This window comes from Bos indicus x Bos taurus, chromosome 3, assembly GCF_003369695.1.
Source record: "Bos indicus x Bos taurus breed Angus x Brahman F1 hybrid chromosome 3, Bos_hybrid_MaternalHap_v2.0, whole genome shotgun sequence".
In the NCBI taxonomy this organism is placed as follows: Eukaryota; Metazoa; Chordata; class Mammalia; order Artiodactyla; family Bovidae; genus Bos; species Bos indicus x Bos taurus.
In genome coordinates this window covers 54,100,438-54,244,616 of record NC_040078.1, presented here as the reverse complement: position 1 = coordinate 54,244,616, position 144,179 = coordinate 54,100,438, and the positions used below count along the sequence as shown (strand labels likewise).

At 38.1% G+C, this 144,179-nt stretch overlaps 1 protein-coding gene and 1 pseudogene across 8 annotated transcripts; both read right to left on the bottom strand.

Moving 5' to 3' along the window:
- Positions 1-34,610: 34,610 nt before the first annotated feature.
- On the bottom strand, positions 34,611-107,515 carry LOC113889633 (guanylate-binding protein 6-like). Of its 8 annotated transcripts, none has more exons than XM_027536594.1 (21): positions 107,355-107,515; positions 87,216-87,433; positions 86,314-86,441; positions 75,432-75,541; positions 75,040-75,236; positions 73,242-73,487; positions 67,780-68,060; positions 66,885-67,097; positions 66,465-66,567; positions 65,910-66,100; positions 53,406-53,622; positions 51,458-51,585; positions 50,990-51,049; positions 50,709-50,818; positions 50,332-50,528; positions 42,488-42,733; positions 41,495-41,775; positions 40,430-40,642; positions 36,667-36,769; positions 36,144-36,337; positions 34,611-35,143 (listed from the first exon to the last, which is right to left on the bottom strand). In XM_027536594.1, exons 2-21 carry the CDS (start codon positions 87,403-87,405, stop codon positions 34,922-34,924), a joined length of 3,630 nt encoding a protein of 1,209 aa, XP_027392395.1. In that variant the 5' UTR covers positions 87,406-87,433; positions 107,355-107,515; the 3' UTR covers positions 34,611-34,921. The 8 variants fall into 8 exon arrangements, with proteins under 8 accessions (XP_027392395.1, XP_027392394.1, XP_027392392.1 ...); XM_027536593.1 differs by having other exon boundaries at positions 65,910-66,103; positions 87,216-87,411; positions 107,355-107,514; XM_027536591.1 differs by having other exon boundaries at positions 65,910-66,103; positions 107,355-107,513.
- A 4,357-nt stretch (positions 107,516-111,872) lies between these two features.
- LOC113890323 lies at positions 111,873-126,384 on the bottom strand (annotated as a pseudogene).
- Between the last annotated feature and the right edge of the window lie 17,795 nt (positions 126,385-144,179).

The window sequence follows — 144,179 nt, the reverse complement described above, 5'->3', positions numbered from 1 at the left end:
GAACTTTCATATATATATGAACTTCCCTGGTGGCTCAGTGGTAAAAAAAATCCATATGCCTATGCAGGAGATGCAGAAACGTGAGTCCTATCCCTGAATCAGGAAGATCCCTTGGTAAAGAAAATGACAAGCCACTCCAGTACAGTTGCCAGGAAAATCCCATGGACAGAGGAGCCTGGAGGGCTACAGTTCGTGAGAGTCAGACATGACTGAGTGCACACACACACACACACATATACACACACAATGGAATATTACTCAGCTATAAAAAGAATGAAATAATGCCATTTGCAGCAACATGGATGGACCTAGAGATTATCATTCTAAGTGAAGTAAGTCAGAAAAAGGACAAATACGATGTGATATTACTTGTATGAGGAATCTAAAAAATGATACAATTTATTTACAAAAAAGAAAGAGACTCATAGACATAGAAAGCAAACTATGGTTACTGAAGGGGAAAGGCAGAGGAGGAGAAATAAATTAGGAGTTTGGGATTAGCAGATGTAAACTAATGTATATGAAACAGATAAACAATAATATCCTACTGTATAACACAGAGTACTATATTCAATATTTTGTAATAAACTATAATGGAAAGGAACCTGAAAAAGATTATATGTATTCTAAATCTAAGTAAGAATATATATATATATATAAACTGAATTTCTCAGGGAAACATTTCCGACCAACTCATGTACTTTGGGTTATCCCTTTACCCTCATGCATCCTAGTCCTTTTCAGTGCTTATCAGAAATTGAAATATTACACTTGTTGGGATGCCAATTTGTTGATGTCTTACTTATGAACAAAAAAACTGTATGTACATGGGGACCATAGCTCTTTTACTGACCATAGTATTCCTGCTGCCTTCCCCAGTGCTTTCCACAGTGTCCAGAACATGGTCAGCAGTCAAGACCTGTTTACTGAATAACTAAATGCAATCATGTTTAAAAGAACATGCACTTTGTCAGGTCTACATTTGAGTTTGGTTTACAGCATTTGAGTGTTTGACCTGGTAGAACAAAATGTGGGAAATCCATCCCATTCTGTTCAAACATGATTTCATGAATGTGAGCCCTTCTACTACTGTATTTGTTACTGTCATTGTCTTCATCATCACCATTATCATCTCATGTTAGATTTAGCTTCATGGTTCTATGACCCAAAAGAAACACTTGTCTCTGTGAAATAAGTATATCGTACAAGAGGCAGTAACCTTAGAAGTTAGATTTGTCTTATCATCATTTTAATGATGATGTTGGATTTTATTCTGATACCAGGTTTTTTTTTAATATTTACTTTCTTACATATTTATTTATAAGACTGTGCCAGGTCTTTATTGCAGCTCTTGGGATCTTTGATCTTCATTTTGGCATGGGGGATCTGTAGTTAAAGAGTTGCTACTTGCAAACTTTTTAGTTGTAGCATGTGGGATTAAGTTCCATGATCAGAGATAGAACCTAGGCCCACCCCCTGCATTGGGAGTGTGGAATCTTAGCCACTGGGCCATCAGAGAAGTCCTGCAGTTCTTTATTTAATATTATTCTGAGTAGAAATAAAAAGAATTACAAGAGACTTTTGATACTGACAATATTTTCTTTTTAAAATTAATGTTTATTCTATATTGGGCTTCCCTGGTGGCTCAGACAGTAAAGAATCCACCTGCAATGTAGGAGACCTGGGTTCAATCCCTGGGTCAGGAAGATCCCCTGGAGAAGGGAATGGCAACCCACTCCAGTATTCTTGCCTGAGAAATCCCATGGACAGAGAAGCCTGGCAGGCTACAGTCCATGGTGTTGCAGAGTCAGACATGACTGAGTGAATAACACTTTCTTTTTCCTTTATTTTGGAGTATAGTTGACTGACAATATTGTATTAATTTCAGGTATACAGTAAAGAAATTCATTTATACATATATGCATATCTATTCTTCTTCAGATTCTTTTCCCAAATAGGTCACTACAAAATGTTGAGTAAAATCCCCTATATTATACAATAGGTCCTTGTTGATCATCTATTTTGTATGTAGTATCGTGTATATGTTAAGTCCCAAACTCTTAATTTGTCCCTCCTCCACCTTTCCCTTTGGTAACTATAAGTTTGTTTTCTAAAAGTGTGTTGAATAAAAGTGGTGAGAATGGACATCCTTGTCTTGTTTCTGATCTTAGAGGAAATGCCTTCAGCTTTTCACCAGGAATATAATATTAGCTGTGAGTTTGTCATATATAGCCTTTATTATGATAAGGTATTTTCTCTCTATGCCCAATTTCTGGAGAGCTTTTATCATAAATGGATGTTGAATTCCATCAAAAGATTTTTTGCCTGTATTGAGATGATTGTATGATTTTTATTCTTCAATTTGTTAATGTGATGTATCACACACATTGATTTGTGGATATTAAAAAGCCTTGTATCCCTGGAATAAATCCCACTTGATCATAGTATATGATTCTTTCAATGTATTGTTGAATTTGTTTTGCTAGTATTTTCTTGAGGATTTTTGCATCTTTGTTCATCAGTGATATTGCTTATAATTTGTGTGTGTGTGTGGTATTTTTAATACCTCCTTTTTGAACTCAAAATCTAGTAGTCTGGAGAGGTCTTTTTCATTGGTTTTCTTTCAGGGGATTTATCTCGCTCTTTTAATTGGGAATGGTCGCTCTCCTTCTTTATTTTACATATTTTTCTCTTACTTTGTGGATTTAGGAGTTATAGTTATCTAGTCTGGTTTTAAAGGGCTGTTTTTATGTGAGAGTGTTCCTGCATAGCCTGCCTCAGTGGGTGTTTGCTGTTATCCCCTTGAGAGGAGCTGTGATTAGTGATGTGGTGTCCAGAGCTTGCACTGGATATTGAGTGGAAACTCCTCTTTGCTCTGTGGATGTCACAGCCTTGTAGGGGGCCAAGTCATTGGAGCTGTTGTTGAGTCCCTAAATTGTAACTGACTCTTTGTGACCTCATGGACTATAGCGTGCCATAGGGTTTTTCAGGCAAAAGTACTGGAGTGGTTTGCCATTCCCTTCTCCAGTGGACCACATTTTATTAGAACTCTAACAAATGACAATCTGTTATTTGTTAGAACAGGCCATCATTATTCATCTGTCTTGAGTGGCCCTGCCTGGCATGGCTCATAGTTTCATCAAGTTACACAAGGCTTTAGTCCATGGAAGATTAGAGGTCTCCAGGTCCATTTCTGGGCTGCAGTGTTAGGTAGGCCAGACTGGAGTGCTTCTGTTGGGAGAGGAGTGGCTGAGAATTACTCCGCAGGATCTGTCCACCAGGAATTGCACTCTGTGGTGTCTCTTGTCACCCACTGCGTGGGTAACAAATGGGTAACTGTTGCTGGCTCTGCCGTCGGTCCCACCTTAGCCATGGGGATACAGGCAGTCAGCCTGGATGTCCCTCAGATGCTTTCATAAAGCCACCAGCACAGATCCACTAAAGTCAGGCACCAGGATCCACCATGGGAACTATGGAATCAGCCCAGACCCTGGCCCCACCCTTGTGTGCCTACGTTGCAAAGCCCATAGCAGCCAGACCAACCATGTACCAGTATTCTGCTTGGATGGCCCATGGGCACTGGCAGTGTAAATCTGCGCATCCAAACCCAGTCCTCTCCCCAGGTCTGTCCTCTGAAACCTGAGTTTCAGCACCCAGCCACTGCCCCCACCCCACCCCCTGACCCCTGCCCTCCACTCCCATACATTAGCAGACACATGTCTCAGGCTAAGCAATGCAGCCAGGTGACATGGACCCTCTGTGCTGGTCTCTCTCTATTTTGCCTGTTGCAATCTGGCTACTGCATTCTTCTTTTAGCCTGTGAAGCTGCCTGTCTGTCCCAGAGCTGATCTCCTGGCTGTTGAAGGGAGTTCCAGCGTCTAGGGTGAGGGACCTCTCCTCTTTCACAGCTCCCTCCCAGGAAAACAGGTCCTGTCCTGATTCTTTTTTATTTTGGCCTACCCAGTTACATGGTGATCTTTCTTGTAGTTCTGACTGTATGAGATCTTCTGAGTTCGGTAAGTGTTCCATGAGAATTGTCCCACCTGTGGATGTATTTTTGATGTATTTGTAGGAAATGTGCTCCACACCCTTCTATTCTCCCATCTTGATCTCTCTAGATAGACATTCCTATTGCTGCTAAGTCGCTTCAGTCATGTCCGACTCTGTGCGACCCCAGAGATGACAGCCCACCAGGCTCCCCTGTCCCTGGGATTCTCCAGGCAAGAACACTGGAGTGGGTTGCCATTTCCTTCTCCAATGCATGAAAGTGAAAAGTGAAAGTGAAGTCACTCAGTTGTGTCCGACCCTCAGCTACCCCATGGACTGCAGCCCACCAGGCTCCTCTGTCCATGGGATTTTCCAGGCAAGAGTACTGGAGTGGGGTGCCATTGCCTTCTCCAGACATTCCTATTAGTATTCTATAATTTTGCTCTCATTTATCCAAGTGTGAACTTACCATATTTTTCTACTTAGATTCAGTATACTTCTTGCATTTACAAATAATTTCATCACTTCTGGAAAATCATATGACCTTTGCCCCATTTCCCTGTTTCCTCACTTATATCTACTGATTACATATAAATTGAACCTCTTGTTTTATCCTTTCTATCTTCTCCTTCACCCTGAAACCATTTCAATTAATTTGTATTCCAGGTCATTACATCTCTTTTCAGTTAAGTCTAGTCTGCTTTGAAATTGATCTTTTGACTTTTAAAATTCAACTATGCTAATGTTTGTTTTTAGATAGTCTATAGTTTTACTTTATAATGCTTTACATCATTTTTGTAGATTACTAATTCCTGCAGATATTTTAAAGCTTATTTTTTATTACCATAAGCATAGAAAATGCATAAAATTGCTACCTCTTCCATAGCACAGTTGTATAACGTCTTTGGCACTTGTGGTTTATAAAGCAGCATTCTCCAGAGCAAGATTGATAGATAGATGGATCTAAAAACTACCTTAACAGTGACATCTAGACTAGTATTTTAGCATGCAGCTGGGCACCATAGAGGGCCTTTGCCAGTGGTGCTAGTGGTAAAGAACCTGCCTGTCAGTGCAGGAGATGTAAGAGATCTTGGGTCAGGAAGATCCCCTGGAGGAGGGCATGGCAACCCACTCCAGTATTTTTGCCAGGAGAATCCCATGGCCAGAGGGGCCTGGTGGGCTACAGTCCATAGGATTGCACAGAGTCAGACGTGATTGAAACGACTTAGCATGCATGACACCATAGCCTAGTCAAGTTTTCACATAAAATTAATGTCAAGAAACGACACTGTGACACTTATTACCCCTTACACTGTTACCAGTGGAAGGAGTCCCACTGAGTAGAGGATAGCAAAAAGCCTAACCATGCCGACCACTGGGAGCAGCTGTTCCAGGATGTCAACCTAGGTGTTAGGGTCTTCATAAAAAGATAAAACTCAGAGAAGAGATTGAGCACAATCAACTACAATAGTATCAGTCTCCCTATGGCCAGCAGGTCCTGCTCTGCAGCTAATGCAAGAATGTGGTTTGCACACATCCCTCTTTTGCTGCAGGTGAAGGACCCCCTTCCCTTTTCTCCAGGAAAAGAGATGGCAGTGGGGATGGCCAGGTGACATATGACATCAACGCTTTCAGGAAAACAAAGATGTGCCTAGCAAGCCCCAAACAGAGAAGGATATTCCCACAAAGACAACAAGCAAGCACAGGCTTTCAACACCTTAAAACTTTAATTTGTGTTGGAAAGAAGATACACAAGCTGGTATTCCAGACACATAATACTTCATGCTTTATTTTCAGAGAATTTAAGGAGGTATTAATAGAAGTCAACTACATTATACAAATAAGATTAGGATATAATTTTTTTTTTTTCAGTATCTGGACCACTGTATTAGAACTCTTTTCAAGCTGGTTGATTCTTTCCTGGGAATACAAAATTCCATATAACCATCATCATCATCATTACCATTATCACCATCATCACCATTATCATCATCATCATCATCATTTATTTCTTCTCTTATACTTCTAAGCAAATGTTATGTAGTCACTAAAAAGTTCCAAAGATATAAAAGGATATGTGGAATTAAGTACATATTCCTCTCATTGTTGATCTCAGCAACCTAGTTTTCTCAGGAGGCAAGTTCTAGTTGCCCATGTATTATTCCAGAAAACATCTAAATGTATTCATACATGTATATGTGATTGCATGTTTTTGCAGAAATAGAACACTATTCCTACTGATTTTTACCCTCACTTTTCCCACATTACAATGTACCTAGTAAATTATTCTATATTATTACAAAAAGAACAATGTCTCAATTTTCTGGATAAACAGTATTCCATTATATGAGTGTGCTAAAATTTATATTACCAATCTCACATAGATAGGCATGGAAAAGCAGTTGTCAATATTTAAAATTATTAATATAAATAATATAATTTCTATGTGTGTGTATGTCCTAAAACTGAATGTGTGGCCAAGTTAACATGTTAACATTTAAGAAGTATTTAGACATGATTTTCAATAGATACTACACAATTTGTACTCCAAAAATAATGTACATATTTTCAAACACATTGGGAACAAAGTTTGACAACATGTGAAGTGAAACATTGCATCTCATTGTTTTCATCTCATTTCTCTTATTCTGAATGATTTGACTATCTTACTTGTTATAAGCTCTCTACCCAAAGTTAGCACATTTTCAGTGATTTTGGAGCCAAAAAAATAAAGTCTGTCACTGTTTCCATTGTTTCCCCATCTAATTGCCACGAAGTGATGGGACTGGATACCATGATCTTAGTTTTCTGAATGTTGAGTTTTAAGCCAACTCTTTTGCTCTCCTCTTTCACTTTCATTAAGAGGCTCTTAGTTCTTCTCCACTTTCAGCCATAAGGATGGTGTCATCTGTGTATCTGAGGTTGTTGATATTTCTCCCAGCAATCTTGATTCCAGCTTGTGCTTCATCCATCCTGGAATTTTGGATGATATAATCTGCCATCCAACCGTCCAACCATCTCATCCTCTGTTGTCCCTGTCTCCTCCTGCCTTCGATCTTTCCCAGCATCAGGGTCTTTTCCACTGAGTCAGTTCTTCGCATCAAGTGGCCAAAGTATTGGAGTTTCAGCTTCAGCATTAGTTCTTCTCCAAAATCACTTGCTCCTTGGAAGAAAAGTTATGACCAACCTGGACAACATATTAAAAAGCAGAGACATTACTTTGCCAACAAAGGTCCATCTAGTTAAGGCTATGGTTTTTCCAGTATTCATGTATGGATGTGAGAGTTGGACTATGAAGAAAGCTGAGTGCCAAAGAATTGATGCTTTTGAACTGTGGTGTTGGAGAAGACTCTTGAGAGTCCCTTGGACTGCAAAGGGATCCAACCAGTCCATCTTAAAGGAGATCAGTCCTGGGTATTCATTGGAAGGACTGATGTTGAAGCTGAAACTCCAATACTTTGGCCACCTCATGTGAAGAACTGACTCATTGGAAAAGACCCTGATGATGAGAAAGTTGAAAGTGGGAGGAAAAAGGGATGACAGAGGATGAGATGGTTGGATGGCATCACCGACTCAATGGACATGAGTTTGAGTAAACTCTGGGAGTTGGTGATGGACAGGGAGGCCTGGTGTGCTGCAGTCCATGGGGTCACAAAGAGTTGGACATGACTGAGTGACTGAATTGAACTGAACTCTGCATAAGCAGGGTAACAATATACAGACTTGATGTACTCTTTCCCTATTTGGAAACAGTGTATTGTTCCATGTGCAGCCCTAACTATTGCTTCTTGACCTGCATACAGATTTCTCAATACTCAGGTCAGGTGGTATTGTATTTCCATCTCTTTAAGAATTTCCCACAGTTTGTTGTGATCCACACAGTCAAAAGCTTTAGCGTAGTCAATGAAGAAAAAGTAGATGTTTTTCTGGAGCTCTCTTTCTTTTCCTATGATCCAGTGGATGTTGGCAATTTGATCTCTGGTTCTTCTGCTTTTTCTAAATCCGTTTTGAACATCTGGAAGTCCTCAGTTCACTTACTGTTGAAGCCTGGCTTGGAGAATTTTGAGCGTTACTTTGCTAGCGTGTGAGATGAGTGCAGTTGTGAGGTAGTTTGAGCATTCTTTGGCATTGGCTTTCTTTGGGATTGGAATGAAAACTGACCTTTTCCAGTCCTGTGGCCACTGCTGAGTTTTCCAGATTTGCTGGCATATTGAGTGCAGCACTTTCACAGCATCATCTTTTAGGATATGAAATCACTCAGTTGGAATTCCATCACCTCCACTAGCTTTGTTCTTAGTGATTCTTCCTAAGGCCCACTTGACTTCACATTCCAGGACGTCTGGCTGTAGGTGAGTGATCACACCATCGTGATTATCTGGGTCATGAAGATCTTTTTTGTATAGTTCTTCTGTGTATTTTTGCCACCTCTTCTTAATATCTTCTGCTTCTGTTAGGTCCATACCGTTTCTGTCCTTTATTGTGCTCATCTTTGCATGAAATATTCCCTTGGTATCTCTAATTTTCTTGAAGAGGTCTCTAGTCTTTCCCATTTTATTATTTTCCTCTATTTGTTTGCATTGATCATTGAGGAAGGCTTTCTTATCTCTCCTTGCTATTCTTTGGAACTCTGCATTCACATGGGTATATCTTTCCTTTTCTCCTTTGCCTTTAGCTTTTCTTCTTTTCTCAGCTATTTTTAAGCCCTCCTCAGACAACCATTTTGCCTTTTGGCATTTCTTTTTCTTGGGGATAATCTTGATCACTGCCTCCTGTACAATGTAAAGAGCCTCCATTCATAGTTCTTCAGGCACTCTATCTATTATATCTAATCTCTTGAATCTATTTGTCACTTCCACTGTGTAATTGTAAGGGATTTGATTTAGGTCATACCAGAATTGTCTAGTGGTTTTCCCTACTTTCTTCAATTTAAGTCTGAATTTTGCGGTAAGGAGTTCATGATCTGAGCCACAGTTAGCTCCAAGTTTTGCTTTTGTTGACTGTATAGAGCTTCTCCATCTTTGGCTGCAAAGAATATAATCAGTCTGATTTCAGTATTGACCATCTGGTGATGTCCGTGTGTAGAGTTGTCTCTTGTGTTGTTTGAAGAGAGTGTTTGCCATGACCTGTGTGTTCTCTTGGCAAAACTCTGTTAGCCTTTGCCCTGCTTCATTCTATACTCCAAGGCCAAATTTGCCTGTTACTCCAGGTATCTCTTGACTTCCTCCTTTTATATTCCAGTCTTATATAATGAAATGGAAATCTTTTTTTGGTGTTAGTTCTAGAAGGCCTTCTGCTGCTGCTCCTGCTAAGTCGCTTCAGTTGTGTCCAACTCTGTGCGACCTCATAGATGGCAGCCCACCAGGCTCCTGCGTCCATGGGATTCTCCAGGCAAGAGTACTGGAGTGGGTTGCCATTGCCTTCTCCAATGCATTAAAGTGAAAAGTGAAAGTGAAGTCGCTCAGTCGTGTCCAACTCTTAGCGACCCCACGGACTACACCCTACCAGGCTCCTGCGTCCATGGGATTCTCCAGGCAACAGTACTGTAGTGGGTTGCCATTGCCTTCTCCAAGAAGGCCTTCTAGGTCTTCATAGAACCGTTCAACTTCAGCTTCTTCAGCAATAGTGGTTGGGCTATAGACTTGGATTATTGTGCTATTAAATGGTTTGCCTTGGAAATGAACAGAGATCATTCTGTTTTTTTTGAGATTGCACCTAAGTACTGCATTTCAAACTCTTTGTTGACTATGAGGGCTACTCCATTTCTTCTAAGGGATTCTTGCCCACAGTAGTAGATATAATGGTCATCTGAATTAAATTCGCCCATTCCAGTGCATTTTAGTTTACTGATTCCTAAAATGTCAGTGTTCACTCTTGCCATCTCCAGTTTGACCACTTCCAATTCACCTTATTCATGGACCTAACATTCCAGGTTCCTATGCAGTATTGTTCTTTAAAGCATTGGACTTTACTTCCATCACCAGTCACATCCACAACTGGGCATTGTTTTTGCTTTAGCTCTGTCTCTTCATTCTTTCTGATGTTGTTTCTTCACTCTTGTCCAGTAGCATATTGGGCACCTACTGACCTGGGGAGTTCATCTTTCAGTGTCATATCTTTTTGCCTTTTCATACTGTTCATGGGGTTCTCAAGGCACTAAAACTGAAGTGGTTTGACAGTCCCTCTCCAGTGGACCATATTTTGTCAGAACTCTCCACCATGACCCATCCATCTTGAGTGGCCCTACATGGTGTTGTTCATAATCTCATTGTCAGAACTCTCCACCATGAGCCATCTGTGGCCCTACAATCCTTGTATCTCCTCATATATAGAAAGTCGCTAAATCCCTTCATGATGACATCAGCTCCTCATGACTAGCAGAATACCTTTTGTAAAGTAAGCACTTGATTGCACTGACCTCCCTTTTCACCAAAATCTTATATCTTGACCTTTTCCCACTGCCTCTTTGGAGCAGTCTCTCAGAGCTAGCTGAGGTACTATCCTCCCAGGCTGCAGTCCTCATTTTCCCCCAGTAAGACACATGTACCTGTTGAAGTCTCTTCTATATCTCTTATCTCCTCTCTCAATTGTGCTATGTATTCCTTGAAGGCTCTTTCTTGTTCCTTCAACTTTTGCCACAGCTCTTTAACCTTTTGTTCAAGAAGCTTGTCTTCCCTCCCAGTGCCTCTCTTCTTGACTGTCTTCTGCTCCAGGCAGAATTGAGAAAGGGGAAAAAAAGAGCTGTCAGCCCTGAAAGCTACAACTCCTCACTTCCAACCCTCCAGCATTTCAGTGACCAAACAAACTGTTTTGAAAAATCAGATGAACAGGTCTGAATTCACTTGTAATCACAGAAAAAAGATAGGTTTGAGAATGTGTTAAGAAAGATCTTGACTGACTGCCTGGACATACAACCACAGCTCTCCTTGCTATTTTCAGAGGTAGCAGAGTGTGTGCACAAGAGGAGAAGCTCCTTACTTCAGGAATTTCCCCACTCATAGTTCTCAGAGGGCATTGCAGGAACCTACCCACTCCTCTGTAAAACAAGTCCTCCCCTGCACATGCTGAGGTTTTTTCTGTGTCACAAAGGAGCTCATTTTTCCTGTAGGATTTCTGTGGCTCCTATTATGTTCAGTAAGTTCTAGAGACAAGAAAGGGCCAAAGACACATCAGGTAGGATAATCCTGAATTTCCACTGAAACATTCTGAATAAAAACTGTTCTAAATAAGATTCCTTGATTTCTTCCAACAGCCTACAAGCGTTTTCCAAGATCCTGCCTTCCTTACCATCCCTCCAGCCTCCTCTGCCAAAGAAACCTTTCCCAGAAACATGATAGCTTCCACCTGTTGGAAGAACGTGCAGTTTTACAAATATGTATCATGGGTGCTTCCACATTTTTCACAATCTGTTTGTCTGCTTGCAGCCCTTTTGGTAACATTTCACCCTTTATAATATGCACAAATTGTTTTCAAAATTTACATCACACATCTCCTCCAGGAATATTTCCTAAACCACCTTAACCACCTTCTCCATGAGAAAACATTGTACATTTACACTAGTACATTTCTATCAATTTCACATTTTAAATGTATTAAATTTATGGTGATTGTTTTATATCTCAATAAAACTATTTAAAGAAATTTGAATTACTTCCATCTCAGGAAAACCCCAAATACTGTCTTTAAAACTATTGGTAATTTCCTTAACTCCCTGAGTCTTTGTTGTGAAATGTTTGGTTTGTGTTATATAATCCCTAAGGTTCCTTGAAGCTGTGCAGCATGGTTTGATACTATCCACAAGGTATGATTAACAGTAATCCAACTAAGAGCAAAACAAAGATAAAGAAAGATCTGGTAAGAGGAATCTTCCCAGGGAAACTTAGGTTGCTTCGAATGGAGGAGCAAGCGCAGAAAAAGCAACAAGCTCAAAATAACTTGATTGTGTTCCAAGTACACAAGGAGACTTTACAAGTTTTCAGTCAAGAAGAACATCTTAGTGCCTGTATGGACTTGGTTTCAGAGTTCAGACAGGTTTCCAAAGAAAGTGCCTGGCTTCTGAATAAAAGTAATAAATTAGAGTAATATAATCTAACTCTCTTAGAAGAATCATGATCCTTTTATTATTAATGGTAGTTAATCTAGGGTCAGTAAGCTGGCCTCTTGGTAGAATATGTAATATGAAGAATCAATTATTAAGACAAATTGTCACGTACTACTCCAGTAACTTTAATTTATCATGCTTGATGGAGTACTTCATTAAGTCTTATTTGTTTGACTGTTTGGGGATCATTTTTGTGGAAGTTTTAATCTGCTTAGCCTCTAAGTTGTCACAGTAGAAAGACAGAAGTTCTTCAAATACAGATCCACCCATTGTTGAAGGCATCCACGAATATCACCACCAGAATCCTGAGCCTTGAATGAGACAGGAAATGGGGGATCAATGATTAATCCCATCCATAATTAGAAACTACCATTCTAAGATGATATTTTGGTCCTATACAACATGAAACTCTTTGTAACCAGCATCTCCTCCTATTAAATTAGTATTTTCCTTCCTATTAACTGTCTATTCTTTGGTTTCTCAGGTCTCTGAATTTAAAAATATCGTGTCTTCCTTTGGCTAACATACTCCCATGTATTCTGGAAAAAGAATTTCCTAGCAAAGCATATTAAAAATAAAACAGACTATTATAAAACTGGGTAGCAAAAGTAGGTAAATAAATAAACAATACAATTAAAAATGAACATAGAACAAAATTTTCATGATATTAAAGAAGACATATAAATGATAACAGGTACATCAAAAAATGCTCAACATCACTAATCGTTAGGGAAATGGAAATCAAAACCACAATGACATATCACCTACACCTGTTAGAATGGTTATAATGAAGAAGATGCCAGATAACAAGTATCGGTGAGGTGGTGATAAAGGAACCCTGTGCACTAGTGAGAGGATAAGAAATTGGTTCAGCCACTATGGAAAACAGTATCGAGATTCTTTAAAAAATTAAAAGTAAAACTACTATATGATCCAATAATTCCCCTTCTGGGTATATATGAAAAGGAAGTGGAAAAGATGTATGCAATCCCTTGTTTACTGTAGCATTATTTACAATAGTCACTGTATTGTAAGGTTTCATGTTTGTGTGGAATCTAAAATAGCTGAACTCATAAAAAACAGAGCAGAATAGTAGTTACCAGAGGATGGGGTGGATGGAGGAGCTGAGGATTTATGGTGTTAGAGAACAAAGTTTTAACTAGAAGATAAGTTCTGGAGAGCTAAGGAACAGCATACAGTTTACAGAAAGAAGTACTCATAATATTCAAAGTTGCTAATAGACTAGATTCTAGTTGTTTGCATCATACAAAAAAACCAACATGATAATTTGATGATATGACAGAGATTTTAGCTGTGGCTACGGTGATGTTTACATTTCAATATATGAATTATGAGAGCAACAGCTTGTATACCTTAACTTTGCACAATGTTTCACATCAATTGTAACAATAAATATACATTTTAAATAAATAAAGAGATGAAAGGTAAATAAGAGAGGCACATAATGAGATTATATTTGTTCCTATTGACATTTTACCTAGCTTTAAGGAAGCTATGTTTAAAATTTAGATTTCTTTGGATAAAAACTGCATATGTTGTTTATGTTCTCTCTGAGATTAGCGCTTATTTTTATAGGATGGCTCCTTGAAGGCTATGGTAACTTGAAAAGCCAGCAGAGTCTCACAGTACAATAAGATCACAAAGTCATTCTCCTGCCTCAGAGTTATCCAAAGCATGTGTATGTTAGCTCTTCTGTATTTTCTATGACACAAAATGTAGGCTAGTACTAGACATCTGCAGAGTGCTGCCTCATTATTTCAAGTCTCTGATGAAGTTAGTGATGAAATACAAGGTGTTGTCTCCTATGTTTTACTTCTGTAAAATAATAAGATTTAAGCATGCATTGACAGTCTAATATTTGCTAACTTTTCCCATACACGCCTTACTTACAACCGTGTATTATTCAGTAGCTCAGTCAAGTCTGACTCTTTGCAACTGCACGTACTGCAACATGCCACGCTTCTCTGTCCTTCACTATCTCCCGGAGTCTGCTCAAACTCCATTGAGTTGAAGATGCCATCCAACCATCGCGTCCTCTGTTGCCCTTTTCTCCTCCTGTCTTCAATCTTTCCCAGTATCAGGGTCTTTTCTCATGAGTCAGCTCTTTGCATCAGGTGGCCAAAGTATTGGTGCTTCAGCTTTAGTATCAGTCTTTCCAATGAATATTCAGGACTGGTTTCCTTGAGGATTGAATGGGTTGATCTCCTTGTTGTTCAAGGGACTCTCTCCCCAACCCAGGTTTCCTGACCCAGGAATTGAATCCAGGTCTTCTGTATTGCAGGCAGATTCTTTACTGTCTGAGCCACCTAGGAAGCCCTACAACCCTGTGCGTGTGTGCATGCTAATTGCTTCAGTAGTACCCAACTCTGCAAACCTATGGACTGCAGTACACCAGGCTTCTCTGTCCATGGTATTCTTTTTTTTTTCTTCTAATTTTATTTTATTTTTAAACTTTACATAATTGTATTAGTTTTGCCAAACATCAAAATGAATCCGCCACAGGTATACATGTGTTCCCCATCCTGAACCCTCCTCCCTCCTCCCTCCCCATACCATCCCTCTGGGTCGTCCCAGTGCACCAGCCCCAAGCATCCAGTATCCTGCATCGAACCTGGACTGGCAACTCGTTTCTTACATGAAATTTTACATGTTTCAATGCCATTCTCTCAAATCTTCCCACCCTCTCCCTCTGCAACAGAGTCCATAAGACTGTTCTATACATCAGTGTCTCTTTTGCTGTCTCGTACACAGGGTTATTGTTACCATCTTTCTAAATTCCATATATATGCGTTAGTATACTGTATTTATGTTTTTCCTTCTGGCTTACTTCACTCTGTATAATAGGCTCCAGTTTCATCCACCTCATTAGAACTGATTCAAATGTATTCTTTTTAATGGCTGAGTAATACTCCATTGTGTATATGTACCACAGCTTTCTTATCCATTCATCTGCTGATGGACATCTAGGTTGCTTCCATGTCCTGGCTATTATAAACAGTGCTGCGATGAACATTGGGGTACACGTGTCTCTTTCCCTTCTGGTTTCCTCAGTGTGTATGCCCAGCAGTGGGATTGCTGGATCATAAGGCAGTTCTATTTCCAGTTTTTTAAGGAATCTCCACACTGTTCTCCATAGTGGCTGTACTAGTTTGCATTCCCACCAAGAGTGTAAGAGGGTTCCCTTTTCTCCACACCCTCTCCAGCATTTATTATTTGTAGACTTTTGGATCGCAGCCATTCTGACTGGTGTGAAATGGTACCTCATAGTGGTTTTGATTTGCATTTCTCTGATAATGAGTGATGTTGAGCATCTTTTCATGTGTTTGTTAGCCATCTGTATGTCTTCTTTGGAGAAATGTCTATTTAGTTCTTTGGCCCATTTTTTGATTGGGTCGTTTACTTTTCTGGAGTTGAGCTGTAGGAGTTGCTTGTATATTTTTGAGATTAGTTGTTTGTCGGTTGCTTCATTTGCTATTATTTTCTCCCATTCTGAAGGCTGTCTTTTCACCTTGCTAATAGTTTCCTTTGATGTGCAGAAGCTTTTAAGGTTAATTAGGTCCCATTTGTTTATTTTTGCTTTTATTTCCAATATTCTGGGAGGTGGGTCATAGAGGATCCTGCTGTGATGTATGTCGGAGAGTGTTTTGCCTATGTTCTCCTCTAGGAGTTTTATAGTTTCTGGTCTTACGTTTAGATCTTTAATCCATTTTGAGTTTATTTTGTGTATGGTGTTAGAAAGTGTTCTAGTTTCATTCTTTTACAAGTGGTTGACCAGATTTCCCAGCACCACTTGTTAAAGAGATTGTCTTTAATCCATTGTATATTCTTGCCTCCTTTGTCAAAGATAAGGTGTCCATATGTGCGTGGATTTATCTCTGGGCTTTCTATTTTATTCCATTGATCAATATTTCTGTCTTTGTGCCAGTACCATACTGTCTTGATAACTGTGGCTTTGTAGTAGAGCCTGAAGTCAGGTAGGTTGATTCCTCCAGTTCCATTCTTCTTTCTCAAGATCGCTTTGGCTATTCGAGGTTTTTTTGTATTTCCATACAAATTGTGAAATTATTTGTTCTAGCTCTGTGAAGAATACTGTTGGTAGCTTGATAGGGATTGCGTTGAATCTATAAATTGCTTTGGGTAGTATACTCATTTTCACTATATTGATTCTTCCAATCCATGAACATGGTATATTTCTCCATCTATTTGTGTCCTCTTTGATTTCTTTCATCAGTGTTTTATAGCTTTCTATATATAGGTCTTTAGTTTCTTTAGGTAGATATATTCCTAAGTATTTTATTCTTTCTGTTGCAATGGTGAATGGAATTGTTTCCTTAATTTCTCTTTCTGTTTTCTCATTATTAGTGTATAGGAATGCAAGGGATTTCTGTGTGTTGATTTTATATCCTGCAACTTTACTATAGTCATTGATTAGTTCTAGTAATTTTCTGGTGGAGTCTTTAGGGTTTTCTATGTAGAGGATCATGTCATCTGCAAATAGTGAGAGTTTTACTTCGTCTTTTCCAATTTGGATTCCTTTTATTTCTTTTTCTGCTCTGATTGCTGTGGCCAAAACTTCCAAAACTATGTTGAATACTAATGGTGAAAGTGGGCACCCTTGTCTTGTTCCTGACTTTAGAGGAAATGCTTTCAATTTTTCACCATTGAGGATAATGTTTGCTGTGGGTTTGTCGTATATAGCTTTTATTATGTTGAGGTATGTTCCTTCTATTCCTGCTTTCTGGAGAGTTTTTATCATAAATGGATGTTGAATTTTGTCAAAGGCTTTCTCTGCATCTATTGAGATAATCGTATGGTTTTTATTTTTCAATTTGTTAATGTGGTGTATTACATTGATTGATTTGCGGATATTGAAGAATCCTTATATCCTTGGGATAAAGCCCACTTGATCATGGTGTATGATCTTTTTAATGTGTTGTTGGATTCTGATTGCTAGAATTTTGTTAAGGATTTTTGCATCTATGTTCATCAGTGATATTGGCCTGTAGTTTTCTTTTTTTGTGGGATCTTTGTTAGGTTTTGGTATTAGGGTGATGGTGGCCTCATAGAATGAGTTTGGAAGTTTACCTTCCTCTGCAATTTTCTGGAAGAGTTTGAGCAGGATAGGCGTTAGCTCTTCTCTAAATTTTTGGTAGAATTCAGCTGTGAAGCCGTCTGGACCGGGGCTTTTGTTTGCTGGAAGATTTTTGATTACAGTTTCAATTTCCATGCTTGTGATGGGTCTGTTAAGATTTTCTATTTCTTCCTGGTCCAGTTTTGGAAAGTTGTACTTTTCTAAGAATTTGTCCATTTCTTCCACGTTGTCCATTTTATTGGCATATAATTGTTGATAGTAGTCTCTTATGATCCTTTGTATTTCTGTGTTGTCTGTTGTGATCTCTCCATTTTCGTTTCTAATTTTGTTGATTTGATTTTTCTCCCTTTGTTTCTTGATGAGTCTGGCTAATGGTTTGTCAATTTTATTTATCCTTTCAAAGAACCAGCTTTTGGTTTTGTTGATTTTTGCTATGGTCTCTTTTGTTTCTTTTGCATTTATTTCTGCTCTAATTTTTAAGATTTCTTTCCTTCTACTAACCCTGGGGTTCTTCATTTCTTCCTTTTCTAGTTGCTTTAGGTGTAGAGTTAGGTTATTTATTTGACTTTTTTCTTGTTTCTTGAGGTGTGCCTGTATTGCTATGAACTTTCCCCTTAGGACTGCTTTTACCATGTCCCACAGGTTTTGGGTTGTTGTGTTTTCATTTTCATTCGTTTCTATGCAAATTTTGATTTCTTTTTTGATTTCTTCTGTGATTTGTTGGTTATTCAGCAGCTTGTTGTTCAGCCTCCATATGTTGGAATTTTTAATAGTTTTTCTCCTGTAATTGAGATCTAATCTTACTGCATTGTGGTCAGAAAAAATGCTTGGAATGATTTCTATTTTTTTGAATTTACCAAGGCTAGCTTTATGGCCCAGGATGTGATCTATCCTGGAGAAGGTTCCATGTGTGCTTGAGAAAAAGGTGAAATTCATTGTTTTGGGATGAAATGTCCTATAGATATCAATTAGGTCTAACTGGTCTATTGTATCGTTTAAAGTTTGTGTTTCCTTGTTAATTTTCTGTTTAGTTGATCTATCCATAGGTGTAAGTGGGGTATTAAAGTCTCCCAATATTATTGTGTTATTGTTAATTTCTCCTTTCATACTTGTTAGCATTTGTCTTACGTACTGTGGTGCTCCTTTGTTGGGTGCATATATATTTATAATTGTTATATCTTCTTCTTGGATTGATCCTTTGATCATTATGTAGTGACCTTCTGTCTCTTTTCACAGCCTTTGTTTTAAAGTCTATTTTATCTGATATGAGTATTGCTACCCCTGCTTTCTTTTGGTCCCTATTTGCATGGAAAATCTTTTTCCAGCCCTTCACTTTCAGTCTGTATGTGTCCCCGGTTTTGAGGTGGGTCTCTTGTAGACAACATATGTAGGGGTCTTGTTTTTGTATCCATTCAGCCAGTCTTTGTCTTTTGGTTGGGGCATTCAACCCATTTACGTTTAAGGTAATTACTGATAAGTATGATCCCGTTGCCATTTACTTTATTGTTTTGGGCTTGAGTTTATACACCGTTTTTGTCTTTCCTGTCTAGAGAATATCCTTTAGTATTTGTTGGAGAGCTGGTTTGGTGGTGCAGAATTCTCTCAGCTTTTGCTTGTCTGAAAAGCTTTTGATTTCTCCTTCATACTTGAATGAGATCCTTGCTGGGTACAATAATCTGGGCTGTAGGTTATTTTCTTTCATCATTTTAAGTATGTCTTGCCATTCCCTCCTGGCTTGAAGAGTGTCTATTGAAAGATCAGCTGTTATCCTTATGGGAATTCCCTTGTGTGTTATTTGTTGTTTTTCCCTTGCTGCTTTTAGTATTTGTTCTTTGTGTTTGATCTTTGTTAATTTGATTAATATGTGTCTTGGGGTGTTTCTCCTTGGGTTTATCCTGTTTGGGACTCTCTGGGTTTCTTGGACTTGGGTGATTATTTCCTTCCCCAGTTTAGGGAAGTTTTCAACTATTATCTCCTCAAGTATTTTCTCATGGTCTTTCTTTTTGTCTTCTTCTTCTGGAACCCCTATGATTCGAATGTTGTAGCATTTAATATTGTCCTGGAGGTCTCTGAGATTGTCCTCATTTCTTTTAATTCGTTTTTCTTTTATCCTCTCTGATTCATTTATTTCTACCATTCTATCTTCTAATTCACTAATCCTATCTTCTGCCTCTGTTATTCTACTATTTGTTGCCTCCAGAGTGTTTTTAATTTCATTTATTGCATTATTCATTATATATTGACTCTTTTTTATTTCTTCTACGTCCTTGTTAAACCTTTCTTGCATCTTCTCAATCCTTGTCTCCAGGCTATTTATCTGTGATTCCATTTTAGTTTCAAGATTTTGGATCAATTTCACTATCATTATTCGGAATTCTTTATCAGGTAGATTCCCTATCTCTTCCTCTTTTGTTTGGTTTGGTGGGCATTTATCCTGTTCCTTTATCTGCTGAGTATTCCTCTGTCTCTTCATCTTGTTTAAATTGCTGAGTTTGGGGTGTCCTTTCTGTATTCTGGCAGTTTGTGGAGTTCTCTTTATTGTGGCGTTTCCTCACTGTGTGTAGGTTTGTACAGGTGGCTTGTCAAGGTTTCCTGGTTAGGGAAGCTTGTGTCGGTGTTCTGGTGGGTGGAGCTGTATTTCTTCTCTCTCCTTTCGAAGAGTTGGGTTGCTTTTCTGGGTGCCTGATGTCCTCTGCCGACATTCAGAAGTTGTTTTGTGGAATTTACTCGACGTTTAAATGCTCTTTTGATGAATTTGTGGGGGAGAAAGTGTTCTCCCCGTCCTACTCCTCTGCCATCTTCCCATGGTATTCTTCAAGCAAGACTACTGAAGTGGGTTGCCATGCACTACTCCAGAGGATCTTTCCAACCCCGGAATTGAACTGTCTCTTGCATTGCAGGTGGATTCTTTACCTGCTGAGCTACCAGGGAAGCCCAGGGCTTAGTATCTTCATATGCAAATAAGATGAGTAGGGCTCAGAAAATCTAAGGTATTTTCCCAAAGCTTATAGTGGGTAAGTAGTAGAAGCAAGATTCAAAACATGGAATGTTTGGTTGCATATTCTATGTAGGTATATGAGAGAAATTTGGGGATTAGTCCTTCTAGCTAGAGTTTCTTAAACTTGGATACATATTAGAATGGCCCACAAGAAAAAAGAAATGTCTCCAGAAACCTTCCAAATAGGAGATGAGATGGGAAAAAGAGCGGTAGCTATCAGTACTTCCTAAAATCTCAGGATTTTATAATCTCTGCATCTCAGAATGCAAATAGAGTTGAGAATTATTGATAAGACTATACTCATACATATGGCAATAAGGAAAGTTTTACTCCCAAGTCTTTTTCTGAGTTATTATTTTGATCTCAGAAATACTCAAAGTGCTTTATGCCCAGACCTCAAGTACATGTATTATAAAAGAAAGTTTATAAGTGAACATACCTGCTTCACAGCACTGCTAGTATGTTCAAGAACAGGTGTCCGGTTACCTGTAATCTTTACCTTGCTTTGTTTCCTTCTCTCACTGTTCTGTTGCTTATTTATAGAAGCTCAAAACAAGCTGAGGATGTTATTGATTCTCAGAAAATGGAATGAAGCATAAAACTGAACCTGAAAGCAAAAGCAGTTCATAGCATGTAGGTAGTTAAAGAGGCATGCCAGGATCAGGCAGCTGAATTCAGTTCAGTCACTCAATCGTGTCCAACCCTTTGTGACCCAATAGACTGCAGCACACCAGGCTTCCTGGTCCATCACCAACTCTAGGAGCTTGCTTAAACTCAAGTCCATCGAGTCAGTGATGCCATCCAACCATCTCATCCTCTGTCATCCCCTTCTCCTCTTGCCTTCAATCTTTCCCAGCATCAGGATCTTTTCCAATGAGTAAGTTCTTCACATCAGGTGGCCAAAGTATTGAAGTTTCAGCATCAGCATCAGCATCAGTCCTTCCCATTAATATTCAGGACTCATTTCCTTTAGGATTGACTAGTTTTATCTCCTTGCTGTCCAAGGGACTCTCAGGAGTCTTCTCCAACACCATAGTTCAAAACCATTAAGTCTTTGGTGCTCAGCTTTGTTTATGGTCCAACTCTCACATCCATACATGACTACTGGAAAAATCATAGGTTCAACTATACGGACCTTTGTCAGTAAAGGAATGTCTCTGCTTTTTAATATGCTGTCTAGATTTGTCATAGTTTTTCTTCCAAAGAGCAAATTTTAATTTTATGGCTGCAGTGACCATCTGCAATGATTTTGGAGCCCAAGCAAACAAAGTCTGCAACGGTTTCCATTGTTTGCCCATCTATTTGCCATGAAGTGATGGGACTGGATGCCATAATTTTAGTTTTCTGAATGTTGAGCTTTAAGCCAGCCTTTTCACTCTCCTCTTTCACTTTCATCAAGAGGCTCTTTAATTCCTCTTTGCTTTCTGCCATAAGAGTGGTGTCATCTGCATATCTGAGTTTATTGATATTTCTACCTGCAGTCTTGATTCCAGCTTGTTTTTCAGCCAGCCCAGCATTTCACATAACTACATAGAAGTTAAATAAGCAAAGTGACAATAGACAGTCTTGATGTATTCCTTTCCCAAAGTTGAACCACTCTGTTGTTCCATGTCCGATTCTAACTGTTGCTTCTTGACCTGCATACAGATTTCTCAGGAGGCAGGTAAGGTAGTCTGGTATTCCCATCCCTTTAAGAATTTTCCACGGTTTGTTGTGATCCACACAGTCAAAGGCTTTAGTGTAGTCAATGAAGCAGAAGTAGATGTTTCTCTGGAATTCTCTTGCTTTTTCTATGATCCAACACATGTTGGCAATTTGATCTCTGGCTCCTCTGGCTTTTCTAAATCCAGCTTGAACATCTGGAAGTTCTCAGTTCATGTACTGTTGAAGCCTATCTTGGAAAATTTTGAGCATTACTTTGCTAGCATTTGAAATGAGAGCAACTGTGCAGTAGTTTGAGCATTCTTTAGCATTGCCTTTCTTAAGGACTGGAATGAAAACTGACATTTTCTAGTCCTGTGGCCACTGCTGAGTTTTCCAGATTTACTGGGATATTGAGTGCAGCACTTTCACAGTATCATCTTTTAGGACTTGAAATATCTCAACAATTTAGGTGAGGAATTCATCACCTCCACTAGCTTTGTTCCCAGTGATAATTCCTAAGGTCCACTTGACTTTGCACTCCAGGATGTCTGGCACTGAGTGAGTGATCACACCATTGTGGTTATCTGGGTCATGAAAATCTTTTTTGTATAGTTCCGTGTATTCTTGCCACCTCTTCTTAGTATCTTCTGCTTCTGTTAGGTCCATACCATTTCTGTCCCTTATTGTGCCCATCTTTGCATGAAATGTTCCCTTGGTATCTCTAATTTTCTTAAAGAGACCTCTAGTTTTTCCCATTGTATTGTTTTCCTTTATTTCTTTGAACTGATCACTGAGGAACACTTTCTTATCTCTTCTTGCTATTCGTCGGAACTCTGAAGAAAAATATATCTTCAGATATATTTTCCCTTTTCTCCTTTGCCTTTGAGAAACAAGCTGCTCTTTTTTTCTCAGCTATTTGTAAGGCCTCTTCAGGCAACCATCTTGCCATTTTTGCATTTGTTTTTTTTTTTTTTTTGAAATCTTTTTTTTGTTTAAGATTTTCTTTTTAGCAAATTGAGAAAAACTTTTTATTATTTAACTTTACAATATTGTATTGGTTTTGCTGTATATCAACATGAGTCCACCACAGGTATACACGTGTTCCCCATCCTGAACCCTCCGCCCTCCTCCCTCCCCATACCATCCCTCTGGGTCGTCCCAGTGCACCAGCCCCAAGCATCCTCTATCCTGCATTGAATCTGGACTGGCGATTCATTTCATATATGATATTATACATATTTCAATGCCATTCTCCCAAATCATTCCACCCTCTCCCTCTCCCATTCTTTCTGAGGATGGTTTTGATCACCACCTCCTGTACAATGTTATGAACCTCTGTCTATAGTTCTTCAGGCACTCTATCAGATATGATCTCTTGAATCTATTTGTCACTTCCACTGTATAATCATAAGTGATTTGATTTAGGTCATACCTGAATTGTCAAGTGGTTTCCCTACTTTCTTTAATTTATGTCTGAATTTGGCAATAAGGAGTTCATGACCTGAGCCACAGTCAGCTCCTGATCTTGGTTTTGCGGACTGTATAGAGCTTCTCTATCTCTCGCTGCAAAAAATGTAATCAATCTGACTTTGGTATTGACCATCTGGTGATGTCCATGTGTAAATTCGTCTCTTGTGTTGTTGGAAAAGGGTGTTTGCCATGACCAGTGCATCCCTTGGCAAAATTCTGTTAGCCTCTGACCTGCTTCATTTTGTACTCCAAGGCCAAATTTACCTGTTATTCCAGGTATCTCTTGACTTCCTACTTTTGCATTCCAGTCCCCTATGAGGAAAAAGAGATCTCTTTTTGGTGTTAGTTCTAGACAGTCTTGCAGGTCTTCATAGAACCATTCAACTTCAGCTTCTTCAGCAATAGTGATTGGGCTAAAGACTTGGATTACCGTGATACTGAATGGTTTGCCTTGGAAATAAACAGAGATCATTCTGTCGTTTTTGAGATTGTACTGCATTTCAGACTCTTTTGTTGACTATGAGGGCTACTCCATTTCCTCTAAGGGATTCTTGCCCACAGTAGTAGATATGATGGTCATTTGAATTAAATTCTCCCATCCCAGTCCATTTTAGTTCACTGATTCCTAAAATGTCAATGTTTGCTCTTGCCATCTCCTTTTTGTCCACTTCCAATTTACCTTGATTCATGGACCTAACATTCCAGGTTCCTATGCAATATTGTTTTTTAAAGCATCAAACGTTACTTCCATCACCAGTCACATCCACAACTAGGCATTGTTTTCGCTTTCACTCAGCCTTTCCATTCTTTCTGTAGCTATTTCTCCATTCTTCTCCAGTAGCATGTTGGGCACCTGCTGACCTGGGGAGTTCTTCTTTCCGTATCATATCTTTTTGCCTTTACATACTCGTCGTGGGGTTTTTAAGGCAAAAATACTGAAGTGGTTTACCATTCTCTTCTCCAGTGGGCTACGTATTCTCAGAACTCTTCACCATGACCCATTAATCTTGGCTGGCCCTACAAGACATGGCTCATAGTTTCATCAAGTTAGACAACTCTGTGATCCAAGTGATCCGTTTGGTTAGTTTTCTGTAACTGGTTTCTATTCTGTCTGCCCTCTGATGGATAAGGATAAGAGGCTTGTGGAAGTTTCCTGATGAGAGGGATTTATTATGGGGGAATCTGGGTCTTACTCTGATGGGGGTTGGCCATGGTCAGTAAATCTTTAATCCAATTTTCTGTTGGATGGGTGGGGCTGTGTTACTTCTCTGTAGTTTGGCCTGAGGCCAAACTAGGGGTAATGGTGACTTCCTTCAAAAGGACTTAAGCCAGAACTGTTCAGTGCCCCTGACCCCACAGCAGGCCACTGTTGACCCACATCTTTGCCGGAGACTCCTGGACACTCACAGGCAAGTCTGACTCAGTCTCTAGTGGGTCACTTCACCTTTCTCCTGGGTCCTGGTAAGCACAAGCTTTTGTTCATGCCCTCCAAGAGTCTGTTTCCCCAGTCCTGTGGAAATTCTATAATCAAATCCCATTGGCCTTGAATGTCAAATTCCCTGAGAGTTCTCAGTCCCTTTGCTGGATCCCCAGGTTGGGAAATCTGTTGTGGGCCCTAGAACTTTTGCAACAGTGCAAGAACTTCTTTGGTATAATTGTCCTCCAGTTTGTGGGTTGTCTGCTCAGTGGCTCTGTGGTGGGGCTCACATGCCATGCCTCCCAGGTATGCTGCAGCCAGAGCCCCTGTCCCTGCGGCAGGCCACGGCTAACCTGTGCCTCCATAGGAGCACTCAACATTCAAAGGCAGGTCTGACTCAGTCTCTTGTCGGGTCCCTGGGTCCTGATGCACACAAGGTCTTCTTTGAGCCCTCCAAGCATCTCTGGTAGATATGAGGTTTGATTCTAAATTTTGTCCCTCCTGTTTTGTCCCTCATACTGATTTTGTCCCTCCTACTGTCTTGTTGGGGCTTTTCCTCTGCCTTTGGAAGTGAGGTATATTTTTTTGGTGAAATTCAACCTTCTCCTGTTGATGGTTGTTTAGTGGTTAAATTCTCACAGGAAAAGATGAGCGCATGTCCTTCTACTCCACCATCTTGGCTACTCTTTCAAGCCTGAGAAAGTATAGAGTGAGAAGACTAGAGGACTTCAGTCATTCTGTAGGTAACTTCTAGTAAATATCCTTGTAACTTTATTTTTATCCTTCTTTATTTGTCAACAAATAGATTATGATATGTATAAATGTGCATTTTGTTGTATTTATACTTTTTGCAATTCATGGAGCTTCTGGAATGGGTACATTAATGTCTTCCATCTGATTATTTAAGGTTTGATTATTATTTTTCATATTTTTTTTTTACCACTTTTTGTCTATTGATGTGATTTCCTTTATGTCTACATTGGCACACATGATTCTGCCTCACAGCTCCCTGAGGATACGTATATCATTCTTCATTTTTTTTTTTTTTCCCCTCACACTGGATTATTTTTGCTGATTTATCTTTAAGTTAGAAGATCTTTTCCTTTGCTAGGTCACAGCTGGCAAAGGAAATATATTCTTGGTACCAGTACTTGTGCTATTCCATTTGGAATATCTAATTTGTCCCTTGTAATGACTTCTGATCTTGTATTATTTTCTATATAACAAATAATTTCCATTATACTTTAATCCTTTGAAACTAGATACCCTTAATTCTTTAAACATACTCATAATAGCTGCCTTAAAGTTGTCTGCTAAGTTCAACACATGGGCCCCACAAGAGACAGTTTCTATGAACAGAATTCCTTTCCTATGCTTAGGTCTATTTTTTCTGTTTCTTGGTATGCCTGATAATTTTTTATGAAAAAACGGACACATAAATATGTCCAGTTTTTTTAGCATAAAACAACCCATATTTATTTTCTCATAGTTTCTGTGAGTCAGGAATTTGGCCACAGAATCTGCAAAGCCACAGTCAAAGTGGTGGCTTGGACTGGGTTCTCAGTGGGAAGTTCAACATGGAATGAATTTGCTTCCAGGTTTCAGTAATGTTGTCTGTTCCCAGGTGGCACTAGTGGTAGAACCCACCTGCCAATGCAGGAGATGTAAGAGACAGAGGTTTGATCCCTGGGTGGGAAAGATCCCCTGGAGTAAGAAATGGCAACCCAATCCAGTACTCTTGCTTGAAGAACCCCATGGACAGAGAAGCTTGGTAGGCTACAGTTCACTGAGTTGCAAAGAGTCAGACACAACTGAAGCAACTTAGCATGCAATGTCTGTGGATTCTGATACACCACTCTAGGGATTACTTTTGGTTCTGTACTTTGTTCTTTGGTGACTTACCTGGACTATTTCTGTGTAGTCTGATGACCTTCCCACGTGAAGCTGTTGGTGTCTCTTCTCAGTTATACCTTAAAATTTGTATTCTTTTAGTTTTTGAGATTGACTTCCCAGAGTTCACTCTTGAGTCATAATAGGTTATTGATAAGCCAGAGGTACGTCAGAGCTTATGCTTAAACACCTTATGCCAGTAAATACCCTTTGTTAATGGATCTGAGTGGGATTTCATAAGACATTCAAATTTCATGTGTTTTAAAACTTTTCAGGGATTTATTTCTGCTTATAGCAGGTGGGGATTTCCCCAATGGCTCAGAGGGTGAAGAATTCACCTGCAATTCAGGACACACAGGAAACATGAGTCCAATCCCTGGATCAGGAAGATCCTCTGGAAAAGGGAATGGCAACCCACTCCAGTATTCTTTCTTGGGAAATCCCCTGGACAGAGGAACCTGGTGGGCTACAGGCCACGGGGTCGCAAAAGAGTCAGACACAACTGAGTGACTAAACAACAATAATACAAGGTGAAAATTCAGTCAGGAGAATATTTAGTTAAGAGTGAAACAAGAAAAGAGGTAAACAAATCCAAGAACATGTTATTGGGCCACTCTGAGTATTTGAACTCAGTCTTTCTTGGGGTTCTGTGAGTGCAATTCAACTGGTCTCGGAGAATGTCTCATTAGTTGTAGGTTTAATTAAGGGAGAGTCCTTCAGTGTAACAGAGGTTGGTGATGTGGTGGCTGGGTCCCCTACTCATGTAACTTTCTTCTGTCCTATAGACCACCTATTCCTGCTGAACCCAAGGAAACATGAGATTTGGAAGATTTGGCAGTTCAAAGCTCATGATGATAAGTCCTGTTCCCACAGTGACATAATATCCAGGAGTGAGGAGCTCAGTATCTATTAAAGCCTAACAGCAGCCTAGAAGCAGCTTTTCAAATAGCCAATTAACCTTCTCATGTATAAAAACTGACCTTGTCCTGAAACACTAAGAGCTCTGTGAAAATCACATTAGCTATGCCAGGTGCATGTCTTCTCAGGCTCCCTTTCATCACTACTATCCTCCCCTGCCCATACAAGGTAAGCACTATGCAGCTTTGACATGTGATATAAGTAGATTCATAAAATGTTTTAGCTGAACATCTGGTATCTGTTACTCAATATTATGGTTGTGAAAGTAGCCTACATTTTTGTGTGTAGCTATAGATTATTTGGCTGCTATCCTGTATTGTAGATACAGTAAGAATATTTTATAATTTATTTGTTTACTCATATATTGACAAACATTTGAGTAGTGCCTAATTTTGTGATTATTATAGAAAGGGTTTTTATAAACATACTTGCACATATCTTCATATTCTTCATGTATATTCCTGTATATGTATCCAGGAATATATTGCTATAAATGCATGTGATAAGCTCAGTCTATTTTACAGATACTGTCAGACAGTTTCATAAGTGGATTATAGGAAAAAAACAAAGCTGTCTTTACTGGACCAGTCAACTGGCCCAAGAGCAGCACCGTATTCATGTAACATGGGACTAGTGGTCACAAAAACAGTGGTCAGGGAATAGGATCATATTGAAATTGGTCCCAATGTGATGAGGACACTGGGTATACCCAAGCCAATGGCTTTTGTGGGGAGAGGAATTCCCCCACTGAGTCAGGAAGACAGCAGAGACCACCTGAGGGTTGTAGAAAGGAAAGACAGTTTATTGAAAAGAAATAGAGAAGACTTCTGACATAGGTATCAGAAGGGGGTAAAAGAGAATACCCGAGTGGTTAACTTGAGCCAAATAGTATATACCTTTAGATTAGTTACTAACAATGGAGCAGAAGAATAGCTCAAGTTTGTAGACGTTCTACTAGACCCTCTCCCACAACGTACATCTTGAGATAGCATCAGTACAAGATTAGCCAGAAGGAACAGGTTCCTCTTAAGGAGAAACATGTCCTTGAACAAGGTACTTATTGTTATATAATCATCAGCAGAGGGCCTAAGGAAAAACATGTCCTCCAGCAAGATGTATTGTTGCTATATACTCATTAACACAGAGCCTAAGGAAAAACATGTCCTTGAGCAAGATGTATTGTTGCTTACAGGCCTCCTCATAAACTATCATTATTAGGTTTCATGAATGCCTCTTTATTCTCCCCATGAAAAATGCCCTATACACATGGTTGGACATCTCATTTTTTCACCTTAAAATAGGTCTAGAAGACTGTGCTATAGTGGTATATATAAGTCCATTGTCAAATTATTTAACCACTACATAGAATTCCACTACATGTGTGTACTAACTTTGTATTTATATTACCACTTCTCTAAAAAAAAAAATTAATTTTGTTGGAGTATAGTTGTTTTACATGTTGTATTAGCTTCTATTGTATAGCAAAATGAATCAGCCATATAAAAACATATATAGCCTCTCTTTTGGACTACCTTCCCATTCAGGTCATCAGAGTGCATTAAGTAGAGTTCCCTGAGCTAATACTGTATGTTCTTGTTAATTGTCTATTTTATACATAGTATCAATATGTAGGTATCAGTCTCAATATCCTAATTCCTCCCACCTATCCTTCTTTCCCTTTTGATATCTGTATATTTGTTTTCTATGTCTGTGTCTCTATTTCTGCTTTGCAAATAAAATCATCTATACCATTTTCCCAGATTCCACATATATGTGTTAATATACGATATTTGTTTTTCTCTTTCTGGCTTACCTCACTCTGTATGACACTAACAGAAATATAGATCAAGGGAACAGGATAGAAAGCCCAGAGATAAACTCACATACCTATGGTCACCTAATCTATGACAAAGGAGGCAAGAATATACAATGGAGAACATATAGCCTCCTCAGTAAGTGGTGCTGGGAAAACTGGACAGCTCCATATAAAAGAATGAAACTAGAACACTTGGAGAAGGCAATGGCACTCCACTCCAGCACTTTTGCCTGGAAAATCCCATGGATGGAGGAGCCTGGTGGGCTGCAGCCCATGGGGTCGCTAAGAGTCAGACACAACTGAGCAACTTCACTTTCACTTTTCACTTTCATGCACTGGAGAAGGAAATGGCAACCCACTCCAGTGTTCTTGCCTGGAGAATCCCAGGGACAGGGGAGCCTGGTGGGCTGCCGTCTATGGGGTCGCACAGAGTTGGACATGACTGAAGCAGCTTAGCAGCAGCAGCAGAACACTTCTTAACACCATACATCAAAATAGACTCAAAATGGATTAAAGACTTAAATGTTAGGCCATAAACTATACAGCTCTTATAGGAAAATATAAGCAGTACACTCTGACATAAATGAACTTCCCTCCTAGCTCAGATGGTAAAGCGTCTGCTTACAGTGCAGGAGACCCAGGTTCAATCCCTGGGTCAGGAAGATCTCCTGGAGAAGGAAATGGCAACCCACTCCAGTATCCTTGCCTGGAAAGTCCCATGGATGGAGAAGCCTGGTAGGCTACAGTCCATGGGGTCGCAAAGAGTCAGACATGACTGAGCGACTTCACTTTCTTTCTTCACTTCTGACATAAATGACAACAAGATCCTCTTTGACCCACCTCCTAAAGTAATGGCAGTATAAACAAAAATAAACAAATGACACCTAATTAAACTTAAAACTTTTAGTCAGCAAAGGAAACAATAAACAAGATTAAAAGACACCCCTCAGAATGGGCAAAAATACTTGCAAATTAAACAATTGACAAAGGATTAATCTCCAAAGTGTATAAGCAGCACATACAGCTTAACATCAGGAAAACAAACAGCCCAATTAAAAAATGGGCAGAAGACCTAAACAGACATTTCTCCAAAGACATACAAATTGACAATAAACATGTGAAAAGATGCTGAACATCACTAATTATTATATAAATGCAAATCAAAACTATAATGAGGTATCATCTCACACCAGTCAGAATGGCCATCATCAAAAAATCTACAAACAATAAATGCTGGAGAGGATGTGGAGGGAAGGCAACCCTTCTACACTGTTGGTGGGAATGTAAATTGATGCACCCACTATGGAGAACAGTATGGAGATTCCTTTAAAAACTAGGAATAAAACTACCATATGACCCGGCAATCCCACTACTGGACATATACCCTAAGCAAACCATAATTGAAAAAGACACATGCACTCCAATGTTCATAGAAGCACTATATACAATAGCTAGGACATGGAAGCTACTAGATGTCCACTGACAGATGAATGGATAAAGAAGATGTGGTACATACATACAATGGAATATTATTCAGCCATAAAAATGAATTTGAGTCAGTTCTAGTAAGGTGGATAAACCTAGGAGCCTGTTATACAGAATGAAATAATTCAGAAAGAAAAAATAAATATAGTATATTAACACATATATATGGAATCTAGAAAAATCGTATCAATGAGCATGTTTGCAGGGAAGGAGTAGAGACACAGATGGAAAGAATAGACTTGTGGACACAATGGGGGAAGGAAAGAGTGGGGCAAACGGAGAAAGTAGCACAGACATAAATGCACCACCATGTGTAAGATAGATAGCTGGTGAAAAGTTTCTATATAACATGGGCCCAGCCTGGCACTCTGTGATGACCAAGAGGGTGGGATGAGGATTGGGGGAGGGGAGAGAGGCTTAAGAGGGAAGTGATATATGTATAATTATGGCTGATTTGCATTTTTGTATGGCAGAAATCAACACAACATTACAAATAAATTTTCCTCCAAATAAAAAATAAATTTTTACAAAAGTACACTCTCTAACCCCATACACAAAAATAAACTCAAAATGGATTAAAGACCTGAATGTAAGGCCAGAAACTTTAAAACTCTTAGAGGAAAACATATGAAGAACACTCTTTAACATAAATTTATGCAAGACCTTTTTTGACCCACCTTTTAGAGTAATAAAAATAAAAGCAAAAGTTATACATGGAAACTAATTACCACTTTTTATTAAAAGTTATACTACAATGGATCTCATTTGTGTGTGTTGTGTGTATGTGTAATTGTGCACGTCTTTTCCTAAAAGTGAATATGCTCTATTAAGACATAAATACATTAAAATGTAAGAAATATTAAGACAAATACTCAACAGAAATTATATATTATACTCCCATATGAGACAGCCCTTCCTTCCACTGCTTTCTAACAAAACTTGCTATCAAATTTTTTGACCTTTGTCAGTCTGAAAGTGAAAGATTATATCTGGTAGTTTTAGTTTCATTTCACTGATCTTAAGTTTAATTATGTTTTATTTCTTTCCTGTGAACTTCTACTCATATATTTCTTTCATGTTGCTTAAATAAACTAGCTTTTTCTATAATAAAAAAGTGGAAAATATATTTTCAGAGATCTTTGTTTTCTTGACAAAAAGGATTTACTTCAGTTTTCTGCACTTTTGTGTATATCTTAGATCTTGTGGACTTTTGTCTTGCTTAGAAAGAACTACCACATTCTAAGATTTTAAAAAATTATTTGTGATTTATAAATTTTATAATTTCAATCTTCATGTTTAAATGTAGGAAATCTGGAATTTACTTTGCCATTATATGTGTATGTATATGGGAATCCCAGCTGGCTCAGTGGTGAAGAATCTGCCTGCCAATGCAGGACATGTAAGAGATTCAGGTTCAATCCCTAGGTCAGGCTGATGCCCTGGAGGAGGGCATGGCAACGCACTCCAGCATTCTTGCCTAGAAAATCCCATGTACAGAGGAGCTTGTACAGTCCATGTACAGTCCATGGGGTCACAAGGAGTCAGACATGACTTAGCAGCTAAACCACCACCACTACCACATATATGAATATGATATCTAATCTGCTTTTTTCTAGGTGGCTGTCAAGTTGTCTGAGACAATTTATTCAACAGTTTATTTCCAGCTGATATGAAATAAAACCTTTAAGTTAGTTTCTAAAAGTATTTATCTCTAGATGATGTAAACTGTTCTGTAGCTTTGTCTGTATGACTAGGACCCAGAGTGCACTGGTCTGATGAACGCAGCCCTAGAAAGGTTTTCATATGGAGCAGACACGGCTCCTCTTCTTTGTTTTTCTTCTATATTATCCTGACAATTTTTAAAAGTATGTTAAGCATTTTCATTTAAATATGTAGAAAGGTAGTAGCCTACCTCTCTTTACAAAAATATATTTTTACTACACAGCACATTAAATTTACAAATAAATTAGAGGAGAATTGATTTTAATATATTTAAATTATATGATTTTTCTTTTGTGATTTTCAGTGGCATTCTTGACACATTTTTTCCTTAATTTTTACCTCTATTGCAAATTTAGTCTCTACCTTCTAAAACAGCAGGTGAAAAACTTTTCTGTAAAGGACACAAAAGGAAATATTTTGATTCTGTGGGTAAAGCAGTGTTTCTGGGAAACAATTCAGCTCTGTGGTTGTGGCATGAAAATAGCCAGAGATGATATGCAAATGAATGAGTGTGGTAGTGTACCAATAAAACTTTATTTAGAAAAACAGGTAACAGTGCACATTTGGTCTAGAAGCCAAAGTTTGCCAACTCCTGGTATAAAGTTATTTTTTTCTCCTTTTAAACTAACTGATAAAACCAACATAACTCAGATAACCACACTGCTGTGATCACTCACCTAGAGCCAGACATCCTGGAGCAGGAGGTTAAGTAGACCATAAGAAGCATTATTATTAACAAAACTAGTGGAGATGATGGAATTTCTAGCTGAGCTATTTCAATTCTTAAAAGATGATGCTGTTAAAGTGCTGCACTTAATGCCCACAAATTTGGAAAACTCAGGAGTGGCCACAGGACTGGAAAAGGTTAGTTTTCATTACAATTGAAAAGAAAGGAAATGCCAAAGAGTGTTCAAACTACCACATAATTGCACTCATTTACACACTAGCAAGGTCATGCTCAACATCCTTCAAGCTAGGCTTCAACAGTACTTGAACTGAGAGTTTTCAGATGTACATGCTGGACTTAAAAAGGCAGAGGAACCAGAGATCAAATTGCTAACATGTATTGGATCACAGAATAATCAAAAGAATTCCAGAAAAACATCTACTTCTGCTTGATTGACTACACTAAAGCCTTTGACTGGTGTGGGTCACAACAAACTGTTGAAAATTCTTAAAGAGATGGGAATACCAGATACCTTACCTGCCTCCTGTGAAAACTGTATGCAGGTCAAGAAGCAACAGTTAGAACCAGACATGGAACCACAAACTGGTTAAGAATTGGGAAAGGAGTACGTCAAAGCTGTATATTATTACCCTGCTTATTTAACTTCTATGCAGAGTACATCATGCAAAATGCCAGGCTGGATGAAGCACAAGCTGGAATCAAGATTGCAGGGAGAAATATCAATAAACTCAGATATGTAGATGACACTACCTTGATGGCAGAAAGCAAAGAGGAACTAAAGAGCCTCTTGATGAAAGTGAAAAAAGAAAGTAAAAAAACTGGCTTAAAACTCAACATTCAAAAAATTGAGATCATGGCATCCAGTCCTACCACTTCATGCCAAATAGATGGGGAAACAATGGAAACAGTGACAGACTTTATTTTATTGGTCTCCAAGATCGTTGCAGATCATGACTGCTGCCATGAAATTAAGACGCTTCTTGGTAGAAAAGGTTGACAGACATAGACATCATATTAAAAAGCAGAGATATCACTTTTCTGATAAAGGTCTATATAGTCAAAGCTATGGTTTTTCCAGTATTCATGTATTGTGAGAATCGTACCATAGAGAAGGCTGAGCACTGAAGATTAACGTTTTTGAACTATGGTGCTGGAGAAGACTCTTGAGAGTCCCTTGGACAGCAAGATCAAATGAGTCAATCCTAAAGCAAATAAACTCTAAATATTCATTGGAAGGACTGATGCTGAAGCTGAAGCTCCAAAAGGAGGAGAATGGGGCACCAGATGATGAGACGGTTGGATGGCATCATTGACTCAATAGACATGAGTTTGAGCAAACTCTGGAAGATAGTGAAGGACAGGGAAGTCTGATGTGCTGCAATCCATGAGGTTGCAAAGAGTCAAACATGAGTGAGCAACTGAACAACAACAAAACCAACATTTAGTCTATCTTAAGTATGTTAGATATGCTGCGATTCATGGGGTCGCAAAGAGTCAGACACGACTGAGCGACTGATCTGATCTGATCTGATCTGAAGTATGTCAGGCAGTAATTTCATCTAGTAGGCACTTTTTATGCTTAAAAGCTTTCAGAATAAAACTAAAAAACATGCATACCAAAATTAGGGCAGAGCATATATCCACATTCTGTGATATACTTAAGTAAAAGCTAATGCTATTTAAACAGTGAGCTCAAGCCCTTCAGACCCCAACCAATTACTTTAGCGGGAAGAGACAGAATTGCAGTTGCTTCAGTGGCAAGTCCATCCAGAGTCTTTGAAATCCAAGAAGCTTTATCCTTTTTACTCTTCTCAATTATGTTTCTTAGGTGTTTTATCTCTGCTTTCATTTCCTCAGCTTTTCTACTAAATCCTTCAGTAAGCAGATCATTTTGAGCCTGAAATAAAGGAAGGTGGGGAGAGGAAACTGCAAACTTTTGAAAAACACATTTTTTCAAGAGTCAGACTTTGTATTTAAGAACTTTGTTTAATTGTCTCTATCTGACACATATGATTATTCTCTCTTATTAGATTATCAAAGGATAATGTTTGTGGCAGAGAGTATCTTCTGAGTTAGACCTGGACAGTGAGAGGAAGAACAGTTCCCAACCTTACTAATGTTTACACACCATTAGGGTTGTGCTTGGCTGCTAAAGTCAAGCATGAGGACAAATGCATTTATATGTTCCAGCCAAAACTCTGGGTTGGAAGAGAACTATTAGTCCACTTGCACAAATTATCAGTTTCATTTGGGATGGCATGGTCACTTATTTTGTGGAAATACGGGAACTTATAAGCCGATCAAGAAATTGCACATAAACATGTCTAGATGGGAAAGGAACACACCTCCCACACAAGCTATGTAGTGATTCAGGCAAGCTGTTCACACCTGGAGACAACTACAGCAAGTTTAGAAGACATAACCTCCCCACATTTTTATGTCTGAACATATCAGATAGTTTTAGGTCAACATAGATCCAAATTAGAGTCTTTGTGCTTGTAAGGTTCCTGATCATTGACAGTAATCTTAGCAAAGTACCAAGTTGCTGCTAATATTAAAAACATCTGGATGGAATTGTTGTTTGATAATCCATGAAATCCCCATGAGATCATCCTAGAATCACAACTACATAGCACCTAAAACCTTGGAGATGATATTTATATTCTTTAAGTACTTAGGGGGACCAAAGTCATCATAGCCTCTCCAGGGTCTCAGTGTGGAGCAAAATTCAAAGGTCTTTTGAAAAGCCAGGATTCAAAACTTTGATTAAAGCAAATGTGGTAATGCCAGTAGTGCTTTTTCTTTTTTTTTTTAATTTTGCTTTAACTTTTACCCATTCCCTCTTGATGTGTCAGCTCAGTGTCTGTCAGGAACTGGTGAGACCATGCCAGACTTACCTTCAGCCTGTGTTCCAGTAGCCTTTCCTTCTCTTTCTCAAAGTTTTCTCTTTCTCTCTCCAGCTTCTCTCTCAGCTGGGCTATGTTTTCCCTGAGACTTCTGTCTTGAGCTTCCATCTGCTGTTGCTGCTCGTATTGTTTCTGTATTAGCAATTCGCGTTCCCTCTCAGTTGCCTCCTTCCTGGCTTGCTTCTCTGCCCAACAAAGGTTTCAGAAAGAGAAGCAAGTAACAGATTAGACTCAAACTCTACTTTCTTGAGATTAGAAACCAAATCAACTTTGAAAAGAGAGTGGGAAATCTCAGAATTCACCTGGTGCCACACATCAGGAGCAGATTTGAGAATATGATGGGAAAGGTCTTGACCATCTGGCTGATATCCAACCACAACTCTGTTATTTTCAGATTTAGCAGTGTGTATTCCACAGAAGAAGTGGAAGCTCATTATTTTGGAAAGATCTTTATTTGATCTGTTAAAGGGCATTGAATGAACATCCCCACCCTGCTAAGATATGAGCCCCATACCTGCTATGGCCTTTGCTGCATCAGTGAGGGCTTTATCTGACTGCAGGATGGATATCTCGATTGCCACCTGAGACTGCAGGAAGTTCTGGAGGACCTCATTTGTCTAAGGAATTAAGAAGAACCAAAGCACTTTAGATTCCTACCAAGGAGACTTGTTCTGTATAAATGAGTCCTTCTGTGTCATTTTCACTTTCTGCTTAAAATGTTCCAGGAGCTTCTTACAAAGCATTCAAGCTTCTGAGTGTCACCAGAGACTCTGCATGTCTCCTTTCAGTCCCCCGCCCAGTGCTATTTTCTTTTATCTGCCCCAGGTATCAAGCAGTCAGAATTAATTGCAGTTGTACAAACTCACAATCTCATATATTTGCATGTTTACCTGGGGCTCTTCCCTTTGGATAACATCTCAACCTAAACAACATACACAAATATTTCAACTGATATTCCCCTTCTTTTCCAGGAACTTTTCCTAAACTATATGTCCAATGTGATTGTCAGATTGTAATTCATGCTGCTGTTGTCTCCTGCTACTTGCTAGTGTGTAATCTTAGGCAATTTATTTAAGCAGTTTGTGCTTCCTAATTCACATATAGAAAATGTGGATAATAAGACTAGATGCTTCAGAACAACTTTAGGAGGATTAAGTTTAAATTTCCAGAGAAAAAGCTTAACATTATGCCTATAGGCAATAACATTTTTATATATATTATTTGTATTATTATTATGTTTATTATCACTACCAGTGAAGCCCAAGATCACAGGTTCATAAATGTTATTTTTCCGTATTTGAGGGTCTGTTTATTTGACATCTGTCCACTTTGATCAGCCTTGAGTATAAGGATTCTGACTTTGCATCATAAATACTCAGCATGTGGCACATTAAATGTCATGTTATAGGATAAAGAAAATGAATGACTTCCATTCTCTCTCTGATGGATATCAGAAATTGATACTCATTTTGGGGGAATGGCCATTTCTCCTCGAGAATAAATAACATGTAATAATGGAGTAGCTTTCATAGTAAACAAAAGAGTCCAAAATGCAGTACTTAGGTGTAATCTCAAAAATGACAGAATGATATGAGTTTGTTTCCAAGGCAAACTATTCAATACCACAATAATACAAATCTGTGCCCCAAACAATAATGCCAAAGAAGCTGAAATTGAACAGTTCTATGAAGATCTACAAGACCGTCTAGAAATAACACCAAAAGAAGATATCCTTTTCATCATAGGGGACTGGAATGCAAAAGTGAGAAGTCAAGAGATATCTAAAGTAACAGGCAAATTTGGCCTTGGAATAGAAAATGAAACAGGACAAAGGCTAATAGAATTTTGTCAAGAGAATTCAAGGTTCATAGCAAACACCCTTTTTCAACAACACAAAAGAAGACTCTACACATGGAACAATACTACCAGATGGTCAATACTGAAATCAGATTGATTATATTCTTTGCAGCCAAAGATGGAAAAGCTCTGTACAGTCAGTAAAAACAAGACTGGGAGCTGACTGTGGCTCAGATCATGAACTCCTTATTGCAAAATTTAAACTTCAATTGAAGAACGTAGGGAAAACCAATAGACCATTCAGGTATGACCTAAATCAAATCCCTCATGATTATAGTGGAAGTTATGAATAGATTCAAATGGTTATATCTGATAAAGTGCCTGAAGAACTATGGACGGAGGATCGTGACACTGTACAGGAGGTGGTGATCCAAACCGTCCCCAAGAAGAAGAAGTGCAAAGAGGCAAAATGGTTGTCTGAGGAAGCCTTACAAATAGCTGAGAAAAAAGAGGAATTAAGTCAAAGGCAAAGGAGAAAAGGAAAGATATATCCATCTAAATGCAGAGTTTCAGAGAACAGCAAGGAGAAATAAGAAAGCCTTTTTAAGTGAACAATGCAAAGAAATAGAGGAAAACAATAGAATGGGAAAGACTAAAGATTTCTTCAAGAAAATGAGAGATACCAAGGGAACATTTCATGCAAAGATAGGCACAAATAAGGACAGAAATGTTAAGGACCTAATAGAAGAAGATATTAAGAAGAGGTGACAAGAATACACAGAAGAACTATACAAAAAAGATCTTAATGAACCAGATAAACATGATGGTATGATCACTCACCTAGAGCCAGACATCCCTGGAGTGTGAGGTTAAGTGGATCTCAGGAAGCATCTCTACAAACAAAGCTAGTGGAAGTATTGGAATTCCAGCTGAGCTATTTCAAATCTGAAAAGGAGATGCTGTAAAAGTGCTGCACTCAATATCCCAGCTAATTTGGAAAACTCACCATGGCCACAGGACTGGAAAAGGTCAGTTTTCATTACAATTCCAAAGAAGAGAAATGCCAAAGAATGTTCAAAGTACCACACAATTGCACTCATTTCACATGCTAGCAAGGTCATGCTCAAAATCCTTCAAGTTAAGTTTCAACAGTATGCAAACCAAGAACTTTCAGGTTTTCAAGCTAGATTTAGAAAAGGCAGAGGAACCAGAGATCAAATTGCCGACATATGTTGGATTACAGAATAATCAAGAGAATTCTAGAAAAACATCTACTTCTCTTCATTGACTACACTAAAGCTTTTGACTATGTGGGTCACAACAAACTGTGGAAAATTCTTAAAGAGATGGGAATACCAGATACCTTACCTGCCTCCTGTGAAACCTGTATGCAGGTCAAGAAGCAACAGTTAGAACTGGACATGGAACAACAGACTGGTTCAAAATTGGGAAAGGAGTACATCAAGACTGTATATTATCACCATGCTTATTTAACTTCTATGCATAGTACATCATGCAAAATACCTGGCTGGCTGAAAAACAAGCTGGAATCAAGATTTCAGGGAGAAATATCAATAACCTCAGATATGTAGATGGCACCATCCTTTTATGGCAGAATGTGAAGAAGAATTTTAAAAACCTCTTGATAAAGGTGAAAGAGGAAAGTGAAAAAGTTGGCTTAAAACTCAACCTTCAAAACACTAAGATCAGGGCATCCAGTCCCATCACTTCATGGCAAATAAGTGGGGAAACAATGGAAACAGTGACAGACTTTATTTTCTTGGTCTCCAAAATCACTGCAGATGGTGACTTCAGCCATGATTTAAAAGGACACTTGCTCCTTGGAAGAAAAGCAATGACAAACCTACATAGCATATTAAAAAACAGAGACACTGCTGACGAAGGTCTGTATCACCAAAGCTATGGTTTTTCTAGTAGTCATATATGGATGTGAGAGTTGGACAATAAAAATATCTGAGCACCAAAGAATTGATGCCTTCAAACTACAGTTCTGGAGAAGACTTTTGAGAGTCCCTTGGACAGCAATCAAATCAAATCAGTCAATCCTACGGGAAATCAACCCTAAATATGCACTGGAAGGACTGATGCTGAAGCCAAAGCTCCAATAATTTGGCTCCCTGATGTGAAAAGCCTACTCAGTAGAAAAGACCCTGATGCTGAGAACAATTGAAGGCAGGAGGAGAAGGGAATGACAGAGGATGAAATGGTTGGATGGCATCACCAACTCAATGGACAGGAATTTGAACAAACTCCCAGAGTTGATGAAAGACAGGGAAGCCTGATGTGCTACAGTCTACAGTGTCACAGATTCAGACATAACTGAGAGACTGCACAACAACAAGGCCCTGAGCTGTCATGATATCCCCATGCTCTCTCTCACATGGTGTTTTGCTCTCAGATTTTCAGGAGACCCCCTGGACTCTATTCTGTAGGCTCCCCATGCTCCCCTTGTTCCTCACCTTCACTCCTTTCCTGGGCACATGGCAATAGTCCTGTTGTAATCTTTCCATTGCTTTCCTGTAGAGTTTGTGCCCTCCAGGAATAGAGAAACTCCCTGCTGAAATACTTTCCTTTAGGGTCTTCGAAATTTGATCAAGTTTAGTCTGGCAGTATTTAGCAGATGCCTCTTCATTCTGTTGCAAAAAACCTTCCTTCTTATTCTTTATGATTTCCTACAGGGCAAATGTAGAGATGTCACCAGAAGCATGGAACAGAGGAGATAAATTTTCAAGAAATCTAATAGAAAGATTGGTCTAAGGTGATCCTCATGAGAAAACCATTCTAGTGGAGCAACACAAGCAATGTAGCCAAAATACAGAGATTTTCTCCCAACTCTGAAACCTCTGTAAGACTATACAGAAGTTTCTTAATCTCCCTGAAATTCAGTTTCTTCTTTTGTGAAATCCCGCTTTTGAATTAACTCTTCCCTAGTGCTTCAAGTTGGTAAAGAATCTGCCTGCATGCAGAAGACCTGGGTTTGATCCCTGTGTTGGGAAGATCCCCTAGAGAAGGAAATGGCAACCCACTCCAGTACTCTTGCCTGGAGAAAACCATGGACAGAGGAGCAGGGCAGGTTAGAGTCCATGGGATTGCAAAGAGTTGGAGACAACTGTGCGACTTTCACTTTCTTTTTTATTACTAGTAACTCTAACATCCTGTGGTTCTATCTTCAACAAAAGCAATAAGACAAATAAAAAAGAAACTAAATATAAAGAACAATCTTTGTTGAGAGAGTCTGCCCAGGGAAATCAAGAGCAATCATCTCAGGACTGAGTTAGGAGAGTTTTGAAATAATGTCACAATTCACTAAAGGAGAAATGAATGCTTGACAGATCTGTTGGATCTTGAACAAATTCCCCAAGGTTCAAAGAAAAAGGATATATGGTCCTTTAGGATTCTCTGTCCCATGAGAATCTGGGCAACTTTATCCTGAATAGGAGATAAACTATAGGATGAATATATACAATTCCAGACGTCATTCCAGAAGGGCATGAATTTGAAAGGACAAATGCTAAACACAGTACCAGGAGCTTCTTCTGGAAGTCCTGATTTTCATCCTTGAAAGACTGATTCATGAATACTACAATGGCTTCCCTCTCACAGGCTGTGTGCACCTCCAGCAGCTCCTGGAGCGTGTCTGTGGGGAGGTTCAGTCGCTGGGTCATCTGCTCACTGTAGTAGTCAGCTGCCTTCTGCATGGCTGCTGAATTCTCCAGGTGGGCCAGAGTTGTCACTGCATTCTCCAAACAAGGAATTCCTCCACTGGTGATGGCATCTACATAGGTCACAACCAGAGTCCCCAGACCTGAGTAAAATAAGAAACATGAAGACATATCAATTTTTCACTCAGTGAGATCCAGGTTTTGAAATTACCGTTCTAAAACCACACACACACACACAAACTCACACATCTCAACTTCTACTCTCATCACTTTCATTTTTACATTTACTGTTTCATTTATTTGAGCCATAACTTTAAGAAAATGTCAAATACCTACCTTCATCCAACATAATTGGAGGTGTCTCAGAAAAATTGTTTCATAATAGCACAAATTAAGAGAACAATACTGACTACACAGGTAAACAGATTAGTAGAATAATTTAAATAATATTTGTTCCTAACTCCTAACTTTTTGATGGATTTTTCAGGGAGTCAGAAACTAATATTTATTTTGGACTGGTTTAAACTCACTTCTAAGTAGTCTCCTTAAGAAGAACACTTGCAGTATAAGACTTCCTCTGAGAAGTATTTGATCATTTATTGACTTTTGTCATCAATGGTGGGGATCTTTTTAAATGTAGGAACCCCAGGTATCAGTTACAAGTGATTTTAGAAAGGAATTTACTAATCCCATGATGACAGATAATTTCTGAAACACATACATACTTATCTCTGGAGTATGAAAATGTAGAATTACATACTTCTTTATAAAAATGAAACTACTGAAGAACATATAAATGAATGTTTAATTTATATCAGGCCATAAAGAAATACGATTTTGGAAAAGTAGACTCACGCTTCCCAGTGACCTTCACCCCTTCCCTGAGGATCTTGGTTCTTGCATGTGTAAAGATATATGAACAGAAAGTATCCGATTGTTCCTTGAATTTAGGATCCAGTTGACTTTCTAAAACTTCATCAAGATGGGCTAGGAGTTCCCTATCATTTACTGGCCGGTCAAAGACAAAACACTTCCGTTTTGGGAAAAAATGCCTGATACACTCCCTGGGTAGGTTGGCCTTTTTAACATTGGGATGTGAACCTGAGGAAGAGAGAAAACAGAAATACAATAAGCACAGTATTCAAATAAGTCAGCTAGAAATTTTAATGACTGGAGATTTTTAATTTTTGGAGTCTTCTCTGCTCATAGAACTTCTTTAATGCACTCACCCAAATTTAACTTATATGAATGACATCTCTGGAGAGAAATTTTAGGAAATATTTGTCTCAGGTAAATGTATTTTGCATCCACAGAACCAAATATACTGCCCACTTTACATGTGTGCTCAGTCACTCAGTCATGTCTGACTCTGCGACTCCATGTACTCCTCTAATCATGGAACCCTCCAGGTAAGAATACTAGAGTGGGTTGCCAGTATTCTATCCAGAGGATCTTCCTGACCCAGGGATTGAACCCATGTCTCCTGCACCTCTCCTGCATTGCAGGTGGATTCTTTACCCCTAAGCCACAGAGGAAGCCTGCCTGCTTTATTGGATATTTATCAAATTTAATGAATTTAATGAATGATCAAATGTCCAGTTCAGGTAGAGTCCAACCAATGTTGGAAGTAAACTGTAGGAACATAATGAAGAGGAGCTACAAAGATAGTGGAGTAACAGTTAAAATAGGACATAAAAACTTCATTGACAGATGCAGTCAAAATTCACACACTACAAATAAGATTAGCTATTTTTCAGTAGAAACTCTGAATACTAAACGTGACTTAAATGTAATTTGAAGAATTCATGACTACTCCATAAACACATTGGTTTTCCCCAATAGTCACCAACCTAAATGTAATTCATTAAAATAATTTATTAACCCAAAATAATTATAATGAATAAATCTGTTAGAATAAAAATAATGATATGATGAGGAAAGTAAAATGAAGGATCTGTTATAAGAAATCATAAAAAAGTATGTACGCAGGTCAGGAAGCAACAGTTGGTTCAACTGTTCAACCAGCAACACACTGATTCAAAATTGGGAAAGGAGTACATCAAGGCTGCATATTGTCACCCTGCTTATTTAACGTCTATGCAGAGTACATCATGTGAAATGCCAGGCTAGATGAAGCACAAGCTGGAATCAGGATTGCTGGGAGAAATATCAATAACCTCAGATACAGATGACACCACCCTTATGGCAGAATGCGAAGAGGAACTAAAGAGCCTCTTGATGAAGGTGAAAGAGGAGAGTGAAAAAGCTAGCTTAAAATTCAACATTCAGAAAACTAAGATCATGGCATCCAGTCCTATCACTTCATGGCAAATAGATGGGGAAACAATGGAAACAGTGACAGACTATTTTCTTGGGCTCCAAACTACTGCAAATGGTGACTGCAGCCATGAAATTAAAAGATGCTTGCTCCTTAGAAGAAAAGCTATGCCAAACCTAGACTGCATATTAAAAAGCAGAGACATTACTTTACCAACAAAGGTCCATATAGTCAAAGCTATGGTCTTTCCAGTAGTCATGTACAGATATGAGAGCTGGATGATAAATAAGGCTGAGCACCAAAGAATTGATGGCTTCGAACTGTGGTGCTGGAGAAGACTCTTGAGAGTCACTTGGACAGCAATCAAATCAAATCAGTCAATCCTAAAGGAAATCAACTCTAAATAGTCACTGGAAGGACTGATGCTGAAGCTGAAGCTCCAATACTTTGGCCACATGATGCAAAGAGCCAACTCACTGGAAAAGACCCTGATGCTGGGAAAGACTGAAGTCAGGAGGAGAAGGGGATAACAGAGGATGAGATCGTTAGATTGAATCACCGACTCAATGGACATGAGTTTGAGCAAACTCCCAGAGATGGTGAAGGACAGAGAAGTCTGGCTTGCTGCAGTCTATATGGTCACAAAGAGTTGGATATGACTGAGGGACTGAACAACAAATAGACTGAAATTGAATCCTGGGTGTATTCAGGGTGTAAAGTCACTTTTTGTAGATTATACAACTATCCAATCTCTAGAAAGTTACATCTGTCTTTGAGTAGAGTAAGGGGAATCTGTTCTTCATTGTGATATTATGCCTTACATATGTGATACTATGCCTTACATTAACATTAACAGTTCATTGTTTTCATTGTCACAAAAAATGATAAGCATAATAAGGAACACAAGTGTCTTGTTTTTGAAGAGTTTTAACACATTGTATTTGGATGTTAAGGTACAGTTTACTTTAAGTGTAACTTAATTTTGAGTAATTTTTACTCTAATTCCTAGATAAGTATACTTAGGTAATTCACTTAAGCCTCATTATTTTTTTAATAATTTTATGTGAAGCTCTAGCTTATCTATACTTTAAGAGAAGTACATTTATATCTGACTTTCACAACCATCTAGAATAGTTGAAAACATATAGTTCAAAATATTTTATACTTGCATCAAATTTTTCTTTTTTTTTAATCCAAGTATAGTTGATTTACAATATTATATTAAATTCAAGTGTAAAGCATACAGGTTCAGTATTTTTGAAGGTTATACTCTTTTAAAAGTTATCACAACATACTAGGTATAACCTGTGCTATACAATATAAACTTATTGCTTACCTATTTTATATGTAGTAGCTTGTATATCTGAAAATCATACTTCCATCCTTCCCCTTTCTCTTTACCTCCCCCAGTAATTTTTTTTCTATATCTGTGAGTCTTATTCTGTTTTCCTATATACATGAAGGAATTTTAAGATAACAGAAATAAATGAAAAGATATATTGTGCTCTTGGATTGAAAAACATAATATTGTGAAAATAGCCATACTAGCCAAAACAATCTACAGATTTACTGCAATTCCTATTAAAATACCCAGAACATTTTTTCACAGGACTGAAACAAATAACCCTAAAATTCAAATGGAATCACAAGTGATCTTAAATTGCTAAAGCAACTTTGAGAAAGAAGAGCAAGTCTGAGGTATGACCCTCCCAGACTTCAGACTATATACAAAGATACAGTCATCAAAACAGCATGGTAGCAGCACAAAACAGACACACAGATCAAGGGAATAGAAGGAATAAACTCATGCACCTACAGTTAACTAATGTACAAAGGAGGTGAGATTATGCACTGGAAAAAGAGTCTTTTCAATAAGCCGTTGTGGGAAACTGGACAGCTACATATAAAACAAGGACATTAGTCCATTTCCTCACACCATATATAAAAAGAAACTCAAAATGAATTAAAGATGTAAAAGTAATAACTAAAGCATAAAACTCCTAGAAAAAAGCATAGGCAAAACACTCTTTGATGTAAATAGTAGCTATATTACTTTTGAATCACTCTTCTATCCTATCAAAAATGGGCAGAGGACCTACATAGACATTTTTCCAAACTAGATATACAGAGCCAACAGGTGCAGGGAAAGATGCTCAACAATGATAACTATTAGAGAGCTACAAATCAAAAACAGTCTACATATATTAATAATAAATACTGATGAGGATGTAAAGAAAAAGGAATACTCGAACACTCTTGTTTTTGTTCTGTCCCGAAATCATGTCTGACTCTTTATGATCCTATGGACTGCAGCATGCCAGGCTTCCCTGTCCTTCACTATCTCCCAGAGTTTACTCAAACTCATGACCATTGAGTCGGTGATCCCATCCAACCATCTTATCTTCTGTCACACCCTTCTCCTCCTGCCCTTAATCTTTCCCAGCATCAGGATCTTTTCCAGTGAGTCAGCTTTTCACATCAGTGACCAAAGTATTGGAGCTTCAGCTTCAGCTTTCAGTCTTTCCAGTGAATATTTAGGCTTAGTTTCCTTTAAGATTGACTCATTTGGTTACCTTGCAAGAGTCTTCTCCAACACCACAGTTCAAAAGCCATCAATTCTTTGGTGCACAGCCTTCTTTATGGTTCAACTTTCACATCCATACATGACTACTGGAAAAACCGTAGCTTTGACAATATGGACCTTTGCTGGCAAAGTGATATCTCTGCTTTTTAGTACATTGTCTAGACTTGACATAGCTTTCCTTCTGAGGAGCAAGCATCTTTTAATTTCATGGCTGCAGTCACCATCAACAGTAATTTTGGAGCCCAAGAAAATAAAATCTGTCACTGCTTCCACTTTCCCCCCTTCTGTTTGCCATCAAGTGATGGGACTAGATTCCATGATCTTAATTCATTGAATGTTGAGTTTTAAGCCAGCTTTTTTCACTCTCTTTTCTCACACTCATCAAGAGGTTCTTTAGTTCCTCTTTACTTTCTGCCATTAGAGTGGTATTATTTGTATATCTGAAGTTGACTTTTCTCCCAGCAATCTTGATGCCAGCTTGTGATTCATCCAGCCTGGCATTTCGCATGATGTACTCTGCATAGAAGTTAAATAAGCAAGGTAGTAATACACAGCCTTGATGTACTCCTTTCCCAATTTGGAACCAGCCTGTTGTTCCATGTCTGGTTTGAACTGTTGCTTCTTGACCTGTATACAGGTTTCTCAGGAGAGAGGTAAGGTATTCCTGAATCTAAGAATTTTCCACAGTTTGTTGTGATCCACACAATCAAAGGCTTTAGCATAGTCAGTGAAGCAGACGTAGATGTTTTTCTGGAATTCCCTTGCTTTTTGTATGATCCAGCAAATGTTGGCAATTTAATCTCTGGTTCCTCTGCCTTTTCTAAATCCAGCTTGTACATCTGGAATTTCTCTGTTTACATACTGCTGAAGCCTAACTTGAAGGATTTTGCAAATTATCTTGCTAGCATGTGAAGTGAACACAATTTTATGGTAGTTTGAACATTCTTTGGTATTGTCCTTCTTTGGGGTTGGATGAAAACACTTTCTCCAGTCCTGTGTTCCTTGCTGAGTTTTCCAAATTTGATATATTGAGTGCAGCACTTTAACAGCATCATCTTCTAGGATTTTAAGTTGCTCAGCTGAATTCTATCATCTCCACTAGCTTTGTTTCTATCAATGCTTCCTAAAGCCCACTATCTCTCCTGGTTACTCAACTAGTAAAGAAACCACCTGAAGTGCAGGAGACCTGGATTCAATCCCTGGGTTGGGAAGATCTGCTGGAGAAGAAAATGGCAACTCACTCCAGTATTCCTGCCTGGAGAATACCATGGACAGAGAAGCCAGGAATATAGTTCATGGGGTTGCAAAGAGTTAGACATGACTGAGTGACTAACACTTTCACTTTCAAAGCCCACTTGACTTCACATTCCAGGATGTCTGGCTCTAGGTGAGTGATCATACCATCGTCGTTATCTGGGTCATTAAAACCCTTTTTGTGTCTGGTTTTTCTGTGTACTCTTGCCACATCTTCTTAATATCTTCTGCTTCTGTTCGGTCCTTACCATTTCTGTCCTTTAGCGTGCCCATCCTTGCATGAAAGTTTCCCCTGGTATCTCCAGTTTTCTTGATGAGATCTCTAGTCTTTCCCACTCTATTGTTTTTCTCTATTTTTTTTTTCTTTTACAGTGTTCACTGAAGATTTTTTTATCTCTTCTTGCTTTTCTTTGGAACTCTACATTCACTTGGGTATATCTTTCCCATTCTCCTTTGCCTTCCACTCCTCTTTTCTCAGCTATTTATAAAGCCTCCTCAGACAACCACTTTGCCTTCTTGATTTCATTTTCTTTGGGATGGTTTTGGTCACTGTCTTCTATATAATGTTACTAACCTCTGTCCATAGTTCTTCGTGCACTCTGTCTACAAGACCAGATTCCTTGAATCTACTCACCACTTCCACTGTATAATCGTAAGGGATTTGATTTAGGCCATACCTGAGCGGCCTCGTAGTTTTTTTGTGTGCTGTGTTTAGTCAGTCAGTCGTGTCCGACTCTTTGTGACTCCTCTGTCCATGGGGATTCTCCAGCCAAGAATACTAGAGTGGGTTGCCAATTCCCTTCTCCAGGGGTCTTCCCAACCCAGGGATCAAACCCAGGTCTTCTGCATTGAAGGCAGACTCTTTACCAACTGAGCTTACAGGGAACCCTGAATTTTTTCTACTTTCTTCAATTTAAGCCTGAATTTTGCAATAAGGAGTTCATGATCTGAGCCACAGTCAGCTCCAAGTTTTGTTTTTGCTGACTGTATAGAGCTTCTCCATTTTTGGCTGCAAAGAATAAAATCAATTTGATTTTGATATTAACCATCTGGTGATGTCCACATGTAGAGTTGTCTCTTATGTTGTTGGAAGAGGGTGTTTGCTATGACAAGTGTGTTCTGTTGACAAAACTCTGTTAGCCTTTGCTCTACTTCATTTTGTACTCCAAGGACAAACTTGCTTGTTACTCCAGGTATCTCTTGACTTCCTACTTTTGCATTCCAGTCCCCTGTGATGAAAAGGACATTTTTTTTATTGTTAGTTCTAGAAGGTCTCATAGGTCTTCATAGAACTGTTCAACTTTAGCTTCTTCAGCATTAGTGGTTAGGGCATAGATTTGAATTAGTGTGATGTTGAATCATTTGTCTTGGAAACAAGCCAAGATCATTCTGTCATTTTTGAGATTCCACCCAAGTACTGCATTATGGGCTTTTTTGTTGACTGTGAGGGCTATTCCATTTCTTCTAAGGGATTCTTGCCAACTGTAGTAGATATAAAGGTCATCTGAATTAAATTCACCCATTCCCATCAATTTTAGTTTACTGATTCCTAAAATGTCAATGTTCATTCTTGCCATCTTCTGCTTGACCATGTGCAATTTACCTTGACTCTTGGACCTAACATTCCAGTTCCTATTTGACTTTGTTCTTAATAGCATCAGACTTTACTTTCACCAACAGACACATCTACAACTGACCATCTTTTCTGCTTTGGCCCAGCCTCTTCATTCTTTCTGGAACTATTTCTATGCTCATCTCCAGTAGCGTGTTGGAAACCTTCTCACCTGGAGGGATCATCTTCTGGTGTCACATCTTTTTGCCTTTTCATATTGTTCATGGCATTCTTGAGGCAACACTGGAGTGGTTTGCCATTCCCTCCGCCAGTGAACCAGGTTTTATCAGAACTTTCTACTATGACTCATCCATTTGGGTGGCCCTGCATGGCATGACTCATAGCTTCATTGAGTTATGCAAGCCCCTTCACCATGACATGGCTGTGATCCATGAAGGGATAAACACTCTTGTAGGAATATAAATTGGTACAGCCACCATGGAAAACAATGTGGAAGTTTTCAAAAACTAAAAAATGAACTTCCATATAATTCAATAATGCCATGCCTGGATATAAAGCGTGGGGGGAAAAAACCCACTAATTTGAAAGGGTACATTCCCTCTAATGTTCATAGCAGCACTATGAAACAATAGCCAAAATGCTGAAGCAATCTATGGAATAATACTTGGCCATTATAGAGAACAAAATTCTTTGCAGGAACATGGATAGACCTAGAGAATATTATGCTAGTGAAATAAGTCAGACAAAGAAAGACAAATGCTATAAGATATCACTTAAAAAGCAAATATACATAGTTCTGAATAATTTCATTTGACTTAAACCCTATTCTTCAGTGAACAAAACTCTAGTTGCTAGAACTTATCAAGGAGTAACAACCTATTTCCCAGGCACCATTTCTATGAGTCTTGACCTATAGTTTCAAATACAGATGCTATCACAGAGATGATGGGCAGTGTTTCATAGCTTTGACCCTCTTTAGGACCATCCACACCCAAGCCATTTTCTGATACCTTTAATCAGCTTCAAGGCGTTCTCCAGGTACTCATCTTCTGTGATAGGGTCATCATTTAATTTAAGCTCCAGGGTGAAATCCCGTACAGTCCAGATAAAGTCTGGAAAAAAACTCGCGAACTCTACGGAATCTCTTACTCCATCCATTTTTGGAGAGGACTTGGCCCTGATGAGTTCTGTGAGCTCTGTCACATAACTAGCACTTGGTTAAGAAAAATAATACATATGAAGAATTCCCACATTTTTCTTATAAAAAATTATAAGCTCTCTCTTTTGACCTGGGTCCCCTCTCCTACAACAAAGTCAATTCAACCACAGGGAAGGGGAATCTGGTTTGGTCTCCATTCTCATCAATTTTTCAGTAAAACCAGGATACTGCAATTTCTCCAAGGCATCATTGTTGATGGTGTTCATGCTGTTGTAGACAAAAGTGCTGCTCAAAAGCACAGCCAGGGCAAAGATCCATGAGTCGTTCTTAGAGTCACCCTGGAAAACATATGAAAGCAAGCACTTAGCCATCTTCTCTTCAAAAACTGATTCAGTTATTTGTTTAATATCTTTTATTTGTTATTTCAGATAATTAATATAATGTTGTAGAAAGAAAAAACCTTGAAAACAGAATTAAAGGAACGACTTAACTTGGGCAATTATACTGACATTTTTTGTGATCTCTGTTCCCCATTCAGATAATATATTCCTCCAAGTGTCCCTTTTTTTCTGAATGGGATGAAATAAGATAATATAGGTTAAAAAAAGAAAAGTAGAATACCTCTTAATCAATTCATTTTTCAATAATACGTGACACCACATGCTCATTTAACAAAAAAGTAAACCACAAAATGTATACTTTGCTGGTCACAACTGAATGCTCAGAATAGATGCAGTTAAAATAAATATTTATGAAAACTGTTACTAAATGTTACACATATTTCTTAGACACAGGGAGCAAATATAAATGATAATGGATATATTATCTCATGGTATTTACAAATATTAAAAAACAAATACAACAAAGATAATAATATATTCAAATATCTTACATATTAGTAGTGAATCAAAGCAGTAAAACCAATAGCCATTATAGTAAAAATAATGGATCTGTCACATGGAATAAATCTGTCTTACCTTTTCCACATCCCCCAGGCCCTCAGTGTCCAGAAGGACCAGGATATGCTCTGATTTGGAAGGGTGAGTCACACACCACATCGAGATGCCCTTGGTTTTAGACTGCACTGTGGAGCCCAGAGGGAAACCTGCAAAGGGAGGGAAGAAAGCAACATTCAGTGACAGCAGATTGTCCAAACAGCCAAGCATCTACAAAGTCCAAATTGTTAGAATATGGGTATCCCAGTACACAAGATGGTACTTTCTCTGTTTCAATAATGTTCTAATTTTTATGTCTTCTATTCCTAGAAAGAAGGAATATTAATAGTGAGAATGATGCCAAGCAATGGCTCAAGATGGAGACAAACAGATATCCATGAATCAGACAAAACATAGGTCCCTGATAACTGTAACAAGAATACTTTGAAAGAAAGATGAGACTCAAAGCCCAAGAGAATTGAATTGATGAAAGACATAGGAAGGGGAAAAGTGGAAAAAGGAAACTAAGATAATATTTTTGCCAAAAAAAAAAAACTTTTTTAATAAGGGACAGGGATGCTAGCCATAATATCATGTGAAATCCAGTAAGGATTTTTTAAGACAGATATTCAAACATTTTCTCATGTTGATGGTAATAGTCCATAGAAAAATAAAATGTGTTTTTGAGACGGAGGAGACACAAAAGCAGGAAATAGTGCTTGAGGAGGTCTGAGAAGGTAGGATTTTTGACCATTCAGTTCAGTTCAGTCGCTCAGTCGTGCTTGACTCTTTGCAACCCCCTGAACCACAGCGCGCCAGGCCTCCCTGTCCATCACCAACTCCCAGAGTCCACCCAAACCCACATCCATCAAGTCAATGATGCCATCCAACCATCTCATCCTCCGTTGTCCCCTTCTCCTCCTGCCCTCAACCTTTCCCAACATCAGAGTATTTTCCAGTGAGTCAGCTCTTCGTATCAGATGGCCAAAGTATTGGAGTTTCAGCCTCAACATGAGTCCTTCCAATGAACACCCAGAACTGATCTCCTTTAGGATGGACTGGGTAGATCTCCTTGCAGTCCAAGGGACTCTCAAGAGTCTCTTCTCCAACACCACAGTTCAAAAGCATCAATTCTTTGGTGCTCAGCTTTCTTTATAGTCCAACTCTCACATCCATACATGAATACTGGAAAAACCATAGCCTTGACTAGATGGACCTTTGTTGAAAAAATAATGTCTCTGGTTTTCAATATGCTGTCTAGGTTGGTCATAACTTTCCTTCCAAGGAGTAAGCATCTTTTAATTTCATGGCTGCAATCACCATCTGAAGTGATTTTGGAGCCCAGAAAAATAAAGTCAGCCACGTTTCCACGGTTTCCCCATTATCTGCCATGAAGTGATGGGACCAGATGCCATGATCTTCGTTTTCTGAATGTTGAGCTTTAAGCCAACTTTTTCACTCTCCTCTTTCACTTTCATCAAGAAGCTCTTTAGTTCTTCTTCACTTTCTGCCATAAGGGTGGTGTCATCTGCATATCTGAGGTTATTGATATTTCTCCCTGCAATCTTGATTCCAGCTTGTGCTTCATCCAGCTCAGCGTTTCTCATGATGTACTCTGCATATAAGTTAAATAAGCAGGGTGACAATATACAGCCTTGACGTACTCCTTTTCCTATTTGGAACTAGTCTGTTGTTTCATGTCCAGTTCTAACTATTGCTTCCTGACCTGCATACAGGTTTCTCAAGAGGCAGGTCAGGTGGTCTGGTATGCCCATCTCTTTCATAAGAGAGATTTTCCTTAACATGAATAAAGCAAAGAATATGACAACAAGTTATAGTAAGGTACTGATTTAGTGGTGAGAATTATAGCTGGAAGTTTGGTTTATTGAGAGGAATTTGGTTCTCCCTGCACATGATCAGGTAAGAAAATTAAGAAGCTGGGATGTACCTGGATTCAAGTAACTGGCTCTTAATGTAGTACAACACTCACCATGGTTCTGTCCTGCAAGACGGTTCATCAAGTAGGATTTGCCGGTACGATACAGTCCTACAATGGCCACCACCACCACTGGCTGAGAAATGTTCTCAAGAATCTGTAGAGCTTTCTGATTCACTGAAAGCTGTGCATTTTTGTTTTCTACCAGACAGATGGGATCCATCATGTTGGGTCCAGATGCCATGGTAACTTGACAACCTAGGAGAGATTCCTAGTAGAAATAAGATTACAAAGTTATTCTGTGACTCTGAGGTATCTAAAGTACTTATTATTTAGGAGTGGGTGAAACTACTGTGCTTTCTGTGAGATAAAATGTAACCTAAATTAGCATATTACAGAGGGTTCTTCCATCATTTCCCCAAATCTCTGATGATGTTGGTAATGAAACAAAGTATTATCACTCTCCATATTTTCACTACTATAATAATAATGATACACATAATTGTCACCATGCATTGAGGGCCCACAATATCCCAAGCCCTATGACACATACCTTATATACCCAGCTACATTGATACTATAAGTATCAGCCTACAAGTTACAAAATATTATCTCCACTTTGAAAATGAGATACATGTGTCTCACAAAGCCTAATGTAGTAAGTCATAGAGCCTGGAGTGAAAACTTAAGACAATTGAACAAAATGAAGACTAACAAACTCTAGGCTCTTGTTTCCCAAAAGAGACATCATAAACAAAAAAGTCACCTAGAACAACCATGTAATTATTCTGTTAAATAGTCAAAGGTTTAAAGCAACCAAACAAGTACCTGAATTTAAAAAGCCCTGTTAAAATGGTAGGAAAATATGTGGTATTTTCTCTTGTCCTTGGTCCACACACTACTCAATGAGGTGTAATCTTTGTCTGAGGGAGGTAGTAATCCATTTACAACTTTTATCCAGAAAGAAGAGAACAGAATTTATTTATAGTATTCTAACCTATCTGAGAGTTACCAATCCTAGTCTCTGTACTACTTCACATGGATCTCGGCCAAAGGTTGGGAAGGAATATGTAGTAGCATAACTTAATTATCAGTTGGAAAGAAACAGTAGAAAATGCAGAGAGACAAAAGCCTGGGGCCAGAGATTAACAATAAGGACATCAAAGAGACCATCTAAGGAAGCATTCCAGTTTCCAATTTCCTTCTTCAAATTAAATGGAGCAGAGCAGACTATTAACAATCTTATAATCTATTATGAGCTTCCTAAAGGACTGGTGTCTCCTTCTACTAATTTGGATCTCAGGTAGAGAGCAGCAGAGAGAATTGATTGAGAAAGTTGAAGAAAGGCTAACCTGCAGACCTTTGTGACCAGACAATATTGGTATGCGGCATTGTGATTTATAATAAGAAATATTTATTTGGCCTTTATCCCTGTTCCTGACAGGTAGCTCCTAAATCCCTTGCAATTTCCCAAGTGATGGGAGTGGTGGATGCATCTTTGTTATATCGTTTGGTTTTCCCCCAGTACCTGAAATAGCTATAAAGGGATAAAGAGGAAAGAAGAGTTTTGTTATTCATCAAAAGCTTCTTTCAACCACAACAGTTTATATTAATGAAATGATTGTGGAAATCCCCTAGATAATCACAGAAAGGAGGCTGGTTGCCAGCGGAGCTGCCCTTCTTATTGGAAAGTTAAAACTTTCAGCTTTATCCCCCAACCTCTGGGGAGCAGGGAAGGACTGAAGGTTTAATCACCAGTTACCAATGACTTAATCATTCCTATTTTGTAAAGCCTTCATAAAACATTTTAACTAAAGAAGCTAGGGGAACTTCAGTTTTGGTGAAGATGGTTAGGTGTCAAAGGGTGGCATGTCTAGAAGGGGCACAGAAGCTCCATACTTTTTAAATACCTGGCCCTATGAATCTCTTCTATCTTGTTTCAGGGATTGTATCCTTTTTTAGTAGATCAATAAGATAGCAAGCGAACAGTTTTCTCTGTGTTCTGTAGAGCACTCTAGCAAATTATTGATTCTGAAGAGGAGACATTTGAGCCTCCAGTCTGTAGCTGGTTAGTCAGAAGTACAGGTGACAATCTAGACTTGCAATTGACAGATGAAGCAAGGGAAGTCCTGAGGGACTGGGCCCTTAACCTCTAGGTTATAGAGTAACTCTTGACAGTTACTATCAGAACTGCTTAGTGTGAAGAAAATGCTATGGTGACCAGAAGTAAAGTGTAAAGAACAGAGTGTTGAGAGGAGAAATAGAATATTTCCTTTTCAGAATGGAGACAAACAGCAGAACATCTAAAGATCCAAAAAGACACTTTAAAAATTAACACACTTAAAGCAGCACATCCATGAAAGAATTGAAAAAGCCATACACAGGTCCAAGGAATATGGATGCCCAGAAATGACCTAAAATGACTAAAATTTTTCCTTAGATAATTCCCAAGTCTCAAAACCAAGGGCAAGTTCAGTAAAAGACTTCCTTGGCACAAGCCAGAATTAATACAATGGGAAAGTTGGATAGTTTTATAAATGCCCAATTTTCAATAACAACAAAAATCATAAGGCATACAAAGAAATAGGAAATCATGGCCTATCAAAGGAATGAAATAAATGGCAAAAAACATCCCTGGAGAAACATATACACTAGATGTTCTAGGCAAAGACTTTAAAATTATTTTCTAATTACCCTAAAAATTAAGGGAAAAAACTAAAGAAAATCAAATAAGCAATATGTGAGCAAAATCAGTAGAGCAACAAAAATAGAAATTATAAAAAGTAACTAAACAAAAATTCTGAGGCCAGAAAATAACTGAATTTAGAAATTTTCTAGAGAGAATCAGCCTTCAGCAGGCAGAAGAAAGAATCAACAAACTTGAGGATAAAACATTTGAAATTATCAAGATTCAGGAACAGAAGGAAGAAATAATTTTTAAGAGACTTGTGGGGTACCAATATTTACATTATGGAAGTCAGTGAAGAAGAAGGCAAGAGGAAAGGCAAAGAGATTATTTGAGAAAACAAAGGCAGGAAAAAAAAAATGTCAATGTGATGAAAGCCATGAGTCTACAAATCTCAACTCAAAAAACCATAAATCCATTGAGACTCAAGCTGAGACATAGTCAACTGTCAAAAGGCAAAAAGAGAATCTTGAAACCAAGAAAGAAGCTACACATCACATCTAATAGGACAATCAACCAACTTTCTCAGCAAAAACCTTGGAGGCCAGAAGGCAGTGGAATGATACATTTAAAGTATTGAAAGTTGAGGGGGGGGAAGTCCTTGTCAGATAAGAATTCTAATACAATTCTCCTTCAAAAACGAGGTAGAAATTAAGGCATTTCCAGAAAACAAAAGCTGAGAGCTTCGTTACTATTGGACCTGCTTTACAAGAAATTATAATGTGAGTCCTGCAGGTTTAAATAAAAAATATTAGACAGTAACTGGAATGCATATGAAGATATAAAGATGTCTGGCAAAGGATTATAAGTAAACATAAAAACTGGTATTATTGTAATTTTGGGTTATAACTCCACCTTTTATTTTCTACAGTATTTAGAAAACAAATACATAAAAATTATAAATCTATGTTAATGAATGGACAATATTTATTTTTTTAATTTTATTTTATTTTTAAACTTTACATAATTGTATTAGTTTTGCCAAATATCAAAATGAATCCACCACAGGTATACATGTGTTCCCCATCCTGAACCCTCCGCCCTCCTCCCTCCCCATACCATCCCTCTGGGTCATCCCAGTGCACCAGCCCCAAGCATCCAGTATCGTGCATCGAACCTGGACTGGCAACTCGTTTCATACATGATATTTTACATGTTTCAATGTCATTCTCCCAAATCTTCCCACCCTCTCCCTTTCCCACAGAGTCCATAAGACTGTTCTATACATCAGTGTCTCTTTTGCTGTCTCGTACACCGGGTTATTGTTACCACCTTTCTAAATTCCATATATATGCGTTAGTATACTGTATTGATGTTTTTCCTTCTGGCTTACTTCACTCTGTATAATAGACAATATTTAAAGATGTAATTTTATTTTATCAAGAACATAAAGTGGCAGGGGAGACAGAGAAATAATTTAGTAGGATTTTTGTATGCATTTGAAGTCAAGTTTTTATCCATTTAAAATTGATTTTATAACATAAAAGTATGATATGTAATTCCATGGCTATCACAAAGAAAATATCTTTAGAATATATGCAAAAGGAAGGTGAAGGGAATCAAACTATGTCTACATATGTCTACTACAAAAAGAACTAACCATAAAAGAAGGCATAAATAAAACAAATGAAGGACAAAAAAGTGAAAAAGAAATAACAAAATAGTAATGAAACAGTTCTATCTTATGAATAATTTCTTTAAATGCAAATTGATTAATCGCTTCCCTGTCAACTGTAAATGCATTAATTCTCCAATCAAACCAGTAGATTGGCAGAATGGATTAAATTTTAGAAGTGGTCCAACTATATGCTATCTATAAAAATCTTACTTTAGGTCTAAGTACACAGAGATTGAAATTGAAAAGAGGAAAGAAGACATTCACAAATAATAGCAGGAGATTTTAATATCCTACAATCAATAATGGATAGAAAAATCAGACTGAAAGTTAATAACAAAGTAGAGGCCTTGAACAACACTAGATTAATTCAATCTAACAAAACTTCATCAAACAAGAAAAGAATACAGATTTTCCCAGATGCACACTGAATATTTTCAAGGACAGAATACATGTTATGAAAAAAAAAGTCTTCATAAACTTTTAAATGCTTGAAATCATACAAAGTTTCTTTTCTGACCACAATGGAATAAAACTAGAAATAAATAGCAGGAATAGAGCTGGGAAGTTCACAAATATGTGTAAACTAGATAACACCATTTTAACAAATGGGTCAAAGATAAAATCACAAGAAATATTATATAATACTTATTGAAAAATGAAAATAAAAGCACACACAAAAAACTTACAATATGTAGCAAAATCAGAGCTAAGTTGGAAAATTATACTTGTAAATGATTACCAAAAAAAAAACCAAATATGAAGAACCCTGAAATCATCAACCTGACCTTACTATTTAAATAAATAGAAAAATAAGCAGAATCCAGGACTATCAGAGTAAATGATACAAATTATCGTGGAGATAAAGAAAATTAATAACATTAAAATAAGGCAGGAATTTTTTTTAAAAGAGTTAGTTCTTTGAAATAATCAATAAACAAACCCTTGAACTAGTGAATGTGAAAGTTGCTCAGTCGTGTCTGACTCTTTGTGACCCCATGGACTGTATAGTCCATGGAATTCTCCAGACCAGAATACTGGAGTGGGTAACCATTCCCTTCTCCAGGGGATATTCCCAACTCAAGGACTGAACCCAGGTCTCCTGCATCCCAGGCAGATTCTTTACCATCTGAGCCACCAAAGAAGCCTTAATATCCCTTAATGGGTGTGTGAATTAATCAGTGTTAGCACTGACCACAGCCATGAAATTAAAAGACACTTGCTCCTTGGAAGAAAAGCTATAACAAACCTAGATAGCATATTAAAAAGTAAAGACATCACTATTCTGACAAAGGTTAGTATAGTCAAAGCTGGGTTTTTCTAGTAGTCATGTACAAATGTAAGAGTTGGACCATAAAGAAGACTGAGCACTGAAGTATTGATGCTTTTAAACTGTGGTGTTGCCACATCAACAAATTGAAAAATAAAAGCCATATGATTATCCCAATAGATGCAGAGAAAGCCTTTGACAAAATTCAACATCCATTTATGATAAAAAAAAAAAAAAACTCTCCAGAAAGCAGGAATAGAAGGAACATATCTCAACATAATAAAAGCTATATATGACAAACCCACAGCAAACATTAATCTCAATGGTAAAAAATTGAAAGCATTTCCCCTGAAGTCAGGAATAAGACAAGGGTGCCCACTGTCACCATGACTATTCTACATAATTTTGGAAGTTTTGGCCACAGCAATCAGAGCAGAAAAAGAAATAAAAGGAATCCAAATTGGAAAGAAGTAAAACTCTCACTGTTTGCAGATGACATGATCCTCTACATAGAAAACCCTAAAGACTCCACCAGAAAATTACTAGAGCTAATCAATGAATACAGTAAAGTTGCAGGATATAAAATCAACACACAGAAATCCCTTGCACTCCTATACACTAATAATGAGAAAATAGAAAGAGAAATTAAGGAAACAATTCCGTTCACCATTGCAACGAAAAGAATAAAATACTTAGAAATATATCTACCTAAAGAAACTAAAGACCTATATAGAAAACTATAAAACACTGGTGAAAGAAATCAAAGAGGACACTAATAGATGGAGAAATATACTATGTTCATGGATTGGAAGAATCAATATAGTGAAAATGAGTATACTACCCAAAGCAATCTATAGATTCAGTGCAATCCCTATCAAGCTACCAGTGGTATTCTTCACAGAGCTAGAACAAATAATTTCACAATTTGTATGGAAATACAAAAAACCTTGAATAGCCAAAGCAATCTTGAGAAAGAAGAATGGAACTGGAGGAATCAACCTGCCCGACATCAGGCTGTACTACAAAGCCACAGTCATCAAGACAGTATGGTACTGGCACAAAGACAGAAATATAGATCAATGGAACAAAATAGAAAGCCCAGAGATAAATCCAGGCACCTATGGACACCTTATCTTTGACAAAGGAGGCAAGAATATACAATGGAAAAAAGACAATCTCTTTAACAAGTGGTGCTGGGAAAACTGGTCAACCGGTTGTAAAAGAATGAAACTAAAACACTTTCTAACACCATACACAAAAATAAACTCAAAATGGATTAAAGATCTAAACGTAAGACCAGAAACTGTAAAACTCCTAGAGAAGAACATAGGCAAAACACTGTCTGACATACATCACAGCAGGATCCTCTATGACCCACCTCCCAGAATATTGGAAATAAAAGCAAAAATAAACAAATGGGACCTAATTAAACTTAAAAGCTTCTGCACAACAAAAGAAACTATAAGCAAGGTGAAAAGACAGCCTTCAGAACGGGAGAAAATAATAGCAAATGAATCAACTGACAAACAACTAATCTCAAAAATATACAAGCAACTCCTACAGCTCAATTCCAGAAAAATAAATGACCCAATCAAAAAATGGGCCAAAGAACTAAATAGACATTTCTCCAAAGAAGACATACAGATGGCTAACAAACACATGAAAAGATGCTCAACATCACTTATTACCAGAGAAATGCAAATCAAAACCACTATGAGGTACCATCTCATGCCAGTCAGAATGGCTGCGATCCAAAAGTCTACAAGCAATAAATGCTGAAGAGGGTGTGGAGAAAAGGGAACCCTCTTACACTGTTGGTGGGAGTGCAAACTAGTACAGCCACTATGGAGAACAGTGTGGAGCTTCCTAGAAAACTGGAAATAGAACTGCCTTATGACCCAGCAATCCCACTGCTGGGCATACACACTGAGGAAACCAGAATTGAAAAAACACGTGTACCCCAATGTTCATCGCAGCACTGTTTACAATAGCCAGGACATGGAAGCAACCTAGATGTCCATCAGCAGATGAATGGATAAGAAAGCTGTGGTACATATACACAATGGAGTATTACTCAGCCATTTAAAAAAATGCATTTGAATCAGTTCTAATGATGTGGATAAAACTGGAGCCTATTATACAGAGTAAAGTAAGCCAGAAAGAAAAACACCAATACAATATACTAATGCATATATATGGAATTTAGAAAGATGGTAACAATAACCCTGTATGCAAGACAGCTAAAGAGACACAGATGTATAGAACAGTCTTTTGGACTCTGTGGGAGAAGGAGAGGGTGGGATGATTTGGGAGAATGGCATTGAAACATGTATAATATCATATAAGAAATGAATCACCAGTCCAGGTTCAATGCAGGATACAGGATGCTTGGTGCTGGTGCACTGGGATGACCCAGAGGGATGGTACGGGGAGGGAGGTGGGATAGGGGTTCAGGATGGGCAACATGTGTATACCTGTGGCAGATTCATGTTGATGTATGGCAAAACCAATACAATATTGTAAAGAAATTAGCCTCCAATTAAAATAAATAAATTTAAATTTAAAATAAATAAATAAACTGTGGTGTTGGAGAAGACGCTTGAGAGTCCATTGCATTGCAAGGACATCAAACCAGTCAATCCTAAAGGAAATCAACCCTGAATATTCATTGGAAGGACTGATGCTGAAGCTGAAGCTCCAAAACTTCGGCCACCTGATGCACCTGATGCAAAGAGCCAGTTCATTGGAAAAGACCCTGCTGATAGAAAAAGACTGAAGACACAAGGAGAAGAGGTGACAGATGATGAGATAATTAAATAGCATCACTGACTCAATAGACATGAGTTTGAGCAAACTCAAGGAGATAGTGGAGGACAGAAGAGCCTGGCATGCTACCATCTATGGGATTGCAGAGTCGGAGATGACTTAGCAATTGAACAGCAACAATGCAGTTAACAACCTCTAAAAGACTTTGTCTTTCTTTAAATGATCACTACATGTTGGTTCTATTATTTTTATTGAAAGGAAATAAAAACAGTATTTCAAAGAAATGTATGCACTCTCATGTTTATTGATGCATTCCTCACAATTGACACCATAGGAAAATAACCTAAATGCTCCCTAATGCTTGAAAAAATAAAAAAAGACTTGACACATGCACACAATGGAACACAATTTGGCCACACAAAAAAGGAGGATATCCTGTCATTGGAGACAACATGGATGGACTTCTAGAACACCTAAGTGAAATAAGTCAGAGAAATACAAGCACTGGATGATATCCCATATGCATCCAATTTGAAAATGTCAATTTTTTTCTTCTTGTTCTTCAATTCAGAGCATCTCTAAGAGATTAGAACACATATTTGATTTGAGTTGTCAGTGGAAACAAATATTTATATAGTATAGTTTGCCTTTACATTAAACTTTTCCATTTATTGGTCACATATTCATTGATATAAAGTTTCTTGCTTTAAAAGGGCAAAGTCATTCTTCCTTTTGAACATTTGAGGCCACAACTGGATGGAACCATTTAAACTCTTCAGTAAAGATGTGTTAACATCTTTGCAGAGGCACAGACTGTGATATACGAGGACTCAGAGGAAGGTGTTATGCCAGAAAAGTTTCTTTCATTCTGTTAGCCTTAAATCACCTTAGAGACATTTATCTGGTGTCTAAAATCTGAAGTATTACCACAGACCTTTTGAGTATTCATGTCTTTCTGGCAATTGAAAACAGTCACACATGTATCCTTTTTTTTTTTTCCAAGCTGATACTTATTCTGTACATTCTTTGCCTAAACATACCCCATGGAGATATACAAAAATATATATATAATTGTTCTTGTCCTCAAAGGAACTTTACTTTTATTTGAAAATAAGTACCAGGGTTAGTTACACCTGGTCACATCCAACTGGCTGCCATGTCCAATCATGTTATCAATTGAATGCTTGTGTTCTTCAAAATTCATCTAATGAAACCCTAAATGCCAAATTTTCCCCAGTATGATGTTATCTGGAACTGAGACTTTTAGGAGGAAATTAGGCATGAGGTTGAGACCTTCATGAATCTGATTAGTGCCCTTAAAACAAAAACATATCATAAGAGTTTTCTTTCTTTTCCCAATATGTGAGGACACAACAAGAAAACTACCATCTGTAAAGCTGGAGTAGGATGCTTACCAAGAATCCAACAATGCTGGCACACTGCTTTTGGACTTACAGCCTCCAGAATGGGAGGAATAAACATTTGTTTTGCTAGCCACCCAATCTATGGTAATTTGTTATAGCAACCTAAGATAAGACAAACTATGATGCTCATTACTATCATTGCATGTACTTGACTTCTGATTATTTAAATGCCAACACCTGGCCTCCATCATCAGGGCATATCATCCCCAATAACATCAGGGCACCCATTTCTGCAGTGGTAAATCCCCGCTTCTGCACTTGCCTACTGCAGCCAGGCCACCACTGAACATTCAGCTGTGATGGGATTCCTCTCATCAGGGCATATTCTTAATGTTTAGTGATCTGCTTCTACTATCTGAAAAGTATAATTCAAACATAGGAAGTAAATACTACTCTAGCTGTGATTTCAAAGGGTAACAGGAAAGTTTATACCTATTTTTGAAGCAAATACAAGGAATTAAAAGCCAAGGACAAAATGAAAGCAAGGTTAGGATGCAAATTTTATACTTTTTAGTATTCTGATCTAATTCATTGAGCAGGCTAATGTCATTTCTAGAGGCAATGAGCAATTTCATCATCTAATAGCAAATTTCACATTTTTTGTTAGTATTATAATTGTATTACATTTTATGCTTTCCTAGTAACTTATTTACAAAATGGTAATACAATCTTTCTGAAATATGGAGTATATAATGAAAATCATGTGCCCCTTCCACATGCTGTTCTCCTCAGAAAGAATCGATGATTCCAATTTCTAATAAATCTTTCCAGAGATGTTTTATCTCTACATACATATGGGTGCCCATATCTTTTTGCAGTGAAAATATTATCCATAATACTTGTACCTTATTTTTTCACTCTATAGTATATCTTCAAGTTTGTTCTATATTCATACAGATGGAGCTGCATTGTCCATTTATTCGGAGAAGGCAATGGCACCCCACTCCAGTACTCTTGCCTGGAAAATCCCATGGACGGAGGAGCCTGGTGGGCTGCAGTCCATGGGGTCGCTGAGTCGGTCACGACTGAGCAACTTTACTTTCACTTTTCACTTTCATGCATTGGAGAAGAAAATGGCAACCCACTCCAGTGTTCTTGCCTGGAGAATCCCAGGGACTGGGAAGCCTGGTGGGCTGCTGTCTACGGGGTCGCACAGAGTCGGACACGACTGAAGCGACTTAGCAGCAGCAGCAGCAGCAGTCCATTTATTGGCTAAATACAAGGTATTTCAGTATTGCACATACATAAAGTATATTACCAATTTTTATAGATGGACATTTAACTAGATTCCTGATGGACATTTAACTAGACTCCAATCTTTTGCCTTTAAAAGTAGTGCTTTGATGAACCTCTTTCATGTATGTATGTATATATATGTGTGTGTGTGTGTGTGTGTGTGTGTGCACTCAGATATTATAATACATGATTTTCCACATACAGATACATATCCTAAAAGTGAACCTGCTATTTCAAAATGTCCATATTTATTTTATCTAATATGGGCCAGACATTGATATCCTCTAGTAGCCACTTTTTATATTTGAAGCTTTGCTGAACAAAAATGAAAAGCATGCATAACAAAAAGAGTCCAGAACATATACCCATGCTCCATAATTTCTTTGAAATGAGAGCTACTTTTTAAATAAAGAGCCTATCCCTTTCACAATCTGCCCAAGAAGTTTAGCTGGAGAACTCAATATTGAAGTGAGCTCATCACCAAATTTGTCCAAGGCTTTTGTAACCCAGGGAGTATCCTTTTCTTTAGTATCACCAATCATATTTTTTAACTGATTTATTTCTGCACTCATCAACTCAGATTTCTCTCTAAAACCTTCATTAAGCAGAGTTTCTTGGACCTAGAAATAAAGCAAAGAGGGAAGTAATATGTTTTAAATTCTCATTTTTTTCAAAGACTACATTTTGCATTTAAGAACTTTGTCAAACTATCTTTGTTTTACTCATAAAATTGTTCTCTCTTACTCAATCAAGAAAGGGGAGTTTTGTAACAGGGACTATCTCCTAGTTTTGACAGGACTATTAAGAGAAAGTGTAGTTTACAGCCTTACTAATATTCACACACTATTGGGTTTTGCCAGGAGGCTAAGCCTCACATGAGGACAAATGTTATGCATTTCAGATAAATGTTATGCATTTCAGAGGTAACCTTGGATCAGGCTGCAATAATTCTCAGGATGGTGAGAATTATAGAAATCTGCTATAAGGACATCCAAGTGGACAATGATAGAATTCTCTTTATGCCATACAGTATCTTGGGTATTTCTCCACCCCTGGAGGCAATGCAGCAAGTTTAGAAGCTGCCACATCCCAGTGTTTTTAAGTTTGGACATTTTTGATAGTTTTATTGCAGCATAGCTCTATCTCAGGGCCTATGGCTGAGAACAGAGTTCCTGGTAATTGGCAGGGATCCTGAAAGCAAACTAGTTGCTGCTCATATTAAATATATACTGTTGGAATATCTGTCTAATTGAGCTTCCCAGGATCATTTAAAATTTCCCCAAATAGCTACTTAAACCCTATTTATAATTTCCAAGGGTTTGAGGAATCAATACTCGTCCTGAACTCTTCAAAGTCTACATGTATAGTAGAAATTAAAGCCTTATTTTTTTATTCTTAATATTTTTAATTATTTAGGAATAATTCTAAGGGTTTTAATGAATCAGAAGCAGTAAATGGCAATGATGCTTCCTCCATGGTCTTGCTGTAAACTTCGCCCATCCCTTCCTGATGTCCCAGGGTAATGACCATTGAGCACGACTAAGGCCACAGCCTGACTTACCTTCATCTTATGCTCCAACATCATATTCATCTCTCTCAGTAGGTTTTCTTTTTCTTTCTCCAGCTTCTCTGTCAGCTGGGCTATGTTTTCCTGGAAACTCTTCTTTTGCGCCTCCATCTCCTGCTGCTGTTCTTGCAGTTTCTGTTTCAGCAGCTCCCGTTCCTTCTCAGCTATCTCATTCCTAGCCCGCTCTTCTGCCCCAGGAAAGTTCAGAAAGGAATAAAAGTAAGATGAAGACAGATCTTTATGCTCCAGAGCTCAGAGACCAAACCAAATTAGAAAGAGAGGAGAAATCTCTGAATTCCCACTGCCATACCCCACACCCCAAACCCTGTGTCCACACCATCAAGAGCACATTTCAGAATGTGATGGTAAAAACTGTTTGGCTGACATCTAACCACATCCAACCACATCTCTTGCTGTTTTCAGATGTAGTAGAGTTGTTTCACAGAAGGAGAGGAAGTTCCTTGTATCAGGAAGGCTTTGCTCTTGTACCTATTAGAGGTCACTGCAGGAACCTACCCATCCCACTGTGAGCAGAGTGCTACCCCATACCTGCTACAGTCTTCTCCCCATCAGTGAGTGCTTTATCTGCCTGCAGGATGGATTTCTCTAATGCTGCTTGTGACTGAAGAAAGCTCTGGAGGACTTCATTTGCCTGGGGAACCACGAAGGAGCATAGAACTTAGATTTCCACTGAGAAGATTAGTGCTGCAAAAACATGTATGTAATTTTTGCTTCATGTTTAAAATTCTGTGGTGGTTCCCTACAGCAAGTCCAAGCTCCATACTCATGTTTTGAGAATACATATCTCTACTCTCCTCAGGAATAAATTTCAAGTAGTGGATCTTAAGAGCTAAAGCTGCCATATCTCCATGCTCTTTCATTGCCCACACCTAGTTCTGTGCTCTCAGATTTTCAGGAGACCCCTCTAGACTCTATTCTGTAGACTCCCCATGCTCTATGTGTCCTCACCTTCACTCCTTTTCTGGGCACTTGATGATAATCCTGTTCAAACCTTTCCTTTGCTTTCCTGTAGAGTTCATAACCTCCAGGAACAGAAAAAATGCCCGCTGAAATACTTTCCATTAGGGTCTTGGAAATCTCATCAAGTTTAACCTGGCAGTATTTGACAGATGCCTCTTCATTCTGTAACACAAAATCCTCCTTCTTGTTCTTTATAATTTCCTGGAAGTGAAATGTAGAGGGATGTCACAAGAAGAATGAAAAAGAGGGGATAAAATTTCAAAGAATTTGATAGAAAGAATGATCTAACTGCTGTCCTCATTAGAAAAATATTTTGCTGGAGGACACAAAATTAAAAAAGCAATCACAAGTTCTGATTTACTCCCAACCCTGAAAACTCTCTGAAAGACCACAGGAAAGTTTCTCAACCTCCCTTCAGGTTCTTCATCTGAAATGTTGGTGTTGCATTATCTAATCTCTACAGTTCATTGCAGCTATTGATTCTATATTCAATGCTACAGCAAGGAGCAACCTAGGTTGAAAATGGCCTGGCATAAGGGTCTGATTAGAGAAATTTGGATTCTTCTTCATGGGATGATGTTCACAGAAAACTAAAGCAACTTAAGAATGACTTTTGGGTGTTCCAGACATATTTGGAATCCAAAGATATATATACTTTAGGAGGATATATATACTTATTTTTCATCAGAAAACTAGAGAGATTTCTAGATAAACTACTGAGGTTTAACAGAATAAAAAACAAAATATACTCCTTTGTAACTCTATCCTTCCTGAGAACACAGACTACTTTTGAGTGAGGGGTGAGCCATGTGGCTGGTAGTGGCATTTCTAGGTTTCATTCATCAAGGGGAGGGGAGAAATGGTAACTATTAAGACGAGTTACCACAAGATTCTTCTGGAATTCCTGATTTTCATCCTTGAAGGAGCGCTCCATGAAGATGGCAATGGCTTCCTTCTCACAGGCTGCGTGCACCTCTAGCAGCTCCTGGAACGTGTCTGTGGGGAGGCTCAGTTGCTGGGTCATCTTCTCACTGTAGTGGTCAGCTGCCTTTTGCACAGCTGCTGAGTTCTCCAAATGAGCCAGAGATGTGACTGCATTCTCCAAACAAGGTACAGCTCCATTGTTGATGGTATCCATGTAGGTCACAACCAACTTTCCCAGCCCTGAAAAGGCCATCAAATTTAAGGGATAAATATCAAGTCATTGGTCCATAAAATACAAGATTATGAGATTACATTTCTAAAGTATCTGTCTCTCTCTCTCTCTCTCTCTCACACACACACACACACGCACACACACACAGCCATATCTCCTTTTACTATCATCACCTTTGTTTTCCTACTGACTCTTCACTTTTATGGTTCTTGGGGCTAAAAAAGAATTGAAAATCTACCTGTATCCAACCTAAGGAGTATCTGAAAAATATAGTATCCTACTAAAACCTTAAAAGCAAAATAGCTTACATAGGTATTCAGATAAGACAGGGTATATCAGATTTTATTTATTCCTAATTCTGAGGCTTTAAAGGTACTTTCAGAGATTTATAGGCTAGTACTGATATTTGAACCACACAAAACTCTCAAAATATTTTTTGTTTTCTCCTTGCAAAGAACTTTTGTTGTATAAGGTTTCCCCTGAGAAAATGGCATATTCTGTTTTTATACTGAGATAGTAATTTTTTCTGAATAGAGAAATTTTTCAAATAAATGGAAGTCACAGATATCAGTGACAAAATTTGCAGTTTATGGGAGAGATTTATAGTTCCCCAGATATTGTTCAGTTGCTCAGTCCTGTCCAACTCTTCATGACCCCATGGACTGCAGCATGCCAGGCTTCCCTGTCCTTCACTAACTCCTGGAGCTTGCTCAAACTCAAGTTCATTGAGTCAGTGATACCACCCAACCATCTTGTTCTCTGTCATCCCCTTCTATTCCTGTATCAATCATTCCCAGCATCAGGATCTTTTTCGATGAGTCAGTTCTTTCCATCAGGTAGCCAAAGAATTGGAGCTTCAGCTTCAGCATCAGTCCTTCCAATGAATATTCAGGACTGCTTTCCTTTAGCATTAACTGGTTGAATCTCTTTGCAGTCCAAGGGATTCTCAAGAGTCTTCTCCAGCATCACAGTTCAAAAGCATGAATTCTTCGGCGCTCAGCCTTCTTTATATGATCCAGCTCTCACATCCAAACATGACTATTGGACAATCCATAGCTTTGACTATACAGACCTCTGTCAGCAAAGTAAAGTCTCTGTTTTTTTTAATATGCTGTCTATGTTTGTCACAGCTTTCCTTCCAAGGAGCAAGCATCTTTAATTTCATGGCTGCAGTCACCATCTGCAGTGATTTTGGAGCCTAAGAAAATAAAGTCTCTCAATGTTTTCATTGTTTTACCATCTATATGCCATGCAGTGATGGGACCAGATGCCTTGATCTTCATCTTTTGAATGCTGAGTTTTAAGTGAGCTTTTTCATTCTCTTCTTTCACTTTCATCAAGAGGCTCTTTAGTTCCTCTTCACTTCCTACCATAATGGTGGTGTCATCTGCATATCTGAGGTTATTAATATTTCTCCCAGCAATGTTGATTCCAGCTTGTGCATCATCGAGCCTGGCATTTCGCATGATGTACTCTGTAAATAAGTTAAATAAGCAAGGTGACAATATACAGCCTTGATGTAGTCTTTTCCCAATTTGGAACTAGTCCATTGTTCCATGTCTGGTTCTAACTGTTGCTTCTTGAGCTGCATACAGATTTCTCAGGAGGCAAGAAGGTGGTCTGGTATTTCCATCTCTTTAAGAATTTTCATTTTGTTTAAATTATTTATTTAATTGAAGGATAATTACTTTACAATATAGTGATGGTTTTTACCATATATCAACATGAATTGGCCATGAGTATACATGTCTACTCAAATCCTAACCCCCTTCCCACTTCCCTCCCCACCCTATCCCTCTGAGTTGTCCCAGAGCACCGGCTTTGGGTGCTCTGCTTTATGCATCAAACTTCCACTGGTCATCTGTTTTACAAATGGTAATGTACAATTTCAATGCTATTCTCTCAAATCATCCAACCCTCACCTTCTCCCACTGAGTCCAAAATTTCTTTATATCTGTGTCCCCTCTGCTGCCCTACATGTAGGACAGTCATTACTGTCTTTCTAAATTTTGCAAATATGCATTAATATATAGTATTTGTCTTTCTCTTTCTGACTTACTGCACACTGTATAATAGGTTACAGTTTCATCCACCACATTAGATCTGATTCGAATGCATTCCTTTTTATGGCTGAGTTTTTTCATTCCAATCCCAAAGAAAGGTAATGCCAAAGAATGCTCACACTACTGCACAATTGCACTCATCTCACACACTAGTAAAGTAATGCTAAAAATTCTACAACCCAGGCTTCAGCAATACGTGAACCATGAACTTCCGTATGTTCAAGCTCATTTTAGAAAAGGCAGAGAAACCAGAGATCAAATTGCCAACATCTGCCAGATCATCAAAAAAGCAAGAGAGTTCCAGAAAAAAACATCTATTTCTGCTTTATTTACTATGCCAAAGCCTTTGACTGTGTGGATCACAATAAACTGTGGAAAATTATGAAAGAGTTGGGAATACCAGACCACCTGACCTGCCTCTCGAGAAACCCATATGCAGGCCAGGAAGCAACAGTTAGAAATGGACATGGAACAACAGACCAGTTCCAAATAGGAAAAGGAGTATGTCAAGGCTGTATATTGTCACCCTGCTTATTTAACTTATATGCAGAGTACATTATGAGAAATGCTGGGCTGGAAGAAGCACAATCTGGAATCGAGATTGCTGGGAGAAATATCAATAACCTCAGATATGCAGATGACACCACCCTTAAGGCAAAAAGTGAAGAACTAAAGAGCCTCTTGATGGAAGTGAAAAAGGAGAGTGAAAAGATTGGCTTAAAACTCCACATTCAGAAAACTAAGATCATGGTATCCAGTCCCATCACTTCATGGCAAATAGATGGGTATACAGGGGAAACAGTGGCTGACTTTATTTTGGGGGGCTCCAAAATCCCTGCAGATGGTGATTACAGCCATGAAATTAAAATATGCTTACTCCTTGGAAAGAGAGTTATGACCAACCTAGATAGCATATTCAAAAGCAGAGATATTATTTTGTCAACAAAGGTCCTTCTAGTCAAGGATATGGTTTTTCCAGTAGTCATGTATGAATGTGAGAGTTGGACTATAAAGAAAGCTGAGTGCAGAAGAATTGATGCTTTTGAACTGTGGCATTGGAGAAGACTCTTGAGAGTCCCTTGGACTGCAAGGAGATCCAACCAATCCATCCTCAAGGAGATCAGTCCTGAGTGTTCATTGGAAGGACTGATTTTGAAGCTGAAACTCCAATACTTTGGCCACCTCATGCGAAGAGTTGACTCATTGGAAAAGACCCTGATGCTGGCAAGGATTGAGGGCGGGAGGAAAAGGGGATGACAGAGGATGAGATGACTGGATGGCATCACCAACTCAATGGACATGAGTTTGAGTAAACTCCGGGAGTTGGTGATGGACAGGGAGGCCTGGCATGCTGTGGTTCATGGAGTTGCAAAGAGTTGGACACAACTGAGCGACTAAACTGAACTGAACTGAATATTCCATTGTGTATATGTGCCACAACTTCTTTATCAATTCGTCTGCCAATGGACATCTAGGTTGCTTCCATGCCCTAGCTATTGTAAGCAGTGCTGCAATGAACACTGGAGTACATGTGTCTCTTTCAATTCTGGTTTCTTCAATGTATATGCCCAGCAGTGGGATTTCTGGGTCATGTGGCAGATCTATTCACAGTTTTCTAAGTAATCTCCAAACTGTTCTCCACAGTGGTTGTACCAGTTTGCATTCCCACCAACAGTGTAAGGGGGTTCCCTTTTCTCCACATCCTCTCCAGCAGTTATTGTTTGTAGACTTTTTCATGATGGCCATTCTGACCAGTGTGAGATGATACACAAAAGTGGTTTTGATTTGCATTTCTCTAATGAGAGATGTTGAGAGCATTTTTTCATGTTTTTATTAGCCATGTCTATGTTTTCTTTGGAGAAATGTCTGTTTAGGTTTTTTTGCTTAGGTTTTGATTGGGTCGTTCATTTTTCTGGTATTGAGCTACACGAGTAGCTTGTGTGTTTTGGAGATTAATTTTTTGTCAGTTGCTTCATTTGATATTATTTTCTTTCATTCTGAAATCTGTCTTTTCACCTTGCTTATAGTTTCCTTCCTTGTGCAAAAGTTTTTAACTTTAATTAGGTTCTATTTGTCTATCTTTTTTTTCCTTTGTTCTGCATCCTATCTTTGTTTTTATTTCCATTACTCTGGGAGGTGGGTCATAGAGAATCTTGCTGTCATTTATTCCAAAGAGTGTACTGCTTATATTTTTATGGGGCTGTGGGATGCTCAGTCTCTAGGTCATCTTCTCACTGTAGTGGCCAGCTGCCTTCTGCACAGCTGCTGAGTTCTCCAGATGAACCAGAGTCATCACTGCATTCACCAAACTAGGTACAGCTCCATTGTTGATGGTATTCACATAGGTCACAACCAACTTTCCCAGCCTTAAATAGGTCATCAAATTTAAGGGATAAATATCAAGTCATTGGTCCATAAAATACAAGATTATGGGATTACATTTCTAAATTCTCTCTCTCTCTCTCTTTCACACACACACACACACACACAGCCATATCTCCTTTTACTATCATCACCTTTGTTTTCCTACTGACTCTTCACTTTTATGGTTCTTCAGGCCTTGGGACTAAGAAAAAAATTGAAAAGCTACCTGTATCCAACATATTAAGGAGTATCTGAAAATATAGTATCCTGCTAAAACCTTAAAAGCAAAATAGCTTATGTAAGTATTCAGATAAGACAAGGTATATCAGATTTTATTTATTCCTAATTCTGAGGCTTTAAAGGTACTTTCAGAGATTTATAGGCTGGTACTGATTTTTGAACCACACAAAACTATCAAAATATTTTTTGTTTTCACCTTGCAAAGAACTTTTATTTTATAAGGCTTCCCCTGAGAAAATGGCATATTCTGTTTTTATACTGAGATAGTGATTTTTATTCTGAATAGAGAAATTTTTCAGATAAATGGAAGTCACAGATATCAATGACAAAATTTGCAGTTTATGGGAGAGATTTATAATCCCCCAAATAAGATAATTATAAAATATACACATTTTTTTCATGGAGTGTGAATGTCCATAAGCCCAGAATTCCATATAAAATTCAATAGAAATACTGAAAAACACATTATATAAAATATCTGCAGTATATTGTTACTCATAATAATAGGAAAAAAAGACTTACAATTTCCAGTGACCAGGACTCCCTCTCTGAGTGTCTTGGTTTTTGCATTGGTGAAGATGTAAGAACAGAATTTTTTTATTTGTTCCTGGAATTTAGGATTCAGTTGGTATTCAGACACATTCTCAATATCAGCTAGGAGTTCTTTGTCATTTGTTGGTCGGTCAAAGACAAAACACTTCCGTGTTGGAAAGAACTCCCTGATGCACTCTTTGCATAAATTTGATGTTTGTACCTTCATATTCTTGCCTAAGGGATGGAGAAACAGAGATTAAAGCAGAAATAGTCTTACAGCAAGAGAGCCAAAAGTGTTCACGACAGATTTGTGTATTCTTGTTGACTTTTATGGTAATAACTCCTTTAAAACAGACATTCAGTACTTCTTTGCACATCAGACTTACACCAATGATATAACCACAGAGATATTTGGGGAGATGTCTAATCCAGTAAAAGAAACCTATAGCTAGCATCCCCAGAACTGAACATGGTAGAATATTTCTTTATTAGATGTTTGCTGTACTAATGGTTAAAAGAATAAAAGGTCAAATATAAATGTTTGCTCTACTTAGTCTTATGTAAGAATTGATCTCTGGGACCAAAAAGAAGAGCCACAAACAGGATAGTGGACAATATCAGAAATGTTAGGAATGACATTTGATTATTGAAGGAGAACTATTTTGATGTTAAAATTATTTGTACAAAGCTACATATTTTTAGCAAAAACCTCTGAAAGGTAAGTGTAACTGAACTGATATTTTAAGATGTTGCCATTAATCTATAAACTCTTTGTGATAAAGGATTATGTTTGCTTTGACAGTGGTCCTCTTCTGTCTAGTCAATTTCCCAATAACTTTTTGAAAAACCATAAATAGAAATATGAAAGCAAGAAATAAGTAGATTAGAATTAATATTCTTCTCAGGTTTCACAAGGTGCACATCACTATGAATGTTACCCTTTACACTAACAAGTTGGTGGTGGTCGTTTAGTCCCTAAATTATGCCCGACTCTTGCAACCCCATGAAATGTAGCCTGCCAGGCTCCTCTGTCCATAGGATTCTCCAGGCAAGAATACTGGAGTGGGTTGCCATTTCCTTCTCCAGGGGATCTTCCCAACCCAGGAATTGAACCTGGGTCTCCTGCTTTGCAGGCAGATTCTTTAGCAACTGAGCTACGAAGGAAGCCCTTAAAGTAACATACTATTTGCAAATTATATAATGAAAAAGCAAGTGGGAATTAAAAGAAGCTGTGGTTTGAAAATGAAATGAACGTTCTGATAATTATCAGAAATATTGATAAGTCATAGATTAAAAAGCACACTCCAGGTTTATTTAGAACGTAAAGTCATTTTGTAGATTATATAACTATACAAGAATTAGAACAATTTATCCCTTTTTGAGAAGAATAACATGTAACTGTGTGAAATTTTTTTTTCATTACACAGACTTTCTCTTTGTAATTTCTTATATTGCAATTATCTAGTATATTGTTTTCCCTACTGGAGAAAAGCAGAAACTAAAATAGGGAGCACAAGTGTCTGACTTCAGAAGGATTTAGCACTGAATGTAATCTCAGTGCTAAATTAAAACTTGTATAAAGAAAAAATTGGCTTTGAATAATTTCACTCATACTTTTCTTAAGTAAACTTAAAATTCAGTCCCTAGAGCTTTGCAACCCAGTTTCTAATCACCATTTCTACAGATGTTAATCTCAAATATAAATGCGACCCTAGAGATGATGGACAGTATTTAGTAGATCCCACACTCTATTCAAACACCCACTGCCTAGGCCATGCCCTGTAACCTTTAGTCAGCTTCAAGGCATTTTCCAGGTATTGATCTTCTGTGATAGGATGACCATTTAACTTTAGCTCCAGGGTGAAATCCCGTACAGCCCATATAAATTCTGGAAAGAAAGTCACAAATTCTGTGCAATCTTCTTCTCCATCAGGGCTGGGAGAGGACTTGGCTTTGATTAGTTTTGTGAGCTCTGTCACATAACTAGGACTTGATTAAGGAAAAGAAATTCCTTACTCACAATTCCCACATTCCTAATAAAAAATTAAAAACCTTCTCTTTAGTTCTGAGTCCCCTTTGCACCATTAAAGGCAATTTTGTGACAGGGAAGGAAATGTGATTCCATCTCCATCCCCATAAATTCAGTGAAACTTGATAGTTCAGTTCCTAGAAGGATACTGCAAGTGCTCCAGGGCCTGGTTGTTGATGGTGCTCATACTGTTATAGATAAAGGTGCTGCACAGAAGCACGGCCAAAGAAAAGATCCATGAGTCATTCTTGGAGTCACCCTAGAGAGTACATTAAAACAATAGATTTAAGAGTTTACTTGTAAATTAGAAATTTATTCATAGACTTATTCTATCATGTCCTTATTTATTATTTCAGCTAGCCTAATCACCAAGCAAAGAAATTGTTTGAAGACAGACATATTGGCTTTGACAATTACAAAGGCATTTCTTGTGATTACAACAGTGAGTGAAGTGAAGTTGCTCAGTCGTGTCTGACTCTTTGTGACCCCATGGACTGTAGCCTACAAGGCTCCTCTATCCATGGGATTTTCCAGGCAAGAATACTGGAGTGGGGAGCCATTTCTTTCTCCAGGAGATCTTCCTGACCCAGGTATTGAATCCAGGTCTCCTGCACTGTAGGTAGATGTGTTACCTCCTGAGCCACCATATTTTCAAATAAAAGAAGATTCTTCATAGGGATTTCTTTGTCCTCAATTAGAGGAAATAAAATAACAGTACTGGTGTATAATTAGTTATTCTTTGATGAATGTTAGAACATACTCATTATGCACACATGTATTAATCATAAGTGATATAAAATAAACATAGTTGGCATAACTGGGTATTTAAATTATATCCAAACAATAAATAAGCTACTGTACATTTCCCAATATTCTTGGATTTAAAAATGCAGCAAGTTTGAGTTAAGATGATAGAATTGGAATAGTAGGACCTGGGGTTTACTTCTTCCAACAAGCACATTAAGAATAAATCTACAAGTGGACCCATTCACACAGAGCACATGCTGAACACTAGTAGAGGACCTCATACACCTAAAAGAACAAGAAAAGTTCTCCACATAATTGGGTAGGATCCTTAAGAAAAGGAAGAATAGAAAGAGGAAATGGGAGGGGACCAACATCCTGGTGGGGAGCTGATGGAAAAAAGAGGTTGCCATACCTAAGGAAGCTTCCTCACCAGTGGTGAGATCAGTTGAAAAAGTAGGGGAGTTTGGGGGCTATTAGAGTAAAGTGCAGATGGTGGTCTGTGGCAGGCAGAACAGAGAGTTATACAGATGGTCCATGCCACAGCCTTGTGTGCTCCAGCCTGAGATGTGTGTCTGCCAATGTTGGGGTGGACTGGGTGTCGAAGCATGGGGTTTGGGGAGTGAACCTAGGAAAAGGGCTGCTACAGGCTGCATGGAGACAGCCTGAGGGGATGGGAGTGAGGAGCTCCACAGATAGGAATACTCTTCCTCTAAATGCTCTTAGAGGAAGCACAGACTGCCATGGAAGCAAGGTGCCATTTGTTGAGTAGCACACAGAGGGCAGGGCCACCCTCATGGCCTCTCTCCCCAAACTCCAGCCCCTGACTCTGTGGGCACTTGGAGGACTCCTGTCAGAGCAAGTGTGTGTGCCCTAGTCATTGCTGCCTTGTCCTACTTACAACTGAGTGAGCGTGTGTGCCTGGTCAGTTGCAACCTCGTGCCCCTCCCACCTTAGTGAAAAAATGTGGTCTAGTCAGTAGCTGCCTTCACCCCTTCTCTCCTGGGTGTGGTTGAAACCAAAGCTGAGCCCCAGGGGCTGTGGGGCTAAGGAAGAAGAACTGAAACTTATTTTTATAGTTGCAGAAGCCAAGGGTTAAACTCCCATGAATGGCTTGGAAAAAGTGCCTATAGACATCTGAATGGACAGTGATTGCTCCCACAACTGAGATGGGTCTCGTTTTAGTGACTGTGGACTGTGGACCTTTCAACAGGGCCCTGTTCTCCAGAGGGATAAGACCCAGCTCCTCCCACCAGAGGGCAGACACCAGTCCTTCTCAACAGGAAGATTACGTAAACCCCTGGATTAAATTCATCCACCAAGGGACAGATACAAGAAGCAAGAACTATGATCCTGCACCCTGCAAAATAAGATCACAAGCAGAGTAAGTGAGACAAAACAGAGATTACAGAGATTAAATTACAGAGATTACAGAGAAATACCATGCAGACAAAATTAAAAAAGAAAGTGAAAGTGAAGTCACTCAGTCATGTCTGACTCTTTGTGACCCCATGGACTGTAGCCTACCAGGCTCCTCCATCCATGGAATTCTCCAGGCAAGAGTACTGGAGTGGGTTGCCATTTCCTCCTCCAGGGGATGTTCCCAACCTAGGGATCAAACCCAGGTCTCCCACATTGCAGGCAGACGCTTTACCATCTGAGCCACCAGGGAAGCCCAATGCAGACAAAGGAGCAAGGTAAAAACCTATAAGACCAAATAAATGAAGAAGAGACTGGCAATCTACTTCCAAAAGAATGACTTCCCTGGAAGCTCAGACAGTAAAAAAATCTGCCTGCAATGCAGGAGGCCCCCTTTCAATCCCTAGGTTAGGAAGGTCCCCTGGAGAAGGGAATGGCTACCCACTCCAGTATTCTTGCTTGGAGAATCACATGGACAGAGGAGCCTGGTGGGCTACTGTCCATGGGGTCACAAAGTTGAACCAGGCTGAGCAACTAACACTTTCACTTTCAAAGACAGAAAAGATGATTCAAGAAAAAGAAAGGAGGCATTAATTGAGAAGATAAAAGAAAATTTTAATAAAGATGTAGAAGAACTAAAGAACAAACAGTGATGAATAATAAAATAACTGAAATAAAAATATATATATACTAGTAGGAATCAATAACAGAATAACTAGAGCAAAAGAATGAATAAGTGACCTGGAAGACAAATGGTGGAAATCTCTGCTTTTAAAACAAGATAAAGAAAAGAAATGAAAATAAATGAGGAAAGTCTCAGAGATCTCTGTGTCAACATTAAATGTATGAATATGCTAACAATAGGGATCTCAGTAAAAAGAGAAAAGGTATGAGAAAATATTTGAAGAAATTTTAGTTGAATTCTCTAACAAGAGAAAGGAATAGTCATCCAAGTCCTGGATGTTCCATATAGGATAAGTTCAACAAGAGACATGTTGAGACATATATTAAACAAACTAACAAAAATTAAATACAAATAAAAATATTAAAAGCAGCAGGGGGAAAGCAACAAATAACACACAAGGGAATCTCCATAATGTTATCAACAGATTTTTCAGCAGAGACTCAGAAAGCAAGAAGGAAATGGCATGATATATTTAAAGTGATGAAAGGGAAAAACCTACAACCAAGAATATTATACCTAATAAGGCTCTCATTCAGATTTAATGCGAAATCAAAAGCTTTACAGACAAGCAAAGCTAAGAGAATTCAGTGCCACCAAACCAGCTTTGCAACAAATGCTAAAGGAACTTCTCTATGTGGAAAACACAAGAGAAAAGGGGAAAAAGGAAGGAAAGAAAAAAGACCAACAAAAAACAAACCCAAAACAATTAAGAAAATGTTAACAAAAACATATATATTGATAATTACATTAAATGGAAATGCACTAAATGCTCCAACCAAATGATATAGACTGGATGAACGCATGCACAAACAAGGCCTGTATAAATACCAGCTACAAGAGACCCACTTCAGACCTAGAGAAACATACAGACTGAAAGTGAGGGAATATAAAAAGACATTTCTTGTAAATAGAGATCAAAAGAAAGCTAAAGTAGCAATACTTATATCCAACAAAGTAGACTTTAAAATAAAGACTGTTATGCAAAATAATGAAGGATACTACATAATGATCAAGGGATTCAATCCAAGAAAAAGATAGAACAATTGTAAATTTATATGCACCAACACAGGAGCACCTCAATACATAAGGCAAAGGCTAAAATCCTAAAAAGGGGAAATCAACAGTAACATAATAATAGTGGGGGCCTTAAATAATCCACATACACCAATGGGAAAATCATCCAAACAAAAAATTAAGAGGGAAATATAAGCCTAAGATGACAGACCTAAGCCTAATAGACCTAAGATGGTCTATTAGGCCAGATAGACTTAATTGATATTTATAGACCACTCAGTCCAAAGGACCAGGATACACTTTTTTCTAAGTACATGAACAACATTCTCCATATTATAGATCAAATGTTGCATCACAAATCAAACCTCATTAAATTTAAGAATGGTGGAATCATATCCTGCATCTTGTCCAACCACAACACTGCTGCTGCTACTGCTGCTGCTAAGTTGCTTCAGTCATGTCTGACTCTGTGTGACCCCATAGACAGAAGCCCACCAGGCTCCCCCGTCCCTGGGATTCTCCAGGCAAGAACACTGGAGTGGGTTGCCATTTCCTTCTCCAATGCGTGAAAGTGAAAGGGAAGTCGCTCAGTCTTATCCGACTCTTAGCGACCCCATGGACTATCGCCTACTACTATCTCTTCCACCCATGGGATTTTCCAGGCAAGAGTACTGGAGTGGGGTGCCATTGCCTTCTCCGAACCACAACACTAAGAGATCGGGAATTATCAATAATCAGAGGGAAAAAAACTGTAAAGAACACAAACACATGGAGGCTAAATATTTAATAATACATTATTAAATAATCAATGGATCACTGAAGAAATCAAACAGGAAGCCAAAAAAATGCCTAGAGACAAATGACAAAATCATGATGATCCAAAAGTTTTGGAGTGCAGTAAAAGCAGTTCTAAGAGGGAGGTTTTACCAATACAATCTTACCTTGAGAAACAAGAAAAATCTAAAGTAAACAGCCTATCATAACACCTAAAATAACTAGAGAAAAAAACAAAACCCGAAGTTAGAAGGAAATAAGTCACAAAGATCAGAGAAGAAATAAAGACAAAAATACAATGGCAAAGATCAATGAAACTAAAAGCTGGCTCTCTGAGAAGATAAACAAAATTGATAAACCTTTAGCAAGACTCCTCAGGAAAAAAGGGAGAAGATCCAAATCAATAAAACTAGAAAGGAAAAAAAAAGACATTCCAATGGACACTACAGAAACACAAAGGATTATAAAAGATTACTACAAGCAACTATATGCCAATAAAATGGATAATCTAAAAGAAAAGGACAAATTCTAAGAAAGCTACAACTTTCTAAGACTGAACCAGGAAGAAATAGAAAATATTAACAGACCAAGCACAAGTACTGAAATGGAAATTTTGATTAAATATCTTTCAACAAGCAAAAGTCCAGAACCAGATGGCTTCACAGGTGAATTCTATCAAACATTTAGAGAAGTATTAATATCTACTCTTATGAAACTCTTTCAAAAAATTGCAGGGGAGGAATACTCCCAAGCTCATTCTATGAGCCATCACCACCTTGAAACCAAAACCAGACAAAGATATCACATGAAAAACACATACAAACATCACTGATGAACATAAATGCAAAATCCTCAACAAAGTACTAGTTAACTGAATCCAACAACACATTAAAAGATCATACACCATGATCAAGTGGTTTTAGTGCAAGAATTCAAGGATTTTTCAATATTTGCAAATCAGTGTGTTACACCACATCAACAAACTGAAGAATAAAAACCATATGATCATCTCAATAGAGGCAAAAAAAAGCTTTTGACAAAATTCACCAACAAATTATGATAAAAAAGATAGAAAGTGGACAATAGAGGAAACCCAGCTCAATATAATAATGGCCATATATGACAAACCCAAAGCAAACATCATTCTCAATGGTGAAAGACTGAAATCATTTCCTCCAAGATTAGGAGCAAGGCAAAGATGTCCACTATTGCCACTATTATGCAACACAGTTTTGGAAGTCTTAGCCACAGCATTCAGAGAAGGAAAAGAAAGAAAAGGAATCCAAATTGGAAAGAAGTAAAATTGTCACTGTTTGCAGATAATATGATACTATACATGTAAAACCCTAAAGATACTCCCAGAAAACTCCTTTAGGTCATCAATTTTTTTCCTGGTAAAATTCCAGAATACAAAATTAATACACAGATATCTCTTGTGTTCCTATACACGTACAATGAAAAATCACCTAGTGTAATTATGGGAACAATCCCATTTCCCATTGCATCAAAAAACATAAAATAGCTAGGAATAAACCTATCCAATGAGGCAAAACATCTGTACTCATAAAACTATAAGATACAAACGAAAGAAATAAAAGATGACACAGATGGATTGGTATAATGTGTTGTTGGATTGGAAGAATGAATATTGTTAAAATGAGCATAACACCCAACACAATCTACAGATTCAATATAATTTTTATCAAATTACCAATGGCATTTTTCACAGAATCACAACAACAACAAAAAATGTTCAAATTTGTGTGGAGACACAGACCCTGAACAGCCAGAGCAATCTTGAGAAAGAAAAATGGAGCTGGAGAAATCAAGTTTCCTGGCTTCAGACTATACTATCAAGCTACAGTCATCAAAACAGTGTGATACTGGCACAAAAATAGAAATATAGATCAGTGGAACAGGACAGAAAACCCAGAAATAAAGCCATGTGCCTATGGTCAATTTATCTATGACAAAGGAGGCAATACTGCACAATGATGGAAAGGCAATCTCTTCAACAAATGGTGCAGGAAAAACTGGAGAGCTACAAGGAAAAAATGAAATTAGATTATTTTTCAACACCACACACACAAAAAAAAAACTCGAAATGGATTAAAGACCTAAATATGAGCAGGACACTATAAAAATCCTAGAAGGAAACATTGGCAGAACAATCTCTGAGATAAATTACAGCAATATCTTTTTTGATCCATCTCCCAGAATAGTGGAAATAAAAACAAAAATAAACAAATGGGACCTACTTAAGCTCAAAATCTTTGGCACACCAAAGTAAACAGTAAAAAGATGAAAAGACCACCCACAGATTCAGAGAAAATATTTGCAAATGATGTGACCAACAAGGGATTAGTCTTCAAAATTTATAATCAGCTCATACCATCAAAACAAACAACCCAATCAAAAATGAGCAGAAGACCTACATAGACATTTCTCCAAAGAAGACATACAGATGGCCAAGAGGCATATGAAGAGATATTCAACATTGCTAGTTCCTAAGTTCAGTTCAGTCCTCAGTCATGTTTGACTCTTTGCGACCACATGAAGCGCAGCATGCCAGGCCTCCCTGTCCATCATCAACTCCTGGAGTTCACTGAGACTCACGTCCATCGAGTCAGTGATGCCATCCAGCCATCTCATCCTCTGTCGTCCCCTTCTCCTCCTGCCCCCAATCCCTCCCAGCATCAGAGTCTTTTCCAATGAGTCAACTCTTCGCATGAGGTGGCCAAAGTACTGGAGTTTCAGCTTTAGCATCATTCCTTCCAAAGAAATCCCGGGGCTGATCTCCTTCAGAATGGACTGGTTGGACCTCCTTGCAGTCCAAAGGACTCGCAAAAGTCTTCTCCAACACCACAGTTCAAAAGCATCAATTCTTCGGTGCTCAGCCTTCTTCACAGTCCAACTCTCACATCCATACATGACCACAGGAAAAACCATAGCCTTGACTAGATGGACCTTTGTTGGCAAAGTAAGGTCTCTGCTTTTGAATATGCTATCTAGGTTGGTCATAACTTTTCTTCCAAGGAGTAAGTGTCTTTTAATTTCATGGCTGCAGCCACCATCTGCAGTGATTTTGGAGCCCCCAAAAATAAAGTCTGACACTGTTTCCACTGTTTCCCCATCTATTTCCCATGAAGTGGTGGGACCGGATGCCATGATCTTTGTTTTCTGAATGTTGAGCTTTAAGCCAACTTTTTCACTCTCCACTTTCACTTTCATCAAGAGGCTTTTGAGTTCCTCTTCACTTTCTGCCATAAGGGTGGTGTCATCTGCATATCTGAGGTTATTGATATTTCTCCCGGCAACCTTGATTCCAGCTTGTGTTTCTTCCAGTCCAGCGTTTCTTCCAGTCCAGTGTTTCTCATGATGTACTCTGCATATAAGTTAAATAAGCAGGGTGACAATATACAGCCTTGACGTACTCCGTTTCCTATTTAGAACTAGTCTGTTGTTCCATGTCCAGTTCTAACTGTTGCTTCCTGACCTCCATATGGGTTTCTCAAGAGGCAGGACAGGTGGTCTGGTATTCCCATCTCTTGAAGAACTTTCCACAGTTTATTGTGATCCCCACAGTCAAAGGCTTTGGCATAGTCACAGGCAAATTTGGCCTTGGAATATGGAATGAAGCAGGGCAAAGACTAATAGAGTTTTGCCAAGAAAATGCACGGGTCATAACAAACACCCTCTTCCCACAACACAAGAGAAGACTCTATACATGGACATCACCAGATGGTCAACACCAAAATCAGATTGTTTATATTCTTTGCAGCCAAAGATGGAGAAGCTCTACACAGTCAACAAAAACAAGACCAGGAGCTGACTGTGGCTCAGATCATGAACTCCTTATTACCAAATTCAGACTTAAATTGAAGAAAGTAGGGAAAACCACTAGACCATTCAGGTATGACCTAAATCAAATTCCTTATTTGATTTAGTGGAACTGAGAAATAGATATAAGGGACTAGATCTGATAGACAGAGTGCCTGATGAACTATGGACGGAGGTTCATGACATTGTACAGAAGACAGGGATCAAGACCAGCCCCGTGGAAAAGAAATGCAAAAAAGCAAAATGGCTGTCTGGGGAGGCCTTACAAATAGCTGTGAAAAGAAGAGAAGCGAAAAGCAAAGGAGAAAAGGAAAAATATAAGCATTTGAATGCAGAGTTGCAAAGAATAGCAAGAAGAGATAAGAAAGCCTTCCTCAGCGATCAATGCAAGGAAATAGAGGAAAACAACAGAATAGGAAAGACTAGAGATCTCTTCAAGAAAATTAGAGATACCAAGGGAACATTTCATGCAAAGATGGGCTCAATAAAGGACAGAAATGGTATGGACCTAACAGAAGCAGAAGATATTAAGAAGAGGTGGCAAGAATACACAGAAGAACTATACAAAAAAGATCTTCATGATCCAGATAATCACCATGGTGTGATCACTGACCTAGAGCCAGACATCCTGGAATGTGAAGTCAAGTGGGCCTTAGAAAGCATCACTACCAACAAAGCTAGTGGAGGTGATGGAATTCCAGTTCAGCTATTCCAAATCCTGAAAGATGATGCTGTGAAAGTGCTGCACTCAATATGCCAGCAAATTTGGAAAACTCAGCAGTGGCCACCCGACTGGAAAAGGTCTGTTTTCATTCCAATCCCAAAGAAAGGCAATGCCAAAGAATGCTCAAACTACCACACAATTGCATTCATCTCACACGCTAGTAAAGTAATGCTCAAAATTCTCCAAGCCAGGCTTCAGCAATATGTGAACCCTGAACTTCCAGATGTTCAGGCTGGTTTTAGAAAAGGCAGAGGAACCAGAGATCAAATTGCCAACATCCACTGGATCATGGAAAAAGCAAGAGAGTTCCAGGAAAACATCTATTTCTGCTACTTATTAGAGAAATGCAAATCAAAAATACAAAGAGATATCACCTCACACCAGTCAGAGTGGCTATCATCAAGAAATCCTCAAATTATAAATGCTGAAGAGTGTGTGGAGAGACAAGAACCCTCTTACACACCTGGTGGGAAGATAAATTTGTACAGCCACTCCAACTGTATGGAGGTTGCTTAAAAAGGTAAACATAGAGCTGTCATATGACCCTGCAATCCCACTCCTGGGCATATACCTGGAGAAAAATATGATCTGAAAGGAACACAGTCCCCAGTGTTCATTGTAGTCTGTTTACAATGGCCAAGACATGGAAACAACCTAAATGTCCATCAACAGAGGACTGAATAAAGATGTGGTACATATGTACAATGGAATATTACCCAGCCATTAAAACAATGAAACAATAATATTTGTAGCAACATGGATGGCCCTACAGATTGTCATACTGAGTTAAGTAAGTCAGACAGAGAAGGAAAAATATCTTATGACATCTCTGATATGTGGAATCTAAAAGGAAATTATACAAATTAACTCACAAAAGAGAAAGAGACTCACAGACTTAGAGAACAAACTTATGGTTGCCAGGGGGAAGAACATGTGTAAGAGATAGGTAGAAAGTTCGAATGGGATAAACACATATTTAAAGTTGGTAACCAACAAGGATTATGTGTGTAGCACATGGAACTCTGCTCAATGTTACGTGGCAGCTTGGATGGGAGGTCAGTTGGGGGAAAATGGATATATATATATATATATATATATATATACACACACGTATGGCTGAGTTCCTTTGCTGTTCATCTGAAACTATCATCACATTGTTAACTGGGTATACCCCATTACAAATTAAAAGTTTGATAACAAGTAAACACATGATTTCCAACTCCTCTGTGGGCAGAAATGGAAAACTACATAAATTTAGATATCATATTCAAATAATTATCAAAGTAAGTCAAATAGAAGACATAATTTATTTTGTCCACTAGTACAAAGCTAAAATAACAAAACTTCATCTTAAAATATTTCTAGTAGGACAAACACTGACTTTTTATCAGGCGTTACATTTAAGTGCATCTTCTTCCTCTCTCCAACCTGTTTCTTTTTCAATCACACTTTATTAAATCTGACAGCACACATGTGGTCTTGTCAACTAGACTAAAGACATTTCAAAACATGACCATTAATTTAGTCACTGATGTCTACAGCACTGAGCCCAAAGGCTTGGAACTAAGCTGTATGGTACTTATTTACTAAATTTAATTGAATCATCCACCAAGTGCCAATAAATAAAAAGTTTTATCTAACATTTTTACCTAACATCTTTACAAAAAAGATTTTTACCTAAAGGTTCAAACAAACCAAGATTTGCTTCATTTACTACGCCTGAATTTCTAAATTTTACAAATACATCTCAGTAACTAAATTACAAAGGATCATAAAAACATAAGGAGAAAATACAGAATAAAAAGGATTCATCTGTGACTCCCTATCTTACCTTTTCAACATCTCCCAGGCCCTCAGTGTCCAGAAGGACCAGAGTGTGGTCTGATTTGAAAGGGTGAGGCACACACCACATCCAGATGCCCTTGGTTTTAGACTGCACTGTAGAGCCCAGAGGGAAACCTGCAAATGAAAAGAGAGAGCAACATTCAGTGACAGAGGATAATCTAAATAGGCCAGGGCTATGAAGTCAGACTTACTGGAATGCAAGTACCCCAGGATGCACTATTCTGCTTTCTCTATTTCCTCAAGAATGTCCTACTTTTGTGTTTCATCTATTTCAGGGAGGAGGAATATTAATTGTGAAAATTATGCCAAGCATGGGTTCAACATGAAGACAAAAACGTATCCATGAAGCAGACAAAAAGGAGGTAATTGATAACCATTATAAGGGCATTTTGAACAAATGGTAAGGTTCAAAGCCAGAGAGAATTGGATTGATGAGAGACATAGAAAAAGTGGAAAAAATTAAAATTATTTTTTTGCCAGACCAAATAGTATTTTTAAAAGGGGAGTTACCCAAAAAGATATAAAATTCAAGAAGGAACATGATAGATATTCAAACACAGTTATATATTATTGGGAATATTTCATAAAAAAGTAAAATGTGTTTCAAGATAAAGCACACTACAATGCAAGAACCCAGTGCTTCAGCAAGTGAAATAAGGTAGAATTTAGGGCATTAGTAGGAGAGATTTTTGTTAACAGGAGTAAAACAACAAATATGGTAACAAATGACAATAAGGTAGTGATTTAGTGGTAAGAATTTTAAGGTTAAGTTTAAGGTTGGTTTATTGAGGGGAATCTGATTCTCCATTCACATGCACAGGGAAAAAACTAAGAATATGAGGTATAGTTGGAGTCATGCAATGACCTCTGCCCCAGTACAACACTCACCATGTTTCTGTCCTGCAAGACGGTTCATCAAGTAGGATTTACCCGTACGATACAGTCCTACAATGGCTACTACCACCACTGGCTGAGAAATCTTCTCAAGAGTCTCTATAGCTTCCTGGTTCACTGACAGTTGCTCGTTGTCATTTTCTACCAGAGAAATAGGGGCCATCATGTCCCATCCAGATGCCATGGCTACCTGCAAACTTAAAAGAGTCTCCCTGCAGAAATAAAATTACAAAGTTTTCTCCAATTCCAAGTTATTCAAAGCACACACCCATTTAGGACTGAGTGAGACTTCCTTAATTTCCATGAGACAGAATGTAACCTAGAAATAGCATACTGCAGAGGGAATCTTATATCATTCTCTCAAACCACTAATGATATCATTAATAAAAGAAAAGGTAACATTACTCTCCATAATTTCACTTCAACAGCAAGAATTTAATTCACCTAGTTGTTACCATGCACTGAAGGCCTCCAATATGCCAAATCCTACGGTACATACTTGACAATGCTGCTGCTGCTGCTAAGTTGCTTCAGTCGTGTCCAACTCTGTGCAACTCCATAGACGGCAGCCCACCAGGCTCCCCCATCCCTGGGATTCTCCAGGCAAGAACACTAGAGTGGGTTGCCTTTTCCTTCTCTAATGCATGAAAGTGAAAAGTGAAAGTGAAGTCGCTCATTCGTGTCTGACTCAATAGCCAGCTATTAATACGCTGGTACTTATTGGAATCTACAAATTAGAAATTATTATATACCTTTGCCAAGGATATAAATGAGCCTCACAAAATCTGAGTGAATAAGTAATAGAACCAGGATTATATTCTAGACAACTGAGCAAATGGCAGACTGGAAGGCTCTAAACTCTTGCTTCTCCAAGCGGACATCAAAAACAACCAAATTTTTGGCTAAAATAACTTTCTGGTAGTTCTATGAAACAGTTGAGAGTCTAAAACAATCAAATAAATACCCAGTCAGGAAGCCACATTTAAAATGGTACAGAAATTAGTGGTGTTTTTGTTGCCTTTAGCCCAACAACACCAGGGTGGTGCAGTCTTTGTCAGAAGGAGATAACCCATTCTCTAGTTTCATCTCTTTATCCAGAAGAAATGGAGCAGATCTTATTTAAAACATTATAACTGTAAGTGCATGGTTATAGGGTTCTCAAAAAAAGAGGAACTTATTTTAGACTTTCAACTGTTTCATAGAACTATCAGATGTTATTCTAACCAACAATTTGGTTGTTTTGCTGTCTCATCGGGGACACAAGAGTTTTGTGCTGTTGTTCAATCACTAAGTCTTGTCTGACTCTTTGCAACCCCGTGGACTGCAGGAAGCCAGGCTTCCCTGTCTTTCATGATCTCCCAGAGTTTGCTCCAATACATGTCCATTGAGTCAGTGATGCCATCTAACTGTCTTATCCTCCACTGCACCCATCTTCTCTTGCCCTCAATCTTTCCCCCCATCAGGGTCATTTCCAATAAGTCAGTTCTTTGCATCAAGTAGCCAAATATTGGAGCTTAAGCTTCAGCATCAGTTCTTCCAATGAATATTCAGAGTTGATTTCCTTTAGGATTGACTGGTTTGACTTCCTTGCTGTCTTCTCCAAGAGTCTTCTTCAGCACCACAATTTGAAATCATCAGTTCTTTGGAGTTCAACCTTCTTTATGGTCTAACGCTCAAATCCATACATAACTATTGGAAAGACCATAGCTTTGACTATATGAACCTTTGTGGCCAAAATGATGTGTCTGCTTTCATAGCAAACAGCCTCTTCCAAAACACAAGACATGACTCTAAGCATGGACATCACCAAATGGTCAATACCAAAATCAGATTGAGTATATTCTTTGCAGCCAAAGATGGAGAAGCTCTATGCAGTCAGCAAAACACAAGACAAGGAGCCGACTGTGGCTCAGCTCACAAACCCCTTATCAAAAAACTCAGACTTAAATTGATGAAAGTAGGGGAAAACACTAGATCTTGCAGGTATGATGTAAATCAAATCCTTTATGATTATACAGTGGAAGTGACAAATAGATTCAAGTGATTAGATCTGATAGATAGAGTGCTTGAAAACATGTAGACAGAGGCTGGTAACATTGTATAGGAGGCAGTGATCAAAACCATATGCAAGAAAAAGAAATGCAAAAAGGCAAAATGGTTGTCTGAGGAGATCTTATAAATAGTTGAGAAAACAAGAGAAATGAAAGGCAAAGGAGAAAAGGAAAGATACATCCATCTGAATGCAGAGTTCCAAAGAATAGCAAGGAGAGATAAAGCCTTCCTCAGTGCAAAGAAAAAGAGGAAAACAATAGAATGGGAAAGACTAGAGATCTCTTCAAGAAAATTAGAGATACCAAAGGAACATTTCATGCAAAGATAAGCACAATAAAGGAAAGAAATGGTATGGATCTAAAAAAAGCAGAAGATATTAAGAAGAGGTGGCAAGAATACACAGAAACACTATACAAAAAAGATCCTCATGAACCAGGTAACCACAATGGTGTGATAACTCACCTAGAACCAGACATCCTGGAGTGCAAAGTCAAATGGAAAGCATCACTACGAACAAAGCTAGTGGAGGTTATGGAATTCCAATTGAGTTATTTCAAATCTTAAAAGATGATGCTGTGAAAGTGCTGCACTTAATATGCCAGCAAATCTGGAAAACTCAGCAGGGGTCACGGGACTGGAAAGGTCAGTTTTCATTCCAATCCAAAGAAAGGCAGTGCCAAAGAAAGTTCAAACTACTGCACAATTGGACTCATCTCACATGCTAGCAAAGTAATGCTCAAAATTCTCCAAGTCAGGCTTCAACAGTAGGTGAACTGTTCCAGATATTCAAGCTGGATTTATAAAAGACAGAGGAACCAGAGATCAAGTTCCCAACATCAATTGGATCACAGAAAAATCAAGAGAGTCCCAGAAAAACAGGTGCTTCATTGACTATCCTAAAGCCTTTGACTGTGTGGATCACAACAAACTCTGGAAAAATCTGAAAGAGGTGGGAATATCAGACCACCTGACCTGCCTCCTGAGAAATCTATATACAGGTCAAGAAGAAACGGCTAGAACCAGACATGGAACAAAGGACTGGTTCCAAATTGGGAAAGGAGTATGTCAAGGCTGTATATTGTCACTCTGACTTTTTAATTTATATGCAGAGTACATCATGTGAAATGCCAGACTAGATGAAGCAAAAGCTGGAATCAAGATTGCAGGGAGAAATATCAATAACCTCAGATATGCAGATGACACAACCCTTATGGCAGAAAGCGAAGAAGAACTAAAGAGCCTCTTTATGAAAGTGAAAGAGGAGAGTGAAAAAGTTGGCTTAAAACTCAACATTCAGAAAACTAAGATCATGGCATCCGGTCCCATCACTTCATGGCAAATAGATGGGGAAACAGTGGCTGACTTTATTTTTCTGGGCTCCAAAATCACTGCAAATGGTAATTGCAGCCATGAAATTAAAAGACACTTGCTCCTTGGAAGAAAAGCTATGACAAAACTAAACAGTATATTAAAAAGCAGAGACATTACTTTGCTGACAAAGGTCTGTCTAGTCAAAGCTATGATTTTTCCAGTAGTTATGTATGGATGTGAGAGTTGGACTATGAAGAAAGCTGAGTGCCAATGAATTGATGGTTTTGAACTGTGGCATTGGAAAAGACTCTTGAGAGTCCCTTGGACTGCAAGGAAATCCAAACAGTTCATTCTAAAGGAAATCAGTACTGAATATTCATTGAAAGGACTGATGCTGAAGCTAAAGATCCGATACTTTGGCCACCTGATGTGAAGAACTGAATCATTGGAAAAGACCCTGATAAGGGGATGACAGAGGATGAAATGGTTGGGTGGCATCACTGACTTAAGGGACATGAGTTTGAGCAAGATCTGGGAGTTGGTGATGGCAGGGAATCCTGGCATGCTGCAGTCCATAGGATCGCAGAGTTGGACACGACTGAGCAACTGAATGAACTGATGGTTTGTCATGGTTTTTCTTCCAAGGAGCAAATATCTTTTAATTTTATGGCTGCAGTCACCATCTGCAGTGATTTTCGAGCCCAAGAAAATAAAATCTGTCAGTACTTCCACTTTTTCCCCTTCCATTTGCCATTAAGCGATGGCACCAGATGCCATGATCTTAGTTTGAATGTCTAGTTTTAAGTAGGTTTTCACTCTCCTCTATTCTCAGGCTCTATAGTTCCTCTTCAGTTTCTGCCTTAGGGTGGTATCACCTGCATATCTAAGGTTTTTGATATTTCTTCCAGCAATCTTGATTCCAGCTTGTGAGCCATCCAGTCCACCATTTTGCATGATGTACTCCACATATAAGTTAAATAATCAGGGTGACAATATACAGCCTTGACATACCTCTTTCCCAATTTGAAACCAGGGCATTGTTCCATGTTTGGTTGTAACTGATGTTTCTTGTCCTACATACAGGTTTCTCAGGAGGCATGTAAGGTGTTTAATATTCACATCTGTTTGAGAATTTTCCACAATTTTTTGTGATGTACACAGTCAAAGGCTTTAGCATAGTCATTGAAGCAGAAATTGATGTATCTTTGGAATTCCCTTGTTTTTTCTATGATCCAGCTGGTGTTGGCAATTTGATCTCTGGTTCCTGTGTCTTTTCTAAATGTCAGCTTGTACATCTGAAAGTTGTTGTTTCATGTACTGTTGAAGTCTACCTTGAAGGATTTTGAGCACTATCTTGCTAGCATGTGAAATGAGCGCAACTATATGGTAGTTTGAACATTCTTTGGCACTGCCTTTCTTTGGGATTGGAATGAAAAATGACCTTTCCCAGTCCTGTGGTCACTGCTGAGTTTTCCAAATTTGCTGACATATTGAGCGTAGAATTTTAACAGCATCATCTTTTAGAATTTGAAACACCTTAGCTGGAATTCCATCACCTCCACTAGCTTTGTTTGCAGTGATGTTTCCTAAGGCCCACTTGACTTCAATTTCCAGAATGTCTGGCTCTAGGTTAGGGACCACACTATCATAGTTATCTGGGTCATTAAGACCTTTTTTTGTGTAGTTCTTCAGTGTATTCTTACTACCTCTTCTTAATATCTTCAGCTTTTCTTAGGTCCTTGCCATTCCTGTCCTTTATTGTGCCCATTTTGCATAAAGTTTTCCCTTGGTATCTCTGATTTTCCTGAAGAGCTCTCTAGTCTTTCCCATTCTATTGTTTTCCTTTTTTTTTTTTTTTTGCATAGTTAACTTAAGAAGACTTTCTTATCTCTCCTTGCTACCCTCTGGAACTTTGCATTAAGTTGGGTATATGTTTCCCTCTCCTTTGCCTTTTAATTTTCTTCTTTCCTCAGATATTTTTAATGCCTTCTCAGACAATGTTAGCCTTTTTGCATTTCTTTTTCTTGGGGAGAACTTTGGTTACCACTTCCTGTACAACGTTGGGAACCTCTGTCCATAGTTCTTCAGGCACTCCATCTACCAGATCTAATCCCTTGAACCTATTCTTCACTTCCACTGTATAATTGTAAGAAATTTAGGTTATACCTTAAAGGCCTACTGGTTTTTCCCTACTTTCTCCCATTTAAGCCTGAATTTTGCAATAAGGATCCAATGATCTGAGCCACAGCCAGCTCCTGATCTTGATTTTGCTGACTGTACAGAGCTTCTCCATCTTCAGCTGCAAAGAATACAATCAGTTGATTTCAGTATTGACCATCTGGTGAGTCCATGTGTAGAGTCAACTCTTGCGTTGTTGGAAGAGTGTTTGCTATGACCAGTGCATTTCTTGGCATTTCTCTGTTAGCCTTTGCACTGGTTCATTTTATACTCCAGAGCCAAATTTGCCTGTTCCTCTAGGTGTCTCTTGACTTCCTACTTTTGCATTCTAATCCTCTATGATGAAAATGAGACCTGTTTTTGGTGTTAATTCTAGAAGGTCTTATAGGTCTTCATAGAATCATTCAAAGCAAGAGCTTAGAGCTACACTGACATAAGAGAAATCATTTTTTATCTGTCATTTTGTGAGATAAACCTGGCCATGATGCTTCCTCTTGAATAGATTTCAGTAATTAATGATCTTAAGGTAAGAGAAAGAATGCAGGAAAAAAGCAAAAACTGTTGCAAAAACAATAGTTCAGCAATAAAACATAGTCCTAGATCCTACTCAAGAAATATACATACCAATCTGATACATATTTTTGAGTCCAACAGCAACTAGCACCTCCACCCAAGTGGAGGATGGTAGCTACATGATGAGACCCTAGAATGGTCAGAACTTAAGGAAAGGTGATTTTCACCTTTTCTGACCCTTGTGACTTCCATCAACTAAGCTTGAACTCTGTCAACCTTGCCGTAATTTGGTGTTGAATTCTCTCTACTCAAGCCCCTTCATGAATATGCATATACCCTTAGCTTAAAACTTCTCCAATTTTGCTGTTCAAGGAGACACTGCTTTGGGAAATATCCTCAGTGTTCTCCTTTATTGTTGCATGTAATAAATCCTTCTCCCAATCTTTGTCTTCATTGTCTTTTGGCTAGAGACCCACCAAGAGGCAAACGAAGGATTTGTGTAATATAACCTGTCTAAACTTCCTGATGTTCAAGCTGGTTTTAGAAAAGGCAGAGGAACCAGAGATCAAACTGCCAACATCTGCTGGATCATAGAAAAAGCAAGAGAGTTCCAGAAAAACATCTATTTCTGCTTTATTGACTATGCCAAAGCCTTTGACTGTGTGGGTCACAATAAACTGTGGAAAATTCTGAAAGAGATGGGAATACCAGATCACCTGACCTGCCTCTTGAGAAACCTATATGCAAGTCAGGAAGCAACAGTTAGAACTGGACATGGAACAACAGACTGGTTCCAAATAGGAAAAGGAGTTCGTCAAGGCTGTATATTGTCACCCTGTTTATTTAACTTATATGCAGAGTACATCATGAGAAACACTGGACTGGAAGAAACACAAGCTGGAATTGAGATTGCCGGGAGAAATATCAATAACCTCAGATATGCAGATGACACCACCCTTATGGCAGAAAGTGAAGAGGAACTCAAAAGCCTCTTGATGAAAGTGAAAGTGGAGAGTGAAAAAGTTGGCTTAAAGCTCAACATTCAGAAAATGAAGATCATGGCATCCGATCCCACCACTTCATGGGAAATAGATGGGGAAACAGTGGAAACAGTGTCAGACTTTATTTTTCTGGGCTCCAAAATCACTACAGGTGGTGACTGCAGCCATGAAATTAAAAGACGCTTACTCCTTGGAAGGAAAGTTATGACCAACCTAGATAGCATATTCAAAAGCAGAGACATTACTTTGCCAACAAAGGTTCGTCTAGCCAAGGCTATGGTTTTTCCTGTGGTCATGTATGGATGTTGAGAGTTGGACTGTGAAGAAGGCTGAGCACCAAAGAATTGATGCTTTTGAACTGTGGTGTTGGAGAAGACTCTTGAGAGTCCCTTGGACTGCAAGGAGATCCAACCAGTCCATTCTGAAGGAGATCAGCCCTGGGATTTCTTTGGAAGGAATGATGCTAAAGCTGAAACTCCAGTACTTTGGCCACCTCATGCGAAGAGTTGACTCATTGGAAAAGACCCTGATGCTGGGAGGGATTGGGGGCAGGAGGAGAAGGGGACGACAGAGGAGGAGATGGCTGGATGGCATCACTGACTCAATGGACATGAGTCTGAGTGAACTCCAGGAGTTGGTGATGAACAGGGAGGCCTGGTGTGCTGCGATTCATGGGGTTGCAAAGAGTCGGACATGACTGAGCGACTGATCTGATCTGATCTGATCTGAAAGGCTACATTTTCATATCTTTGTCTACCTCACATGGATCCCAGGCAGGGATAGAGGAGGAGTAGGTAACAACATAACTTGGATATCAGTTGAAAAGAAGCAATGAAAATTGCTTAAGAAAAACACAAAGAAACAGATTCACAAAGATTGGGGCAAGAGATAACTGTTAGGACACAAAAAAGACCATCTAAGGCAGCATTCTAGTTTCCAATTCCCTTCTTCAAACCAAATAGAACTGAGAAACAGTATTTACAATGTTTTAACCTGTCATGGGCAACCTGAGGAACTGGTCTCAGTTTCATCTACTATTCTAGGAAATTATTGTGCCTGAGGAAAAGATGATGGGAAAATTCAATTTATAGCCAGTTAGTCAGAAGCACCAGAGAAGGTGATGGCACCCTACTCCAGTACTCTTGCCTGGAAAATCCCATGGATGGAGGAACCTAGTGGGCTGCAGTCCATGGGGTCGCTGGGAGTCGGATACGACTGAGCGACTTTACTTTCACTTTTCACTTTCATGCATTGGAGAAGGAAATGGCAACCTACTCCAGTGTTCTTGCCTGGAGAATCTCAGGGGTGGGGGAGCCTGGTGGGCTGCCGTCTATGGGGTTGCACAGAGTCGGACACGACTGAAGTGACTTAGCAGCAGCAGCAGCAGTCAGAAGCACAAGAAAAACCAGAACTTGTAATAGGCGTCTGAACTCAGTGATAGTCTTGTGGGACTGAAATCTTAACCAGAAGCTTATGGAATAACTTTAGTAATTAGTGTTAGAATTGCTTGGTTTGACCGAGAAAACCAGAATTGAAGGAGACCACAATGTTCATTGCAACACTATTTACAATAGCTAGGACAGGGAAGCAACCTAGATGTTCACTGGCGTATGAGTGGATAAGAAAGTTGTGGTACATATACACATGGAATATTACTCAGCTATTTAAAAAAATGCATTTGAGTCAGTTCTAATGAGATGGATGAAACTGGAGCCTATTCTACAGAGTAAAGTAAGTCAGAAAGAAAAACACCAATACAGTACATTAACGCATATATATGGAATTTAGAAAGATAGTAAGGATGACCCTATATGCAAGGCAGCAAAAGAGACACAGATATAAAGAACAGAATTTTGGACTCTGTGGGAGAGGGCGAGGGTGGGATGATTTGAGAGAATAATATTGAAATATATATATTACCATACGTGAAATAGGTGACCAGTCCAAGTTCGATGCATGAAACAGGAAACTCAAAGCCGGTGCACTGGGACAACTCAGAGAGATGGAATGGGGAGGGAAGTGGGAAGGGGGTTTGGGACAGAGGGACACATATACACCCATGGCTGATTCATGTCAGTGTATGGCAAAAACCACCATAATATCGTAAAATAATTAGCCTCTAATTAAAATAAATTAATTAACTAAAAAAATTTTAAAAGAATTGCTTGGTGTGAAACAAATACCTATACATCTAGTGACCAGAAGTGAACAATAGTTTTGAGAGGAGAAATGGAATTTTACCTTTTCATGGTGGAGACAAAAAAACAAGTGATCAAAAGTGCCAAGGAGATACACTTCAGGATATTAAGATATTTAAATGCAAAATATATATGGAAAAACTGAAAAAAGCCACATTGAGACCCATGAAAGATACATATTCAGAAAAGCCTGAGGCCTTCAGAAAAGGCCATAAGGCATCTCTTTAGGTTATTCTCAATACTCAAAATCAAGTACTAGCTTAGAAAAAGACTTCTTGGCAGAAAGTCAGTATGCAAAGAACAGGGAAGGTGGATGCTTTTGTAAATTCTTAATTTTCAGCATCAACAATAAAATCATAAGGCATATAAATAAACAGGAAAATATGACCAAATGAAAAAAATAAGCTGGTAGAAAACATCTCCAAAGAAACACATGCATTGGATGTCCCAGGCAAAGACTTTAACAAGTGTGCTTACAAACTAAAGGGAAACAGACAAAGAACTAAAGAAAGGAGGAAAACAACATGTGAACAAAATCAGAAAATCAACAGAGACAAACCACACAGAAATTCTGAAGCTGGAAAATAATTGAATTTAGATATATTCCAGAGGCAATCAGATTTGATCAAACAAAGGAAATAATCAGCAAAGCTAGAAAACAGGACATTTGAAATTATCAATTCTCAGGAACAGAAGAAAGGAAGGATTTTTTTTTTAAGTGAATATAGCCTAAGAGATTTATGGGATATAGTCAAGTAGACTGATATATGCATTATGTAAGTCCCTGAAGGAGAAGGTAGGATGTGGGGCAGAGAGATTATTTGCTAAATAATGGCCAGAGAAATTCCCAATCTGGTGAAAGATAAAAAATCTACAAATACAAGAAGCCTAAGAACCCAAATAGAATAAATCCATAGAGACTCATGCTGAGACCAATTATAAAGAAAATGTTAAATAACAAAAAGAGGATCTAGAAAGCAACTAAAGAGAAACAACCTATTTCTTCCAATTCAATCAGCCAATTTCTCAGCAAAAGTCTTGGAGGTTAAAAGGCAATAGAATTACATATTTAAAGTGCTAAAAAGGGGGTAAAATTCAGTTAATCAAGAATTCTATTTCCACCACAATCATCTTTCAGAAATGAGGAGGAATTAAGAGATTTCCAAATTAACAAAAGTGGTGATATTCATTATTATGATATTCATTTCATATGGGTGTGCCCTATAAGAAATGCAAACACGGGTCCTTCAGTTTGAAATAAAAGAATATTAGACAATGTCTGGAAACCATATGAATATTTAATGTTTTCTGGGAAAGGGAATATGTGAGTAAATATAAAACCAAGTTTATTGTAATTTTCTGTTGTAGCTCCACTTTGTATTTTCTATAGCATTTAAGAAATAAATACATAAAAATTACAAATCTTTGTTAATGAATAGAAAATGCATAAAAATGTAATTTTTGTCAACAAAAACTTAAAGCAGAGAGAAGGCAGAACAATTAAAGAGTAGAGTTTTTGCATGCATTTGAAGTTAAGTCTGTGTCTATTCAAAATAAATTTTATAGCATAAGAGTGTTACATGTAATCCTTATGGCCATTGCAAAAAAAAAAATCTATAGAATATATGCAAAAGGAAGGGTGAAGAGAGTAAAAACTATCATTACAAAAAATCAACTAATCATAAAAGAAGGCAGAAATAAAGAAAATGAGGAATAAAAAGCAGTGACACATGGAAAATAAATAGCAAAATATATTAAAAAAATTTTTCCTTATCAGTAATTACATTAAATGTAAAATGTGTGAAACTCCTGCAATCAAATGTAAGTGGGTTAATTCTCCAATATAAAAGCATGGATTTGCAGAAGCATATCAAAAAACAAAGGTTATCCAAATAGACAGTCTATAAGCAATCCAATTTAGAGCCAAAGATACACATAGATTGAAACTGAAAGTTTGAAAAAAAAAGATATTTTATGCAAAAAGTAATGGAAAAAGAGTTTCAGTAGCTATAACAATATGAACTTTAAAAAGGGTGTATAAAAACCCTGTTTCAAGAGACAAAAAGACCAAGTCACCACATCATTAAGATAAGACAATTTTAAGGTGATATGCCCCAAACATCTGGGCTTCAAAATATACAAAGCAAACGGTGAGAGAATTGAGCAACAGACCACTCAACAATAATAGCAGGAGACTTTAATGTCCTACCTTCAGTAATGGGTAGAAAAACCAGACAGAAGATCAGTAACAAAACAGAGGCCATGAACAACTCTTTAAATCAATTGGAAGAGGGCAACAGAGGATGAGATGGTTGGTTGGCATCACAGATTCATTGGGCATGAACTTGGGCTAACTCTAGGAGATGGTGAGGGAAGGGAAGCCTGATGTGTTGCACTCCATGGGGTTGCAAAGAGTTAGACAAAACTTGGCGACTGAACAACAACCACAAGTACCCAACTGAACAAGAGAATACACATTTCCCAACTGCAGATGAAATATTTTGAAGGATAGAATACATGTTATCAAACAAATGCATTTTAATAAATGTTTAAAAGACAAATTATACAAAATACCTTTAATGACTACAGTGAAATAAAACTAGAAATAAACAGGAGGACTAAAACTGGAATAAGTATGTGGAAACTAAATAAACCACTTTTAACTAATAGGTCAAAGATGAAATCTTAAGTATTATATAATAGAGACAAATGAAATAAAAGTACTACATAACAAACCTTACAATGTATAGCAAAATGGTGTTAATATGGAAAGTTATAACTTTAAATGATTACGACAAGAGGAAAAGAATCCATTAATCAACAACCTAAATTTACCACTTAAATAGAAAAAGAAAAATTCTGGGGCTAGCAGAACAAATGAAATAAGAAAGGTTAGAGCATAAATTAAAAAAATAAACAATAGAAAACAAAAGAAAAAATATTTTTTAAAAACTACTTCCTCAAAAAGATAAAAAAATTTTACAAATACTGAGCTAGTCTGACTAGGGAAAAAAGAGATGACTGGATGACAAAAAGAAAAACAAATATCAAAGTGGTTACACAGTTACAGATTCTATAGAAATAAAAAGAATTATAATTATACTATGAATGAATGATGTATGCCAATAAACTTGGATAACTTAGATGAAATTGACCAACTCCTAGAACATAAAACCTACCAAGGCTGAATAATAAAGAAATAAGAAATCTGCATAGACTTATAATGAGAAAGGAGATTGAATCAAAAAGAACTTCCAACAAAGAAAAGCCACAAGCAGATGGTTTCACCGGTGACTTCCAACATTTAAAGAACTAACAATGCCAGTTCTTAAGTCTTTCAAAAAATAGTGAAGAGGAGAAAATATTCCCTTACTCATTCTATGATAAAAGTATTACCATGATACCAAAGCCATGTGAAGATACTACAGGACAAGGGAAAGCTACAATAATATATTTTATAGTGATTTATGCAAAAATTCTCAAGAAAATACTGCTGCTGCTGCTAAGTCGCTTCAGTCATGTCCGACTCTGTGTGACCCAATGGATGGCAGCCCACCAGGCTCCCCCATCCCTGGGATTCTCCAGGCAAGAACAGTGGAGTGGGTTGCCATTTCCTTCTCCAATGCATGAAAGTGAAAATTGAAAGTGAAGTCGCTCAGTCATGTCCAACTCTTCGCGACCCCATGGACTGTAGCCTACCAGGCTCCTCTATCCATGGATTTTCTAGGCAAGAGTACTGGAGTGGGGTGCCATAGTAAACCAAAACTGGCCACATATTAAAAACATTATACACTATGACAAAGCAATGTTTATTCCTGAAATGCAAGGATGTTTCCTCATACAAAATCAATAAATATGTAACACCATATTAGAAGAATAAAAGAGAAAAAGATTACAGGTTCATCAATGCAGAAAAAGCATTGGACAAAATTCAACACTTTATTATGATCAAAAACACTCATCATTTAGGAATAGAAAGAGACTACCTCAACATAATAAAAGCTATATATGAAAAACTCACCGGTAACTTCATACTCTATGATAAAATAGTAAAAACTTTTCCTCTAAGATCAGGAACAAGACAAGAAATCCTGTTATTGCCATTTTTATTCAACATAGTATTAGAGGTTCTAGCCAGACCAATTAGAAAAGATAAAGAAATGAAAAACACACAAATTAGAGAGGAAGAGATAAATTATGTCTACTGCAGATGACATGATTTTACATGTAAGAACTCTAAAGATTTCACAAAACACTATTAAAACAAACAGATGAATCCAGCAATGTTGTAAAATATCATGTAAACACATAAAAATCAGTTGTTTTTCTATACATTGACAAATGAAAAGCAGAAAGGAATTTAAGAAAACTTAATTTTAAATATTATAAAAAAGAATAAAATACTCAAGAATTAAGTTAACCAAGGAGGTGAAAGGCTCACACAATGAAAACTATCAAAGTTTGCAGAAAGACATCATAAGTAAATAGAAAGTCATTTTGTGTTCATGGATTAGAAGACTTAAAATTTTTAAGATGCAAATACCAGCAAAATGATCTACAGATCCATGAAACTCCTGTCAAATCTGAACAATATTTTTTCATAAAAATAAAGGTCTTTGAATTTTTAAATGAATATAGAATCTCAGGGAATCCTAGATAGACAAAATAATCTTGAAAAAAATAAGTAAATTTGGAAGTATCACACTTCCTGATTAAAAAATTTACCATAGAGCTACACAAACAAAAAAAGTGATTTTCAACAAGGGTGCCAGGACCATTCAATCTGGAAAGCGGTCCTTTCAACAAATGTGACTGAGAAAAGAATGAAAATAGACCATGAAAAGAATGAAGACAGACAATCACCTTAACATCATGTATAAAAACTAACTCAAAATGTATCAAAGACCTAAATATAAGAGCTAAAACTATTAAAAATCTTAGAAGAAGCACAGAGAAAACCTTCATGTCATTAGATTTGGCTTTCTTGGATATGACACCAGAGCATGGGCAAAAATTGTCAAAAATAATAAAATGGGCTTCGTCAAAACTAAAACTTTACTGCATTAAGAGTAACAAGGGCAAACCACAGAATAAGAGGGAATATTTCCATACCATACATCTGATAAAGAGTTAATACCCAGAACATAGAACACTTAAAACTCAACAACCATAATGAGATTTAAAAGTGGGCAAAAGACTCAAATCGAAATTTTTCCAAAGAAAATACACAAATGGCCAGAAAGCACATGCAAACATATTCAGCATTACTTATCCTTAGGTGGATGTAATCAAAACCACAATGAGCTATCACCTCATACACATTAGGTTACTATGAAGAAACTAACCAACCAACCAGCCAGCAAACAAGTGCTAGCCAACATGTAGGGATATTGGAATACATGTGCTTCACTGGTGGGAATATAAAATGGTGCAGTCACTGCAGAAAACATTATAATGGATCATCCAAAAAATAGAACATAGAGTTACTATTTGATCCAGCAATTTCACTTCAAGGTACACAAACAAAAGTATTAAAAGAAGGAGCTTAAACAGATATTTATATACTTATGTCCATAGCAACTGTATCCACAATATCCAAAAGGGGAAAACAAATCTAATGTCAATCAAGGGATGAATAGATAAACATAATGCAACATATCATACTATGGAATGTTATTCACCTGTAAAAACAAGGAAATTCAGATACATGTTACATTGATAAATCTTGGAAACATGATGCTAATTGAAAAAAGTCAGACACAAAAAGACTAATATTTTATGGTTCCACTTATATGTGGTAGCTAAAACAGTCTAATACAGACAGAAAGTAGGATAGTATTCACCATGGGCTGGGGCAGGGTCTGCGGGAGAGGGACATTTTTGTTTAAGTGTATTGAGTTTTCATTTGTTGTTGCTGCTGTTTAGATACTAAGTTGTGAATGACCCAGTGGACTGTAGCCCACCAGACTCCTCTGTCCATGGGATTTCCCAGGTAAGAATACTGGAGGAGGTTACCATTTCCTTCTCCAGGTCATCTTCCCTATCCAGGGATGGAACCCATGTCTCTTGCATTAGCAGGCAGATTCTTTACCACTGAGTCATCTGGAAAGCCCAAGTTTCTATTTGGAATAATGTAAATATCTGGAAATGGACAATGGTGATAAAACCGAAAGTGTCAACCACTTAGTCGACTGTAGCCTTCCAGGCTCCTCTGTTCATGGAATTCTCCAGACAAGAATACTGGAGTGGGTTGCCATTCCCTTCTCCAGAGGATCTTCCTGACCCAGGGATCAAATCTGCATCTCCCACATTGCAGGCAGATTCTTTACTGTATAAACCACCAGGGAAATTCTATTTGGAATGATGTAAATATCTGGAGATGGACAGTAGTGATCGTGTCTGACTCTTTGCAACCCCATGGACTATACAGTCCATGGAATTCTCCAGGCCAGAATACTGAAGTGGGTAGCCTTTCCCTTCTCCAAGGGTTCTTCCCAACCCAGGGATCAAACCCAAGTCTCCTGCATTGCAGGCAGATTCTTTACCAGCTGAGCCACAAGGGAAGCCCAAGAATACTGGAGTGGGGAGCCTACCCCTTCTCCAGCAGATCTTCCTGACCCAGGAATCAAACCAGGGTCTCCTGCATTTCAGGTTGATTCTTTACCAACTAAGCTATGAGAGAAACCCAAATATCTGGAGATAGACAGTAGTGATAGTTGTACAAAAATGTGAATGCAGTTAGTGCTACTGAATTGTACTTTTAAATATGATAAAATGATGAATTTTATGTTAAGTGTATCCAGTCTAGAGCAACAAATTACTTGGCAGAATAATCTTCCTCAAACACATTGGTTGTCTTAGAATTCCTTTATCAATAATGTGCAGTAGCTTTCTAGTGACTATCATACACCAAATGTGCACTCTACTGCTTATTGGTTCCCAAGTGCTCATTTTTCATCTGCAGGTGTAGAAGAATGATAAGTACAAAAGGCAGTAGCTGTGTGGTAATTAGGCCAATTTAAAGCTTGAGAAAACTATATGCAGGTCAGGAAGCAACAGTTAGAACTGGACATGGAACAACAGACTGGTTCCAAATAGGAAAAGGAGTATGTCAAGGCTGTATATTGTCACACTGCTTATTTAACTTCTATGCAGAGTACATCATGAGAAACGCTGGGCTGGAAGAAGCACAAGCTGGAATCAAGATTGCCAGGAGAAATATCAATAACCTCAGATATGCAGATGACACCACTCTTAGGGCAGAAAGTGAAGAACTAAAGAGCCTCGTGATGAAAGTGAACAAGGAGAGTGAAAAAGCTGGTTTAAAGCTCAACATTCAGAAAACTAAGATCATGGCATCCGGTCCCATCACTTCATGGGAAATAGATAGGGAAACAGTGGAAACAGTGTCAGACTTTATTATTGGGGGGCTCCAAAATCACTGCAGATGGTGATTGCAGCCATGAAATTAAAAGACGCTTACTCCTTGGAAGGAAAGTTATGATCAACCTAGATAGCATATTGAAAAGCGGAGACATTACTTTGCCAACACAGGTCCATCTAGTCAAGGCTATGGTTTTTCCAGTGGTCATGTATGGATGTGAGAGTTGGACTGTGAAGAAAGCTGAGCACTGAAGAATTGATGCTTTTGAACTGTGGTGTTGGAGAAGATTCTTGAGAGTCCCTTGGACTGCAAGGAGATCCAACCAGTCCATTCTAAAGGAGATCAGTCCTGGGTGTTCATTGGAAGGACTGATACTAAAGCTGAAACTCCAGTACTTTGGCCACCTCATGTGAAGAGTTGACTCATTTGAAAAGACCCTGATGCTGGGAGGGATTGGGGGCAGGAGGAGAAGGGGACGAAAGAGGATGAGATGGCTGGATGGCATCACCGACTTGATGGACGTGAGTTTGAGTGAACTCCGGGAGTTGGTGATGAACAGGGAGCCCTGGCATGCTGCAATTCATGGGATTGCAAAGAGTCAGACACAACTGAGCCAATGAACTGAACTGAACTGAAAGCTTGCAACCTCCCTTTCAAAAAGGGAAGGCAGGAGAATGTCCTGTATAGTCCTTAGCTGAGAAGGGTCAGGTTTTTTGCAACTCCCACAAATGAGGATAAGAATAAGAAAAAAATAATGCAAATATCATTTTATATTATCCTGAAAGACATATGCACATATTTAGAGAGAAAACAAATTTGGCAAAATGTTACCAAAAGATAAATTGAGTTGAAAGAGATATGTGATTTCCTCATAATGTTTTTTTTTTTTTTTAGTTTTTGGCCATGCCCCTCAGCATGTGGGATCTTAGTTACCTAAGCAGAGGTCGAACCTGCAGAGGAAGTGCAGAGTCTCAATCACTAGACCTCCACAGAAGTCTCTCCTTACAATTGCTTTTTTTTTTTTTTTTAATTTATTTTTAAACTTTACATAATTGTATTAGTTTTGCCAAATATCAAAATGAATCCGCCACAGGTATACATGTGCTCCCCATCCTGAACCCTCCTCCCTCCTCCCTCCCCATACCTTCCCTCTAGGTCATGCCAGTGCACTAGCCCCAAGCATCCAGTATCGTGCATCGAACCTGGACTGGCATCTCGTTTCATACATGATATTTTACATGTTTCAATGCCATTATCCCAAATCATCCCACCCTCGCCCTCTCCCATAGAGTCCATAAGACTGTTCTATACATCAGTGTCTCTTTTGCTGTCTCGTACACAGGGTTATTGTTACCATCTTTCTAAATTCCATATATATGTGTTATTATACTGTATTGGTGTTTTTCCTTCTGGCTTACTTCACTGTGTATAATAGGCTCCAGTTTCATCCAGCTCATTAGAACTGATTCAAATGTTTTCTTTTTAATGGCTGAGTAATACTCCATTGTGTATATGTACCATAGCTTTCTTATCCATTCATCTGATGATGGACATCTAGGTTGCTTCCATGTCCTGGCTATTATAAACAGTGCTGCGATGAACATTGGGGTACACGTGTCTCTTTCCTTCTGGTTTCCTCAGTGTGTATGCCCCTTTTTAAGGCAAAGTTTACTTTTAAAAACTAAGTACCAAAGATGCAATTAAACCATAAATCTCCTGGCATATTTGTGTTTGTAATTTATATTAATTTGATTTTCTACAATATCTAAGCCTGTCTCATAATTGGAATATGTAAACATATTACATTAAAATGTCTCAAATATTCAGTCTTCTATTTATAGGTCAAATATTGAATATGCATTTAATACCATCAAAAATATCAGTTTCCTCAGTTATTACTTGTGTGTCCTTACACAGGGATCCTTATCTAGTTAAACCCAAGTTTTTAAAGAGAAGTATAGGAGTGATGTGAATAAAATTATAGGTCCAGCCCGGAGGATATTTTGAGGATAAAATTGATACTATAATCCTATTTCTTAGTATAGCGTGTGCAATATATGTTTGTTGTGTTAGGTGGAGATTTATTCAAAATAATTGCACTGAACAATTTTATTCATTCGGTCCATTTCAACACAATCTGAAAATGCTAGGCTACCAAAAAGAAAAAGTCTACAAATAAAATTTGCTATCAGATCAAAAAAGCAACCGAGTTCAAACACTGTTCTTGCATCATCTCCTTTTGTCTGATTCCTCAGTTGAGGAAGCAAAGAATAGGAAAGTAAAACATGAGCCTCTAACAGTTATTATAACTCATTGTTTTAAGGCATTCTTTCCAGTGAAGACTAAAGGAATCTGTAGGAAGATGTGAGAGGAACAACTGCAAACAACTTTATAGAATCCAGGTGTGTGGCTTCTTAGTTTGAATGAGTCAGAGGACTTTTAACTTCAAATTAACAAAGCTTTTCAATCCTGTTTAGGATTGATCTTCAAAATTGGATCTACAGAAGAATCATTGGACAGGATTGATTCTCCATGTTGAATAAATGTCACAAATGACTCCAATGTAATTATAAAAAACAGACCAACAGACAGAGAGTGATCACAAGTGCCAGTGAGAGCAAATGAGCAAGAGGGAGAGAGAGCAAGAGGGTTTTGAACAATAGTAATTTTTAACAAATAAAGATCAGGGATCTGGGGACAATGCTTACCTCCACATAGAGATTTACAGAGCTCTCACTCTGAAGCTTCCTTAAGTATGACGAATCTAAATATTTAAAAGAAACTATCCCTTTAGCTTATAATTGCTTGTAACCTCCTTAATGGAGACTGTCTTGTTTTGTGAAGTCTATAGAGAAGATTCTTGAGAGTCCTATGAACAGCAAGAAGATCCAACCAGTCAATCCTAAAGGAAATCTGTCCTGAATATTCATTGGAAGCACTGATGCTGAAGCTGAAGCTTCAATACTTTGCCCACCTGATGCAAAGAACTGACTCACTGGAAAAGACTCTGATGCTGGGAAAGATTGAAGGCAGGAGGAGAAGGGGATGACAGAGGATGAGACAGTTAGATGGCATCACCGACTCTATGGACATGAATTTGAGCAAGCTCCAGGAGTTGGTGATGGACAGGGAAGCCTGGCATGCTGCAGTCCATGGGATCACAAAGAGTTGGACACAAGTGAGTGACTGAATTGATGCCACCTACAGAACTTGACAAGCAAGATAGGCAGATAGGTTCCTATGAGTTTTTCCACCCCACTTGCTGCCCTGAGTTGACTTTCTCAGATAGGACATAGTGTTTCTGGTTGTCCACCCCACTTTGCAGCCTCTACTGTTCTAAATGGAGAGGTCGAGCTTACCGTAAACTAAAGCCAACCACAGACTCCTGGAAGCCAGACAGTAGGCAATGTGCCTTCCTTCCCTATCCAACTGTTACTCTTAACCTGAAATCAACTTGGAGTTCAAGCTGAAGTTGCACTAAAAGATATAGACGTACCTGCTCCACACACCACAGGTCCAAGAATTTTCTCAGTTGCCTCTCACCCGTTGCTCAGTCAGTCCTTTCACCTCTTTGTCCTTCATTTATCAAAGGTAAAAAAGACTAAATTACTCATTTCTTCCAGTAAAATGGTGTGGTTTCACTGAAATTGAAAGTATAAATAATTCCTGGTATTTTTAGAGTTATCAGAGTCTTACCAAATCCACTGGTCATACCAGAAATACAGGTGTGTGGTGAAGATTAGAAAAAGTCACTCACTCAATGGCCACATCCTAATAAGATATTTCTACAGCTTCTTTTAGGCCTTCCCATGTTGGAAGGCCTTTATAGCTTCTCTTCTCTATACCTCTCTCTCAGTTGGCTTCAGTTTTCTTGGCAAAAAGAAAAATAGAAAATCCATAGCACAAATGTAAGCAAAACTGTACAAAGCAAGTATATTTCAAGCATTTTTCTCTTAGCTGGGATTCCTGGGTAATTTGGTTAAGGAAGCACTTTTAATATATTTCTTAATCTATATACTTAGTTTACAAGTATCAAAAAGGAAAGACATCACTTTGCTGACAAAGGTTTATACATCAAAGCTATGGTTTTTCCAGTAGTCAAGTACAGAAATGAGAGTTGGATCATAAAGAAAACTGCATGCTGAAGAATTGATGCACATTTTATGCATATAACTTGAAAGGATGAACAGAAAAATGGTCTCTGCCCTTAGATGAGCTTTAAGGTGTTAAAATACTGAAAATATTTATTGAAAAAATACTGAAATATTTGCCACCTTAAAATAATTACTAGACACCAGTTAATTACACCTGGATAAGGACTCTAGTAATTACTTGTTATTACCTAAATCAATATGCCCCTACTTTAACAAGGTAGTGTGTGCATCTTTCTGGTACATGGGTAACAACGCCAAGTTGGATCCTGAGTCAAGTCCTTAAATGTCTCATTTCCTGACTGCATATCTACTTGAATAAATAGTTCTCCAGAGGGAGATAGAAAAAGTCATTTTTATTTTTCTTGTCCTGGAGTTTCAGGATCCTTCTTCCTGAGGATCCAGATCCTCCAGGTAATGAGTTCCTGATCTGAAACTGGCTCAGATCAAGACTAGGGATTGAAAAACTTCTTTGGGGCTATAAATCCATTGCCTCCTCATAAGTGGAGAAGGCAATGGCACCCTACTCCAGTACTCTTGCCTGGAAAATCCCATGGACAGAGGTGCCTGGTAGGCTGCAGTCCATGGGGTCATTAAGAGTCGGACATGACTGAACGACTTCACTTTCACTTTTCACTTTCATGCATTGGAGAAGGGAATGGCAACCCACTCCAGTGTTCTTGCTTGGAGAATCCCAGGGACGGGGAGCCTCGTGGGCTGCAGTCTATGGGGTCGCACAAAGTCAGACATGACTGAATCAGCTTAGCAGCAGCAGCAGCCTCATAAGCTATCCTTGACTCCATCCATTAGTTGTTTCCTCCCTATTTCACTTGACCATGTTTTATTCATCCTCTTCTGAGTTCTCTGTGGTCAGGCTCCACTGTCACTTCAATATGTGTAAAAGTGAACACCTCACCTCCATGTGACAGGGTCTCTCATCTCTCCTGGTTAACACCACCAGGAGTCCAGTTCTGAGGTGGCATGTCATCCCACCTGCCCTGACACATAGCAGGAAGGTCAGCATGGAATGTTTTAAGACAGGATGACAGGATCCCTCTCAATAGTGCACATTCTTTTTTTTGGCTAGTTTTCCTTCTAAAACCTTAAAGTTCCCTTCAGAGATAAACAATGAAGGCTACTGCACTATTTCAAAGGATCACCAGAAAATTTTTGCCTTAGTTTAGAAGTGAATATAAGAATTAAAGAATCAAGGCCAAAATGAAACAAAAAGATTAGGATGCAAATTTTGTGTTTTCCAGTCCTCGATTCTTAGCCTTAAACGCTTCATTGAACTGGCTGATGTCATTTCTTGGAGCAGGGAACAATTCATCATTTAGTGGTCAGTTTCACATCCCATTAATATTGATTATTAGTATTTTATTATAATTTATGCTTTATTTTTGAATATTTTTTACAAATTTTTTGATTCTTTTATTTTTATTATTTTTTAATATAAATTTATTTATTACAAAATTTCAAAGGTAGAATATATAATGTAAACTATGTGTCCTTCCTCCACCTGATCCCACCCAGTTTTCCCCAGAAAGAACAAATGTTACCAGTTTTCATGAATTCCAATTTTTTATCCACAAAAACTACACTAGACTCAAGCTTTGACAACTCATTTTTTTCACCTTAAAATATATCTTGAAGATTTTTCTATAATAGTATATATAAACTCCATTGTCAAATTATTTCAGTGGCTACTTAGACATCTACTACATGTGTGTACTAACTTTATGTTTATATTACAACTTTTATTATTTATTTTTATTAACACCACAATTTCTCTCATTTATGTGTATGTGTGTATAATTGTGTGCATATATTTTCTTAAAAGTGAACATGTTATATCAAGTCATACACACATTAAACATAAGAAATATTAAGATCAATTCTCAACAGAAATTTTATAATTTATACTAATGGCAACCCACTCCAGTACTCTTTGCCTAGAAAATTCCATGGATGGAGGAGCCTGGTGGGCTACAGTCCATGGGCTCACAAAGAGTTGGACACGACTGAGCAACTTCACTCACTCACTCATACTCCTATATGAGACAGCCTTTCTTTCCACACTTTCTCACATAACTTGTTATCAAATATTTTTACTTTTGTCAACCTGAGAAGTGAATGATTATATTATTTACTAATTATGAATAATTTTGTATATGTTTTAGTTATTTTCTGTTAACTTCTACTCACATAATCTCTTTCATGTTGTTTAAATGTGAAACTTTAAGCTTTTCCTATGATAAAAGTTGAAGATGCATTTTCAGAGAGCCTTTTGTCTTTTGGTTTTTTGAACATAAAGGATTTATTTCAGTTTTATGCAGTTGGAAGGACTGATGTTGAAGCTGAAGCTCCAATATTTTGGCCACCTGATGCGAAGAGCTGAATCATTTGAAAAGACCCTGATGTTGAGAAAGATTGAAGGCAAGAGGAAAAGGGGATGACAGAGGATGAGATGGTTAGATGGCATCACTGACTCAATGGCTACGAGTTTGAGTAAACTCCCAGAGTTGGTGATGGACAGGGAGGCCTGGCGTGCTGCGGTTCATGGGGTCACAAAGAGTTGGACACAATTAAGTGACTAAACTGAACTGAATTGATGTAGTCTGGGTTTTGTGTCTTGCTTAGAAAAGACTACCACATTCTGACATTTTCAAAAATTGTTTGTGTTAACCAACTTGTATAATTTTAATTTTCATGTTTAAATGTAGGAAATCTGGAATTTACTTTGCCATTATATATATATATATATGTATGTATGTATATGTATAAATAATATATAATCTTTTTTTTCTAAGTGGCTGTCAGTTGTCTTAACACGATTTATTCAACAGTTCATTATTTCCCGCTAATATGAAATAAAATCATCAAGATAGCTTCTAGAAGTGTTTCTCTCTATCTCTAGACTATGTAAACTCTTCTGTACCTTTGTCTGTATGGTTAGGACCCAGAGCGCACTGATCTGATGAATGCAGCTCTACAACAGGCTTTTATATGGAGTAGACATGGCTCCTCCTCTTTACTTTTCTTCTATATTATCCTGATAATTTTTAAAAGTATGTTAAGCAATCCCATATAAATATGTAGAAAGTTAGTAGTCTACCTCTCTTTACAAAAACATATTTTTACTACAGAACACATTAAATTTACAAACAAATTAGAGGAGAATTGGTTTTAATATATTTAAACTATATGATTCTTCTTTTGTGATTTTCAGTGGCATTCTTGACACTTTTTTTTCAAGGTAATTTTTACCTCTATTGCAAATTTAGTATCTTTCAACCTTTTAAAACAGCAGGTGGCAAACTTTTTCTGTCAAGGAAACAAAAGGAAATATCTTGATTTTGTGAGTCAAACTATGTTTGTGGAAACTATTCAATTCTGCTGTTGTGGCATGAAAGCAGCCAGAGACAATATGCAATGAATGAGTATGGTAGTGTGCCAATAAAGTTTTTTTAGACAAAGAGGCAGCAGGGCAGATTTGGTCTAGAAGCCAAAGTTTTCCAACTCCTGGTATAAAGTTGTCTGTTTTTCCCTTTACACTAACTGGTAAAACCAACATTTAGTCTATGTAAAGTGTGTCAGGCAGTGATATCATCTAGTAGGCACTTTTTATGCTTAAAAGCTTTCAGAATGAAACTAAAAAACATGCATGCCAAAATTAGGGTGGAGCATATACCCACATTCTGTGATATACTTAAAATAAAAGCTAATCCTATTTAACCAGTGAGCTCCGGTCCTTCAGACCCTGGCCAATTAGTTTATCAGGAGCAGACAGAATTGCAGGTGCTTCAGTGGAAATTGTGTCCAAGGTCTGTGAAATCCAAGGAGCTTTATCCTTTTTCCTCTTCTCAATTGTTTCTGAGATGATTCATCTCTGCTTTCATCCCCTCAGCTTTCCCACTAACTCCTTCAATAAGCAGATTGATTTGAACCTAAAACAAAGGAAGGTAAGAGAGGAAAATGCAAAGTTTGAAAATTCTTATTTTTTCAAGAATCAGATTTTATATTTAAGAACTTTGTTAAATTATCTGTTTGACACATATAATTATTCTCTCTTATTAGATCATCACGGAGAATGAAATGGTAACCCACTCCAGTGTTCTTGCCTGGAGAATCCCAGGGACGGGGGAGCCTGGTGGGCTGCCATCTGTGGGGTCGCACAGAGTCTGACACAACTGAAGCAACTTAGCAGCAGCAGAAGCATTAGATCATCAAAGGATAATATTTACAGCAGAGAATATCTTCTGAGTTAGATCTGGACAGTGAGAGGAAGGATAGTTCCCAATCTTACTAACATTCACACACCATTAGGGTGTGAATTTTGCTCGGCTGCTAGGGAAGCTCCCCTGGAATAGGAAATGGCAACCCTCCAGTCCCCTGCCCAGTGATATTTCCTTTCATCTGCTCCAGGTATCAAGGAGTCAGAAATACATGCAGTTGTACAAACTCACAATGTCGTATGTTTGCACATTTACCTGGGGCTCTTCCCTTTGAATAACATCTCAACTTGAAAAATATTTCAACTTATATCCCCCTCCTTTTCCAGGGAATTTTCCTAAACTATGTGCCCAATGTGAAAATCAGACTCTAATATATGCTGCTGTTCTCTACTGCCTCTTGTCAGGTGTGTAACTTTAGGCAAGTTATTTAGCCACCCTGTGCCTCCTAGATCTGTAACATCTATAAAAGTAGATTTTTATAAGTGTTATGAAACATTTTTACCAGGATTAAATTAAAATGTTTAGAGAAACAGCTTAGCAGTATGCCTCTAGGCAATAATGGTTCAATATACTCTGGTGTGTTATTATCATTAGGTTTATTATCACCATCAGTGAAGCCCAGGATCACAGTTACATAAAGTGCTATCCCTTTATATGCATTTGTCTATTTATTTGACTTCCTCTTGCATTTTAATCCAGCCTTGAATACAAAGATTCTGACTGCATCATAAATCCTCAACATGTGGCACATAAAATGTTACTTTGTTATATGAAGAAATGAATAATTTCTGTTCTGTCTCTTGTGATTTTAGAAATCCATTTCGGTGGCCGGGGGGGTGGGGTGGAGGGGTGGGGGCAGGGGGCGGGGAGGATGGACATTTCTCTTCAGGGATAAATGCCATGTAGTGGGCCTTAAAAACTAAACCTGTCATGATACCCCCATGCTTTCTCATTATCCACACATGGTGTTTTGCTCTCAGATTTTCAGGAGACCCCCTGAACTCTATTCTGTAGGCTCACCATGATCCCCTTGTTCCTCACCTTCACTCCTTTCCTGGGCACATGGAAATAGTCCCATTGTAACCTTTCCATTGCTTTCCTGTAGAGTTTGTTCCCTCCAGGAACAGAGAAACTGCCTTCTGAAATACTTTTCATTAGGGCCTTTGAAAGCAGATCAAGTTTAGCCTGGCAGTATTTAGAAGATGCCTCTTCATTCTGCAGCAAGAAACCTTCCTTATTCTTTATAAGTGCCTACAGGGTAAATGTAGAGGAATGTCACCAGAAGCAAGGAACAGAGAAGATAAATTTCCAAGGAATATGGTAGAAGAATTGGTCTAAGGTGGTCCTCATGAAAAAAAAATCATTGCAGTGGAGCCACACAAGCAATGTAGCCAAAATACAGATGTTTATTCCCAACTCTGAAACCTGCAGTCTTCCCAGGTGGCACAAGTGGTAAAGAACCTGCCTGCCAATGCAGGAAACATAAGAGATGTGGGTTCAATCCCTGGGTTGGGAAGATCCCATGGAGAAGGGCATGGCAACCCACTCCAGTATTCTTTCCTGGAGAATCCCATGGACAGGAGAACCTGGTGGGCTATAGTCCATAGGACCACAAAGAGTCGGACATGACTGAAGAGACTAAGTATGCATGCACACACTGAAACCTCTGCAAGAGTATGGAAAAGTTTCTTAACTTCCCTGAGCCTCAGGTTCCTGATCTGTAAAATACTGCAGTTATCTCTTCTCTATCATTCCTAGTAGCTATAACATCCCATGGCTCTGTATTCAATAAAACAATGACAACTAGTAAAGAAAGTAAATATAACAAACTTGCTTTTGTTAAGAAAGTTTGCCCATGGAAATCAAGTAACAAGGAATGTTTTTCAGTCGTGTCCAACTCTTTGTGACTCCATGGACTGCAGCACACCAGGCTTCCCTGTCCTTCACTATTTCCTGAAGTTTGCTCAGACTCATGTCCATGGAGTCAGTGATGCCATCCAACCATCTCAACCTCTGTCTCCTATCTAGGAATAGGAATGATTATACCCAGGGAACAACCATCTCAGGAATGACTTAGTGGAGTTCTGGAACCATGCCACAATCACTAAAGGAGAAATCAATGCTCAATGCTACATTTGCTTGAGAAATCAGAGAGATCCTGAAAACTTTCCCAAGCTTTAAGGAAAAAGAAGGAAATATAGTCCTCTAGCATTCTCTCTCTCTCATGAGAATCCAGACTACTTTGCCCTGAATAGCAGATAAACCCCAGGCATCACTCTAGAAGGGCAAGAATCAAAAAGGACAAATGCTAAGACAAAGTACCATGAGCTTCTTCTGGAATTTCTATTGGTCACCCTTGAAGGAGCACCCCCATGAAGATGACAATGGCTTCCCTTTCACAGGTTATGTGCACCTCCAGCAGCTCCTGGAGCGTGTCTACAGGGAGGCTCATTCAGTGGGCCGTCTGCTCACTGTAGTGATCAGCTGCCTTCTGCACAGCTGCTGAGTTCTCCAGCTGGACCAGAGTTGTCACTGCATTCTCCAAACAAGGAATTATTTCAGTATTAATGGCATCCACCTAAGTTACCACCAGAATACCAAGCCCTGAATAAAGTAGAAATATGAATAAATATCAAGTTCTGACTCAGTGAGATTCAAGGTTGTGAAATTGCAATTCTTAAACCAGACACACACATTCACATACACACACACACATACACACACACCCCTACTTATTTTCACTGTCATCACCTTCATTTTCACACTCTTTATTATTCTCCAGTTCATAACATTAAAAAATATTAAATATCTATCTTCATCTAACATAATTAGAGGTGTCTGAGAAAAATTATTTCAGGTTAACACAAATTAAAAGAAGAATATAAACTGCACAAATAAATTCTACAGGATAATAAAAATAATGTTTATTCCTAATTCCTAAACTGTTTATGGATTTTCAGGGACTCAGAAACTAATAGTTATTTTGGACTGATTTAAACCCTTTTTTTATTTTATTTTATTTTATTTTTAAACTTTACAATATTGTATTAGCTCTGCCAAACATCAAAATGAATCCGCCACAGGCACACCCACGTTCCCCATCCTGATCCACCTCCCTCCTCCCTCCCCTACCCTCCCTCTGGGTCGTCCCAGTGCACCAGCCCCAAGCATCCAGTACCGTGCATCGAACCTGGACTGGCGACTCGTTTCATACATGATATTATACATGTTTCAATGCTATTTTCCCAAATCTCCCCACCCTCTCCCTCTCCCACAGAGTCCATAAGACTGATCTATACATCGGTGTCTCTTTTGCTGTCTCGTACACAGGGTTATTGTTTCCATCTTTCTAAATTCCATATATATGTGTTAGTATACTGTATTGGTGTTTTTCTTTCTGGCTTACTTCACTCTGTATAATAGGTTCCAGTTTTATCCATCTCATTAGAACTGATTCAAATGTATTCTTTTTAATGGCTGAGTAATACTCCATTGTGTATATGTACCACAGCTTTCTTATCCATTCATCTGCTGATGGGCATCTAGGTTGCTTCCATGTCCTGGCTATTATAAACAGTGCTGCGATGAACATTGGGGTACACGTGTCTCTTTCCCTTCTGGTTTCCTCAGTGTGTATGCCCAGCAGTGGGATTGCTGGATCATAAGGCAGTTCTATTTCCAGTTTTTTAAGGAATCTCCACACTGTTCTCCATAGTGGCTGTACTAGTTTGCATTCCCACCAACAGTGCAAGAGAGTTCCCTTCTCTCCACATCCTCTCCAGCATTTATTGCTTGTAGACTTTTGGATTGCAGCCATTCTGACTGGCGTGAAATGGTACCTCATAGTGGTTTTGATTTGCATTTCTCTGATAATGAGTGATGTTGAGCATCTTTTCATGTGTTTGTTAGCCATCTGTATGTCTTCTTCGGAGAAATGTCTATTTAGTTCTTTGGCCCATTTTTTGATTGGGTCATTTATTTTTCTGGAGTTGAGCTGTAGGAGTTGCTTGTATATTTTTGAGATTAGTTGTTTGTCAGTTGCTTCATTTGCTATTATTTTCTCCCATTCTGAAGGCTGCCTTTTCACCTTGCTAATAGTTTCCTTTGTTGTGCAGAAGCTTTTAAGTTTAATTAGGTCCCATTTGTTTATTTTTGCTTTTATTTCCAATATTCTGGGAGGTGGGTCATAGAGGATCCTGCTGTGATGTATGTCAGAGAGTGTTTTGCCTATGTTCTCCTCTAGGAGTTTTATAGTTTCTGGTCTTACGTTGAGATCTTTAATCCATTTTGAGTATATTTTTGTGTATGGTGTTAGAAAGTGTTCTAGTTTCATTCTTTTACAAGTGGTTGACCAGATTTCCCAGCACCACTTGTTAAAGAGATTGTCTTTAATCCATTGTATATTCTTGCCTCCTTTGTCAAAGATAAGGTGTCCATATGTGCGTGGATTTATCTCTGGGCTTTCTATTTTGTTCCATTGATCAATATTTCTGTCTTTGTGCCATGGACTGATTTAAACTCTTAAGAAATCTCCTTGAGAAAAAGACATAGTATAGAACTTTCCCTGAGAAGACAATATACTCTATTTTCATCCCCAGTTAGTGATTTTATTACCAATGGTGGGATTTTTCTTTTTTTTTCAGTTTACAACTTTTATTTATTTTTTTAATTTTATTTTATTTAACTTTACAATATTGTATTGGTTTTGCCATATATTAAAATGAATCTGCCACAGGTATACATGTGTTCCCCATCCTGAACCCTCCTCCCTCCTCCCTCCAGCAACCCCAGATAGCAGTGACAAGGGTTTTGGAAAGGAATTTGTTAATCCCATAATGACAAAGAATTTCTAAAACATTTACATATTTATCTCTGAGGCATGACACTTTTTAAAATAACTACACACTTCTGGGGGAGGAGCTAAGATGGCAGAGGAGTAGGACGGGGAGAACACTTTCTCCCCCACAAATTCATTAAAAGAACATTTAAACGCCGAATAAATTCCACAAAACAACTTCTGAATGCCGGCAGAGGACATCAGGCACCCAGAAAAGCAACCCAAGTCTTCGAAAGAAGAGAGAAGAAATACAGCTCCACTCACCATAACACTGACACAAACTTCCCTAACCAAGAAACCTTGACAAGGCACCTGTACAAACCCACACAGAGCAAGGAAACGCCACAATAAATAGAACTCCACAAACTGCCAGAATACAGAAAGGACACCCCAAACTCAGCAATTTAAACAAGATGAAGAGACAGAGGAATACCCAGCAGATAAAGGAACAGGAAAAATGCCCACCAAACCAAACAAAAGAGGAAGAGATAGGGAATCTACCTGATAAAGAATTCCAAATAATGATAGTGAAATTGATACAAAATCTTGAAATCAACATGGAGTCACAGATAAATAGCTTGGAGACAAAGATTGAGAAGATGCAAGAAAGGTTTAACAAGGACCTAGAAGAAATAAAAGAGAGTCGATATAAAATGAATAATGCAATAAATGAAATTAAAAACACTCTGGAGGCAACAAATAGTAGAATAACAGAGGCAGAAGATAGGATTAGTGAATTAGAAGATAGAATGGTAGAAATAAATGAATCAGAGAGAATAAAAGAAAAACGATTTAAAAGAAATGAGGACAATCTCAGAGACCTCCAGGACAATATTAAACACTACAACATTCGAATCATAGGGGTCCCAGAAGAAGAAGACAAAAAGAAAGACCATGAGAAAATACTTGAGGAGATAATAGTTGAAAACTTCCCTAAAATGGGGAAGGAAATAATCACCCAAGTCCAAGAAACCCAGAGAGTCCCAAACAGAATAAACCCAAGGTGAAACACCCCAAGACACATATTAATCAAATTAACAAAGAACAAATATTAAAAGCAGCAAGGGAAAAACAACAAATAACACACAAGGGAATTCCCATTAGGATAACAGCTGATCTTTCAATAGAAACTCTTCAAGCCAGGAGGGAATGGCAAGACATACTTAAAGTGATGAAAGAAAATAACCTACAGCCCAGATTATTGTACCCAGCAAGGATTTCATTCAAATATGAAGGAGAAATCAAAAGCTTCTCAGACAAGCAAAAGCTGAGAGAATTCAGCACCACCAAACCAGCTCTCCAACAAATACTAAAGGATATTCTCTAGACAGAAAACACAAAAACAGTGTATAAACTCGAACCCAAAACAATAAAGTAAATGGCAACGGGATCATACTTATCAGTAATTACCTTAAATGTAAATGGGTTGAATGCCCCAACCAAAAGACAAAGACTGGCTGAATGGATACAAAAACAAGACCCCTACATATGTTGTCTACAAGAGACCCACCTCAAACAGGGGACACATACAGACTAAAAGTGAAGGGCTGGAAAAAGATTTTCCATGCAAATAGGGACCAAAAGAAAGCAGGAGTAGCAATACTTATATCAGATAAAATAGACTTTAAAACAAAGGCTGTGAAAAAGAGACAAAGATGGTCACTACATAATGATCAAAGGATCAATCCAAGAAGAAGATATAACAATTATAAATATATATGCACCCAACACGGGAGCACCGCAATATGTAAGACAAATGCTAACAAGTATGAAAGGAGAAATTAACAATAACACAATAATAGTGGGAGACTTTAATACCCCACTCACACCTATGGATAGATCAACTAAACAGAAAATTAACAAATAAACACAAATGTTAAACGAAACAATAGACCAGTTAGACCTAATTGATATCTACAGGACATTTCATCCCAAAACAGTGAATTTCACCTTTTTCTCAAGCGCACATGGAACCTTCTCCAGGATAGATCACATCCTGGGCCATAAATCTAGCCTTGGTAAATTCAAAAAAATAGAAATCATTCCAAGCATCTTTTCTGACCACAATGCAGTAAGATTAGATCTCAATTACAGGAGAAAAACTATTAAAAATTCCAACATATGGAGGCTGAACAACACGCTGCTGAATAACCAACAAACCACAGAAGAAATCAAAAAAGAAATCAAAATTTACATAGAAACTAATGAAAATGAAAACACAACTCAAAACCTGAGGGACACTTTAAAAGCGGTCCTAAGGGGAAAGTTCATAGCAATACAGGCATACCTAAAGAAACAAGAAAAAACTCAAATAAATAACCTAACCCTACACCTAAAGCAACTAGAAAAGGAAGAAATGAAGAACCCCAGGGTTAGTAGAAGGAAAGAAATCTTAAAAATTAGGGCAGAAATAAATGCAAAAGAAACAAAAGAGACCATAGCAAAAATCAACAAAGCCAAAAGCTGGTTCTTTGAAAGGATAAATAAAATTGACAAACCATTAGCCAGACTCATCAAGAAAGAAAGGGAGAAAAATCAAATCAATAAAATTAGAAATGAAAATGGAGAGATCACAACAGACAACACAGAAATACAAAGGATCATAAGAGACTACTATCAATAATTATATGCCAATAAAATGGACAACGTGGAGGAAATGGACAAATTCTTAGAAAAGTACAACTTTCCAAAACTGGACCAGGAAGAAATAGAAAATCTTAACAGACCCATCACAAGCACGGAAATTGAAACTGTAATCAAAAATCTTCCAGCAAACAAAAGCCCAGGTCGAGACGGCTTCACAGCTGAATTCTACCAAAAATTTAGAGAAGAGCTAACACCCATCCTGCTCAAACTCTTACAGAAAATTGCAGAGGAAGGTAAACTTCCAAACTCATTCTATGAGGCCACCATCACCCTAATACCAAAACCTAACAAAGATCCCACAAAAAAAGAAAACTACAGGCCAATATCACTGATGAACATAGATGCAAAAATCCTTAACAAAATTCTAGCAATCAGAATCCAACAACACATTAAAAGGATCATACACCATGACCAAGTGGGCTTTATCCCAGGGATGCAAGGATTCTTCAATATCCGCAAATCAATCAATGTTATACACCACATTAACAAATTGAAAAACAAAAACCATATGATTATCTCAATAGATGCAGAGAAAGCCTTTGACAAAATTCAACATCCATTTATGATAAGAACTCTCCAGAAAGCAGGAATAGAAGGAACATACCTCAACATAATAAAAGCTATATATGACAAACCCACAGCAAACATTATCCTCAATGGTGAAAAATTGAAAGCATTTCCTCTGAAGTCAGGAACAAGACAAGGGTGCCCACTTTCACCATTACTATTCAACATAGTTTTGGAAGTTTTGGCCACAGCAATCAGAGCAGAAAAAGAAATAAAAGGAATCCAAATTGGAAAAGAAGAAATAAAACTCTCACTGTTTGCACATGACATGATCCTTTACATAGAAAACCCTAAAGACTCTACCAGAAAATTATTAGAACTAATCAATGATTATAGTAAAGTTGCAGGATATAAAATCAACACACAGAAATCCCTTGCATTCCTATACACTAATAATGAGAAAACTGAAAGAGAAATTAAGGAAACAATTCCATTCACCATTGCAACGGAAAGAATAAAATACTTAGGAATATATCTACCTAAAGAAACCAAAGACCTATATATAGAAAACTATAAAACACTGGTGAAAGAAATCAAAAAGGACACTAATAGATGGAGAAATATACCATGTTCGTGGATTGGAAGAATCAATATAGTGAAAATGAGTATACTACCCAAAGCAATTTATAGATTCAATGCAATCCCTATCAAGCTACCAACGGTATTCTTCACAGAGCTAGAACATATAATTTCACAATTTGTATGGAAATACAAAAAACCTCGAATAGCCAAAGCTATCTTGAGAAAGAAGAATGGAACTGGAGGAATCAACCTGCCTGACTTCAGGCTCTATTACAAAGCCACAGTTATCAAGACAGTATGGTACTGACACAAAGACAAATATTGGTCAATGGAACAAAATAGAAAGCCCAGAGATAAATCCACGCACATATGGACACCTTATCTTTGACAAAGGAGGCAAGAATATATAATGGATTAAAGACAATCTCTTTAACAAGTGGTGCTGGGAAATCTGGTCAACCACTTGTAAAAGAATGAAACTAGAACACTTTCTAACACCATACACAAAAATATACTCAAAATGGATTAAAGATCTCAACGTAAGACCAGAAACTATAAAACTCCTAGAGGAGAACATAGGCAAAACACTCTCTGACATACATCACAGCAGGATCCTCTATGACCCACCTCCCAGAATATTGGAAATAAAAGCAAAAATAAACAAATGGGACCTAATTAAACTTAAAAGCTTCTGCACAACAAAGGAAACTATTAGCAAGGTGAAAAGGCAGCCTTCAGAATGGGAGAAAATAATAGCAAATGAAGCAACTGACAAACAACTAATCTCAAAAATATACAAGCAACTCCTCCAGCTCAACTCCAGAAAAATAAATGACCCAATCAAAAAATGGGCCAAAGAACTAAATAGACATTTCTCCGAAGAAGACATACAGATGGCTAACAAACACATGAAAAGATGCTCAACATCACTCATTATCAGAGAAATGCAAATCAAAACCACTATGAGGTACCATTTCACGCCAGTCAGAATGGCTGCAATCCAAAAGTCTACAAGCAATAAATGCTGGAGAGGGTGTGGAGAGAAGGGAACTCTCTTGCACTGTTGGTGGGAATGCAAACTAGTACAGCCACTATGGAGAACAGTGTGGAGATTCCTTAAAAAACTGGAAATAGAACTGCCTTATGATCCAGCAATCCCACTGCTGGGCATACACACTGAGGAAACCAGAAGGGAAAGAGACACGTGTACCCCAATGTTCATCGCAGCACTGTTTATAATAGCCAGGACATGGAAGCAACCTAGATGCCCATCAGCAGATGAATGGATAAGAAAGCTGTGGTACATATACACAATGGAGTATTACTCAGCCATTAAAAAGAATACATTTGAATCAGTTCTAATGAGATGGATAAAACTGGAACCTATTATACAGAGTGAAGTAAGCCAGAAAGAAAAACACCAATACAGTATACTAACACATATATATGGAATTTAGAAAGATGGAAACAATAACCCTGTGTACGAGACAGCAAAAGAGACACCGATGTATAGATCAGTCTTATGGACTCTGTGGGAGAGGGAGAGGGTGGGGAGATTTGGGAAAATAGCATTGAAACATGTATAATATCATGTATGAAACGAGTCGCCAGTCCAGGTTCGATGCACGGTACTGGATGCTTGGGGCTGGTGCACTGGGACGACCCAGAGGGAGGGTAGGGGAGGGAGGAGGGAGGTGGGTCAGGATGGGGAACGTGGGTGTGCCTGTGGCGGATTCATTTTGATGTTTGGCAGAGCTAATACAATATTGTAAAGTTTAAAAATAAAATAAAATTAAAATAACTACACACTTCTACATACAATGAAGCAAAACTACTAAAGAAAATATATTATAAATAGTCAACACATAACAGGCCACACAGAAATATAATTTTGAAAAAGGAAACTCGCCATTTCTAGTGACCTTTACCCCTTCCCTGAGGGTCTTGGTCCTTGCATAGATAAAGATACATGAACAGAAATTATTTGATTATTCCTTGAATGTAGGATCCACTTGGCTTTCCAAAATTTCCTCAATATGGGCTAGGAATTCCTTTTCAGGTACTGGCTGGTTAAAGATGAAACACTTCCATTTTGGAAAAAAGATGCCCGATAAACTCCCTGGATATGTTGGAATTTTTAACTTTGGGATTCTGACCTAAAGAAGAAAGAAAACAACAGAGTCTTGGCATAAGGCAACTAAAATTTTTATGAGTGGGGATTTTTTTTTATCTTTGGAGTCTTCTATTCTCATAGAACTCCTCTAACATATACATAAAAATTAAAAATCAAACTCACATGAATGGCATATCCCTGGAGAGCAATTTTAGGAAACAGCAGCTCCGAGTAAAGAAACTTACATCTTCAATGCACAGAAATACACATGGTACTCAGTTCATTAGATGTTTATCAAATAAAAGATTTAATGAATGATAATCAAATATCAATTTCCAGTTTACTCCAACTCATCTAGGAAGTAAATCATAGGAACAAAATGAAGAAGAACTACAAACAAAAGTAATGGAGTAATGATTAACATGGGACATAGACACCATGTTCAGTTAAGGAAAACTTCATTGATTGAATTCACATAATACAAATAAGACTAGCCATTTTGGGTAGAAACTCTGAAGACTAAAAGGAACCTAAATGTAATTTGAAGAACTTACCACTACTCCATAAACACAGCACTTTTTTCAAGTACTCACCCACCTTTAAATGTAATTCATTACAATGACTTACTAATTTAAAATAGTGACCAAGTAACTAAATATGACTAAATAGTGACTGAATATGTTAAAATAAAAAGAATGATATGATGAGGAAAATAAAATGAAAGATCTGGTTGTTATCAGAAATAATGAAAAAGTATAGATTGAAAGAAGATCATCAGGTTTTTTAAGGTTTAAAGTCACTTTTTGTAGAAGATACAACTATCCACACTTTAGAAAGTTACAGCCTTCCTATCCACACTCTAGAAAGTTATGTCCTTCCTATCTACACTCTAGAAAGTTATACCCTTTCTTGAGACGAATAAAAACTGATGGAAATATCTTTCATTATTATTTTATGCCTAACAATTATGTCATTGTTTTTCTCAACTCAAATCAGTTCAGTTCAGTTGCTCAGTCATGTCCGACTCTTTGCAACCCCGTGAATTACAGCACACCAGGCCTCCCTGTCCATCACCAACTCCCGAAGTTCACTCAGACTCACGTCCATCGAGTCGGTGATGCCATCCAGCCATCTCATCCTCTGTCATCCCTTTCTCCTCCTGCCCCTAATCCCTCCCAGCATCAGAGTCTTTTCCAATGAGTCAACTCTTCACATGAGGTGGCCAAAGTATTGGAGTTTCAGCTTTAGCATCATTCCTTCCAAAGAACACCCAGGACCAATCTTCTTTAGAATGGACTGGTTGGATCTCCTTGCAGTCCAAGGGACTCTCAAGAGTCTTCTCCAACACCACAGTTCAAAAGTATCGATTTTTTGGTGCTCAGCTTTCTTCACAGTCCAACTTTCACATCCATGCATGACCACTAGAAAAACCATAGCCTTGACTAGACAGATCTTTGTTGGCAAAGCAATGTCTCTGGGAGAAGCATAACAAGGGAAGCAAGCATCTGGTTCTTGAAAAGTCTTAGTTCCTACTGTATCTGAATGTTAAGGTACAAATTATCTTCAGTACAAACTAGTTTTGAATAATTTCACTTTGCTAAGCCCTATTCTTCTTGGGTGAGCATAACTGTAGTCACTAGAACTTATCAAGGAATAACAGCCTAGATCGCAGTCATCTATGGCCCTTGATCTAGTTTCAAATATAAATGCAACTCTAGAGATGATGGACAGTATTTAGTAGATCCTACCCTCTACTTGACTACTCACTGCCTAGTAGTCAGCTTCAAGGCAAGGCATTGTCCTGGTACTCATCTTCTGTGATAGGGTAAACGTGTACCTTCAACTTCAGGGTGAAATCCCGTACAGCCCAGGTAAAGTCTGGAAAGAAATTCATAAACTCTGTGGAATTTTCTACTTCATCCAATGTGGAGAGGACTTGGCCCTGGTGATTTCTGTGAGCTCTGACACATACCTAGGACTTGGTTAAGGAAAAAGAAATTTCTACCCATAATTCCCACATTTTCCTCATAAAAATGATTATAAACATTCTCTTTTGCCCTTGGTCCCCACTGTTCCACCAAAGGCAACTCAGCCACAGGGATGGGAAATCCAATTTGGTCTTCATTCTCATCAATTTCTCAATAAAACTGGGAAGGATACTGTACTTTCTCCAGTGCATCATTGTTGATGGTGCTCATGCTGTTGTTTACTAGAGTACTGCTCAGAAGCACAGCTAGGGCAAAGATCACCCTGGAAAATATATTAGAGCAAGCACTAGCAGTCTTCTCTTCAGAAATTCATTCTTATTTCTTTAATCAGTTTTCCATTTGTTATTTCAGATAGTAAAGTATTGATACAAAGGAAAAACCTTGAAAACAGAATTAAAAGTAAATCTGAGTTTTGTCAATTACATTGACATTTCCTGTGACCTCAGTTTCCTCATCTAAAAAGGAATTCTGATAATACATTCCACAAAGAGCTCTTTTTTTTTCCTGAATGGGATAAAATGAGATAGTATGAGTGAAAAACAACTTAGAGTGCCTTTGAGTAATTCATTGTTCAATAATAAGCAGCATCACATATTCATTTAACAAAAAGTAAGTCACAAGGTATACTATGCTAGTCACAACTGAAAACTCAGAATAGATCTAATTAAATTAAATGTCTATGTGCTGCTACTAAACATTACTTATCTTTATTAGTTATAAAAAGCAGATAAATATGATAGTGAATACACTCAAGAAGACTGTCTCATAGTATTTACAAACATTTTAAAACACTTGAAAAACAAATACAATGAAGATGACAATATATTCAAAGGGTTTACATATTAGCAGTGAACCTAAGCAATGAAATTGATAATCATTATATCAAATAAAAACAATGAATATGTCGAGGGAGACCAAATAATGGAATAGAAGGATGTGGAGCTCACCTCCTCCTATAGATACTTCAAAAATACATCTACGTGTGGAATAGTTCTGGCAGACTGCCTACTGAACTCTGAAAGAACATCTCATATAATGAACACTGTAAGAAAGATCACCACATAACCAAGGAGGAAGAAAGAAAAAAAGGAATTAGGATAGGAACTGCAGCCCTGGGAGGAAGCTGTGAAAGAGGAAATGTTCCCTCACCCTGGGAATACCCTTAACCAGCCAGGAGATCAACTGGGACAGATAGGGAGGTTTAGAGGCTCAGAGGAGAGCACCAGCAAGCTTGCAGCAAGCAGAAGACAGGGAGACCAGCACAGAGGGTCTGTGCCCATCACTGCACTCCCCCTCCCAAGATATGCCTTGGCTGGTGCACACAGAGGCTGGGTAAGGATACTCGGGTTTCAGTGGACAGACTTGAGGAGAAGACTGGGACTGGCTCATAGATACAGCCTGAAGGGGCAGGAATGTGGTACGAGCTGCAAACAAGAGTGTTTGCAGGGTGGAGCCCAGATCCGCCATTAGAAGCCCTATTGTTACAGCTTGGATATAGAGGCATAGGGCCTGTCACTGCAGCCACAATCTCTGCCTGCGCACAATGGGTGGAACCCATCAGTACCTGTGAGTTGACCACAGTAAGAGGCAGGGCTGAAATCTGACCCTTGTCCCAGTCAGCCCTGTGACCTGTGTAAACTCAGCACCTGTGGGACATCCAAGTAGATTACTGGTGCTCCCATGGCTAGGGTGGGTCTGATGCCAGCAGCTGTGAGTGTTGTGGGTACTTGCACACTGAGGTGGGACCTGGGATCTGGGCTGATTCCACCGCCTCCATAGCAGGTCCAGGTATGTGATGACAGCAGTCCTGGTGCCTGACCTCAGAATATCAATGGTGACAGATCTGCACTGCTGATTTTGTCAGCACAGCACCTGAGGGGCACCCAGGCTGATAGCCTGCATCTCCACAATTGAGGCAGGGCCAAGAGCAGTGCCAAGAACAGTGTACCCTGTAAGCCAGTACAGTGGGTAGCAGGTAGCACCACAGAGTGTACTCCCTGATGGATAGGTCCAGCAGAGGAATACTCAGTGGCTTTTCTCCCAGCCCCTCCTAACACAGGCCACATCTCAGAAACAGATGGCTTCAACTCCAACAACTGAGGAGCAGAGTTTTCCCCCACCAGGGCCATGAAAACCACAGAGCAAAGAGAAGGCCACACTCAACATCCAGTGCAGGCTGTATTCACCACGACACTAATCACATGCCCTTTAATGGGCAGCACACACCGAGGAAAGATGTGGCAGGCACCAGGGCTAAGAACAGCACTCACGCCAAAAACATTAGACTCTTGCAGGCCACACAGGAACTCTCCCACATAAAAACAGCCCTTCTAGACCACAGCAGATAACTGAATTCTTCTCAATTCATTGAAGTTCTCATTCGTTCAGAGAAAAGTAAAATGAAGAAGCAGAGGAACCACTCCCAATTAAAAAATCAAGAGAATTCCCCTGAAAGAACAAACAGTGAAATTCTTTGTTTCACTGTCTACCAGACTCCGAGTTCAAAAAGGAGGCAATAAAAATGCTAAAGGAATCAAGAAAGGCTACCAGTAAAAATGCAGACCCCTATAACAAAAAACTAAAAACTACGGAGACCAGCTGAAATTAGAAAACGCATTTGCCAGGATAAAAGCTACTCTAAAAGCAAAAAATAGCAAACTAAATAATACAAAAAAGAAAAGTAAGTGATATGAAAGATAGAATAATGAAAATCACCCAGTCAGAATAGCAGACAGAAAAATGGGGTGAGGCAGGAAGCAATATATGGGATTATAAGATAATATAAAGCATGCCAATCTACCCATAGTAGGGATCTAAGAAGAAAGAGAAAGGAGGATTTAAAAAGCATTTGAAGAACTTATGGCTGAAATTTTTCCAAACCTAAAGAAGGAAACAGATATTCAGATACAGGAAAGAAAGAGGATTCCAAACAGATGAACCCAAAGAGACTTATACCAGGATACATTGTAATTAAAATGGCAAAATCCACATGATCACCTCAATAGATGCAGAAAAAAGTATTTGATAAAATTCAACATCCAGTCATGATGTTAAAAAAAAAAAACCTCTCCCTAATGTGGATATCAGATCAGATCAGATCAGTCGCTCAGTCGTGTCCGACTCTTTGCAACCCCATGAATCACAGCACGCCAGGCCTCCCTGTCCATCACCAACTCCCGGAGTTCACTCAGACTCACGTCCATCGAGTCAGTGATGCCATCCAGCCATCTCCTCCTCTGTCGTCCCCTTCTCCTCCTACCCCCAATCCCTCCCAGCATCAGAGTCTTTTCCAATGAGTCAACTCTTCGCATGAGGTGGCCAAAGTATTGGCGTTTCAGCTTTAGCAACAGTCCTTCCAAAGAACACCCAGGACTCATCTCCTTTAGAATGGACTGGTTGGATCTCTGATGTATAGAGGCTTTCTGTTGACTCTGCTATACCAACAACACATTCGCTAATGAACTAATGTGATGAGATCAATTCTTCCTACTTCTGCAGAATCAGGCTCTCCCTCCACAAACCACTCAGTGGTTTGATACCAGGCTCTTATCTTTTCTTGCCTGACCAGTGTTTCATCAAGGTTCTGAGTGACTTAGTATTTTCTGAATGGTGTGCTTTCATGTTTTCCTTCTCTTAATACTGTCTTTTATTTATTTAAATGAATTGGATGAACATCTGCTATGCTCCTGAAACTATGTTTGTTTCCTGGGATAAAATTATTTACAAGCTATGGCTTCTGCTTTCAAAGCAATACTAGATTAACTGTATCAGTTAGGATTAGGTTTAGTTGTGACAAATAGGACAAAAGATGCATAGACAACTTAATTAAATTAATCTCATATAAATTCTAGGATTAGTAGTCCACAACTAGTGAGTAGAAATTTGTTTCATAAAGAACTATAGCCCAATATATTGTACAGGACAGGGATATATGGCCATTATATTTTATAATAACTTTAAATGGAATATAACCTATAAAGATATATAATCACTGTGCTGTACACCTGAAACTAATAAAGTATTGTAAATAGATATATCTCAAAAATAAATAAAATAATATAATATTCCCTTAAAAAAGACCTGTAACCCAGAACCTTTCTATCATAAGCTCAACCAAATATAAGAGTGAGTGAAGTCGCTCAGTCATGTCCGACTCTGCGACCCCATGGACTGTAGCCTACCAGGCTCCTCCCTCCATGGGATTCTCCAGGCAAGAGTACTGGAGTGGGTTGCCATTTCCTTCTCCAGGGGATCTTCCTGACCCAGGGAAGGAGCAGCCCAAATATAAGGAGTAGCCCAAGGTCCAAGATTGTGTACCATCATCATTTGTAATCAAAGTGAATTAGAGAATAGCTAGAAGAATAGATCCTTCCTTTAAGAACTAACCACTTCTACTTTTTAAAAAATAGCTCTTAAATTATTAAATTACCATATACTGCCATAAGAGAAGCTGAAATTGCCGTGAGTATTCTGGGAAAACATGTACATAGCAGACAAGCAAAGGTTCTATGAGTATGGGGGAAGGGGAAAATGGACATGAGGGGACAGCTACAAGAATTTTCCAGTAACCACTTCAAACTAGGAAAACCACAGATGATACGATACTGATCACAATTCACTGCTTATCACACTTACAATTATTTCCATTAAAGTCCAAGCTTGGGGGGACAGGTACCATGTTTCTCTTATTCTTGGCTCAGTCCCTATGCTGGGCACATAGAATACATTCAGTCAACACCTGTTAAATTGAAATTATTCTGAGGCAAAGGGGTCTGGGTGAGTTTTATGTATCTGAGAGAAAGTTGTGTATACATAGTAACAGTGTCATGTGTTGAGGTGACCTAATTAACCTAGACAGCATATTAAAAAGCAGAGACATTACTTTGTCAACGAAGGTCCAGCTAGTCAAGGCTATGGTTTTTCCAGTGGTCATGTATGGATGTGAGAGTTGGACTGTGAAGAAAGCTGAGCACCGAAGAATTGATGCTTTTGAACTGTGGTGTTGGAGAAGACTCTTGAGAGTCCCTTGGACTACAAGGATATCCAACCAGTCCATCCTAAAGGAAATCAGTCCTGGGTGTTCATTGGAAGGACTGATATTGAAGCTGAAAATCCAATACTTTGGCCACCTCATGTGAAGAGTTGACTCATTTGAAAAGTCAGTGTATGGCAAAACCACTACAATATTGTACAGTAATTAGCCTCCAATTAAAATAAATAAATTTATATTAAAAAAATAAATTTACTGGGCTAGTGCACTGGGATGACCCAGAGGGATGGTATGGGGAGGGAGGAGGGAGGAGGGTTCAGGATGGGGAACACATGTATACCTGTGGCAGATTCATTTTTATATTTGGCAAAACTAATACAATTATGTAAAGTTTAAAAATAAAATAAAATTTTAAAAAAAGAATCAAATTAAAAAAATAAATAAATAAATTTAAAAATTGATAAAAAAAAAAAAAGACCCTGATACTGGGAAAGATTGAGGGCAGGTGGAGAAGGGGATGACAGACGATGAGATGGTTGGATGGCATCACCAACTCAATGGACATGGGTTTGGGTAGACTCCAGGAGTTGGTGATGGACAAGGAGGCCTGGCGTGCTGTGGTTCATGTGGTCACAAAGAGTCGGACACGACTGACTGAGTGACTGAACTGAACTGAACTGAATTTAGCTTAACAGTACAAAGAAGAAAAACCTTGAGGAACTCTAAGGGGTGACAGTACAGGGGGAGCATGGGTTTTCAGAGCCAAGGAGACACTGAACAATGAAGAGATGGGAGAAGCCATTGATGGTAAACACAGAGAGATCTCACTGTAGTTGTAAGCAAGGAGGCCAAGAATGATCTTCCTGAACACACATTCACTACAGTGATGGACCAGGAGCCAGAGTTGAAGGAAGGAACAGCCATGGGAATGAGGGAGAGCCAGGAATGCAACTCTCTTCCAAGAAGGAAGGTTGGAAGGTATCTGGATTTCAAGAGCTATGTGCTGACATGTTTGGTGCTGAAGGTCATGGCCTCTGCTACTGATACTCCCAAATAATGATCAGAATTAGAAAATAGAAAACTTATACATCTATTTATAAGAAGAGAATGCAAATGTCCCAAAATACCACCAAGAATAAGTATAAATGAAATGTATATGATATTTCATTGTAATCAAACTTTCTCTGTAATTCAGATTATTTTTTCAAAATAGTTTAATTTGAAATAATTAAATATTAAATGTATCATTATTGTATGAGTCTCCAGCAAATACTTATTCTTTGAAATATTTCTCTATGATATCTCTAAATTTTTTTATTGTAAGAACATGTAAAAGCATTTAGTCAGTGTGAAATATTTTTATGTTTTATATATTAAATATTTAAAGCACATCTTTACTTTCAATTTTCTGACTCTGTAGTTTGCTACCCATGTGACTTCTGCAAGGGGCTTAACCTGGCTAACTCACATTTTAAGTAATTGTAAGAGTGTTATAGGTAAAATAATAAATCCTACCTCAAGGCTTGTTTTGAGGTTTTATTGAGATGCTATAAGCTTTTGTCTTAGCAGAACGTCTAGCACAAAATATGCTTTCAGTAGTACATGAATGACATAATGACAATTTAGTCAATTAATGTATAATATTTCAATGCATTGTATGAACTGTAAATTACAAAGACATGAAGTACAGAAATAAATTTTTCACCAGAACAAAACAGTAATCTGCTGAAAACTTACCATTTCTGTTCACCATTCTTCTATTGGATTTTTTAGACTCTGAAAAATGTCATTTGGTTGTATAAAGCATAACCTCTAATAACTACATTATAATCACTGGATTTGCATTACCCCTTTTCAGCAACAAGATTAAGGGAAACTATAAAAAGATATGAATTTTATTGCAAACTCTTTTTTAACTAGTCTGTGTTGTATCAGCTCTGAAAGAAGCACAAATTTTAGATTCATATAAACAAAGCAGTGTTAAAAACTCCTGTTCAGAAGTGATTTTCAAAATTTGACATATGCAAGGATCATCTGGCATGATTGTAAAACCTAGAGTCCCAAGGCCGAGTCTCTGAGTATAACAAAAGCCACCAGTGATTCTAATGTTTCTATGGGAAACATGTCTACAAAAAACTCAGTTTTGACTATAGTAATTTTTTGTGATAAAAATTTGTGATATGATGAATTAAATTCATTCTTACCTGATGATTTTTAAAGCCCTTACTGCAGTATTCTATAAATATGAAATGATCTCTTCCAAAGATAATTTTTTTTCTATCTTTGTTCTCTGGATCCATAAAACACCATTTCTGTAAGGAGATGGTATTTGATCAAAGAGGTCCACAGAGAGAATTGAACCCCCATTCTGAAAATGGGTACAGAAGCACTTTTTAAAAGTTTTTCTTTAATTGTAGTAAAATACGTATAACATAGTATTTACCATCCTAACCATTTTTAAGTAGAAAGTCCGGTGGTATTAAGTACATTCATATTGTGTATAATCATCTCCACCATCCATGGACAGAACAGTTTTCATCTTATAAAATTGAAACTCTATAGTCATTAAACAATAACTCTCCAAGCCCCCATTTTCCTAGCCCCTGGTAACCACCATTCTATTTTCTCTATATATAATTTTTACTACTCAAAATACTGTATATAAGTGGAATAACACAGTATCTCCCTTCTGTGACTGGATTATTTCACTAAGCATAATATCCTCAAGATTCACTCATGTTGTACTATATGTCAGAATTTCCTTTGTTTTTAAGGCTAAATAATATTCTATCACATGTGTGTACCACATTTTGCTTTTCCATTCATCCGCTGATGGACACTATGGTGACTTCTACATTTTACCTATTGTGTGCAATGGTGCTATAAAAATGTATATACAAATATTTCTTTGAGACCCACTTTTAGTTTGGGTGGATATGTATTCTAAACTAGAATTACTTGATTGTATAGAAATTATATTTTGAATTTTTGTGGGAAAAATCATTCTGTTTTCCAGTGACTGTATCTTTTTACATTCCTTTCAATAGCACACAATAGTTCCAATTTCACCACATCCTTCCCAACACTTGCTATTTTCTATTTTTTAATGGTAGTCATTCTAATGGGCCAGAGAAGGCAATGGCACCCCACTCCAGTACTCTTGCCTGGACAATCCCAGGGACGGGGGAGCCTGGTGGGCTCCCGTCTGTGGGGTCGCACAGAGTCAGACATGACTGAAGTGACTTGGCAGCAGCAGCATTCTAATGGGCATGAAGTAGTTTCTCTTTTTAGTTTGCATTTGTATTCCCCTTCTGATTAGTATTGTTAAGCATCTTTTTGTGTGCTTATTGGTTATCTGTGTATCCTCTTTATGATAGCTGTATATCTTCTTGAAATGTCTATTCAAGTCCTTTGTCCATTTTTAATTGTATTGTTTGTTTCTGTGTTCTTGAGTTTTAGGAGTTCTCTATATATTGTGGATTTAATCCCTAACTGTATATACGACTTGTAAATATTTTTTCCCACTATTTGAGCTGAAATTTTACTCTATTGATACTTTTGGTGCACATTTTTTAAAATGTCTATGAAGTCCAGTTTGTCTGGAAGAATTACCAGTGAAGCTATCAGGTTCAGGGGTTTTTTGATAGGAATTTTTGATTACTGATTTAAATGGCAACCCACTCTAGTATTCTTGCCTGGAAAATCCCATGGACAGAGGAGCCTGGTAGGCTACAATCCATGGGGTCGCATAAAGTCAGACATTACTAAGCGACTTCACTTTTCACTTTAATTTCTTTACTAATTATGGATACATAAAGATTTCTGTCATGATTTAGTCTTGGTAGGTTCCATGTCTAGAAATTTGTCCATTTCATCTAGGTTATCTAAGTATTATTGTTATCACTCATTGCTAAGTGTTTTCCAATTTCTCTTGTAATCTCTTGCTTGATCTACTGATTGTTTAAGAGTCTGTTAATTTCCACACACTAGTTAACTTTCCAGTTTTACTTCTGTTATTGATTTTAAGCTTCATCCACTGTGGTCATAGAAGACATGATACCTAGACTTTAAAATCTACTGAGACTTAATTTGTGCCCTAATATATCATCTCGGAGAAGGCAATGGCACCCCACTCCAGTACTCTTGCCTGGAAAATCCCATGGATGGAGGAGCCTGGTAGGCTGCAGTCCATGGGGTCGCTAAGAGTTGGACACGACTAAGCGACTTCACTTTCACTTTTTCACTTTCATGCATTGGAGAAGAAAATGGCAACCCACTCCAGTGTTCTTGCCTGGAGAATCCCAGGGAGAGGAGCCTGGTGGGCTGCCATCTATGGGGTCACACAGAGTCGGACACGACTGAAGTGACTTAGCAGCAGCAGCAATATATCATCTATCCTGGAAAATGGCCCATATGCACTTGAGGAGAAAGTGTGTTCTGATTTTGTTTGCAGAGTATTCTCTATATGTCTGTTGGATTTAGCTGGATTACTTTAATTCTCAAGTCCTCTATTTCTTTGATTATCTTCTGTCTGGTTATTGAATCCATAATAAAGAGTTAGATATTTAAATCACCAGCTACTGTTCTAGAACTCTTAATTTCCTTTTCAATTTGTTCAATTTTTGTTGTGTGTTTTGATAATCTGCTATTAGTAGGTACATAAATTCTTCTAATTCTTATACCTTCTATCCATGCTGAAATCTTATTAATACATAATGTCCTTCTTTGTGTCTTGTAACTTTTTATTTTAATTTTAAGGTCTATTTTGTCTGATATTAGTATAGCCACCCATGCTCTCCTTTGGTTACAATTTCATGAAATATGATTTTCCATCCTTTCACTTTCAACCTATTTGTATCTTTGGCTCTAAAGTAAGTCTCCTATAGCCAGTATATAGTTTGCTCAATTTTTAAGTCAATTCTGCCAGTCTCTGTCTTTTACATTTAGAGTAATTACTGATAAAGAGGTTATTTCTGTCATTTTGCTGTTTGTTTCCTATTCACATGATAGCTTTTTTGTTCCTCATTTCCTGCTTTACTATCTTCTTTTATGTTTAGTTGGCTCTTTGTATTAAAATATTTTAATTCCTCAATGATTTCCTTTCGTCTCTATCCTCCAGCTACTTTTTCCTGTGGTTACAATGGGGGTTCAATTTAATATCCTAAATCTGTGACACACTAATTTCAATTTATACCAGTTTAACTGAATAATATAAACAAACTCTGCTCCTTTACAGTTCTGTTCCCATTCTTTTCCATTGTTGATGTCACAAAATAACACCTTTATACTTGTATGTCCAAAACATAAACTAATTATTGTTTTCTTTTAAAGTATTAGTCTCTTAAATCATATAGGAGAAAATCTGGATTATATATCAAAACTAAAATAATACTAGCTTTTTGGCTATTTTTTTTAATGAATTCATCACAAAAATAGTTGAAAGCAAAAGGTAGAGTTATAAAATGCTGTTATTGTAATACTAGCTTTTATATTTGGCCATATGAGATCTTTATTTATTCCACTGGTGCTTCTGCCATGAAGAAAATGTACATAGAAGGCCCCTGAGAATATGTGAGTTATTCCAAGCCCTTAATGCTGACATTATTCCTGACCATCACAGGACCAGAGACATGCCTGATGTCCAAACAAAAGACTGATAAAATAAGAAAATCTTCACTAAAACAAACCTTGGTAACCATAAATACTTGACCCTTTCCCTTTAAACATCCATCAAGACCTTGATAGTTTTTGAGGCCAACCCACTCAACAGCCTACATTCTGGTCCTGGTGGAAACTCTATTCCTTAATTATATTTCAGGGAAACTGGGAGAAAAGAAACAAACAAAGAAAAAAAAATGAGTAACCAAAAGGAAACACAACAGTTCTTTCTGGGGCATCCCTAACCATCAATCCAATACTAACAGAGATAATCATCACCTGATGACTCTGTGCAAATAGTCTTCAGATCTAGGCTGCTCTTTAGCAGTCTCTGAGTTTAGTCATTCTTCTTGCTATGTTCTTGACACAGTGTGCATAGGTAAAGGCCTAGAATTAAAAATTCATCTATTTTTGGTTCCTAACTTAAAATTAATATCTAAGATGGCTAAAGTACCCCCAGTGCTGTGAAGATCTCAGATTGGATGTTTTCGTTGGCACAGGGCAACCACATCCTGGATGCAATACAGCAACTCTACTAAAGCTGAGGAGGTGGGAGGAAGAGGGAGGAAGAGTGGTCATCATTTCTGAGAAGCAAATTCATCACCTCATTGACCATCTTCTCCCCAGACCTATGGCACATGCTAAGAGAAAATTAATCAGTGAAGCCCAGGCTGAGGGACTAGGTCATCCTAACGGAAAATGTTAAGACAGAGATTTCATATATCTTTTGTCTCTTGGTCTTAGTTGTTGATTACAGTTTTAGAACTAGTGATGAGGATAGCAAGCATTCATCAAAATCTGAGTTTTAAAACTGACAATTCTGGTTTGACATATGATAGTTCAATGAAATGCAATATCTATAGAACCATTTATGCTATTTAAGGGACTTAAACACTCTAAGATTCCAAAAAAGAAACAGAATTTGGTTCTTCTTTCTATGTATCTGTTCAACAATATCCATGAGAAAGAATTCAGAATCAAACCCTACCCTCAGTTGGGTCTGCATAACTTAGACATGTCTACCACAAGACTTAATTAAGAAAGAAGAAAGAACTACTTATTTTCCAGGAATGCTGAGTTGGTCCTTCACGATTTTCAAACTTTACCGAGAAAGAAGCTTCTCCCTGGGGTGTCAGAGGCAAGCTTGGGCCAGAGCAATGACTTACAGCCAAGGCCAGGAGACAACATGCTTTTTTCCAAACTTTTAAGGTGTGACTTGGGGTAAAAGTGTGGCTGCCATGTTTAGTTTGCCCATTTGTTTTGAGGTCTCGTTTTTTCCTTTAGTTCAGTACAGTTCAGTTCAGTTGTTCAGTTGTGTCTGACTCTTTGCAACCCCATGAACCACAGCATGCCAGGCCTCCCTGTCCATCATCAGCTCCCGGAGTTCACCCAAACCCATGTCCATCGAGTTGCTGATGCCATCCAACCATCTCATCCTCTGTCATCCCCCTCTCCTCCTGCCCTCATTCTTTCCCAGTATCAGGGTCTTTTCAAATGAGTCAGCTCTTCTCATCAGGTGGCCAAAGTATTGGAGTTTCAACTTCAACATTAGTCCTTCCAATGAACACCCAGGACTGATCTTTAGGATGGACTGATTGGACCTCCCTGCAGTCCAAGGGACTCTCAAGAGTCTTCTCCAACACCACAGTTCAAAAGCATCCATTCTTTGGCGCTCAGCTTTCTTTATAGTCCAACTCTCACATTCATACATGACCACTGAAAAACCATAGCCTTGATTAGACAGACCTTTGTTAGCAAAGTAACGTCTCTGCTTTTGAATATACTCTCCAAGTTGGTCATAACTTTCCTTTCAAGGAGTATGTGTCTTTTAATTTCATGGTTGCAATCACCATCTGCAGTGATTTTGGAGCCCAGGAAAAAAAAGTCAGCCACTGTTTCCACTCTTTCCCCATCTATTTGCCATGAAGTGATAGGACTGGATGCCATGATATTCGTTTTCTGAATGTTGAGCTTTAAGACAACTTTTTCACTCTCTTTCACTTTCATCAAGAGGCTCTTCAGTTCTTCTTCACTTTCTGCCATAAGGGTGGTGTCATCTGGATATCTGAGGTTATTGATATTTCTCCCGGCAATCTTGATTCCAGCTTGTGCTTCCTCCAGCCCAGTGTTTCTCATGATGTACTCTGCATGTAAGTTAAATAAGCAGGGTGACAATATACAGCCTTGACATACTCCTTTTCCTATTTGGAACCAGTCTGTTGTTCCATGTCCAGTTCTAACTGTTGCTTCCTGACCTGCATACAGGTTTCTTCTTTATTCAATAAATAAAGGCAACCAGAACTGCCTGAGCCAAGTATGATTTTCACTCAAAAAAAAAATGTAGACAGTGAGTCTAGTGTGGAGCCCTGGTTGAGAACCAGTAATGAGTCTCTCTTAATGCATATGCAGGAGAAGGCAATGGCACCCCACTCCAGTACTCTTGCCTGGAAAACCCCATGGATGGAGGAGCCTGGTAGGCTGCAGTCCATGGGGTCGGTAAGTCGGACACAACTGAGCAACTTCACTTTCACTTTTCACTTCCATGCATTGGAGAAGGAAATGGCAACCCACTCCAGTGTTCTTGCCTGGAGAATCCCAGGGACAGGGGAGCCTGGTGGGCTGCCGTCTATGGGGTCACACAGAGTCGGACACGACGGAAGTGACTTAGCAGCAGCAGCAGCAATGCATATGCAAGTGAGGAAACTTGAGGTCATGGATGGAGAAAATGCCTCCTGCTCCTACCTTCCCCACAAATATATAAGAAAAGATCTTAATTTCTCATCTCTTCAGGCAGGGTTCTCTCCACTCCATCTGCTGCTGTCTTGGTTATATGACAGGATGTGTGGCTGTCACATTCTAGCTACCATTGGTTCAAATGGAAAAGCTAAGCTTTCCCAGAACTAAAGCCAGTATCTGAACATTGCAGTCCAAATCATCAGGCTACCTTCTTCCTCTCCTCATTCCTTACATACTTTTTGAATCAGAAATTGAGATATCTCATTTCAAGACTAATGTGCATGCAAAAAAGAGTTGACAAATTAGTATTTCTGCTCCACAGTTCTTCAGATCAGTGAGTTCTATAAAAAAGCTCCCAGTTGTTTCTCACTCATCTTTGTACTCTTTCCTCTGCCCATTTTTCTGTTGCTATTTTATGGAAATTGAAAGCAAACTAAGGAATTTTCTTTTTCACTCTCACAAGGAAAACAGAGCAGAAAAATCAAACCTAAAAATAACAGTAAGTTATGTATTTTTAATAGGGACCACACATTTGCAAACAATGCAGGATAAAAAACAGACTTAGACCTTATAGATAGATGATTACAGAGAGTGAGAATGAATTATTTCCAATAAACACAGCTTTGTAGAGTCTTTAGAATATTAGATATGGTTAACATAAGACAGAATTTTTAAAATATTTAAATTGTATGTCAAGGACCATATTTTCTGGCCATATGCCAAGAGAGGTGAGTCAGAACATGTTGGAGGAGGGGAGAAGGGGACAGTAGGAAGCAGTCCCTACCACAGCCTCTACAATGGGGTGGAGGTTTATTCCCTCAGTCCTATAAAGGAAGTCAGCTCCCTTTCTGCAGATGAGGTAGGCTATGCTTCCCCTTTTTTCATGCAGCGGTTTTTGCTATAGCCTGCAGAGGTGCTCGAGGAACAGCAGCCCACCCCAGGGACACAAGCTGCCCCACAGAGCTCCTCACCCACTGTACACCCTTGTAGCTTGCATTACAACCCACAGACTTCCCGCTTACTGTGTGGGGTCAGTGCCAGGGGGTTTATTGTTAAGTTATTAGAAATGTGCTCGGAAGGCAAAGTTTAGGAGTAAACTCATTTGGTGTGTGCAGGCACTGCAGCCTGGGGACAATTCTCAGCTCCCCTGCCTCACCTCACAAACTCCTCTGGTGTTTGGCTCCCCCTGAAGAAGTACTCATCTTTAGAAACTGAAGTCCCGCCAGTTTTTTGTTTTGTTTTTTTTTTTATGTTTGTTTGTTTTTGTTTTTAATAGTCATCCTGTAAAGGAGAAGTGAAATTGAAAGGATTCAGGCAAAACCCAGTACTCCTGTCCAACACAGTTGGCTTAGGTCAAGTTTTCTTTCTTTTTTTTAAATTTTATTTTATTTAACTTTACAATATTGTATTGGTTTTGCCATATATCAAAATGAATCCACCACAGGTATACATGTGTTCCCCATCCTGAACCCTCCTCCCTCCTCCCTCCCCATACCATCCCTCTGGGTCATCCCAGTGCACCAGCCCCAAGCATCCTGTATCGTGTATAGAACCCAGACTGGCGACTCGTTTCATATATGATATTATACATATTTCAATGCCATTCTCCCAAATCATCCCACCTTCTCCCTCTCCCACAGAGTCCAAAAGACTGTTCTATACATCAGTGTCTCTTTTGCTGTCTCGTATACAGGGCTATTGTTACCATCTTTCTAAATTCCATATATATGCATTATTATACTGTATTGGTGTTTTTCTTTCTGGCTTACTTCATTCTGTATAATAGGCTCCAGTTTCATCCACTTCATTAGAACTGACAGCCTTCAGAATGGGAGAAAATAATAGCAAATGAAGCAACTGACAAACAACTAATCTCAAAAATATACAAGCAACTCCTGCAGCTCAATTCCAGAAAAATAAACGACCCAATCAAAAAATGGGCCAAAGAACTAAATAGACATTTCTCCAAAGAAGACATACAGATGGCTAACAAACACATGAAAAGATGCTCAACATCACTCATTATCAGAGAAATGCAAATCAAAACCACTATGAGGTACCATTTCACGCCAGTCAGAATGGCTGCGATCCAAAAGTCTACAAGCAATAAATTCTAGAGAGGGTGTGGAGAAAAGGGAACCCTCTTACACTGTTGATGGGAATGCAAACTAGTACAGCCACTATGGAGAACAGTGTGGAGATTTCTTAAAAAACTGGAAATAGAACTGCCTTATGATCTAGCAATCCCACTGCTGGGCATACACACTGAGGAAACCAGAATTGAAAGAGGCACGTGTACCCCAATATTCATCACAGCACTGTTTATAATAGCCAGGACATGGAAGCAACCTAGATGTCCATCAGCAGATGAATGGATAAGAAAGCTGTGGTACATATACACAATGGAGTATTACTCAGCCATTAAAAAGGTCAAGTTTTCATTATCCCACAGTGAAGGTAGAACTGCAGGGATAAATGTGAGCAAAGCAACAGTATGCTGAAATAGTTCAACAACTTGTCTCCCAGGGTACTTTGGGGAGAGGCAGTAGATTTGGGGATTTTAATTTAATTCTTTGAATCTCTTTTCATTTCTCTCTTTTAAATGTGCTCTAATTATTATTAACATAAGTACTTTTTCATTAACAGTAAGTGTATGTTTGAAACTACTGTTTTTACAGTCCAGAAATAATTGCTATTATTTTGTAGCCTGTTCTTCCATTTTTGTTTTTTGGGGGGATGGATATGTAGAGGATTATAGAGGTCTGGAGTTTATATATTTTGAGTGTTTGCTTAAAGTAAAATAATAGAAAGGTACAAGTTAAAAGTGAAAAATTATTCAAATGAGCAAAGAAATCATAAATTTCTTTGATGATCATAAATTTCTTTCATAAAATATCCATAAACAAAATTTTTAAAGCTGACAAATGCCACAAATATTTTCTCTCAGGTTTCTGGTTTGATCTTCTGTTAAGTTTCTTCCCCCCATATATGAATTTTACTATCAAAAATTTTTATAAATTGCCTTTCTTTGGATTTTTTTAATTAGACAATGTTATCTTTTTCTGCAACACTTGGTAGTGCATTTTACTGGTCCATGTAATACAAATGTGAAGCTATTGCTATTGCATATTAAAATATGAAGAGAGAAAGTTTCTCATATCCAATCTAAAATTTTATAAAATAAAACAAATGATAGGGTGTTAAAAATGATGTTACAAATAAAGCACTTATTTTCTACAAAAGTAACAGCTAATTATATCTGGAAGTTTATATATGGCTTTACTGAGGAAGTATCATTTCCTTTGGATCTTAAAGGATGATTCATATTTCAAAAAAGGTAGCTGGAGGAAATATGTTTTAAAGCAAATAAAGGCAGTGAGCAAATATACAAATGGGAAAATGCTAGGAATCAGCCAGGTCCACGTAGACAGTGAAATAGGCTCACTGAGAATGAAGTTGAAAGACCTGGCTCATGGACTGTATTCCACAAGCAGGTAGAGACTTTAAAGACTATTAGGCATGCTCAGAGTCATGTTTGAGCTTCCTCATTCTGGTAGCAGGAAGAGAGAATAAAGTGAGGACACAGGAAATAGAGATAGTTTAGGGGAATGGTGTTACAGCTTAAAAGACATATTATGATCTCACCATTCTAGGTTTCAAAAAATTCAGAGATTCAGATTCCTCCAATTGTGTTGTTAAGTACCCACTAAGATGTTGTATACATCAGCAAGGTCAAAGATTGATTACTGTCACATTATCTGATATCCCGACAATAAGATGAATAGGAGTGACTGACTGAGTTCTCTGGAGCAGACCCATAAATAAGGTATATATACTTCTATTCATCCTTCTACTCATCCTCAGTGCACATGTCCACACCTGGATGCAGAAGCAGCTAGAAAAATATAATCTCTACCTGGGTTTCCGTGAGTCCATCTCATGAAAGAGAATCATACAATGCTTATAGCTGAAAATTCTGTCATATGCACCAATATCACAGACAGATTTTTTTTTTAACTTCCATAATTAAACTTAGCAGTTTCTTGAGTTAGGTGAGTACTGTGACTCTGTACTTACTGAGACACAGAAACCGACAAAGAGTGTTGGGCATCCACCCAAGTCCAAAAAAAGAGTCCTTCCTTACAAACTACATTAAAGAAGACTGTCTTCTCTTTCTCTCTCTCACTCACTCACTGGCTTATTCTCTCTGGTTTTTGGTTCTTATTCTGTTCCACGAGCCTATAAAATAAAAGTAAGACCTTAGAGTCATCATGCAAAATGCTGGTTTGGACGGATCACAAGCTGGAATCAAGATTGCTGGGAGAAATATCAACAACCTCAGTTATGCAGATGATACCACTATAATGGCAGAAAGCAAAGAGCACCTAAAGAGCCTTTTGATGAGGGTTAAAGAGGAGAGTGAAAAAGCTGGCTTAAAACTCAATGTTGAAAAAACTAAGATCATGGTATATGGTCCCATCACTTCATGGCAAATGGATAGGGAAAAAGTGGAAACAGTAGCAGATTTTATTTTCTTGGGCTCCAAAATCACTGTGGATGGTAACTGCAGCCACTAAATTAAAAGACACTTTCTCCTTGGAAGAAAAGCTATGATCAAGTGACATATGTCACTTGATAAAAGTTATGTCTAAGTGACAGCATATTAAAAAGCAGAGACATCACTTTGCTGACAAAGGTTTGTATAATCCAAGTTATCATTTTTCTAGTAGTCAAGAACGGATGTGAGAGTTGGACCATAAAGAAGGCTGAGAGCCAAAGAATTGATGCTTTCAAACTGTGGAGCTGGAGAAGACTCTTGAGAGTCTCATGACAGCAAAGAGATCAAACCAATCAAACCTAAAGGAAATCAATCCTGACTATTCATTGGAAGGACTGAAGCTGAAGCTCTGATACTTTGGACACCTGATGCAAAGAGCCAACTCACTAGAAAAGACCATGATGCTGGGAAGAATTGAAGGTAGGAGGAGAAGCAGGTGACAGAAGATGAGACGGCTGGATGGCTTCACCAACTCAATGGACATGAGTTTGAGCAAACTCCAGGAGACAGTGAGGAAAGGTAAGTATGATGTACTGCAGTCCACGGGGTCACAAAGAGTTGGACACAACTTAGCAACTGAACAACAGTGAGCTCAGAGATGAATAATATAAGACTAGTTAGCTCTTTAATCTAAATCAGTACTTTATTATTGCTATTTTGTTATTGTTTTCATGTTTTAATATTTATTAACTTATTTCTAATATTATTTTACTGTTTATAACTTACTATTATTATCATTATCAAAAGAAAATACATTTGGAGTCTTTCTCCCATCTTCTATGGTAGAAAATTATTACCAGAAAAAGTATCTCTTAAAAATATATTCTGTGAGTCTCATTCACAAAAGTATAATATTGGCAAAAGAAGAATTATTAAAATAATCTCCTAAACTGAAGAAAGTTAATGAGATGTGATTTAACCAAAATGAAGTTTTTTTCATGTTCTACTTAATTCTAGGAAAAAATATATAGCATCTTGTTTTAGAAAGTCTTTATTTGACACCAGCTGTATTCACCTTTGGGGTCTAGTGGAAATTCTTAGGTAGGAGAGTCTCATTTTAACATCCTGTATGCAAAACTTTGTGGAAGACAAATCTACTGTGTAACAACCCTTCCAGAGCAGCACAAACTTGAAGCAGTTTCAGTTCAGAAATCTATTTACTTGCTTGGGGCCACCATCAGTGATGTAGCACTGGCCTAAGTCTCACTTCAGAAAAGAGTGAAAAAGGGGAAAGAGGCCCTATGTCTTGAACATGAGTGGAAAAGAAGTAAAATAGACCTGCCAGGGCCTCTCAGAATGGAATAATGTAAGCATGAGGAA

Coding starts and splice junctions, on each gene's coding strand:
- LOC113889633 (XM_027536593.1), bottom strand. CDS start 87,405: ATGGCATCTGGATGGGACATGATGGCCCCTATTTCTCTGGTAGAAAAT. Junction 51,586..53,405: donor TCTTGCAGGACAGAACCATG/GTGAGTGTTGTA, acceptor CTCCCTTTGCAG/GTTTCCCTCTGGGCTCCACA. Junction 50,819..50,989: donor GAACAGAGATCACAAAAAAT/GTCAGTATAATT, acceptor TATGTTTTCCAG/GGTGACTCTAAGAACGACTC.